Source organism: Thunnus albacares, chromosome 8, assembly GCF_914725855.1.
Source record: "Thunnus albacares chromosome 8, fThuAlb1.1, whole genome shotgun sequence".
Taxonomy (NCBI): Eukaryota; Metazoa; Chordata; class Actinopteri; order Scombriformes; family Scombridae; genus Thunnus; species Thunnus albacares.
The window spans coordinates 18,111,447-18,254,745 of NC_058113.1; the positions used below are offsets into that span (position 1 = coordinate 18,111,447).

The window sequence follows — 143,299 nt, forward strand, 5'->3', positions numbered from 1 at the left end:
AGACGGGATAAATTATTAAGCTGTGTAGTGAGTGATGCACAATTTTTTGCATTATACTAAAGTAAATAGTGTTGATCCATTGCACTTTTGTGTTAAGATGTGTGTGTATTGGTGTAAAGTTCATGTAAAACCAGTGAGAGTGTGTGTTTCCACCAGTGGAATGTGGTTGACTTTATTTGGACACCTGTGTGACCACCACCAGCGAAAGCCCCTGGAGATGGAAAGTGATGCTTTGTTTTACTTGTCGAGCATTTAAGTGTGCGTGTGAGTGTGTGTGTTTGTGCGTGTGGTGCTAGGAAGGGTAATGTGTGGCCGTTTTGTATGTGTTCATGTGTGTAAATGTGGTAGTTTGTGTTTCCAGTGGTCCATTAAAGTGAACAACACAGGATGTCTGTCAGTTTGAAACATCGCAGGGGACAGTGTGTGTTATCCTGAAGCCCCCAAGGTATGTGTTTGTGCGTGTGTATATGTGTGTGTGTGTGTGTGTGTGTGTGCGTGTGTGTGCGTGTGTGTGTGTGTGTGTGTGCGTGTGTGTGTGTGTGTGGTGCACTGAAGCGTGACTGTGCCAGAGGCAAAGGAAGGTCACCTCACGTGCACGCCTCAGTGGAACAGCGCCCGGCCACTGTGCACGAGAAGCCAAGCACCAGCAGTCTCCCAAGGACAACAAAGTGCTTATCCAGGAGGAAAAAAAGAAGAAGGCTGTAGGGCTGTGATCACACACACACACACACACACAGTCTCAGTATTCGGTATATAAGCTCACATGCACAACCATAAAAAGAAAAACAAGTCTTTTAACTCATGCATTCATGCACTGTGTTTAAATGTCTTTCTTTTCTCAGAATGTCATTTTGTCTCCATCATTCACTCATGTACACTCACAGTAGTGTATCTACCTTCATCTCTTTATTTAGACAAGTAATCTCTCTGTGCTGCGTGTCTCCAATGTCAACAGCACACTTACTTAGTACATTTAATACAGTTAAAATGGTTCTGATGGAGATCCATTACAAACTTTTAAAGGGATCTGTCACATGGGCTTTTTACACAGGAGTTATTTTGGCATGTCACAGTAGGAAAAGTTCAGGTGTAAATAATAAAATGGATGATGCTTTGCTTTCATGGTAGTGGTGTTTTGCATGCTGGCACAGTGTCACAACTTACTGGAATTACTAAATATAATAGAACAGGCACATTGTTAATGTTTTTAGTAACACCTGTGCTTTTCCTACTATGAGAAGTCTAAATGTATGCCGTGTAAAATCCATGTTGACTCAAGGCTAAAATGTCTTTGGACACAGTGTTTACCCTTGCCACAAATCCCCCAGTCCTCGAGCTTTTTCCATTTGTATTTATTTTTACTTTTATTTATTTAAAAGTATTTTACTTTTAAAATTAAAAAATAACAGAAATACACGTATTTTCTTTTCACATTTTCAACTTGTTAACACCAATTAACCAGCTAACCCATGTACAAACCCATACCTCCACAAATAAATAAATACTACAAATAGTAATGATAAAATAAAAATTGACATATATTCATTTATTCAATTTGAAAAACTGTTTTAAATAAACATGTACATGTATTGACTGTGAGTTGTATCAGACAAGTACTGTTAGTATGAGGCTGTCCTTTCCCCCCCGCTGCTAATTGTTCAAAAACTAGTATTTAATAGTCAGATAATGTGCAATGTTTATTAACAGTACATTAAATTGACCTGCATTAATATGACCTGAGCAGCACCATAGTAGTGATTTTATAAATACTGAGGCCATACAGTAACAATAAAGAAGTCTCTCAAGTGTTTTAATCATTTTTATTCTTCATATTTTATTCAAAATATTTATTTATATTCTGTGAATTTTCTTACTTTACATGATGACTTTAAATCTGTTTCAAGGCCTTCTCCACACTGCCAGGTATAAAAATCTTATGAGGACATAAAACTTTATACTTTATTGAATACTTTATTTTTTATATTTTTTGTTTGTAAGTTGGCCACTGGAGTTTTCTTGTAAACAAAGTTAATTTTTACATTCAGTGTTTCACACCAAAACACATTGTGTGTATCCTTGTGACCAAACAAACACATCCATTCTCATAAAACATTTGTAAAGCAGATTTTTTTTTGGCTGGCATTGTTTACAGCCATGTTTACTTGCGAAAAGTCTTTTTTCTTGCTTTTGTGGGCCCATTGATGTGTTTCTTGGCATATTACCGCCACCTGTTCATCAGCGGAGTGATGTGAAACCATTGGCAGGAATGTGCATCTCGTCACTTGTGCGCCTATGCATGCAAAAAATGGGGACTTCCTCATATAAACACTGGTCCATAGTGCTATTAGAGATCAAAAGCTCCTTTAAAAACTGAAAATTCTACATCTTCATTTTCAGCTCTCGATGGTATAACATACCATCGCTTGAGGTACCGAACTAGATCTTTCAGTCCCTCACCTTCTACAACACTGATCGGCAGCATATCGGTTTCAATCATTTGGCACACCAACAGGGTGATGGCCTAATACCAAAGTAATACCTACGTTGTTATTACAGATAGACCATAGTATTAGCATGCTAGACTAACAGTCTGTTCTGTCACCTGCCCAACACGGTGCTGTTAAACCAAAGACACTGCAGCCACACCTTATTATACACTTATACACACAGCACAGCATGGCTGATGCTAGCCATGCTAACTAGCTGCTAGCCACCATCCAGGTTGGTAAAATGCATCCATCACGTCTCTTTGTATCCGCTAGTTGGTGCTCCTGTCAGTTTCGGAGCCTCCGTGTGAGGTGTGAGGTCAGCAAATGTGTGTTTTTAAAACTTATTTCGAGGCTACTGAAATTTGGGACCCATTGATCTAATGTGAATAATGTGAAGTAACAAGCTCAATACCCAACCCTAGTATGCCAATTAACCTATAGACCAACATACGTAACCGGTCAAAAATATTCTCAATGGTTAACCAATTAACGGTTAACCATTGATATCCCTAATTCATACCCATACATAGTGTTGAGCTCTTAGTCAGGGACACATTAAACATCTCTATCACTTATTTTCAGTAAGTATTGGTATCATATAACAACTTTCTATTTCAGTGCAGAACCTTGTTTTGTACAGTAAGTGGAGCTCTCCATTGCCTGCAACCCTCCTCACTCTCCTCTCTGCCATCGGTGGTTCAGCTGTTGTTTCTCATTATAAAAACCACCTTATTGTGTTTCTTATTATCCCAAGCTGCTCCAAGCAACCAGTATACTGTGTGTGTGTGTGTGTGTGTGTGTGTGTGTGTATGTGTGTGTGTGTACAGTAGCTGCCAAATGGAGTCTTTATTTGCCTCCAACCTTCTCTCTCGTTCTCTATTCAGGTGTTTGTCTCTTCTGTCCCCTCATTATAAAAACCACCGTACCCCCTCTCTCCTTCCCATCTCTTTCTTTCTCCTCTCCCTCTCCTTCCCCTCTTCTCCCCTTCTCCCACCGTCTCTTTCTCTTCTCTACCTCCCTCCTTCCCCCTTTCTCTTTACCTTTCTCTCACTCATTATCCAACAGCTTGAAGCAACCAGTCAGCCATATGTGAGTGAAAACTGCCACCTCACACTGTTAGCTTGTATTATATTGAGTCGGCTCCTTGCCTTAAACTTTGCCCTAAACCTTTGGCTATTTTTGTTCTTTTTAACAGTCAAACTAATTAACCGAGCAGCTCACAGCCAACATCCAGCATCCAGCCATATGTGAATCTATCTCACAATTGTAGCTGGTTTGGAACTTGTGTTTGCCTTTAAAAAAAAAATTCTATTGTGGGGTTTTTTCTGTATTACTAATTAGCGAAGGAGCTCACCATCAACCATGTGTGAAGCTTGTTTGGTAGCCTTGTTTGTACTAAAACTCTGATGACCGTAAGCTATCTCTCTCCTGTCTTTCATTACGGATACCATTTGAAAATGTGCATTCTCACATTTAATATTTTTTTAATTTTTATTTTTCTTAAAGCTGCGATAATCAATATTTAATCTTTCTATTAACAATGGATGAAATTAGTATTTGTAATGTAAAAGAGATACTAGTGATGAACCCAAATAGAATTATCACCAGACTCTGCGGTTCCCCTCAGCTCTACAGAGCATTTTAGCAGAAAGCAGCAATTAAGCAGCAATTAATCAATATTTTTTAACAATGTATCAAATGACAGTGTGTAACGTCAGAGGCGTCGCATTGCCCTACAGAGAATTATCTCCCAATTCTGCTTTATAGTGAGTTTCAGTTCTTTGTTTAGCCGACCGGCTGGCAACTTTACTGTTTTGGTGCACTCCTCCTGCTCTCTTAGTGTAATTTTCAGCCACAGCAGGTGGCTGTTATCAGAGAAAAAGCTCTAAAAGCCCCACTGTACACTCCCTGCTCAGCACCAAATGGAAAACAGACACAGTTAGCAACTAGCTGGTAAATATAGTCAAGAATTTAGCAGCTAAACAGCCAGATATCTCCCTCAGGAACTGAAACAGAAGCAGAGCTAACAGAGCTAAAACAGAGCTAAAGGACAGCATGTATTGGACTTACATTCATCAGGTGGCCAGAAACACAACAGCAAATGAACAATGTTGCTGCTTAACGGCTGGATGTTTAAATAAGCAACTGTTTGCTAACAAGTTAGCCATATCAACTTAAAAGGTAATCAATCTCTGGTCAGTGTCGTGTTCACAACATGTTTCTGCTGCCCCCATGTGGCCAAAAAATAAGTTACTGCTGGTTTAAGGAGTAAAGTGAAAGCAAAAGCATTCACGTCTCAAGTTTTGTACCAGTTAAAAATATATAAGACAGTGACAGAAAGCCTTTTCATGAACACACAATTTAAATATGTTAGACCTATACATTGCAGGGCACTACGGTAATGTTTTTAGCAAGGAATACATGTGCTCCTAGATGAAAAAATTTAGGAGCACACAAAGAACAGTGAAAATGTTAAAGTAACACAGAGTTTATTAACTCGGTAATGGGACGACTTCTCCGCAGTTTATCTTTCATACTAAGTCATTACTATGTCTTATTGTCTTCAGCCCATCGTCAGTTACTACCTGCTGCTGTTTCTGCTGTGCTGTGCTATGTGTGGGTATGCTCACGTCTTTGTCAGTCTCAAATTTAAATACACTGAGGGCATCCTGATGCAAGATCTGTATTCTGAGAGAACACCATTTCTCCAAGAGGAGTATCAATGAGAAAACAGGAACTGAACTATCATTCACCTTTTTGTGTCGGACCACAGTCAAGAAGTTAATACATTAATCAGGAACAGTCCTCATTGTGTGTTTTAAACTCAAGCTGCAAAAATTAGTCGATTAATTGATTAGACAATCAACAGAAACTGAATTGACTCAGCTATTTTGGCTCACCACTACTAGAGCGCCACTACCCTCTGCCTCCTTATGGAGGCGCTGAACAGACTGGTGACAGTTAGATGAACGGCCATAGACCATATTCACAGGGGGACCATTTTCCTCTGGGTGGGAAACTGTCAAGTAAAGCCTGTGTGATAATGGCGAGATGGTCATTTGAACTTCATTTTTAATATGTAAAATTGAACTGATAAGCGTTACACCGACCCACAGTTGTAGTTTTACTTCTTTTTGGACTGGACACCACTGACATGCTTTTAACTTAGACTGTTAGCACCTGCTACTACCAATGTTACTGAGGAAAAATATATAAAACAGCTTGCAAGCTAATTAAATCTGTATCTACAAAGCTGTGTGAAAGTTAATCGGGAATCCTTTCTAAGTAAATGAAAAAAAACAGCTGATGCATCATCGCAGACAGACTGGAAATAAAGCTGCTAATGTTAGCTAGCCCGATTCACTCACCCTAAGCGTGACGTCAGAGGAAAATGGCCACCATATGAATATGGTCCATTGTAGGTGACAATGAAGAAATGCATCAAAATAACTAGCCATGAGCAGCTGCTGTCAGACTCTCTGTGTCCACGCTGGAAACATGCTGTTGCTGTATGTGTAAAGAAGCAACTGCCTGCTAACATGTTCACCATAACATCGTTATCAGGTTATAATACATCATTAGGTTTACAGCTTTATGTGCTGTTATTATTGTGAAGGCCACTCTCCCCACATTGGAATGACAAATTTGTCAAATATCACTCCACTTTCACAGACGCCCAGAGCAACTGCTCCAGCCATCCATTGACTCCAATGTCAACCCACCCCAGCACTAAGACGCTTTGAGCATCAGTCCCATTGAAGAACCGAGGGTCTGAGGATCCACCATCACCATAGAAGTCCCCCCCGTCAAGGTTTTCTTTTGTCTCCTTGATAATTCAACAATACCATAGGTTAATGTTATGTCCATCCATTTTAATTATTTCTGTTAAATGGGACAGAGCAGGTGAACCCAAGTGCAGATACTCACAGCAAGGAGACAAGGATATGGTAGAAACAAAGTATTTATTGTAAAGGCTGGGGAAAAAGAATGCAATTCTGGGGAAGCTTAGGTTGGTAGCTGGGAAACTGGGGCTTGAGCAGGTAGCTGGGAACCAGGAGCTGAGGCTTGAGCTGGAAGCTGGGAACACGGGTTTAGGATTGGGCTGGAAGCTTCGGCTGAGGCTTGGGCTGGAACCAGGGAACCTGGGGCTGAGGATTGGGCTGGAAGCTGGGAACATGGGTTGATGATTGGGCTGGAAGCAGGGAACTTCGGCTGAGGATTGGGCCAGAAGCTGGGAACATGGGCTGAGGATTGGGCTGAAAGCTGAGAACCTCGGCTGAGGCTTGGGCTGGAAGCCAGGAAGAGCGGGGATTCAGGGCAGGGAAGCAGGGTTGACGAGAAGATTCAAGGGGCTGGAGACAGGGGCTAGAACCAGAGCAGACGGGACTGCAGGGAAATAGGAGACAGGTTTAGGCAAGGGAAAAAAAAACAGGCAACAACAAGAAAGCTGGTAATGCATGAAAAAATGGCTCAAAGCATAGACTGACTGGGGCAGAGGCGACAATCTTGCAGAGTGAAAGTGGCAGGGCTGAATATTTGTAGAGGTCTTGATTATTGAGCTGAGGTGCAGCTGGTGTGGCTCCACTCTGACTCCAGCACACCTGTCTCCACTCACACAATCAGACACACACACACGGGGAGAGAGGGGAAAGGAGCCACTCGATGAGTGGCAGCAGGTCAGGGAGATAAAGGATCATGACAATTTCTCCTTCAATTCTGAGAAATCAAGTTTTTTTTGTCAGTTTTGGATAGCAGAAGGCTATATTACCCATGATCCTCAGCCACTGTTGCTATGGAGACGGAGCCAGTCTGCTTTGCATTACCCATTACAAAACTGTAATTTATTTCAAACTGATTAAGATTTTGTGTGTGCTCATGGAGTCAACCCCTTCACACACATACACAACACTGTTTTTTGTTGAAGTGGGTTGACACTAAGCTAAGTGTGATCTTATGTACAACAAAGCTTCATTGTGACAGCAATTGTTTGGTAAGTGTAGAAGAAAACTTCTTCTGTCATTGATTGTTCTTTCATTCAGATTAGACAGTTTGTCCTCTGACAGAATCACTCAAGCGAAACTATCATTCAGTCCACTACTACTCAGGTTAACAAGATGATTCTATTTCTTAAACAAGCAATTCAGCAGTCTTTGTAAAAGTCCTCTCTACAACCATGAATGTATGTCTACAACGATGACAACGCTATAATTTACTTCCTGTGTCCCAGAGGGTCAAGCGTGACTCGATCCAATCAGAAACCATGCCAATTAGACGCCTCAACTGGCACATAATTACCACTCTGAAGAGGCTGATGGGCCATTAATTAGCAGGTCATTAACGAGACTGATTGTTCATTAACAGCAGAGCATATTAGAGGAGATAAGACCCGATTGTAATGGACTCTGGTGGAGGAGAGAAAGGCTGAAGCTGTCTCCAATAGAATTAGGTGACCTGTTATGGCAGTCAAGACTGGGATAATAATGTTAACAGTGGCCATTAAAGGGGAATACCACTTACTTTTAATGTTGGAGTATGTCAGTCATATGGCTGAGAACTGTGTTAGTGCACCTTACCTCCCCCATAGATACATATCATCACCAAGCACTTGCAGGGTATGTAAGGTAGCTAATTACCTTAGCCATAAACACAACAGACTATAGAAAAACGTGTAGACCGATGGATGGTATGAATGATGGATGGATTACATATCCTGTTTGACCTGAGAGGGTCTCGAGATTGCCCAGGAAGAGCTACTGTAAGGGAGAGAGGTGGAGAGAAGGACATCTGGGCCACTCTGCTTAATGAAAAAACCTTTTCTGTGCTCAAGGCTCTTAATGACTTGAATAAGTCATAGCAAACTGCTTCAGGTCCACACTCAAGAAAATGAAGACAAAGTTTGCTTAGTGTTCAGACCCACCCAAGCTGAGAAGAAAAATGAATGGGATTTAATCATGGTGGTTGCTATTTGATTAAGTCTGTGAAGATCTGTGTTTATGTTCATTGACCAACCCAGTGCACTATTACAACAACAGATAGTAACCTGGTTCCAGACCTCTGAATCGCTACCCACATCTCAATTCTTTCAGCAATTCAAAGAAATCTAGTGTCATTATCGTCTTTATCACAACTGTGGATTAGATCAGAGCAGCCCTACATGTCGTTGTAAGTTGACTTGCAGGGATAGGACCTCAACATATTTTTTCGATTGGACATGAAAAACATAAAATTTACTTTGGTTACTTTGTGTCGGTTTCAGTTTTTGTCAGTCTTTGGATGGCAATATTTTAAATATGAGGACGGACCACTCCATTTACTGATCTCTCCATTCATCAAACATTCTTCTCTTACTTTCCCCATGTGAAGTTTTTTGCCATACTTGTAAAAAGCCAATTAGAAACCTGGTTGCCCATAAACATGGCCAAGAAAGACAATTTCTTTCTCCAGGAGAAATTTCCCTGGTAAAATCAAGCTTCTCTACTCCTCTTCCTCATCTACCAGGTTTCTCGTTTACATGACAGTTAAGAAATTAGCTCAGCTTTTTTTACAAGAAAACTCCACATGGTAACTCCAAGAAACCAGTACAGCAGCTTCCACTGAAATGAAAACGACATTGGTGGGACAGATGCATCTCTCACTAATGAAGTTAGTTCGGGCAAAATTGACATAAAGATAAAACAATTGTGTTATCAAGACTGTTATTCTCACCCACATAGTATATACAGTCAGGAAGGTTTAGGGTTTGGATGCGCCATGTTTTCACACCAGGGGGCATGCTGATGCAGTGAGCCTGAAGGTTTGGTTTTAGTCATCCTGATCTATCTTGGCCTGGTCTGTGTCAGTCCGCTGTAGAGGTTCCCTGGGGAAGGAGTGTTCTAACATCTTTGACTCTTCATTTCACGCTTCATTTGCCATCACACTCTCCCAAAACACTAACTGTGCATCTAAGTGTGTGTGTGTGTGTGTGTGTGTGTGTGTGTGTGTGTGTGTGTGTGTGTGTATGTGTGCTCGGGGTCGTTCTGTCTCTCCATACGTACTCTTTGTCTCACTTTTTCTCTTACATATACAAACACACACAGACACAAAGTACACACACATGTTTAAAAGGTAAATGATAGTGAACGGGAGACCAGCTTCCAGCTTATATCTGCTGGCATAAATAGGTACTGTATTGTTCTCCAAGGGCAAGCAGAGCATAATGCAGAGTGGACCGGAGTTCTTGCACTGTTATATGGATGGATGGAAGGTTTTAACACACACTGCAGTCACACACACATACACACACACACACACACACTAACTCTGTAACTATTGTTTTACTCCCAAAGTCAATGCAATTACCTCCCCCTCTCTCTGCATTGTATCCAATGTATGAATATGGTTAGAAGACATGCAGTAAATGTGAGTGTGTGTGTCTGTGTGAGAAGGGGGAGTAGTTATAGTAGTAGTTATAGGAGACACTGTAGCTCATAAAGCCTCTGCAGCATCTATACGAACGTTCTCTACGGCTACAGGGTGGTGGAGTTCACGGCAAGGTGTTGCTTTTTATTTTCATTTTGCACAATGACTTATTTTTGCAATACATGAACAAAAAAAGTGAGTTTTGACACTCCTGTTTATATATTAACATGTGAACCACACAAGGCCCTGCAAAGAATGGTTCCTTCATACAATAGGTAGTGCTCTACCCTGCCTAAAGGATATTTACACCAGGCGCTACAAGAATAATGCTAGGAGAATCGTTAAGGATCCCAGCCACCTGGATAACGGCCTTTTCTCCCAAAGGTACCAGAAGGAACCAGATAAACCAGGCCAGCACTGAGAGGCTCAGGACGAGCTTCTAACCTCAGGCCAACAGGACCCCCTCCCCACACGTATTCTCTTTGAACTCTTTTTAACGCACAGATTAAAGGAACTGTCGGAATTACATTTCACTGTGATTGTGCTTTATATGATTACATGTGACAAATAAACTTGATTCATTCATTCATTCATTCATTCATTGAATTTACCTAAAATGTTATGTTTTAAAAGCCAGAATTACACACTCCCTGCAGGAAAAATAGGACATTCACAAGTTCATTCAAAGTCAGCCAAGATTATTTCCCCAGTCTGCGATTGAAATTCACACAACAGCCATCAGACAGTAAATTGGCTTTTGGAGCTGAGCTGGTGATAAAATATCAGGTCTGAGACACAGGTTTAAAGATACACACCTACACACACAAACACACACACATCTGAAAGCACATAAATCCAGTCCTGACATGTAATAGCTTTTAAGCACAGTGAGGCATTGAGTTGCATCACCAGCAGCAGCTATCATTACACACACATACACACTCAGTCACACACACACACAAATACACCACGGTAGGTAGGTATGAATAGATGGTGTGTCTCAGATTGGTGAGATTGGTTCCATCTGTCGTGGAGAGGGTTGCAGGGTCACATCCCTCCTATTACCTGTCCAATGACACTTGATTCACCTGAATGTAGGTGTGGAAGTGTGCGATGGATGGAGCAACATCTACGCAACAGGGAAAAAGGGGGGCAGGTAAGGATAGATAGATAGATAGATAGATAGATAGATAGATAGATAGATAGATAGATAGATAGATAGATAGATAGATAGATAGATAGATAGATATTCTCTTTTAGATTCACTATTTTAAAGTTGATTTTTTTTCTTTTAAAGTCGCCCTCCACTGATTTGTTTTCCTTCTTGTTACTCCACTTGTTCACCTGTTGTTTGGCCTTCACTGTGCACAATAATGTATGTGCAGAGTTTGACACTAGGAAGGAGACATCTTGTGTCCAGTAGATAAACTTTTGAAATCAAAAATATTTGCATATTCACTGATTCAGGATTTTTCATTGAGGGAGAAGGAAGAGATGCCATTTTAAGGATTTTTAAGGCAGTTTATTTTTTTGTGGAAAAACCATATCAGACAAAAATTATTATCAGCAGAGTATTTTTATATGTCTTAACACATATACGGAGGGGATCATTAAATACATTTAATTTGCCTTGCCTAAAAGGACCTTTAGACAGTCTCCACATTAGCAGGTCTCAGCCAAGAGACCACAACCCGCTGCAGTCTTTCGAAACCAGTTTGGATCAGAGAGACACTGTGTGCAGCAGTAACTGTGTCATTATGATGCTGGTGTGCTATTGTAAAAACCATGAATTTGTATTATATCAAAAAATGTGTTACAGGCTTCCCCAATATGTCATACAATTAGTCCAGCCAAAGTACTGTACATCCCATTCTGTCTTATAGGGAGACAATTTCAGGCCAAACTTCATTCATAAACGTGGTAGTTTAAAGGTGCCTTGCTACAGTAGATGGCAAGATTACTTTTCTGACCTTTTCTGAAATATGCAGCTGATAAAATTGTCCTTTTTTAATCCAATCAATAAAATAGCTTATAAAAGCCAGCCATTGAGTAACTGTACATATTTACAGTGCATGTAATCATCTGTTGCTAGACATAGGGGAAATTAAACTTATGGACCTCAAACAGGCTAGCTGAGTCGACAGATAAAGTAGTTGCTGTCTGTTATTTTGTACAGAAAACACAACACGTGATCTCTACACAGGTCTGAACAAGAACCTCTACTTCTGCAGAAACAGAGGATGCATGTGGCAAATTGAGAGGACATGGGATGATACAAACATACAAGAAGAGAGAGACAGATAGACAGAGAAAGATTGACTGATAGAAGTTTTATCAATCAAAGACCAAAGCAGAGTGCTAATCCTCCAGCCAACAGAGATAGGAGAAGAGCCAGGCGAGGAGAGAGAGAAAAGGAGACATGGAAGGAGAGAGGGAGGGGGCGATAGGAGGGAGACAGGACAGGAAAATGAAGAGAAGGAGAAGGACGGAGAAAAGAGCAGAGAGGAGATGGTGAATGTGGTCCGCTGAAGGACAATCATTGTCTATCAACACGAAGAATTACCTTTCTCTCTCTCCCTTATGACCACATGTGAGCACACATACACACAAAGAAGAACAAGTTGACCTGTGAGGGAACACTGATTGAATCTTCAGTGGGATTAACAGGGATTTAGCCCAGTGTAATGATATCTGAATGAGCTGATTAGCTATCTGATGACACTCTGCTGTTTGACCTCCACAGCCCAATAACAACTGGTAACTCATCACATTCACTCATGGCTCAATTCAAACAGGGAGAGGAAAAAAAAAAAATAATATGGAACTCCTTGAGACACCGATCAGTGTTTTGTCTTTGCTAAATGAACCAGGACTGTGTGGGCAGCCATGACATGATCAGTTTTGGATAAAAATCAGTGTTCGTGTGGTCAACAAGACAGTGACAAATCACACAAGCAGGGCCACAGTACTATTATGATGGTGGTGAAGGGCGAAGGCTTCCCAAGACGGTAAAAATACAACAACAAATATAGCTGCAAGCAGTGATTACAGATGGCCACACAAACATGTAGAATGTGGACAGGAAAAGAGGCAGGAGAGGAGTTTCAGAGGTAATAGCAGCCTAAGCACAACTAGTGCTTGGGCAGCTATACAGTACAAGGAGGGGAAAACCTCTGCAGGAATAGTTTGACATTTTGGGAAATACACTCATTCGTTTTCTTATTAGATCAGAATTAGATCAGGAGATCAATACCACTCTGTAATATAAAGCTATAGAGCCAGCAGCCGGTTAATCCGTACAATAACCGAGGAGTAAATCATGACAAGGGTATGACAGGGTTATGTGCCAGACTATTTCTTGGGCTGGGTGCAGTAACTTCCTAAGGTCCCCACTGGTTGCCTGGCAACCCCACGGAGACTACAAGAAGTAAGCGTATTTTCCAAATGGCAAACTATTTCTTTAAAGAAAGAAGGAAACTATTTATTCAAGCTAATAGTTGCCTAGACAATCATAAAACACCTGTGAGACCACAAAACTGTGAAAATGTCTATGTGTTGAATGCTTTACATTTTGAGTAGATTGTAAACTTCAAGTTTAACTTTAACTTTTTTACCCCTAAGGAGAAATTTTCTCACAAGCTACACATAGACCTACACATAAAATATGCAAAAACATAATAAGATACATAAAACATTGAAATGAGAAAAAAACATGCTGAAAGCTACCACATAAGTTACATAAAATACAAAGTTGACAGAATATCATAAGAGCTGAAGTACATTAAGCCACAATAAACCCCAATCATAGTCTTAAAGTCCAAACACACAACAGAAATTACAATAATGCATCAACAGGTAGTCCAATACATGTCATATTATCCTAGTGTGTTTTGAATATAAGCTGCATCTCTGAATCAAAATAAATAAATAAATAGAGTAGATCTGTGCTGGCTGTTTTCCTCCCATCTCCCCTTCTTCCCTGAGAGAAGTATACTGTGTCTCAATCACAACCGACACAGAGGTTATATCAGGTGAGGATTATGGAGACCAGAATTTGCAGAGCACTTTTTCACATCTACCTGCACATTACCAATATCTGCAGACAACTGGCCAAACAACACTTCAGTTGAAGAATTTTCTTTATTTTCTCTGAGAGCAAATCTGAGCCAAGAGATCAGAGTCTATGTGCTCGGTCCTTTGGTTATCAACAGGCATGGAGCAGATTATTGTCAAATATTGTTAAAATCTGATCACAGTGTTAACATGTGTTAGCTTAAGTCAGCTTTTGTCTTTTGCTAAATGTCAAGTTACTGCAAAACTGCTGTTGAAAGAAGTTCAAGGTCTATATAAAAGTGAATAACATAGTGCATAAAATATAAACAATTCGATGTATCAGTGTTACTAGCAGTCGACATCCCAGTAGAATCCACCATAAACATTGTGCTTCAACTGCTGTAGCAAAATAATTCACACACTGAGATATCATCCAACAGATTCAGACTGTTATGTCATTGTTAACAGGGAGTAAAGAAGTTCCCTACACTACTCCTGCTGTTCCAATAGGTCAGAAACATAAATATGAAAGTTCCCCTGCTGGCTCAGCATGCACTGGAGTTGGTCTATCGATCAGCTTACCAGAGCTGCTAGTGCAGTCTGTTTCTTTGACCTGATATTTCAGGGTAGTTCTCATGAGTTTTTTTTTTCACATATATTTTAAGAAGTAAGACATGTGAGCTCAGAAATGCAGCATGCGCTCAATCTCAGCCTATCAACAACCTGTCATGTGGCCCAGACTTGTTGTATGTAGGTCTAAGTATAGTTGTGACGTTTCTGTTAATGTCTTTATAAACCTAGGACAGGTTGTGACAGCTTCTTCCCGGGTGTGATTTCACACTGAGCTATGTTGGACAGTGAAGTCATGGATCTGACCTGCTCATTCAGCAAAACCACATGCACTTATTGCTACAGTACATAGTTAATCCAATGACACCTGTGCAAATCAGTCTGAGGGGAAACTGCATGCACCGGGAAGTAAAAGAAAAGATGTCATTACTGTCTGTCGACATTATACAGCACAGACGCCATTTCTCCATCATCACTGAAATGTGAAAGTGACAAAAACCTGAAGGCAGGCAGGACCTAAATGAGCACTAAGATTGCCTCAGTTGATATTCTGTGTCTCCCAAGTGTCATAGAAACTTGCCTGCAGAAGTTCAGCAAAGTACACATCGGAAAAACAAAATCAACAGAGGAGCCACTCGTTGATTTCAGCTAACAAGTTGGTGTGTATGTGTGTGCTCTCTGAAAACACACTTCCTGCGCAGTACAGCAGGTGCCAAATCCTCCATCAAAGGAAGATGAGGCGTTTTATGCACACCACAATCAATTTCTTAATGATGGTTATTATATGATTGAGCTGTAGTCCTAAATTGCTTACATCCATTTCCGGGCCCACATTAAAATTAGTAATGATTGTCATCAGCCTGCTTAAATCAGTGTGCTTACATGCCCTCATGTTTTTATTATAATTTATTATGGAAACTATATGGACTATCAATATGCAGCCATTTTATGACAGTGTGTTCACCAACTTAACAGTAGCATTTATAATAATTATGATGTGAGTTATATTGATTGTTATCTAGCCTATTCTCTTGATTTATGAAGGTATTTTATTGGTCGGTATTTCGTTGGAAGGTGGTCAGAATTGTGATTGAATTTATACAAATTATTCTGCTTCAGTGCAAGTTGACTCAGAAATGGACACACTTATCTGTCATGACTGGATGGCAGAATAAGCAGATCTCTGGCGCACCCAGGTGGTGATGGAGTGTGACTGCAAAGACAAGTGTCGCAGGATTTGTTGGGTACTGTCACATACTATATTTATATATTTATTTTGGAGTAGGTAGACTCAGTTAGGTAGATATATACCATATATATACAGTCATACAAGGTTGAAACCATACAAGGTTTATTTCACTTTTGAGGATTTAATGATTACATTTATTCCTTAAACCCTTAAAGCTTATTGTGATTTTAAACAAAGCCCAAAACTTAAACAGACAAATTAAAACTACTACTATGTACTTTCTCGGGTGGAAACACAGCACAGATGCCCCTAAAATGTGAAAGCACACACACAGACACACTCTATTGGGTCGTGTGCTTGGATAGCAGAAAGCCCCTGCGCTGTTCATTAATCATTATGTTGAGGTTTTGATGCCACAGCAGGAATGGAAATGCTGGTCTAACACTCATAGATATACTATACTGCCTTCATCAGCTTCACTGAAAGTGTTGGAGTTGGGAGAAGTAATACTCAGGGCACAAGTAGCACTGGTCACACGCAGAAATACTACAAAACACTGGACCTGAAACCAGTTGCTGGTTTGTGCATAGTAAGGATTCATTTATTTCCCAAACACACAAGACAACAACCCCAAACATAGAGCCAAAGCTACAGGAAGAGCTTTAAAACAACATTTTTAATAGTTGGAGTTGCCAAATCAGAATCCATATGTCAGTCCAATCCAGAGATGGTGGCAAGATTTGTCAATAATCGATTATTTTGCAAATACAAATAAGATAAGGAAGAATTACAGTGTCCAAATATTTAAAGCTGATACAAATCTATCCACATACTATAGATTAAAGGCTTTAATTGCTTTAGTTAAAAGTTAAATATACAAAATAATCACTTGGGGAGTAATGAATACTACTGCAATTAGCTTGCTCGTTCTGTGATTCATTTGCAGAGATTTGTTTTACATTATCATTCTTTTGTTTATCAATCTAAAAAATGAATTGCATCCACTGCAGTTACACTTCTGGCATATTAATATACTTCTGAAGTTGTGTGCTATACTTTTTGGGAGTAAAGACTACTGGGCAATGTTTATTCACAGAGCCTGTGTGAACTAAGCATCATGACTGGCTGAAGCTAAAGAAGTATTATTTAGATTTCGTGATCTAGCTCACCAGTTCAACAGGTCAGGACACACAGCTCAGTGGTTTGAGCAGTGGACTCAAATTCAATTGGGAGACTTTTCTCCTGAACCTCAGTGACTGTACCAGTGCCTTAATCCTTAGTATTTGCATAACAGAGATCTCCCATATGAGAAATACATTAGACCTCATTCATCAAGTTTGTGAAAACAGCGTAAAATATACCATGGAAATGATCCTGGATGCCTGCCATGTGTGATTAATGAGACATCCTCACTCTACCAATCAGAGTGCAAGTCATACATCAAATGCAGCCGTGGAATTAGAACCATGTGGAACCAATTCTACATTTACATATGACACACGTGAAATTAGGTCCGCTCACTGGCAGACTTGTCCAAGCTACATTTGCATAACTTAGATGCATGTAAGCTACTTGAGGTAACAGAGGATTCAGGACACAAGCTATGTTATCAAAGCAGGTGTTGATGTTTCGCTCATTATTAACAGTGTTTTATATGACGGTGTAATTGCAGGTTGTCATATAAGCAAAACTGAGGTTGAAACAAAGTTCAGCCAGTTGCATTTTCAACTGAGAAAACATATTTATACTACGAAGCATTTGACCCTCCTTTCTATTTTTGCCATGGCAAAGCCTTGTCAGGTGAGAAAGAAACACATTGAAATCAAACTTTAACACCAAATTGATGTTAGCTTTAATCAGGTTGTTGAAAAATAGAACCGACAGTCAATCTGAAATGAGCAAATTCCTTCCAAAAGCTTGTGTGCAACCTTTCTCTACCCGAACTGATGGAATCGCCATTGATTCATGTGCTTTGTGTAGGACAAAAAAGGCACTTAAATCACTGGAAACAGAGCTACTCTATCACAAGGTAGAACATTCGGCATCCTAGAGAAAAAACTGAATGTACCCCCTGGAATTAAAAAGAGTGAATCATTAGCTGAGCTCCAAAACATGTCTTTGTGTTTGTAGGATTAGGAAAATACAGTCTAGAATGCTGAGAAATGTATTTTAACAAATGAGCAAGAGAGTATCCCATTCCTGACTTTTCAATGAACTCAGTGATAACACTTTCTGTCCCCTTGAGGAATTATGTAAATGTCATTCACAAAGTTTTTCTCTAAATTGAAAAGAGATAAATGTCACATTTAATTTGTCATACAGTCTCATTTGGACTCAGATCGCCCTCTTAAAAACAGCAGTGCAAATATCTCTCAGTGGCCAGTCTGTGAGCTCCAGCAGTCGTCCTTTCAGTGGTATTCACAACTTGAGCCTCTACTCTCACAGTCTCTTGGCTGCTCAGACAGTTTCCATCACTGCCATGAGTTCAGTTGTGGTTTCAACCCGTTTTAAGGTTTCAACCCTTGCTGAGCTGTCAGGGTACAATGCAAGTTGCCTTTCGAAGGGCCAGGTAGCCCGTAACAACGTCAGTGGGGAGGAGGCGGATGTAGGAGAACTCCTCAGAGGATGCAAAGCGTAGTTTCGTCTGAGGGTCGGTGTAGTTTGCCTGAAGAAGAATGAAAGAGATTATTCAGTGTGTGCTTTCTACTTCTACTAAGACTTGGCCAAAGTAATGCTGCTCATCGTTGAATGGCATTTTTGGCAAAGTGATTACTCACAGGGAGCCCAGAGATGTCAGAGTACTTTTTGGCTGGCTTCAAGGAGGGAGGGGCATCAATACTGTAGTCTGTGAACACAGAAAGGTTATTCACTAAACTACTGATCAGATTAGATTAAATTAGAGACTTTATTATGATCATTCTTCTATAAGTGACACCAACATATCACTACATGTAATGTATTATAATGAACGGCACAGAGAAAGACTTTCAAAGCTTCCATTTACCTAAAACATTGCATCACCTTAACCTAAAAATGTTTGTAATTATCAAAATTGCATTTAATTGCATTAGTTTCTTGATGCAACCTGGTATTAATAAGGTTCAGTTTTAAGTTGGACATCAGTAGAATTAAATCACTTTCATAGTTATATGTATTTTGCTTTCAAATGGAAAAAGCATCTACAAAAATGTTAATGTAAGGTTTGTGTCTCTAGCATTATTTTCACAATAATCTTAAATGCAGAAATGGGGCCTAATTGTTTAGAGCTAACAAATGTTCAACATGTACGAGGTAAAAATAAGAGACACAAACTCACAGTTGGGGTCATTGAGCTTCCAGGGTAAAGTCCGTTCCAAAGCCAGAATCTGTTTGAGATTCTTCCAGGTCCTGTTCTTTTTACCTGCAGCTGCTCCACCAATCCCAGAATGCTGCCAAGATAGCAAGAGGCAGAAATTGAGGCAGAAGCAAACAGAGGCGTATAAACTTTAAGCCAGTTGAACACAGACACTCACCATAAACGCAGGGTCTTTGAACGGTGGAGGCTTTGCAGTGGACTCTGTGGTGGTGGTGGTGGTGTTTGTGGTTGGAGCACTGTCTATTGATCCTGCTGTCTTCACCTCAGCCACATTGTCTACTGTTGTTATCTGATGATGCATGAAAGACAACACCCATTATCACATTTCAGCTAAGTTATATGTGTTTTAAAAGAAAGAAAGTCTATTATGGCTACGCACAGTGTAACCAGAAACTAAAGATTTGGACTCTGTCTACATCAGTGGTTCCCAAACTTTTTTAGACAACGGCACCCCACCTCCCAACTGCCAATATAACTTGCATAGCCTATATTTACACAGACTTATTGGTTTCAACAATTTCATATTAGGCCATAGCTTATTATGAGGCTATATTATATCAATGGATACAATTAAATACATTAATATGTGAAATGTATTTCTATCAATTCTTCAATTAACATTAACTCATATTTAAGAAGTAGCTTACAAGGAAAAACAAGCGAAACCCCAAAAAAGGTTTGGGGCATTTTAATGGGACGTGAGCGGCTGTTGAAGTGGAGAAAGAGAACAAGATCGGGTTGGTCTGATTCTGATGGGATGTGTCATGTCTTGTTTTTATGTTTACCAGAGATGAGGAAGTCGGATAACACAAATATGAATGTGAGAACATGTAACAACACCACAGTGAATGAACACAAACAATGATGGATATCAGTCGTCCAATCCGCTCAGATTCAATCAGCTGTGTTGAGATGTTTGAAAATGTCTTTGAGCTGTTTTTTGTGTCAAATCTTTTCATCACTGCTCTGATGTTCACTTTTTTCTGACTGCTGAGCTCCAGCAAAACTCAGAAGTTGGAAAACATGTTGTGTTACTATGACAACCCGCATGAGTGAGCTGTCATTTCAGCCAGGACTAGATGCATTTTAAACAGTTTTTAATATAGTGATTTTCATATTTATTGCTTACTTATTCTGTTTTGATATGTTCCAAAACGTAACATAAAGTGTAGTTCATGTAAATGTCGCCCATGTTTTTAATGTGGTGCAACGTTATTAAAAATGCATTAATCCCCCGATACCCATGGCCCGTCCTCACTGCACCCACTTTGGGAACCACTGGTCTACATAGCTCTTCATCAAATTTAGATGTTGAATTATATTTGAAACAGTTACTTCACTTCTCTTTAATTTAATGTCCACACACTCAGAGTTAGTGGATTTTACCATACCATACCAAACTGTACCAACTGTTAACACCATTTCTTGAGTTGCCTGTCCTCTTCACTTTTTTTGTTGATGTGGTCTGAGCTAATATTCAGTTTAAGTGCATTGCCTATATGTGTGCCAAGAAACTTCAACGAGTGGATGATGGTTATAGGTTCACCTAATGTATGGGAGATTCAGGTGGGGTTGTTGGTGTGGCACCAAGAGGCTCCTTGAGCTGCCTGCTTCCTTTAACTGTCATTGTTTTTTTGATATGAGCAGAGGCCTTCAATGGTTGTATCATACTGAAGGATGGTTATTGAACTGTGGTGGGATGTGAAACTCTTTGTGTATAAGGACAAGAACCAGTGTGATAAGACAGCCCAGGGGGGCAACAGTGCTGCAGGTTCATGATAGTGAAGGCAAAGCTGAAAATAATGAAGAGAATGTAGTTGCAGGTGTTGCAGTACACTGTATGTGGTGAACAGTGAGGCTGACAGCATCCTCAGCAGATCTGTTGGTCTGGTAGGCAAACTGATGTGCATCCATCAGAGGGGCAGTACAGGCTTTCAAGAATGACAGAATGATGCAATAAAACTTTGTCTGGTTTCAGCTTCTCAAATGTGACAATGTGCCTCTTTTCCTTGACATATTTGACAGTAAACTGAATATCATTGGGTTTTTGACTGATGGCTGGATAAAAAAAGGAATTTGGGCTCTGTGAAATTGTAGTGGGTATTTTTCATTATTTTCTGACATTTTCAAATATGTCAGTCTACTGTCTCAGACCCGCTCTGTATCAGTAAGCTTCCAGAATACTAATAAACCACCATCACTACAGCAAACTTTGAACAAGGACTTGAGTGATTTTATTCAACAGGTGGCCGTGCATAAACCCCTCATTACAAAGATGAATGTACATTTGAGAGTTCAGTGGTGAAAAAACCATAGGCACTGGTCTACAGACATGTGGAAAAAAAGTGATATGATCAGATGAACAAAACAGTACAGGTCTGAATGCTTGACTCCTACAGTGAGGGGATCTGGTGGCTCTGTTATGCTGTGAGGGGCATTTTGCTGGCATGGTTTGGGTCCACTTGTCCCCTTAAAGGGAAGGTTCGCTGAAAGTCAATATAACGTTGTTGAGTCATCACCTTTATCCTATGGTGAAATATTTTTATCCTGATGGGAGTGGTCTCTTCCAGGATGACAATGCCCCCATCCATAGGGCACGAGGGGTCACTGAATGGTTTGATGAGTATGAAAATGATGTGAATCATATGCTATGACCTTCACAGTCACCAGATCTCAACCCATTTGAACACCTATGGGACATTTTGGACTGACGTGTTAGACAGCGCTCTCCACCACCATCATCAAAACATCAAACGAGGGAATATCTTCAGGAAGAATGGTGTTCGTCCCTCCAGTAGAGTTCAGAGACTTGTAGAATCGATGTCAATGCGTATTGAAGCTATTCTGGCGGCACGTGACGGTCCAACACGTTACTAAGACACTTTGTTTTGGTTTTTACCTTCATTTGTCTCCCGTCTATATATATATACGTACCTGGGTCTGTGTGGCCGGTGTCGCTGCCGGCTGTCCTTTCTTCTTCTTGTTGCTGCCGCCGGTCTGCTGAGCGGCAGCCACCGCCGGACTCCCGGGACGTTTCTTCCCTCTTAGAGCCGCAGAGCTGCCGGCTGCCGCCTGGCTCTTCACGGTTATGGGGATCTGAGACGCCATCGGTGGTGATTTCGCAGCAAAGTGGTTGCAGGATACGATGTAAATGCAGCTTTCTCACTGGACAGTTGACGTTAGCTGTCCTCCATCTATGGATGTTTCCGCCCGGACTGTAAACATAGCTTCACCCGGATGTACAATTGTTTCACTTCCGGTGACAGTAAGAACTCGCCGAAAATATTTAATATTCTTCTTCTTCTTCTTCTTCTTCTTCTTCTTCTTCTTCTTCTGCTTCTTCTTCTTCTTCTGCTTCTTCTTCTTCTTCTTCTTCCTCTTCTTCTTCTTCTTCTTCTTCTTCTTCTTCTTCTTATTATTATTATTATTATTATACCACCCCTCAAACATATGAGTTTATTTATTTTGTTTGTGTTATTTATAGGCTATCTGTATATATTGTCAAACCATACATACATATCACAGTACCATGTTATGAGACTATAAGAGATAAAATATTGCTGGGATTAAAAAGTAGTCAGCTGCAGAAATAAGGCATTTAAACATGTCAAATAGAAAAACTAAACCATAAAAGGCAAAATCTCATAAGGAACATTTTATAAAAACAACAAAAAACAAACCTATTGTCTAAAATTGGAACCAGAACTACCTTGAAACCACAGAAAATGAAAATGATTTAACTATTCTTGTTTCATCAACAGAGCAGAGAGGAATGGAGAAGATCCTACAGTAATTTTCTGCAGTGTTAGCCTCATTTTCAGCATTGAATGAATGAATGAATGAAACCTTTATTGCCTCTAGTGGAATTTGCTTTGTACAAAAAGCTCAAAATAACATCAAAAAACATACATCAACAACCATAATAAATAGCATCATTTTGGGAAATCAAGTGGCCTCATTATCAAGCAGCTGCAACTGTCCAAGGTTTTTGCAGTTTGGTATTTCAAATAGTTCAGCCTCTTCTCTTGAATGAAATGTTTTTTCCAAAAACGTTGATATATCTGTTTCTTTCTGATATGTATGAAAAATATTGGACTATGTGGTTTTCTTCATCAAAGTAAAAGAAACTATATCCAAAACCGTGATAAAATCCCACCATATTTGTGAATGAAGTCACAGTGTATCTTGTAGTTTGATATGTAGAACACTGGACTTATTACTGCTGAATCGAAGGTTGAAAGACATGAGTGACCAGGGAATTTTCTATGAAAAACGCAAGCTCTGAATTCAAAGTGTATGCATGATTTACAGTAAGTCTAACTTGTGTATGAATTTATGATTTATTTGTTGTTGAATGATCAACAATGGTCTCTTTTGTAAGATAGAAGAAAGATAATGTACCCACCACTGGACTGGTTACCTTGAAATATGAACAATCAATTCAATAATAAATAATAATTGAAACTGTTAATTGCACTTATTTATTTATTTATTTGCTTGTTTATTAATTTATTTATTTATAAATATATTTATTTATTTATTAATATATTTATCTATTTAAAAATATATTTATTTATTTAAAAATATATTTATTTATTTAAAAATATATTTATTTATTTATATAAATAATAACACAAGCATAGACAAATAAAAATAGTACAGAAGCTCTATAGTTACATAATTACATTTATTACCCTATGGGCAATTTAGAGTGGCCAGTTAACCTAACCTGCAGGTCTTTAGAGTGTGGGAGGAAACCGGAGTACCCGGAGTAAACCCACGCAGACACAGAGAGAACATGCAAACTCTACACACACGGAGAGAACCGGAGCTGGAGAGGTGAACACCAGTCCTTCCCGGTGTGCGGCCACAGCGCTAACCACTGCACCACCGTGCTGCCCGAAGAGTGAAGGTGAATCAGACTAAAATTTGTGTTACAGAATTTTGAGCGACCAAAAAATAAATAAATAAAGAACAGCACATGACCAATTTCTCTATCCTATCTTTGGAGTCTGATTAACCTTCACAGATACTTACCTCTCCCCATATACTTACCCCTCCACCAACCCCCCCACCCCCCCACCCCCCCACCCCCAACCCACCCCAACCCCCCTCCCCCTCCCCCCCCCACCCCACCCACCAACCCCCCACTCCACCTTCCACCCCCCAAACCCCCCCCAACCCACCCCACCGTCCACCCCCGCCACTCCACCCTCCACCCCCCCAAACCCACCAACCCCTCCCCCCCCACCCCACCCACCAACCCCCCACTCCACCCTCCACCCCCCAAACCCCCCCCAACCCACCCCACCGTCCACCCCCGCCACTCCACCCTCCACCCCCCAAACCCCCCCCAACCCACCAACCCCCCCACTCCACCCCCCACTCCACCCCAACCCCCTTCCCCCTCCCCCCCCACCCCACCCACCAATCCCCCACTCCACCCTCCACCCCCCAAACCCCCCCCAACCCACCCCACCCTCCACCCCCGCCACTCCACCCTCCACCCCCCAAACCCCCCGCCCCAACCCACACTCCACCCCCTTCCCCCTCCCCCCCTCCACCCCACCCCACAACCCCCCCCCCCCCCCCCCCCGTTTCCGTCTTCAGTCTGCCACCATCCCATGGACCCTAAAGCTGTACAGACAGGAGTATTCCGGATGGCCCCAGTTGCTCTGGACTTCCAGCCTCACGAACTTGTAGACACCATTATGATCCTGATGAGAGATGAGTGAGGGAAATGAGCAGAGAGGGTTAGTTAGGTGCTCAAAAGAGAGTAACAGCAAAAAAATCAGAGATGTAATGAATACAATAGGGACAGAAACTGTAACTCTTTAGGTTTTGCATGTATTAGCTTGTGAGTGAATAAAAAATGCTTGTGTAATACTTACCAGCAGTTTGAAGGTCTGTAGTTGGTCCCCATCCTCATCATAAAGAAAGGTTCCTAGGTGCGTTCCTTCGTCATCTAAGGTCTCCATTCCCTGAAAGAGAGAAAGAGTGAGATATACTGTTGAACATCTTGTTATTAATCTGATAAGATTATGAGATGTTACAGTGTTAAATTTGTGACTTACATGGACAGAAAACTCCTTTGGGGCACTGAAAATGGAGCCAGTTGGGGACATGCTCTTGCTAATGTGACCCAGTGACACATGGCTGATGGTCACTGGGTGGGATAGGGCGATGGATAAATGTCCCCGCCCACCTGCAAAGGCCCAGCATCTACCTGGAACCAGATGCGAGTGTCCCTGAGGAGAGAAAGGGTGAGGAACAAAAAAGAGTTTAGATGTTTAGCTGTATAATTAATACATTTCAAGTGCATGTGTGTGTGTGTGTGTGTGTGTGTGTGTGTGTGTGTGTGTGTGTGTGTGTAGTTTCTACCTGGATGACAGTCTTTGGGCTTACAGGTGGACGCCAGATAGGTATCCCAAAAAATGTCAGATGTGGTTTCTCTATCGAGTATGTTTTTGAAGACAGATGATATACAACACTGGCTCCTGAACACACACACCAAAAAAACACAAGTCAACAACAAAGTCAGCAGGTGTGAATTAAAATCTGAAAAATTTCGATGACTCACCTTGTGACTCCAGGGCGAAGTTGGGCCAAGCATCTGCTGATAGGGTTAAGAAGTTCATCTTCCTCTGTAACTTCAGCAGCTTGTTCTCTAGCTCTGTTAGGTGCCTTGATATCTCTTCATAATCTACATATGAATCCTGTGAGTGAGAAGAAATTCATTTAACATAACATTACTGCATGCACATGAACAGGAGATGGATCTGTATTTCGCATGTTAGTAAGAACATCTTTGGACTTGGGTGCGCAGGAAGACCAAAGAAAGATTTAAATTTTTTTTAAAAAGTCAAGTTGCTTCTCATTGGTCATACCGTGTCCACGATGAGAGGTGAGTAAGGTGATTCTGACCGCCCTGAATCCAGAAATGTGCGGCCCAGAGTAGGAATCAAGCATGCAAATCCTGACAGATGGAAGGAAACAAAGTATGGGACATAAAACAGGTCAGGGGTGTTTTATTCATAAGACAGGTACAGTATGCTACAAAACTGACAGTCCTGACAGGCCAAGATGCTTTAACAAAGTTGGTATACTAGAGGTGATAGTGGAAGAGGAGATCAGGAGTCACTTACCAAAACACAGGAATAGCATCAAGAAGAAATAGCCAATGATGCGGACCCTGCTGCTGCTGTTGCTCTCGCTGATGATGTTGCTGTTGCTGATGTTCTTGCTGATGCCGTCGCCAAAGATGATGGTCTTTCTCCCAACCAGATGAATCCCACGTCGAAACCTCCGCCGCGGGAAAACCCTGGATGTAATGAAAAAGAGTAAAGAGTTAAAGACAACTGCATAAAACAGATACAAACCATGTGTATACATGCCGAATGACTGCAGCTGACACATACAAACACTCCAGCTTACCTGTAGAGGGTCTCCTTATAGGAAATTGTCCGTTCTCCCTCGCTGTTGTAATGTCCCATGGAGATTAATCGAGAGCTTCTTCGTGGCATGACTGTCAGCCAAAGGAGAGAGATAGAGGGGGGGTCAGTGACTCTCTGACACAAAGGCATGTCATACACTTTTACATGTTCACTTATATTATGACTACTAGTAGAAGCAACTCTGCAGTCAGTCAGTGTACTGTATGTCAATAGTATGCAGTGTTTCAGCTACTGATGGTGTTACCTAAAAAAAACTGCAAAAAACTGACACTCACACTCACATTACACTCTAAAAAAAAGAAACCCCCGTGCACTCTCAGGTTAAAATGCATTACCATTATGTTTTTCCATTATACTGCAAATTCGTATGGTTGTTATGAAAATATTATTATGAATTGTTGCAATTATTATTGGAAACTTTACTGTTTTGCAGGAAATGTACAAACAGGAGTTCATGGCCATGACTGCATTGCATTTTTTTCAAATGTACTTCTAATATTTCATCAAGTCCCATTTACATACATCAGACATACACGTTAGAAACGGTTTCTCTACTTACTCGGTGTGTTTTCTGTAGATCTGTGATAGAAACAATAAGTTATCTTCACTGTGTGAGGAAAATAGCGTCGTTTTTCTTCACTTGTACTGAGTTATATTCACTGAGTGATCAGGAATAAAATGAGAACTGAAATGGAGACCCAGTATTCCAAACTTCTACCAACTGTTGCGTTCGAGCGCCTTGATGCGTCATAATGACCGTAGAATGCGCGTGCGTGTACATACACACACAGAGGCGCACACGCACGCGCGAACACACATACACACACACACACACACACACACACAATCATACACACGTACATGCCTGAGTTCAACGTAACCTGGTTTGTGGTACTGCGTCATTTAGTTTGATTGGTCAGCTGTTTTTTTTAATTAACGCCTCTTTTTCATAACATCTATCGCAATAAGGAACAAAAACTATTATGGTGCAAAAAGGAAAAAATAAAATAATAACAGTTAGTATGACTAAACAAATAATACTAATGTTGATATTAAATCAGCAGCAGTATGGACACACTCCTGTCAGTGGACTGTTGCTGCCACCATGTGTTTTATTGGAGGTCCTGCACAGATATAGCTGGAGGCAATCTGAGAAAACAGACTGATTGATTGAAGTGTGAGGATCGGATAATGGAAAACGATTTACTGTACAGATAGTCACTCCTTTTTCTACTCAACAAACCCAAACGATAAACCTGTTAACTCTCTTATAATGGCTCTCCGTATGTGGTGCTCTGAGTGCATTTTACTGTCTGATATCTGATGTATATCATCCTCTTATATTTTAAAAAACACTTATAATTAACCACAATCATACACATGTAAGTCAAGTACACTCTCAGAAAAACACTTTTCCCCCCTGAAAGACCCTGTAGTGCTGCTTGTATGATAAACTTTATTTACAAAAGACTTTAGTTCAGAAGGTTTAACTCTATTTCAAAAAATAAATAAAAACATGTAATCTGGATTACGGTGGTCTATCCACCAATATGTTCTCCTTGCTGTTGAAGTCACAAGAGAAAAATAATATAAATTCAACATAAAAACAAATAAAACTGCAAATAGCTCTAAAACAAATTACACAAAAGTACAATGATCTACTCTTCTCTACTATTATTTTGATTGATCCAGTGATGCATCCCACTTCCTGTTTGTTTCTTTACTGCCAATTTTATCTCAGTCAGATGGACAAACACATTATGAAGGTTCAAACTGTTCACGTATTACTATAAGAAACTGCAGTCCATTCATATTACTTGCATTACGACTCAGTACAGGTCATATTGTAAATAATTCATGCATGCTGGCTCCGTTTAGAGTAGAGTAAAAATGTCGTGAATGGTCTGTAACTTGTCCTGTGTTGCTATTTACTCTCACTACCAGTCATGTGTGCTGTTTTGGTGGTCTGCAAGCTTTTTGACCGGTGACCCTTTCAATGAAGCAGGGTCTGCTTGTGACCTCTTGTCACATGTTGAATGTGCATGTGTTGTGAGCAATTTAACCAAAGAGGGATTTTCTCCTCTAAATCTTGTAGATTATTTTGTCCAGAGAGATCTAAAGAGTAACAACTATCCAGTATTTCACAAGAAAAAGGAAAACAAAAAAGAAAAATATGAGAAAAGATCATGTAATTTGAGTAGCATAACATTATTTTCTTCTCTTCTGTCTCATTATTAATTTCACAACCCCTCACATTTATCTTGCAACCCCTTGCAGGAGTCCTGGCCCTCGCTTTGGGAACCACTGTGGTAAAACACTACTTGGCCTATGTGTAAGCATGTCCCAATAGTTCTGAATTATGTATATCTTTTTCAACAGCTTTTATAGCTTTGATCTGACCTCTGAAAGAGTGGGAGTGAGACAAACTTTCTCTTACAGCAATCTACAAAGTATTTCCCCTTAGTGTTTACGCGACTGAATGTTCAGGTAAAATTAAACAAGCTTACCCGTCACTCTGTAGGCTCAGGTGGCCTCCAGCAACCTGCTGGTTTATTAGAGTAGGATGCCATGCCTTGAGAGGTACATGATTATTCTCTTGTTGTTCAATCACAGTGTTTCATACAAACAGCTTTGAGGGGAAAGTGCCTCTAGTATAACCATCAGACTGCACTGGTCCACCAGGGAAGGACCTGTCAGCATCCACACCACAAAGATCTACCACATCCAGTGCCCTCTGAGCTACTACAGAGCCCTTGATGAACTGAGGGATGCTGGTGTGAATTGTGTTGAGGTGTATTTGTGTGTGTATGTGTGGAAGAGAGAACTGCTACTTTGCTGTCCTTGTCCTGTCTTAACGGTGACTAGAGGACCGCACTCGCGGGGGAAATGCTGATTCAGAGGAAGGTCTCTTCAAACGTCTCATTCATTTTTCAGCACTGGCACACTGCTGCTGCCAGCCACATGAATAAAGTATATCTAGAGCCTCAGATCGAGCTCAATTGCAAACAGATATGAATGTTTTATGGGTGAAGTTAAACTATAAGCTGTGACTGTGGGGCATTGGACCTACACAGCCCTTTCCTGATGAACACATCACTTTCTGTGTCAGGCAGACAGCAGGCTAGAACAGCATGCTGGAACCAGTAATATCGAAATCTACAGTCTAAACACACTCGGGTGCCACACAGATCTTTTCTGTCAAACTAGGAAAGCTGTTTTGTGTGGTTCCCAACCGTCTGCAACGCCCGTGAAACTGTCCTGTCGCTACAGAAAGCCATAGCGAAAAGCATTTTCACCATGAAGTTGATTTTCAATTTGACACACACATGCACAGACGCTGCTAGGGGTGTAATTTAAAAGCAGATTATGTAAGCTGGTTGGTGGAGTTTTCCGCACCAGTGACTCTGGGTAGTATGTGAGCCAAACATGTAAGCCGCAGCCTGGAGCACAACTTATTGATCTGTGTCAGCGGGGCATTGACTGGTGCTGGATATGTGTCAATGTTTGTAATGTGTATGTGTAGCTCACACGTGCGTACATGCATGCATGGGGGGTGGAGGCATAAGTGAATGTGCTCTCAATATTTCAGTTGTACAAAGCCTCATAAACTAAAATATTAGCAATATTCAAAGCGTGTGAAAACTGTATATTGTCACATTTTACATGGTTATTAATAAGACTGGTGTTTTTCAGTTCAGCCTTTCCTCACAGTTGAATGAATATGTATGTTTCCAATAAAATAATGAGGTGTTTAGTGACTCGTTCAAGGGTCTTTTCTTCATTTCTCCTTCCTGGTTTATGTTTAAAACAAGAATTTTGCTTCTTTAACCTGTGCATATGCTGTACAAAGGATATGGACAATATTTAACTGAACTGCTTTATCAAATTATAGCCTTTGCAGCTTTAAAGTGGATATTGCACATCCAAAAAGCAGTGGACAGAAGGTTTTCCCTTCCAAATGAAAGATATAATTATAGACAACAAAAGCCCCAAGGTTGTGAAATGCCTTCTCCAGATTTATAATGACTAATACAAGACAGCAAGCTTGTCAGGGGAGAATGCAAATAGGCTGTGTGTATCACATATTTAATCATTCACTGTGCTGAATCTCGCTTCCTTAATACATTCTGCACGACCTGACCTAGAAGTGCAGCTGTATTGCTATTTACATCTCATCAAGTCGAGGCAGTGTCTTCTCTGTCTGTGCAGGTAGAACGATGAGTCATAAAAATCAGACATGGCTCCCCGCCGACTTCATTATGTTCAACAAGAGTTTGGCAGTGATGCTCACACAAACCAATTTGCATGTGTGACTCTGAGAAAGTGGACTGTCACCATATCTCACACATCATACGCTATAATGGCCAAGGTGAATCTTTCTCTGAATTACACCTGGGAATGTATCGCCAATCAGAAGTGAGATTTACCTTCCGTGTGAATTAGAGGTCAATAAATTGGTATCAACTGAAGAAAATGAACTCACTGAGTCAGACTGGTAGCCCTGCTTGGCACCTGCAACAATCTGAGCTCTCTCATGTCTTTCTCTTTTTCTGGTAATAAATTATGACATAAAAAAGGTTATGCCTGCAGTCAAGACGTTTAAACACTCCCTTGATGGAACCAGTAATAGTGAGCAATACTGTTGACATCTTATTTATAGCTGCTTGTAACTGAAAGTATCCTATTTGCTATTAACAGTCACTTTCCTTGTGGTGGAAAAGAGGAACCAATTTTCTTCTCTGCTCTTTTTTTCCCTTACTTTTTCTTCATCTTCAGTCCATTTTTTATTCTCAGTATATGACAAGCCCTTAGCTGCTTCTGAGTTCTTATTGGATTGATGGCACGTTTTTAAGTAGTGACTCATAAAAACAGGCTGAAGTTATGGCCCTCTGTCGTACTGACCTGTGAGAGCTTCCCACCAATTCCACTTTGTAGTTTATGTGTACATATTTCAACACAGAGATATATTTCACAGATCTGACATAAAAAGGTTGGAAACTAGGACCACGCTTGCATCTTGCTGTTGGACAGATAACAGGATTTTTTTTTTCCAATCAGTGTTGAGGTTTCCCAATTAACTCAGATCTGAAACATTCCTGCACTATCAAGATTCTAATCTGACGACGTGATAAGAATTTAGTAACAGGAAATCAGATTTGATGAATACACACTGATTAGTTCAGGAGATACATGGATGGTTTAGAAAGAAGAGAAAAAAATATGGCACGGGTGCACAGTAGGGCACAGGAGCCACGTTTCATATCCTGTGTTTATGCAGGCAGCGAAATATTCCAAAAAATTCTAAAAAAAAAAAAAAAAAAAAGGAAAGAAGATAGGAGAGCTTCAGGTGGGTTGCTTTGTTTGTTTCAAGTGTTTGCTTTGAGTGTGTTTTTTTTTCAGGGAAAAGGGAGGAGTTGCAATACCCTTAAGTACTGAAAAAAGCCTTTATTTAGTTCTCTGTTATCTGGTTCAAAAACAAATATCAAATACATACCTCGGCACATCAAGAAGAAGTGTTTGTTACTCCACACTTTGGTGTGCTCCTGCTTGATGAAGGCCACCACAAGGTTAGAAGGCATGTCTTGAAGGTGTTGAGCCTCAATATATTTATATTTTCTTTTTCCTCTTACATAACAAAGTTATCACTTTGGAATGTGAAAGCGAAAACCCTTTTTTGTGCATGAAAACCAGCAGCTGCCTGGAGGCACAACATGCTAGAGTTTTTATTTGCTTTAAACAGGATCAACCGTGAGTTTTGAGCCATGCGATGTTATAGAAGACTTTATAAATACTGTCTGACTTGTAAAAAAAACCAACATAGATTTTTCATTTTTCATGAAGGTATGACTCACTCGGTTATGTATCTTACAGGCTACCCATGTGGTTCAGTTTACTCTTTAACAAAGCTACATATATTTTTATTTTGTAGGCTATGTATTCTGTCAAGATTTCCTTTCATTGTCCACATGCAGGACAATCAACTTTAGTAGGCTTTGCCTGAATGTGCCAGTTGGAATTCCTGTCTTTTTCCAAATGTGTTGCAGCAGCTTCCTGCGGTTGCAGTTTATGAGGTTCTTTCTCTGCTTCAAACGGGATTAACTGCAAGGTTTATCCACTAGTGATTTGTCATATGTGATTCATAGGTCTAATTATAATACAAATACTGTCTGACTCATGTAGAAAGATGGACGGCTTTATTTTTTTTCTTTTTGTTTTGACTTCATCACTGGTATGATTTTTGTTAAATCCTTCTCATCCTTGTTGCTCCTATGCCAAGTTTATTTTTTATGAATTATAGAAAGCATAAATTCATATGTTTGTTACTGTGGCTCCAAGATTATCTTTTAACCATAATGTTTCCATTTCTGGCCATGTCGACCTAGCCCATAACACACTGATGCATGGCTCTAGACACATTTGGATGAAGTTATAATATTTTGGGGGGGGGGGGGGGGGAATATTTAACAGAGGATGGATCAGTTATAGTATTTCTTCCGGGTTGAGGAAGTGAAGGGAGGGATGAGCAGTGATGCTGCCTCTGTTTGCTCCGCACATCAGCAGCTCTAGCTCCTCTCTCTCACACACACAGAGAGAGAGAGAGAGAGAGAGAGAGAGACCGACCCAGGCAGAAGCGGCACGTCCGCCCGCAGAGCCCGATCACACCGCATAGCGTTACTGCTGCCGGCTGCACCGACACTCATATCCACGCTCTTTTCTCAAATGGATGTCTCCTCTAATATCGCCCTTTGACACCGGACGGTGCGCTTGTAGAGGCGTTCAACGCTCAACACCTCATACCCGGCTTGGTTTTGAGGTAACTGGTTTGTCTCGGCGACAGAGAGAAAGAGAGAGGGTGAGGGAGAGAGAGGACCACACTCCCCCCCCCTCATCGTTAGCTCGCTAAGCTAACGTACCTAGCCCGCTAACTTAGCTGTGATACTTTGTACCGTGTCGGCGTCAGTTTTCTCCCTCGTAGCCAGCCTGCTGTCTCTCTCCATACAGTGGTGGATTGAGGTGCCCTGCCACTCTAGGTAAGTGAACAATACAAGGAAAATATTGTGTTATTGTCGTTTTATTCCAGCCACAGTGTCAACTAAGGACCACCAGCGTTATCTGTAGCAGCAGCAGCAGCAGCAGACTGGCGCTATGGCAGAGGGGGCTCTTGTTGACAGAAGCAGCCAAGCAACCGGGATGTGATGCGACTCACCGACCGTTAAACACACATATTGTCACTTTACTTCCCAATTAATTAGCCCGGCCACAACCAGTCTGAATTGTGCTTAACGAAATTGCTGTTTTGTCGATAATGATGCTCACAAGTACTTTTTTTATTTAAAAAAAAGTCATCTAATGCTAGCATTTACTCAGCCCTGTCGACTTGTCGTGAATGGGCCACTGCCAGGTTAACAGTATCTCACACTTGCCGCATTTGACCGCAGCGAGTTTTCCAAACCGTCTCTTCAGATAAGCTGTGAGACAGTTATGAGAGAAAACTGCCTGTCTGTAAGCAGTCCGTGTTTTACAGTTGACCATATTAAGGGACTGTAGAGGTGGTTATCTTAGTGAACGTTTCCTCATTTGTTTCTGACCGTTTCAGACTTCCAGTGTTGCATCACAATCTGAGATGAGATGAGCTGTACAACCGGAATTTAACCCCTGCTTGGGGCTTGGTTGTGTCTCCTGTGTCCTGATAGAGGTCAGATGGTTTAACTCAGTTTGCTGCAAATAGGGGGGAAATGACTAGTGGCCAGATTGAACCCTTTTCGCTCCTTGAGCTATAGTCTTTGACAGCCCTCTCTCTTAGTTGAACAGAGTTTAATTACATTTCATGTAACTCAATCACTAAGAGACCTTTTATAGGGTTTGGAAGAAGCTTGTGGGGCCTTACCTGTGTATATGATGTGATAAAGAGTGAATGAGAGACTCACTGAGTGAATGAGAGAAGAGAGAATACGCGTGCATGATTAAGTACCTATTAACAATGCTGTAATTATCTCCAGAGATAAGAAAATGCATTCACTATCAATCCTGCAAGAGTCGGCAGTTGCGGAGCAGAGCAGATGAAGATGTGGGAGTGACAGGGAACCAGTTAAATTAATCTGTCATGTTTCTTAAAGGGAGGGAGAAGAGGAGCATGTATTATTTATCTCCAGTGTGTGTGTGTGTGTGTGTGTGTGTGTGTGTGTGTGTGTGTTGCGTTGTCTGTAGGTGTGCAGTAGGAGAATATGCTGCGTTTCTGGAGGGGCGTTGCTGTGTCTTTTTGTGCGACCTGTAGCACGAGTCCTGTGGTGCCAGAACGTGAGTTTGTAGCTTTTGATCATGTTTTAAACAGGAATATCTTTGTGTGTTACAGCTAATCTACACAAAAGAAGCAACACTGACTCGATCATTAAGATCAATATTCTAAAATGTGACGGTTGTTGCCTTGAAATAAATACAGATCATATGACTTACTAGCTCTCAGCACTTGAGTCTTTCCTGACCTGGGTTGTATGTGTGTCATATTCAGGACCTTGCCTCACAGCTGTATATCTGAACTCAGCCCTGTGTTAAGGCATGACTGTCCAGCATTGGAAGGAAATGAATCATGTTCCTCAATTCAAGGCTGTGGAGTCGGCATGATGTGTTTCCTGTGCTGTGTGTGTGTGTGTGTGTGTGTTGACTGTGTGTTCAGGCCTCAGCAGATGTGCCTGCCCGTGTGCGTGTATGTGTGTCTCTCTGCTTACATATTTGTGAGGGCTGATTTGGGATTTTTGGCAAAGTGGGTGAATTTTTGGACAGTCTTTGGGACATGGATTTTGTTATGAAATGAGTATCTGGATTAGGATTAAATTGGGTTCTGCGTCAAGAAGTGAGTGACACCAGTATGTACGTCATGGTGGTTTAAGCTCATATAGAGGCAATGTGTAAGTAATAGGCTGTGTGTGTTTCCGCTGTGCAATAGTAATACAGGTGGTAATAATCATAATAATAGCATGTCTTGGAATGTAATTAGTCTAATCTTTACACAATTCCCAATTATAAAGAACCTGCACATGTGCAAACAAGATGTTTCACCCTTCCGGTGTTTTTAATAATTTTCAGAAATTAGCAGAATTTTTTTCCCTTCATTTTACTGGTCGGTAGATGAAATCGAAAGCGAGGTATCCACTTTGTTTGTGTGTGTATGTGCTCATAGAGGGTGGCTTTGGTGCATTTATTGCTCTGAGCTGGTCTGGAACAATAGCTCTATTCTGGCTCATGTCTCCGGAGGGAGGCAGCAGCATTCGGCGTTCCCGGCACTCTGTGTGCCAACAAGGCCTGGTTTAGGATTGGGTTTCCACAGCCACCTGGAGCTCAGAGCACAGGAATGCCATTGTTCCTCCTTCCAGACTATGGCCGGATCAGACACACATGCAAATACACACATGCGCATAAACAAGACACATGTACACACACTTAGTTCATGGTATTCAAGATGAGCTCATACAAACCTGCTTGTCCCCCGAAACTTAGGTCACCCTTTGTTATGCTGTCATTGCTGGTATAAATAGAAAGTGAAACATCAGGCCTGCGCATCCACTGAGACCTGATATTAGCAGCGGAGCAATATGTTTGTCTGAGTGGCTGGTTAGTAATTTCACCTGCAAAACACAGTAAATAACCGAGAGCTGAACTCATTATAGTTCTGCTCGTTCTGTAGTTTAAACTCTTCCTGCTTTTTATCTGCAGCCCGCTAAAGGCTTGAGGCAGGGTTGTGAAGAGAGTAAGACGTGGTTGAAAATGAAACAACTGGTCAGTTAATCAATTCAGTTGATTGACAGAAAATTAATCAACAAAGAAGCAGTAGTCATTTATCAAAACATGCCAAAGATCATCTGGTTCCATTTTCTCCAATTTAAAGATTTTCAGCCTTTTGGTTGTGTATTATTTTAGTTTTTTTGTGTTGTTGATCAGACAAAACAAACTATTTTAATAGAAGAAATTGTAATGGGCAGTTTCCACTATTTTGAGACATTTCCTAGACCACGCAATAATCTATCAGTCATGAAAATAATAGACAGATTCTTTGATAATGAAGATAATAGTTAGTTTCAGATCAAAATGCCGCCAAAATTCAAAAAGTGTCATCTTGAAATTGAATTGGAACTCATTGATATGACCACATGTTGTTATAGAGAGTCTAGAGCAAGCTCAGCAAAAACGTATCTGTTCTAGCTGACAAAATTGCTCAGCTATATTGTAAATGAGGTGTCTACGTCAATATATTTCAGAGTCTAAATAAAGGTTGAATGACTAAAAATGTCAGTTTGACTTTGTTTACTTCAAAGTTGTCTTTTTAATCATATTTTCCTCTCACAAGAAAACAACGGAAACATCAGCTTTCAGTCAGACATCTGATTACTGACTTCTTTCTAGCCAGCTACTTCTCTGAGGCGGGTTTTGTTTTTAATAATGTTGTCTGATCACCCACACATCTGACAGATTTATTTCCGCACTTTGCATCAATTGGTTTTAGCTGTGTGGCAGCACGGAGGGAAACTGATTTGCGTCTCACAGAACAACCTATTGCAAAATTCCCTCTCCACCGTGATGTAAAAACCTTGTGTAACAATTAACATGAATATGATTTTATTTGTTTGTGTAGAATAAGTATCTGTGTGAGTATTTTCTAGGCATTTCTTTAGCCTTTCTTTTTTTTTTTTGACAAGAGACAGTAGAGAGAGAAGATGACGTTGCGATTACATGGTCAGCCTGGGCCATCAGGGTGCCCCCTTTGTCATCTTGTAATTGATAAAGTGAAGTTTGATATGCATATTCTTTATCCTGCCTTTGTTATTATTAGATTGACTCTTTAACTGTAATCTTGTAACCTAGATTTAGTGTAGTCCTCACAGAAACTCCAGATGTTAATAGCAAGTTTAGCTAGATCAGATAGCGGAGACCTAAATGGTTGATCTTAAAGTGAGAGAAACAGAAAACGGATGAGAAGCAAAGAGAGAGAGAGAGAGATAGCCATCAGCAGCATTTAGCAGGTTTTTTTTTTTTTTTTTGCCTCTGAGTTTGAAGTCAGTCAATTGCAGTTGTGTGTGTGCGTGTGCGTGTGTGTTTGCCTATGCGTGTGTGTCCTCTGGCTCTCCAGCGGGTCACATTAGGGATAGAGTTGCATAGAAGTGGGTCAGCCAGTGCCACCAGGGAGTCTTGCCAGCTCCCTGCTCACGCTCAGCCTGGAACCAACTAAAGGCCAACACAAACATAAAGCCCCAGTTTTCATTTGTGGTCAGTAAATGAGAAATGTTTGTGAGTATTAACTGTGTGTATCCTCAGATCTATAGGAAGAGACTGATCTTATCATTGATTAACTAAAAATACCTTGGTTTGTTCACTGTACTTTGACTCCTCATAAACAGCTTTGCTGGAAAGGGAAAAGCCGTGAAGGCAAAGAGAGCAGCAAGCCTAAGCTATGGCACAGTATGTTTAGACTGCATATAGGGTCTCTGCAATTGATTCAGAGCCTTTCACAGTCAGTGTGTCTCATCTGGATGGACACAGTGTTTCTGCTAGCTCAATGATAAAGAAATAGGATTTAGTCTAGTATTCAGCAGAGGTTTATTTCATCTCCTAGTTACTGTCTCTTGTTTTCTGCATTGGTTCTCCTCTGACAAGGAAATAATGGTCTGTTTCTGTCTCAGTTTGCTTGCCTGGGTCCCCGCATTGTTGAATTGAGATGACATCATGAGGTAATAAGTAGACGGTAATGTAAGCACAGTTTATGGCTCAATACAATAGAAATAAAAGCTGCTGCTTCAAATCATATACACCTCCGGTTGTTGGATAGTGTTGGAAAGCTTCTTCCTGACAGTGAGACTGGGGGAGGTCTGCATCCATCCAGATATTTCTGTAACTTTCCAAACCATCCAAACATTTCTGGCACTGGTGACGGTCTGTACCGACTTTTGTCAGGTGTGCTCTAGTGTGAAAATAGGTGGGGTGTCAAATGGTCAGCAGCAAGTAATGTTCTGTTTATCATTTAGAGTTTCTTCCTCCACGGTGTTGACTGCTGAACCACTCGCAGTAAAAAGCTTCAGCAGGGTTTCCGCCAGAAAAGTTATTAGGCCCGGCGGGGGTGGTTGGGGGGTGCGGAGCAAAAGTCAGAGGAGCAGCTGAGATTTTCACTAAAATGAGAATAGCTGGGTCACCTTAAAGGAGTCTACCTTAAGTGAGTCTGTGCATTTTAGTTTAGAAAACATCTTAATACTTTTAAAAATTCCCTAATGCTGGCCCAGCAGGGGGTCAACTTAGGCCCAGCAGTCCACCGGGCTTGCAATAAACTGGTGGAAACCCTGACTTCCGGACAAACTTTCTATAATATATAAATATTTTGAATTAGTGAGCCTCAAATTGTAGGTGGTCAGCATTCCAGCACACGAATGATGAGTTATTCACAAGATTAACATGTTTCTTGTTGTCATGTTGTCATTGAGAACAGGGTACAAGAATGAGTAACAGACATGGATCAGAGTGGTGGCATTTGCAGAGTCTGTTATAAAGGAGCCTTTTTTGAAAATAAAACCAAATATGTGATGAGTTTTGGATTGTAATTTCCGATCTTGATGTGTAAATGCCTGAGTGGAGCATGTCTGTTATGTCCGGTTCTTTGTCTGAGTATTAGAGCATCCCTAAAATTAAAGTTAAGATCTCGGCTTCAACCACGACGCACACAGACATTGAAGTTTAAAAAGGAGTATTAAAAATGAGTCTCAGTTTTGGGGACATGAATATTATTAGAGTTAGGGGAAATGAACATCAAAAGAAGTCAGATTCTAATGTGTATACAGCAGACGCGTGTAAGTTTTCAACCTTATTTGAATTTGTCTCGTATCAGGATAATAATCAAATCCTATTTTCCTCATTCTGTGTACACCTTGACATGTCAATGCAACTTTGTTTGCTTGAACGAAATCCAATTGCATCAGCAGTTGCAATTGACTTGTTGTTGCACATCCATCTAGCTTTATACTGAGTACTTCAAGTCATTCAATGACACAGTTGACTTCATAGAGGATACTGTGCATTGGATAGTATGAGGCTTTGGCACTTTGAACATCTGAATAGAGTGAAATAATATGGATGTGAACAGCTCAGTCGGGTAGCGTTAAGTAACCCTACACACCGTGTTCAGCTTAGCTCCAACAATTCCCTCCTTTGTAAGAGTGTGCTGTTCATGTGTGTCCGTATGTTGCTCACAGCATCTGTTTCAGCCTGAGATATGACCTGACAGGAAAAGACATAGTTTCCATGGCGACAGCCCCTGCTCCTTGCCCATCCCCCCCTACACCCGCCATAGGAGGAAGTGGAATATGTCCAATTTCTGCTGAGTCATGGAGAAACAATGGTGTGACACCGATTCACACACAGATGTCTCTCTTGACTCTTGAATAAGTGTGTTTTTTCACATGTTTCACTCTGTTTGACTTTTTAGACTGTGTGTTTGTTTGTGATACTGTTTTGGCTTCTCCAGCTGGCTTGTAGGCCTGTTTGTTTTGTAACACTTGAATGTCATGAGGATTTTCAAACACTGCAGAGCGCGGGGATTAACTCCATTTCTGAAGACAGCGCCTTGGTCAAGGGCAATAGCAGGAGTACTACGTACTGTAGCTTGCCTGTCAAACTCGGGACCTGCTTGCTGTGAGGTGACACTACTAAACATTTAGCGACTGTGCCGCCGTATCCACAGAGCTGCTAAGTCAAGAAAAACCCAGAGAGGATTTATAGAGATTTACGACTCAATTCTCAGTTCTTTCATCCAAAAAGAGAACTCTGCTTCTACCTGGATGACAGCTCTTAATCGGTCTTTGTTCACAGTGCTTTCACACTTGCATGGATAAAAATTGTTGTGGAAAGTCAGTTTTCTTCCATGATGCTGATTAGTAGTGTCCCTGATTGAGATTTTTTAAGACAAACTCTTGGTCATGGACTGATGGACAAAGCAAAATATTATTTATCACACACTCAGTCTGGGTTAGGGAAGAGGTACAACAAAACGTTTTATGCATAACAGATGCCCCACAGTGATTGTATGACAGGTGGATAACCAGTGAGTGCAAGCAAAAGTAGAATTGTGTGTTACGAAGCACTTTGATTTATATTTCATTTGCTGGATTAGCCAAAAATGTGTGATTATTTTATCAAGCCAATCAAACAGCTTCTCAATGAATCTTCAAAAAACGATGTTTATCAATATCACAGTATAGATTTATATGTATTGTTATAGAGGATCTTATGCATATTGCTCTCCTCTAGGCTTCACCTTTAATTATCTTCACACCTGTAACAAGATTTTTAGATTTTATTGTTAGAACAGTAGCAGGTAACAGGTATATAATCAATAGAGTAGCCCCAAATTATGTTAAAGGGTTGATGAAACGACCATACACACAGTAACATGGGCCAGCCCAGTAATGGCTTGAATAACTTTTATATTTTTCTCACCTCACTCATAACTTATAAATTAATTACTTTTTCTGTTGCTTAGTTTCTATTATGGAAAAACACTGTATTGACAGAAGGAAAAAGACGTTCAGAAATCTGACCACCCATGTACATAAAAGCTTTGCTCAACTCGGTTGGCTTGGTTTGAATGAGTTTCAAATCAAAGAGTCAACATGTTTTTGCTATTTATTCCTACTAAGAATGAAGCCTTGTGGTTTGAGTCATCCCGGCATCACAGCTGCTCGTCAGTGATACGGCTCTCTTGGTGCTTTTGTTTTCAGCTATATTTAACTAGGAGTGGGGTGCAAAGTCATGTTCATGTTCAGCTTTTTCTTCAAGTGAAGGTAAATTGTGCCAAAAGCAAAGTCATCATGTTAAAGCTAAAGTTGGTATCCAAATAGACAAACAAGGAGTACGTTCACATTGCTTTTGTTTACTTATCAGAGGTTGCTTCTAATTAGGCACCCAAACAAACCCAAGAAACAAATTCAATTGTGTAAAATCTTACACAAAGGAAACTAATGAGGATTGTGGCTACATTCTCAAAAGTGAAGCTGCACTTTCAAGGTTGTTTAGATCATCAAATGTAGCAAACAAGGTCGCGGGCAAAATTTGAATCCTAAATAGCTTACATGCACTCAAACTTTGAAAAGTCTGCAATGTGCAAGTTTTAGGGCCTCTCACACCTACCTTGTTTGGTCCAGACTTTCGGACTTTTCAGTTTGATCTGAACCAAAATTACAGGTGTGAAACTTCCAGACCGCGTCCGGACCAAACAGCCAAAGCTTGATCCAACAAAAAAAGGTGATCTCGGTCCAGATAAACTGAACCGTGGTACAGTTCGATTCTAGTGTAAAAACATTTTTTGGATGGTTCGAAATTGTCAGGTTGTTAGGCACCATGCCTGATTTCAGGCATAGAGCAGTTTGAAATTCATATAATACTTAATTCATTACATTGTACACATTTACTCCTGGACAACTTTCAGGCTCACATATCTCTTCTTGCTTTAATCCCTGCTTTCACACCAATTACAGGAAGTTCCAGCAGGCTATCGTCAGAACCGGAAAAAGGAAAATGAGCCATGGTAGCACATGGGGAGAGGAAGAGACCAAGTTTTAATTGAAATATGGTCTGACGACATTATAAAAAGTCAACTGGAAAAAACTCATAAAAATGCCGACACTTTCTAGGTATTTTCGGAGAGCATGAGAGAGAGAGAGGATATGAGAAAATGAGAGAGCAATGCCACCTGAAGATAAAATAATGCCATAATAATATTATTATAGTGACAATGGAATGAATCTGTTCACCTGCCAAATTGATATCAGACGCACACCCATGTACAAAGCAATTAATGTCAAGTACAGGGAGACGCAGCTCATGTAGGTGATGACGACAGGACGAAGGTTTGTCACATTAAGTTCTTTAGTGCGCTCCCATAATTGCAATGTGAAACCAAAACTTACCAGTCAAATCGATACAGCATAACAAAAACATGAACCTTGGTTCAGGCTTGAAAAGGGCCCTTAGATAGAAAGGAAGACAAGAACTAGAGAACAGGAGGGCACAGAGGACTCCTGCTGTGGCAGCTCTGTGCTCTGTCTTGTGTGACGGAGCGAGCTATCTGCCCCGGGCTCGCCCCAACCAAGGTACAGCACACCCCTCTGGGCCCACATACACACACCCATCCATCTCTAGTTCTTATCTGCTAGTAGTTGCTTCTCTGAGTTTCTGTCTGTGTGTGTCTGTGTGTGTGTGTGTGTGTATGTGTGTGTGTGGGTTGGTGGGTGGGTGGGTGTGTGTGTGTGGGTGGGTAGGTGGGTCTGTGTGTTTGTGTGTCTAAGGACTCTTTGAGTGGAGTTGTTCTAGCCTGGTCACACTGATAGTCATATCAACAGTTACTCCTGGCTGATGGACCACAGAACAACAGACCCATTGTTTTTCTGAGCTTGTGTGCGTGGGTGTATATAAGCCATCAGAAATTGCAGTTCTACAAGCCACAAATGTCAGACGTGCTGCGCTCATGTATCCAGGGAATGTGAGTGTGTGTGTCATATGTGCTACAGTGTAAATCTGCCAGAGGCTTGGATGTGTGTCACTTTGGCTGCAGTGGAGGATACTGCCTCTTTAATTTCTGTGGGGGGGTGGAGGGGGAGGGGGGGGTTGCCTGGCTGAAAAAATGTTTCATGAAGTCAAACAGAGACCTCCACTTTTTGTTTTGACCGTTTTTTTATTGACCAGCTGTGCAGAACACAATGCTTTGACCATTTTATTCATTCTTGCTTAAAGTGCAGAAAACTGTGTGTAGAGCTAGCCATATTATAATAGGGCCCATTGATGCATAGTAACAGGAAATAGAGATGTAAATCTGTGTGACTTCTTAATAAGGCTAGATTGGAAAGAGGATGGCCAGATTAGTCATGCCTCGGCCTCATACTGGATTTCACCTGCAGTCATTAAGTCAAAGTTATTGCAGAGCATTTGGAACTCACAATGAAGGCTTATTGGAGGTTATGTAGTGTGACTAGGAGTGTGTGAGTGTGTGTGTGTGTGTGTGTGTGTGTGTGTGTGTGTGTGTGTGTGTGTATTGGGGCTATTGACCTCATGACGGAGCTGCTTAAATGAAGTATTGATAGAGCTTGGTTAGGAAACGTGTGTGTGTGTGTGCATGCGTGCGTGCGTGTGCGTGTGTGTGTGTGCGTATGGAGTTGTATGCGTATATATTTAGATCCTCGACCAGTGATTGATTGTGCATTTTGCAGCAGCCAATAGGCTATTGAATGTCCGTTTTTTTGAAATATGGTCTCACAGATCAAACCACTTGAACTGTCCTAGTAGTGTTAAATGGCAGGATTAATGAGGGCCGAGCATGCAAACAGACAGGTAGGTTACATGCTGCTGCTGACTGCCAGTGACGGACAGAAGCTAATGGAAGGACATCTTTAGTTGTTGATGAATGGCTTTTAATGGCATTGTTTGAACAGTGAGATGAAAGATGTCATTCTCACCTGTAAAAGAACAGATTTGCTTTTTGTTGGAGGTTGAGGCAGATATTATACACACTTGCAGTGACTCAGCACACTCAACTAGTTATATTATAGGGGGTCTCCAGATGTCTGCTGCATGTATTATGTCATCCTGACTCTGAGTTTACTGAAGTTGTGTTACACTAAAGGGGACAAGTTATCCTTTTTCTGTTTTTCTGTTATTCATATATTGTTATGATGTTGGATATGTATGTTAAACATGGTCAAAATTCCAAAACTTGCGCTCATCACGCATGCCTATGAATGGCCGACCCTTCTGTAGCCTTGGTTGCTAAGGTTGTTGCTAAGGTTTTTCCATGTGTTGTTTGCATTGTCCACTCTCGTATTTTGGATCGGATTCCAGCTCGAACATGTACGTATGTATTTGAGAGGTTGACATTTTGACTAAAGAACGAGAAAAAGTAGTGAAATCCTACAACTATAGTTTATTTAATGGTTTGTTGACGTAGCCTCCCGAGTCACCGGAACTCAACTGTGATGCAGCTCCCGAGAAGCTACCTATCAGAATAGAGTGGGCTCATCGGGAGGGGGGCCTTTAAGAGACAGGAGCTAAAACAGCCTGTTTTATACAGAGGCTGAACTGAGGGGCTGCATAAAGGGTCATTATAAGATAAATAAGATGTTTTTTTTTAACTGTAAGTCATGCAAAAATATTCTAGTTGAACCCCAGAGTATAAATATAGACCTGGAAATGTGCATAATATGTCCCCTTTAACAGTACTCTTTAATTTTCTATTGCATCACTGACCAGTTGTGTATATTTGTTGCTGACCACCAACTTAATGATGACTTTCCTACTAGTACTTGAAAATAGGCAAGTATCAAATATATTAAGCTCGTGTGTTGTGCCAGTATATGGCTGCTGTAAGAAAGAGATTTCTTGCATGCAAGTTTTGTTAGATGTCTCAAACATACATTTAAATTAAAATCACAATATTCAATATTGTGTTTACAACCAAATCAATCTTTAGCAACTTCCTTGTAGTTATACTACTTCCTCTGGAACTAATTCTGTTAAAGTTATATTCTCTGCAATTTCTTTCTTGCAAAAATTAAAACAAAAAAATATTCTATTCGTATCATAGTATCTTAGAAACGCTACTGCATTTTCATTAAATTCTAGTAATTCACAGTTTTCAAAGAAAAACAATGTACAATCCTGTTTTAACTGATGAAGGAGCATATAAGGTTTAAATGTTTTTCAACAGATGAACATACTTTGAATTCTCTTGTAACAGTTTTATTTATTTATTGAAGAAAAAATAAAAACTAGCAGTGTTATTGCTTGCGGTATAGCCACAAATTGACTTGAGGCTTTTAAAAAAATGTAGTGAGAGCAACTTGTTTTTCTTGGGTGTGGGCGATGTCTGTCATACCAGCCATATGTCACAGAAAATGTTTTGGATAGGATTTCTTGCAAAGAGTGGAAACAACCATAATCCTCAGTGTGCAGTGGACTTAATTTTATGTAACTGTTTTAATTTCACCCCTTCAAGATGCCTGTTATATTTATGTGCATTTCTTTTTTAAATGACTTCTGAAGACGTTTTCTAGAATTTATCTCCGTCCCATATATGTTACTATCCTTTTTTCTGTGGAAGTTTTAAAGCCTTTTAGATACTCTGCTCTTAGAGAAACACTAGATGGAAAACTTCGTTTTGGATCATTAATGTTATTGCAGTGTATACTGCTAAAAACAGCCTCTGTTGTACAGAAAATGTGTTGAATTCACACTATGCTACAAAAGGAGGAGATTGCATGCTGCACTGAATTGCTAGGAAGTCTGTCCTGGATTGGGAATGTTGCCGGGAACGTCTGAGCACACAGCTGGGGGCATCCACGCACTTAAGCTTGATCCTGTTAACATGGCTTCAGACCAGAGCAGGGACAGCAGGGAGATATAGAACCAAGAACAAATCACAAGTCTCCAGATGTCACAAAGACACATAGAGATACTATAGATAGGAATTTGGGCTAAATCTGTTTCTTTGTAAGCAGAAGTACAGGACACAGAGAAGGGAAGGTAGTGTAGTGTGTGTGTATTGTCATCACTGTCATGCCAGTAAGTGGTCTAGTGGCCTGCTGCTCTGTTTCCTGTGCTCTCTACTCCCAGTAAACAGGAAGCAGATATGTCTCTTTCTCTCTGTAACTCTCTCCTTTCATCTGTCCTTTTCTGTCTGTCCCTTTGTCCCTTTGTTCTTCCTCTTCTTACCCAGCCTCCCTCTGTGAGTACATGCAGTATATCTAGAAAGTGACAGGCCCCTAGCTCCCAGTGCTCGTCCTTATTATGGAAAGCAAAACAGGCTGTTGTGTGAGCCGTTTCATCTAGACCAAGTGTAACATAGTGGTGTGTCCAGGGAAGTTGGACAGCTGCTTCTTACCTATTTTCTCCTTGCTCTATTCCTGGCATTCCTGTTTTTCCTCCCTGGGCTTCCCCTGGAAAGCTGTCAGAAAAAGTGAGCTACAGCTACAGTCGCCTGTGATACTGTTGTTGTCATCTTTTGTTGCCTTTCCTCTGTACCCTATTTAGCATGCATGGATTTGGTGTTTGTGCACGAGGTGCCGTAGGCCCCTCAGGGTCTTCCTTTCCCACACCACTGGAGACGAGGTGTTTGACAGAAAAGGAGGTTGAAGGGACAGGCTGGAAGGAGGTGGAGGGGAGGTGCAGTTGGCGCAGGATTGGCACTGTTTGTTGTTGCTAAGACCAAAGATGTCATCATCAGACTCCCTCTGTTACAGCATACGCTACAAACAGAGTCACATAACACATAGAAACCCTGGCTGGGAACCAAGCACACACACACACATACACACAAACAATTCATGCTGATAGAAAGCTATCACACGGTCTTAAGAAAAGAGACCTTTCTCCCTGTCTTACCCAGTCTCTTCTCTGTATCTTTCTCTGTCTTTTGAGAGAAAGCGGAACAGTTAGGTTTAATGCTTGGCCATGGCTGGTTGGTCACAGTGTGCTCACGCTGAGCTTGGGGAATTATGAAGGACTGATTTGACTGTCTGTTAGTTTTAGCTCAGCCTCAACTACCCTCCAAATTGTCCAGAACAAAGGTTGTTTTAGAGCTCCTCAACCTTGTTTGGCTCAAGTCCCATTTTGAGCACTCACGCATTAGCATGCCAACCTGACTTTGCAAGGTGCTATGTGGGTTCGGACATGCATAAACCACATGATGTGTGTTAAGTGATTTCTGCTTGCCGAAAGAAGACTTATGCTGGCAAGGAGAGATTTCTTCATTTATCCACCCATGACTCATCCTCACCTCTGCATTTGTTAGCCTGCCTCAGTCACTGGTTTTTTGGATTTCAGACAAGAATTACGTCGACCCAGGCTGAATGGAAAGAGGCCTGTGTAGGAGAAGAGTCAGACTTTGCAGATTAATAACAGGGAGTGTACTGAAGGGACGGAGAGATAGAGGCAGCAGTAGGGTGGGATGGTGAGGACAGCCTTTTGGCTACAGAGCTGCATTTTCTGTGTTGGTTCTCAGCTGGGCACATCTGGAACAAAGAGAAGTAAGGAGGTCGAAAAACAAGAGGGATGGTAAAGACTGTAAAAAGAGAAATAGGGATGCAACAATCCAGCTTTTTCTTTACCAGTATTTAAATTAAGATTTAAATGTGACACAAGTGTAGATGTTGTAGGCTAACACTTTTTTGTGCATATTTTTATTTTATCTATTGTTGTAGACAGTTTGTGAGATTTTATTGCTATAAAGCAACAATATTGGTGCAGTATTTATGATGTCCCAACTTGAAGGTTTATAAAGTATATTTAATATGTGTCACCACTTCTGGCTGATACCTACAGCAGCGTATTGCTGCCACCATGACAAAAAAATATTTACTCAGTTTCTTGTAATAATGAGAAACTTTTCTCGTTTTAACACTTTCCTTTTCATGTTATTACGAGATCCTTTTTCACACTATAACAAGATAGTTTCATGTTATGACATACTTTCCTGTTACTAGATACTAAATTATGCAATTTTAACAAGAAACCTTTCTTACTACTTTATCTTTTTATATTGCAAAATGTTTTAATTATTTCACAAAATGAATGCATCTCATTACAACAAACTTTTCTTGTCATAACATGAAACTGTTTTATATGGTTTGGTATTCTTGTGTCAGTGCAGCATTGGCCTAGATAATGTCATGTTGCACTGGCACAGCTCACTGTTTGCACAGGTCCATCTCTGCTCTTTTGCTCTGCATTACACAAGTTTCCATCTGTTAATCTAACCAGTGAGGCATCACATCTTGATGTATGAAGTGCACTAGGTAGGGCTGTAGTCAACCAAAGAAAATCTTGGTTGACTAAAATCGTACATAATCTTCAACTAATCAATTAGTCGTGGGGGGCGTTTCCCAGGCAACGACACAGAGGTTGACTCACGTACCGGAACAGCACTACACCTAGACTCCCAAACGCTATATCCATTCATTCGGATATCAAATATTTAAAAAAAATTTTTTTTTGGCCTTGCGGGGGTTCTCGTTGTGTCATTATGGAGAAACACAGATTCAGTAAACGTTCAGTATGGTCAATAAACGTTGAGAACAGTTAGACCCAGCAGTCTCCATTAGGTTGGGAGAGTTCAAAGTTCACAGGTAATTTGTTAGTCTGTCCCTCCTGCCGCAGGAAATAATGGATTACTCCTGGAAAGCTATTGATGTAGCACTTTTCTCCTTATGAAAATAACACGGAGATTATTCGACCAATGAGAATCTAGTCGGACGAGAGCATATCGACCAACTAATCGACCAGTCGACCAGCAGACTACAGCCCTAGTACTAGGTGTGTGCTTCTTTGTGTTAAAATTAGGGATGTCAACGGTTAATTAACGGAGAATATTTTTGATCGGTTACAGGTCAGTCCATAGGTTAATTTACATACACACTCTGCTAACAGCTAGACAATTATATGTTTACAACATCAGATATTCTTTTTGAATGGATAAAGTACTGGTGTAAAACTGACTCTTACACAGAGTGTTGCATTATGGGTTGTTTGTAGCATTAATGTTGCTAGGCAAGCAAGTGTCTTAAAGTGTTTATAGTGAGTGTATTAGAGTCAGTCAGCACTAAAAGTGTTTTGTTAGTCCAGTTTAACCTGCAGGAGTTTCTGAAGGCTCCTGTAACATGTTTTTCTGCCACAGAGGATTTATGATGAGTGAAAACGAGTCCAAAGCATCTTCCAACGTCTGTACTGCAGAAATGGAATATGTCAAGCTGCCAAATACTACTGTCACAGTTCGCAGGAGCTCAAAAAGACAAACAGGCAGTCTTATAAATGTTAACTGCCGGAGAAGAAAATTTTTGACCGCTTCCAAGAGCCTGGTAGGAGAGTGTGTGAGTATGTGGGGTATTCGTACCTCAAGCCCAAGTCTGTTATGCCATCGAGAGCTTCTGTGACTAAACGCACTGAAAAACACTTTGAGGAGAAGAAGGATGAGCTAAAAGTCAAGCTAACCAGGGCAGACAAGCTAGCTCTGACCAGCGACTGCTGGACAGCTCACAAATGAAAGCTGATGTTGCATCACAACTTTTCTTAAAATTAACCAGTTAGTTATCGGTTAATGGGTGTCAGTCAGTCGAAAGCAAAATTAACTGCAACTGACATCCCTAGTTGAGATCCAGCATATTTTGTGAATGTGTAAAATCAGGTCTGTCTTGCAGCTGCTTATTACAACTCCCTTTTAAAGGTCTATGGTCAAGGTTTACATTTAATAAGAGAACAATTAATAACCGGGTTGAGGAAAAGCTGAGATAGCTATATAAGTTGGAAGACCTCCCAACTTTACTGCACTGCTGGAGAGGAGCCCAGTGAACCGCACAGACATGGTGTCTCGCTCTCATTCAAATGTTCAAATTCAAATTTGGTTCATTAGCATGAAGATGATTTAGGTCATTGTTGCCAAATCACGTTTCACAGTGTTGACTTTCTCATTGTCTATGTCTCTGACATAGTCTTTTATTGTCTGTCTCTCTTCCTCTTCGTGGTTGATGGGTGTTTACCTCCTGAACATACAGCACTCATACAAAGACTAAACCAGAAAGAGTAGAGGAAGAGGTTTGCTCTGCAGACAGTGACCGAGATGTGCGGCTATTTGCACTGCAGTGTTTGTGTGTGTGTGTGTGCGCGCAGGCATGTGCGACTCTGTAGGTTTATTTTGTGATTGTCAGGGGAATCTGATGACTATTTATAGAAGCTTTTGCTTGTCCTGCTTCCAATTTGCAGATGGATTACATTTCACACAAACTTTGTGGCAGTGTTTGTGTAAGATAAAGGGAGAGAAAGGAGATAGGGAGACAATTTGCGACAGATGTGTGTGAGAAAAAGAGAGAAAGGTAGGGTGGAGATGATGACTCACCTAGGAGGAGACAAGCACAGACACCTTTGGTGGCCAGGACCCTTCTCATACTGAAGCAAACCTGCACTGCAGTACAGCCCCCTCACACTCACTAACGCAGGAGTGTGTGGGCTGGTAGGGAGAGATTTATGGTATGGCTCTTCTTGTAATACAAACTCTAATACGCACACATACACAGACAGGCAGTATAAAATCCCAGCAGACCAGAATGATGACTTGGCTTAAAAGTAGGCCAAGGACCAGATTGAAGGACATACATACACACACACACACATACACACATATATACCCACACTGAGTCATATTCACTCTCATCTTCATTCTCTCTGCGGATTTTTCAAAAATAGCAGATTAATCCACTGAAATGAGCAGTTCTGAGAGTTCGTCAGTTGTCCATCCCTATATCCCTCTACCGCTTCATCCCTCTGTCTCCTCCCTCCCGCTCCTTTTATCCCGCTCCAAGGCTGGCAGAGAGAGTCTTTGGTTATGTTTGACCTTTGAGTGGGTGTGGAAGGAGGGAGGATGATGGATTTATAACACAATATAGAAAGATACAGAGCTACACTGACCATTTGTAAGTCTTTGACAACTCTAAACTTTCCAAAGTCCCCTCTTCAGACATGTTTCACTGAATGATGATGCATTTCCACAAATGCCAGGAAGTGTTGGTGTGACTGGAAACATGCCTAGTGACATTGTGCCTCTGACTGTGTGATTATGTGAGAGAGATGAGTGTTATTATTGTACAAGCACAGCAAGGAAGTGTGTTTTAGGCTGTTGACTGACAGCTTCACTTTCTTCCTGTGGTTGCTTTGTGGCTTTGCGTCCCCGAGGTGCGAATCTAACGCTCTCTGTCTCTTTTCCAGGCCTTTCGGAAAAAAACACAGTCCCCACATAGTGCGACTGGAATGTTTAAGAGAGAAAAGGACAGGGAGACACAGAGTTTTTCCTGACTTAACTTCTCTGTGCAACTGCTTAACATGCATGCTGCTCTGTCCTGTAGCCAAACAATGTTTAATCTGTTTGTTTCTCTCTTGTCCCTTCAAGGAGCATGTTTGAGTGACGGACAAAGGAGGAAGTGGGATCTCTGACGCTCCGCCCTCTCTGCTGGTGGAGCACCCTGCACATCTGACCAGAGACCCCTTTAGTCACTTGGACAGGTATGAGTATGGGAATAATGAGCATCATGTCAATTCAGGCACAACACTGTAGTCGTGGTTGCATCAGTTCATCAGCTATCGGTTGTCTGCCTCATGCTTCAGCATCAGTGGCTCATTGATTGATTTTACTAATGTTCATATATGTGGCCAGCTATCTCTGATGTATGCTATGGTGATCCATGTGTTTATAATGCTGGGACATTACAAATGCTCCCAAAAGAGAGAGAGATAGCTTTTTTCTAAATGATCCATTTGGTTTTGGGGTCTGGCTGAATTCTGGGTTGTTTTTACTGTATACTTAAATAACAGGTATTGTGTGCTTTACATGTTAAGTGCATGGGACATACACTTGATGTAGTTATTGGTAATGGCTTTATTTTTAATGATGAAGATGTGATATACAAACCAACACCTCTGGACCTATTTAGGGATTTCATTTCTTTCTTTGGGTGTCTGACTCATGTCAGATGCTTGCTGACACAGTGGTCCGAACCTTATCCTCCCAGTTGAAAACATTGTTCCCACTATGCTGCGTTGCTACAACAGTGGAATTAAACTGTCTATTCAAAAAATTACTGAGATCTCAAGCTTGTGCTAGCTTGTCTGTGTGCAATACAGGGTTAAAGATTAGCACAGTTAAAAAAAAAAAACATCAACTGTTGTGTAATGTTCTTGTAGTTTTTCTTACTTCTTACAGTAGGTGGTGACATGGTTTATGTATGGGGATACATGGAGATGAATGTTCTCTATACGTATACAACAATCAGACAATGCGGTCTTAGATACTGTTCAGAAGGCGCAGATGAGGAGATGACAAGTTCAAGAGGAAGAGATTTTGTGTGGTTCATCAGTAGGAATAGACACAACAATGCCAGGGTTAGGCTTTTGATTTCCAAAGAACCATTGATGCAAAACATGTTTCCAGATTCCATAGTGCTGTTTACACCTGTATATTTGCATTGAGACCATGGTTTTCCCTTCCTATCTGACTCAAAGCCTTTGTATTCATGGCTACCGCCTTTGTTGAAAATTCCGACGTGATGTTGATGGAATGAAAAAAGCGGAACTCAGCTGCGACGGCAGTGCAGCTCTTTAAAGTTATCTCTTGTAGTTCATCTTCAAACATGGCAGCGGTTGCAAGCGTTTTTTGAATTAATGAGTTAATAATTACCTTTGCGAGATGAATGTGAAGTATTGTATTTTCTACACCGTCACTCAGAGACTAATGTTAGCGGAGCAGCGAACTCCAGCAGTAACAAATGAGACCGGCTGACCAACACACACTGCAGCATTAAACAACTTAGACCAACTCTGAGGTGAAGAAAATAACTTGGTGCACAATCTGTTTCACCTCAACAACCCTGCGCCCCCTCAGTGTGTTGGACAGCGATGTCTTTCCCCGGAGCTTACGGTGCAGCAGTGAGGCTGCTCTCCACTACTGGAGACATGATGTTAATAACAACACAGAGGAGCACGCCTCCTCCCCCTCAGTTTGTTATTCTCATACAGGCAGGAGACTGTAAGATGCTTTCAAATTAATTTATTCATGAATTAATGCAGTTAACTTTTTAAAATGAAAAGGCTGTGGACCATTTATCTTATCGCCAGTTCTGTTCCATATTGTATTTCAGTGGAGTAAGGACACCAGTGAATGGTTTGGCACACAGTATACTGGAGCAAGAGACTGAAATAGAGTCCCCTTTTCTATTCATTCAGTGGAGAATCAGTTTTGAGTTGAGAATCGACTCAGCACCCTGAGTGTCGTAACAGTATCAAATCAGGAGATAAGCATATCGTCCCAGGCTTACAAAATAAACACCATCATTTGTCACAGTCTTTATTTTTCATCTTTTTGTTCCATCTTGGTATAAAATTTAAATCTCTATGGACATTTTTGTCTGTCAAATCATGATTTTTTCACTTAAGTGTACAACACTAAGGTGTGCACACAAACTGTGTGCACCGCACCACACATGCTCCCCAGCCTTTTGTCTCAAAAAAATCCAGGGAAAACTTTGTGAGACTGATGTAGATTCGATCTGACATGGGTGTGTGTGGGTGGAATATCAATATATCAACTCATTGTTCTATTATAAATTATTATAGTAAAATGAAGCAGATTAACAACAGTAACAGTACTTGACTGCTGCCTTTTTAAGAGCCTGTCAACACCACATTAACCTTTTAACAATGTCCATGTTTGTTTATTGTGTGTCTTCAATGATTCGGGTGTTTAAGTTTCATGTATTACTATGACAAAAACTAGCATGATATATTTACTGTAAAGGATTAACAAACTCAAGCAAGTTTTTTCACACTCTGTGGAGATGAATGTTGACCAATAGCTGCCTGGGAGGTGGAAGAAAAAAATATTGCAAATATCTGCTTTTAAGAAAAGCAAAACAAGCTTTTCACATTATTTGTGATTTGACAGATTCCGATTTCTTATGTGGGAACATCAATAATATTTGCTCAGGGTAAGAAAAACTGTATATTAACAGCCACAAAACCATATGGTTACACAGGTGCTAATTTCTGTCTAGAGAGTAAAAGTAAAATCTGGGTACACCGTGAAAGTGGTTAGTAGGCAGGGATACCCCGCTGTAATGCCAGAGCCTTGTAAATCCTGCCTGGTTGGCATGAGTAGTAGGAGCAGCAGCGCTGGGAGCAGCTGACTTACAGCAGAGGCCAGACACACTGACACGAACCTGCTGTAACGGCTTAGTCTGTTACTATTGTTATTTGATCGGGGAAGGTTGGGGGTGAGTATTTACACCAATTAACACTCTTGGATATTGTGTTTATTGGGTTAATTGTTGTAATGCGCTTTTTTTTTTCTTCTACTGTGTCAAACGTGGGATTACGAGTTGTTAAAAGAGCTATTACAGTACACAGGCGTCACACAGACTAAGAGGCATGATGTTGTGGCTTGTGTGTTCATAAGTCTGTTGTAATTTATGTATTTCTATACATGTGCTGTGGGCCTATGTGTGCGTCTGTGGTTTACGGGTGTAGCCAGGCAGCTGTGCTCTCTCCATCCGTCAAGGGACCACCCTCAGTGACAGTAATATGTATTGATTTTGGCCGAAAATGCCCGAGTGATTGGAGATTGAAGTGTTTAATTCCACTTAGCGCCTGTGCCAAGCTTTAAATTGGTAATCAATTTCAGCTGGGACTTTTACGCTGCTGTGGGCACTTCTCTCTCTTTTACTTTGTGTTTTTTTACATTGTTTCTTTAAACTTTCTTTTCTCTCTCTCCTTCTGTCTCTCTCTCTCTTTCTAACAAAGAATTGTATTAGCTATTGTAGCAATAGGGTTGGGTAACGGTTCCGATACACTGGTACCTACCGGACTGAATCGCAATGCAGATTTCAGTGCTTAATTTTGGTGCCACTCAAATGCCTGAGCTGTCAATTGAACTATTCGCCCTTTGGTGCTCCGAAACTGACCTTACAGGCAACAGACGCATCACCACATGTGCCTTCGCTAGCTAACATTACATTTGTTCTGATGGCAGCAGGTAGCCTACGGTTAGCTAGTAGCTACCTTAAAAACCTAAATGCCTAAAGCTAAACGGTCTAAAGTGTGGCTGTATTTCTCTCGAAAGGAGTCTTACTCTGGGATGTGCAACAAACGTTTAAAAACAATTGTGTGTAAATGGGGTAACACGCAATACACTTGAAAGCAGATGGATGCACCGTGTTTGACTGCTTGTGTGACCTGATACCAGACACATAAGCCGGCAGTGTGGGTGTCCCCAGTCCCTTCATTAGAGAGACAATCATTGATCCGAACTCAAAATTTATTTTACATGATTAGCACTGTAACTATTATTTAGTGTTAAATTCTTGTAGTTGGATTAGGTTTTATTTATTATGTGAATTTGTTAGATAAATTTGTTTTGTATTTATTTATATTTAAGTATACCTTAAACTTTTAAGGAGTTAATATATTGTTCAATTACAAGTTCAAATTTCCTTTTTCTATTAAAAAAATGTTCTTTAATGTTGTTGAGGGTTAGGGTTATAGAAGCAACTGTGGTTATTTATCTCTTGTTTCAACAACTTTTTGCAGGACAACCTCAAGCTCTTTGCGTCGGCCCTCCCCACATTCAAATGAAAGAGAAGGCTGCATTTTTTCACACGTCTAATATTGGCCTGAAATTCAGAGCCAAAGTCTGTAGGATTCATCCTCTGGGAACCATGAATCTTTTTCATTTCATGTTGTCTGATAGTTGTATAGATATTTCAGTCTGGATCAAAGTGGTGGACCGATGACATACAGACATTTCCATCCCTAGAGCCATGCTTTTAGTATGGCTAAAAATAACATGACTGTCTGTGAGAAACAGAAAGATCTATAAAGCAGCACTGTTGAATGATGTCAGTACACAATATCGCAATATCTTTTTTTAACATTTATTGGCAAAAGGCCTTTTGAGGGAAAGGGGGTAGAGGCTAAAAAGAAAAGTTAAAATATCTGTCAAAATATCTGTAATACCTTCCTGCTCAGTTAAATAGTGCCTCTGCTCTTTTTTATTTAAGGTCATTTTTTTTATTTCATGAAATTTTTATGATGTTATTAGCTGAGTCTTTGTTTTAGGTGAAGTGATCCACCTTTGCTAAAAGAATATACTCACATATTGTAGATATACAGCACACAATGCATCTATGAATACATCCACAGACGCATATACTGTCTTTCTCCCTTTCTCTGTCAGAGCTAATGGTAGTGCTATCTCTCTCTCCTCCTCTCCCTGTCCTGGTCCTGGTCTCGCTCTCCTTCCTCTATGGGACTACTCTGTGTTCTGCAGTCAAGGTTATGACCTGGAAATGAAGTGACCCCAGCCTTTTTTGCCATGAGTGTCTGTGTACTTTGGATGCTCCACAGAGAGCAGTGGACTCAGGGCTTCAGGCCACCCTGTTCTGTTTCACTTCCCTAATATTAGCCTGTGCCTTGTTCTGCTCCAGTTCAAGCATTACGACTGTTCAATCACCGCTCACATCAGTGTTGTCTTGGAAACTTGTTGAGTGTATCTAGCCCACATGATCCAAGAGCAGATCGCAGACTTGAATAACACCATCTCTGGTTTTCTCATTGAAGACACTTCAAAGAGCAACACGCATTTTTACACACTTGTTTATGACGGAGCGTGTTGTTAGAAAAAAAAGACATAAACCAGGCTGTACAGAGCGCAAACAAATAAACTGTGCCAGCAGTTTATTATATGAATTAGCAGCACAAACTTTGTGTAGATTAGTAACACACATTGACACAGTCTCTCATTGTCAGTCTCACACTCACTCATCTAAATACTATCTCCCTCCCTCCCTCTTAATTTCCTTATACACTTAAAAACATAAAATCCCCAGAAGGGAGGCTCATCTATCCCAGTCATAAATTGCAAGGCGAGTGAAGTCCCAGATCCTCTTGCTCAAGATTTTTTCCAAGTGGCTGTGAGAAACACTAGTTGTGCAATCTCTAAAGGGGGATTAAGCCTGTGGAGAAGAGAAGGGGATATGAAGAGAGACACAGAGAAGGATGTGAAGGGGGAAATTGTGTTCTTGTAGGGAAGTAGTGATGGCAACCGCTCTTGAAAGGAGACGACATCACTAAGAGACTAACGGGGGGGGGGGAGTGGGGGCGGGGTGGCTGAGAGAGCAACAGGGAGAGAAAGAGCAAGATGCCCTGGATGGAGATATAAAAGAAAGATGGAAGGAACGTGATGTTAATGGATTAGGGAGAGAGAGAGAGAGATAGAGCAGGGATGGATGGATGGAGAATTGTGTGTCTGTTTAATGTCATAGGGAGCCAGGCTGTTTAAAAGAGACTTCAAAGAGACTAGCGCCCAATATAAACTAAACTGACACACTCTCACACATGCAACACACACTCACACACACACACGCATACAGAGAAGCAGGGCCCGGGGCTGCTGTGAGCGCAGAGGAGACCTGAGGTGTCCTCTGCCATGCCTGATTAGAAATACAGTGAGTGGGGAGGCATGGCTGAGAGACAGCGCTGGAAAAGTGTGTGTGTGTGTGTGCGTGCATGTTTTTAGTCAATGTACATGCATATAAATCGTCTCTGCTGATGCTCAGAGCGCTGCTGTCTATTTGTCTTACATTCGCTGTGATCAAATGGTATTTAGCAAAACCACTTGACAGCATTTTGACACAACTATGTGAGCAAGAATATGTGTGTGTCTTTATGACTGAGCGTCTCCGCTGTCTGTCTCCGCCTGAGTGCACTGTTATGTGTCTGGTGTTGTTTGTGCGCCAGGAAAGGTAAAAAAAAAAAAAAAGAGAGAGAGAGAGAGATATTTCTGTTTCTACAGCATTATCAGGTTGTGTCATGTTACTGTGTGGAGGTTAATCGAGGTCTGCACAATCCAGCAGCAGTCAGAGAAACAGAGAGGAGCGGTCAGAGAGACTAGAGAGTGAGGAATGAATCTCAGGCTTCCCACTGGTGCAGGAATTTGTGGAATTTTCAGAGGAGTAATCTAAACAGCGAGACAAGCAATTTGATCAATTCTTTGAGGATATCCGGGAGGATCTGGGAATTTTCCAAACAGTTACTTGACAGGAATATACCAGAAAGGGTTTTAAAAACTTCTGTCATATGATTATTGTGGTTATTTTCCCCACAACAAGTCCTGACCGTAGTGTGAATCCAAACGGTGTTTGAGTTGTATCAGGGATGTGGTGGGTTCCCTGAAAAATAGAGCAAACCTTGGTGCTTTACTGTGGTATACAGAAAAATCCAGAGGTAATATATCAAAGAAAGTAGGTAGAAAAAACTAGATGTATAGAACAGTCAGGGTGAGAGCTATAAAGAGATTCAGTAGCATACCATATATCATGCAGTTTGTTATAGCACTCAGCTGTCACCCATGTGCTCTCTTCATACTCACTGCACTAAGAGTAACACCTGTGCGTATGTGTGTGTGTGTGTGAAACATAACTACAGTCAGTGGTGTCAACATCCTGCAATGACACTGCAGAAACTAGCAAGCCTTTTTCCTCAACTCCACGCACACGTTCCCTAACTTTAACCCTAAACTTAACCATCACAACAAAATATCTAACCAAGCCCTAACCCTAACCTGAACCTAAACTCAATTCCAAACCTTCAAACCTTTGAATGTTTGAATGAAACTTTAATTGGTCCTCACAAAGACATTCAAATCTACTGTAGATAGTAAAGTCTACTATAGATAGTGAAGTCTACTGTACATAGTATAGATAGATAGACATACACACACACACACAGCATGCCAAGTGACAAAATCATCAGCAGCTGGATATGAGGTTCTTCAATGAATATGCGTATCAGATGTTGAGGACTGCACCCTACATTATTGGGTATTATCTTACTGCAGATATATCGTTTGACATAATTTGGAAAGAGTGTCTTGATTACATAGTTTGTATCAAGATTGTAGTTCATGTTACATGTTTATGTTTTTAAAAAATTACTATCGGCCAATATAAATTGTAAAACCAGATATTGATATCAGTATCAGCCTCAAAAATCCAGTATTGGTTGGACTATAGATAATATATATAGTAAACAGTGTAGTGTGTACAGACTGTAATTCCCAAATTATTTCATTTTAAATTACTCTGGTATTATTTTCTAGATTAATTATTTTAATTAATTGTTTGGCCTATAGAATGTTTTCACATAGTGAAAATTGCACATCACAATTTTCTGAACCTGAAGATAATGTCCAAATTACTTGTTCTGTCCAACAGTCCAAAACCCAAAGATATTCAGTTTGATAAAGAGAAAAGCAGCAAATCTTCACAAGTGAACAATCTCGTGTTTCAGTGTGACTGAGATGGTGTAGGAGGTAGTTAAAGAGGTCAGGGGAAGTAGAGCTAAATGCTTGTATATTTAAATAAAGGTCGGTGTCGAATTATCTGAAATAATTGGTTCTGCATGTAGATGCCAGGCTATTAAAATACTTGTAAACCAAGTTTTGAATTTAAATTTGTAGCTGACAGAGTGCCAGTGTAAGGACTTTGATGTAACTGCTGTAACATAGTGGACTTCATTAACCTTGTCAAAAGCCTGCTGTTGCAGGGGTTTGTTTTTTTTACTTCTCCGTGGAATAGAAAACAGAGCATTACATTGATCTACTGGTGGTTGCTCTGCACCAGTTTCTCTTCATTCAACCTAAGTGATGAAACCTTGCAAGGTTACAAAACAGAAAGGTTACAAAACTCCTTTGAATCATATGACAAGAGCTATGAAGTCTCCAATCAGGGCCAGTCTTGCACTTGAGAACAGTAATTTGGCTGTTTATCAAACTGCGCTGCATTATAGCAATCATTAATATTGATTATTTATTGCAGCCCCACCTCTCATCACCGGTAGTCTTTCTAGAAGGCCCCAAACATTGTTATGTTTTGTAAGATTATGTTTCTGAACCTCTAATCTTTTTTTATATATTTCTGACATTTATGCCCCGTGTGAACACATATCATAGTGTGTATTTAATACTCTGTTGTAGAGTACATTCATGTAGATACATACATGATACATTCAGCACATAGCTTTAACCCTGTAAACTGGTAGTACTTCGTTGTCAGAACATTAGAACTCTTTTGCTCCACAGGCAAGAAACTTTGAGAGAACAGACAGATCCTCACTCTTGTTTTCTGCTGTACACGGCACTTTGTGACACTTTGAATCCTATCAGGTGGAATTTAGAAATGCTGCTCTGCAGTTCCCCATCCTCCATGGCTACTAAGCAAAGCTAAACTAAGCCAAGCTAAGCTAACTATGCACAAACACCTTTTTTTTCTCCCAGGGGCACGAGAGAAATCACCGTGGCCAAATTAATTTTCTCCCTTCTGCTTGTACTGCTGCAACCTGAGGGATCATTGAGGCAGAGAATCAGCCAAAGAGGGAGAGGTGGTGCTGGAGGAGAGAAGGAAAGGAGAGCAGAAGAATTTTAATGTGGCTGTGTCTGTCTCTCGCTGCCTGCCAAAGAAAAGCAATTACTATCACAGCTCCTCTCTCTCTGCTCTCTGTGTGTGTGTTTGTGCTTATCTGTGGGTGTGTGCGTGTCTGACTGCACTTAAGCACACAGGGATTTGGTATGTTTCATGTACAAAGGGTAGATTGACTTGTACACTGCAGGGTATTTAGGAACTCTGATACAGTAGATGTCTGCTTCCGAGTAACTTTGCCTGACACTTGAAAGCCGCTAAAGTATTGCTTAGGTACCATAAAACATTCACTTCATGACACAAATGTCAGTGTTCAGTGTGCTAATAACAGTACCAAACGCTAACCAAACCATTAACATTTACGAAAGTCATCTTAGATTTTCATTTTTTTCTTCTGCAGTGACGTAAGACAGAAAGGCAACAATGCACAGTGCTCATTTTGAGGCTCTTATTGAGTGTAGAGGTGACCATTTGGAAAGGCGCTGATAACCAGCCAGCTGATAAGAGCCGAGAGTCAGACAGACAGACAGACAAGCGGAAGGACAGATGGAGGTGCTGAGAAGATACTCGGGCGTAGAACTGCAGGGGGGGGATGGGTGGGTGGAGGTTGAGAGGAGTGAGGAGAAAGGCAGGGAGATATGAGAAGAAATAGAGAGTGATCACCTCTGCAGCGCTTTGAAAAAGCCTGTGATTTTGTTTGCGGCTCAGGGCTCACCCTCATTCCTCACCTCAGCCAGAGCTTTAATATTCCTCTCTTTCTCTTCTGTCTCTGTTTCTCTCTGTCTCATGTCACATTCCCAGGATGCGGAGGTTCGCCTACTGTAAGGTGGTTTTGGCCACCTCTCTGGTCTGGGTGATGCTAGACATGTTCATTCTGCTCTACTTCAGCGAGTGTAACAAGTGTGACGACAAGAAGGAGAGAGGACTGCCTGGTAGAGACGGTGAGTGTATATTTAAGCACACACACACACGCACACATGATCAAAGAGACTCACCTGCTTAACGTCTTTATATGTGCGCATCTACTGCAGACACCCTATCCAGGCCGCGGGACGGGCCCGGTGAGGGGGGGAAGCCTGTGGTGATCCCTAAGGAGAACCAGGAGAAGATGAAGGAGATGTTTAAGATCAACCAGTTCAACCTCATGGCCTCTGAGATGATTGCTCTCAATCGTTCGCTGCCTGACGTCCGGCTGGAAGGGTGAGCATCGTCCCTGCAGCTTAAAATGGCTGTCAGTGACATCCATTGTTGGGATAGTCTGCACTGTAGATCTAATATAAACCAGAAGCCAGATGTCTGGCCTTAAAACTGCACATTCAGTCACACAGTAAATGTCAGTTTATTGTCATTGTCATGTCATGTTTATAGATGTTCCAAACAGCTATACTTGAAGGTGCAGTGAAAAGCTGGTCATCATAGAGAGGGGGCAGACATGATATTGTTTAAATACAGAGATAGCGGGGCATATTTTTAGGCATTCTCCCCTGTAAAGGCATTCATAGTGTTGAACTCACTCGTACACATGAAAAGTGACAGAAATAGTTGTGTCAAGAATGGAAAAAAAGAGCAAGAGAGAGAAGCCCAAACACTGGCTCCCTTCTCAGCTCTGCACAGCTGGCTAATCACGGTGTGAAGTTAGTGTCAATGACGGATCGTCTGTTTCAAAAAGTTACAGTAATGGCCCTGCACTGCGCCCTCTAATCCAACATCAGAAAGGTGTGGGGGGAGGGGGTCTCCGAAACTATGCAACCATCTGACACACACTTCTGGCAGAGTGTACTGGCCCCTTACGCCACTGTTGGTCACCAAAAGTTACTTAGTAATAACTGCATGGAGGGATACAGATGTAAGCATACATAAAGTAAATAAAGTCAATTATCATTTTTTAGAATATACATATATTAATCTGTAAGTGTTCAACTAAAAAACATACTGTAATATAATGTATAGAATTGGGAAATATTCAAACAGAGATAAAGGACTAACATTTTTTTCAGTCCAACAGACTAAATGTAAGATAAAAGTACATACAAGAATGCTTTAAGAAGTGATTAAAACAGTGACACTCAATTAGCCAGTGAACGAGACAGAGTCTAAAGGCCTGAACGAACCTGTGAAAAGGACATTTAAACCCCCTGGTCAGTGTATTCCATACTACATACTGATTATACACACTATGTACTAAATACTAATACACACAAACACCTGAAACTGTTTTATATTAACAGGAAATTATACAATGTATGCTAACCAAACTGCGACCTCGGAATACCACTGCAAATTAAACTTCATCTAATAGACAGCAAAATGTTTCCCAGTGATTTAATAGTTATTTTTAGTTTTCTGGGGTGTTCACAATGCTGTCACAAACATTCCTTTGTGCAATGCATCATGGGGCAGGAACAGCACACCTAAAAAATCAAGTTTATTAGTAGTTTTATTAGTTTGTTAGTTTATTTTGTCATGTTTCCAATGTGAACAGACTGCAGCAGACTCAAAACCTGCATAGACTTAATATGGAACTGGGGAAGTTCAGTGGCGACCTTATGATGCACTCGTGGATGTGACTAAAAGGTGCAACCAATAAAGCCTGTCAAGCTAAATCAAACTGCCTTTCTCTCCATAGCTAATAGCCCATTGGTTCACCCTTAAGACTGATCCTCCACTGTCCTCTTACAACGGGAAGTGCATCGCATTAAGGAAATAATGACACACTTTTGTGAGACCTTGAGGATAAAACACCAAGCCATGAGCTCATTGCCTTGCGATTTTTTACTTCCTCATTTTTATTTTGCTTTAATAATACTAGGATATATTTGCAAATCACAAGTCCTTCCTCTTCATAATGAGGAATTTAGTGTTCTTTAAGTGTGTGTCAGGGCCAGATTGTGCAGTCAGTTGAGCAGACTGGCGTGCAGCCGCCCAGCAGCTTGGAAGACATGTCAAGGTTAGTTCAAGCAGGTGGAAACCAGCTCACCCTGCTATCCCCTTTTGCCCCTGTTTTCGCTTCAGTAGGGGAACATGCATGGATCAGTAATGAAGGTTTTCAGAGAGACAAACAGAAAGACTGACTGACAGACACAAGACTGACAGGCAGGGGCACATGCACACTAGACAGGCAGGAAAGAAAAAGGACATTGATCCGTGAAATGGGTTTTAGTCTTTGAGCGAGAGTTGATTACTAGGTGTGTTTTCACTCAGCCTTCTCACCGTCTATCTGCTTTTCCAATTAGGAGATAAGACAGAGTCAATATCGAGCAAGGGAATGTGTGCCTGTGTGCCTGTGTGTGTGTGTGTGTGTGTGTGTAGGCATGCTTACATTTGTGTTTATTTGTGTGTGTGTGTGTGTGTGTGGATCGGCAGGTTTAGGGAAACTGTGAATGAATTCATCACAGCCAAGCAGGTCACCATTAGCTGAAACTGTGGAGCGGAAACTCACTGATAGTTTATTTTCATTACTGTCAGCAGTGCAGTCTCTGGGTGTGAAAAAAACAGGGGTGGACAGGTCATTCTGACGTTACAGTCAAGACTGTGTGTGTTTTGTATGCGGTGCACATGTGATTGGGTGGATCTGCACTATATAAAAACAGTTTCCATGACCACACCTTTCAGAAAACTTGACATTTACTCCTTTTTTTTTAGATTCCAACTGCAACGGTTTTATGAGAATGCATATATGGATGTGTGTGTGTGTGTGTGTGTGTGTGTGTGTGTGTGTGTGTGTGTGTGTGTGTGTGTGTGTGTGTGTGTGTGTGTGTGTGTGTAATGTTGCAAGAGTGACGCTGTTTAATCAGAACCAGTCTGCCCGCCCATCCCGACTATCCCAACAATTCACTGTCTGGAGAAACAGCCTGTAACTCATTACGCTGCTTTACTGTTGCCAAATGTTGCTCCACTACCCCGACAGTTTGAGTTCATAATACCCAAAACTAGTTTTTAAAATCCACACCATGTGACACACTGTCATGTGTGTGTGTGTGTGTGTGTGTGTGTGTGTGTCAACACATGTTGGTTTGGTGGAGACACAGAGGTCTTGTTTTCCATCAGTTACATAGCAAACATCATCCCTGGAGAGAGGAAAGTCTTAGTTGTTCGGTTTATGTTGGGTGTGTGAAACGCGAGAGTGAAATAATGAACTGATGCGTAAAACATCTAAAAGACTCCGAGGGTGTCTCTGTTTTTACAGTGAATCATCTTGCATGCTCATCATCCTTCGTTCCTTGCAGAAAGTATGTTCAGACACACTTGGACACCATAGACTGAAAATCACTGTGTGTGTTATTTAACATGCTTAAGAGGCTGCTGTAGGATGGAGTATATTTTTGACCTTCTCTCCTCCGTTACTGTTACATTCCTTCTGTCAGAAGCAGCTGAGGAGTTGAGGAGTGAGGAAGCATTCCAGTGCTCTGGCTGATCGGGAGGAGGGAGGGATTTAGGACGAGATGAGGAAGAGAGATCATATTCCATTTGGCTTTCATGAGAGTTCAATCTTTCAGAGGAAGGAAGTCAGGCTGGTTTCAGTATTTTTCATCAATAGATACAGGTGCTTCTTACTGAGGTTTCTCTGAGATAACACTTGTGAAAGTGACTGTCAAAGAGTTTAAAGGATAAATATGGTGATATTCTATATTTTTATTAAAGACTGTAGAGGCTGTGTAGCCAAAACCTGACATTGCTTATTCCTCTGTGCTATAGACCTCCTTTGTTGTTCAAAAGACAGCTATTTTAGGAAGTATGAAGGCTTTCTTTTAATGAAACTATAAATCCACATTTTTTAAAAAGATTTACATCTTCAATAGGAATAAACGGCTTGGGACTGAGAGCCACAGAGGAAGTCAGAAAGTATTGAGTCGAGCTAACGCACTGTTGGTGTTTGGGGGATTTGTTGACAATAACAAAAACATAGAAAATTGGCAGACTTATCCTTTAATATCAGAGAGCGTGCATGCAGGCTTTACTTGGGTTCTTGACCTAGATATGAGCCACATGTGCTCCTACCCCCTTTCTGTCTCTGTGATTCTAACTTGTGTTGTCCAGTGAAAATGATGTGTGCCTAAATGTTTCTTTTTTTCTGTTTATTGGAGAGTAACATTTAACACGAGTGTGGAATTGGATGAGCCCATATTTTCTGCCATCTGTTGTGCAAATCAATCCATCTGTAATTTGTGTTTTATTCCCAATGATTAGAGCGTGCTTATGAAGCAGCTCTCTAGTAAAATAATTGTTCATTTTGGTTGGTGAGATGATTAGAAAAGATAGATATGATGTGACCAGCTTAATCTGTGAAGCAAAACAGCAATGTACTGTTTGTGAGACTTTTGATTTGATTTTGGTTTTACATAAATATATATATATTTTTTTTATGAATGTATGCTTTTCTTCATAGCTTCTACTGTAGGTTACGTAACGCTGAAATAAAAATGTCATCAGTCCTTTTGAAGGGACCACAGATGGAAATATTGTCTCCAAAACCATAGTAATAAAAGTGTTTACAAGCTGCAAACCACAGTATATGATTTATCATGAAAGCAATGTATATTATAAGATATATATTATAAAATACAGAACCATTTATAGATAATAGAAACAGATGGGAATGTCAGTTGACAACCAGGGAATGCCTGGAAGTCGGAAAACACCAAGAGAACCTATGAACTTTGTACTTAGTACCATAAAATATTCAAACCCACCAGTGCGGTATGATGTCATTTAAACAGACAGTACTTCTCAGAGAATACTTTGCAGAACTACTTTAATAAGTCGGTGACCCAGTCGCCACTGCACTAATATCCATCTTCTCTTGTCTCCGCTCATATCCGCTCTCCTCTGTCAGACTTTTACATCCATCTCTGTCTCTCAACAAGGGAGTTTGATGCATGTGATCCACACTGCTATGATAATGACTCACTCTCTAATTAGCATCACTAATCAACTGTCATCATACTGGCCCACAATTTCCATGTGTGTCTGTCTCTCTTTGTCTAAATTTGGGGATTTACGGTTGGTTGCTCGCTCATTATTTACACTCAGTTTTCTTTGTTTAGGAGAGTCTTTGAACTCGATAAAAATACAATTTTTCATGAGGCCATAAATGATGATCTGATGAATGCAGTGATTCCATAACTGACTGATGCAGTTTAGTTGATGTTTGAGTCCCTTCAGTTCCCTCTTGTCCTTGCTCTCTCTCTTGTGTAGACTCACTTTAGCTGCAGCTCTATCTGTAACAGTCTCTTACAATCAGACAGAGGCTGGATTGTGATGTCTCTACCAGAGTGTTATTCTCTTTTCTCGCTCTGTCTCTGTCAGCTCAGTTTTGTCTGTGTGCAAAGCCTACAACTATACATGGTGTTTGATGCCATTCACACACCTCAGCTTGTTGTACCGTGTGATGTTTCATTGTTTTGACACTGACGGTGTGTTGTTGTTGTGTTCATTGTTGGAATGATTTAATATTAGCTTTGCCTCCTTATGTGTTGTTGCATTGAGTATCTTTCTATGATGCCACATCGAAAGTCAGTTTGTGCAATTAAACATGATATTCTGATTGTTTTGTGTTCTCTCTGTAGGTGCAAGAACAAGTTATATCCTGATAACCTTCCTCGTACCAGTGTGGTGATTGTATTTCACAATGAGGCGTGGAGCACGCTGCTGCGAACCGTCCACTCCGTAATCGACCGCTCTCCACACACACTGCTGGAGGAGATTGTCCTGGTGGACGATGCCAGCGAGAGAGGTATACACACACACACACACACACACACACATGCACACACACAAATACCAACACACACAGATAATTCCTTCAATGCTTGTCCCTCTTGTTTGAGGCTTAGCCTATTTTTTAAGAGCTACTCTATGATTTTACTGGGTTATGTGTGTGTAGCTGCGTTTGTGCATGGGTGTGTGCATCTGCGCTGTTGCCCAACAGCCAGTCAGCATATATGCGCTGTGTGTGTCACTCCACCCTGTGCAATGCTGTTAATCCCTGTTTGGGGGAGATTAGGTCTTTAATTCGCCAGCCGCAGGGATTACACTCTGTTATTACCCTCAATCCCCCCCAGTCACCACCACACATCACCATTTCACCCTACAGGACCTCAGGTTAGATGGCGCAAGTCAGAGGGTGTGTGTGTGTGTGTGTGTGTGTGAGAGTGAAGGGAGGGGTGCTCTCCGCAGGTATGAGTGATGTCAGCAGGCATGCTAAGGCACATGCACATAAGCACACATTTAACTTTTGATCTCTGTTGCTAAAGAAGCAAGGAGAAATAACCTGTAATACAGCCTCTGTTGTGTGTGTGTGTGTGTGTCTCTGTCTGTCTTTGTGTGGGTTTATTTGTACATATTGGATTTTTTTTAATGCATATATATGTTTCTTTTCGTGTGTTAGATTTTCTAAAGCGGCCGTTGGAGCAGTATGTCAGAAGGCTGGAAGTCCCTGTGAAAGTGGTGAGGATGGAGCAGAGGTCCGGTCTCATCCGAGCCCGCCTCAAGGGAGCATCTTTCTCCACCGGCCAGGTGTGTGTGCGCACATATGCACACACGTGACATCCACCACCCGCTGACCTGCACTGCATATGGTGTATGTAATGTGGGGTTTGTCTTAACGTTTTCTCTCCGTGTTTCTAGGTCATAACCTTTCTGGATGCTCATTGCGAATGCACAACAGGGTGGCTGGAGCCTCTGCTTGCCCGCATCAAGCAAGACAAGTAAGACATGCACACTCACACAAAGGCACACACACCATTGGTAAGCACAAAAAAAAAAAAATCAATAAACTATTGTTGAGCCTGCAGGGGGCTTGCCCTTTGTTTATTTGATGCTTAATTACTCATTCTCTGTTTACTGCTTCCTGCAAACAGGTACCCGCATACACACACAAACATACACACAAAGGGTTTACAAAGGTGTAATGAGTAATGAGTGATGGCTGATGGGAAGTCGCAGCATGGTCCATTGTTAAAATGCAGTTAATTCAGGAGGTGCCACACCTTGCAGATGAGCACTTACTTGTGATTGATGACCGCCCAAGGTTACGAAAAGCAGGCTGACGCATGTGTGAGAGGTGGTGTGTGTTTGTATGTGTGTTGATTTGTGTTTGTCTGTGCGTTTGCTGAAGGAGAACAGTGGTATGTCCCATCATCGACGTGATCAGTGATGATACATTCGAGTACATGGCAGGATCTGACATGACTTACGGAGGCTTCAACTGGAAGCTCAATTTCCGCTGGTACCCTGTGCCCCAGAGAGAGATGGACCGCCGCAAAGGAGACCGCACACTGCCCGTCAGGTTGGTGATACAACTTCAACTGGATGATCCGCGTTTGACTCACCTCGTTTAAGTGTCATTCACCATGTTGTTCAATCTTATCAGCTCCAGAGCTGCTGCTGTGCAGCTGACCCTGACCTTTGTCCTCCCCAAGAGGGAGGACCTTTGTCCTTCCTACTGCTACCTGGCACACATGATCATACACAGTACACTCTGTCAGTCAGCTGGTTAAAATAACTTATATCCTGTGAGCTTCAGTGTAGCTGATAGGCATTCACAATTGATGTGCGTAGAGTAATCATATTTCACCATTTAATTTGCCACAGTCAATAATCATAAAATGTCATCAAGGCGAGAATCCTGAAAGAACACAGCAAAGACTCCTCTGTAGTTGAAGTCAAGATGTTTATGTAAGACTCTGTAATTTTGTCCTGTTTCATTTCTCACGGGACAGGCCTTGGAACTAAATTCAAGAGCTTTCTGTATTTTCTGCCTGTCCATCATCTCTTCTTCCTGCTCTTGTTTCTAAGCAGGCTTGACGCTGTTATTCAAGGTCACACACACATATAATATCTTATGTAACACACTGTGCCCCTGTTTTCAGTTGTTTTTTCACAGTTCTACATGACAAACTTTTCCTAAGGGTGTCTTGTAAGTGCCCTAAAAAACAAAAAAAATAGGTTGTAGTGTCAGGTCAGAAAATTAAGAAGTACTTCACACTAATGACACGATTTACATAAGCCCTGTTCTACTGAAGCAGTTCTACATTATTCAGAACACTTAAAAGCTACTGCACATAAACAACAGTCTTCAGAATGAAGTGTGTGTGTGTCGGCTCTCAGTTGAGCACAAGTTCACATTGTAGAAACTTTGCCATTGTGAGTCAGTAGATGCATCAGTAGAGGTGTGATTCATAATATATTATATAAATGTGACTTTAACATCCCACATGTGTATTTGGTTTTAAATCCCTGCTTATAGATTGCTTTGGGTGCTGACTTTTCATCAGCCATAGCAAGCTACAGGCCTTTTAGCTTTTTAGCCTGCAGACATGTTGCTGTTACACTCTGAGGAGCCTCACAGAGTGACAGTACAGCAGGAAACCTCAACAGCTAAACTGGTTGTTATGAGCACATCTACCTTGTAATTTACAGAACTGTGCAAAACGTCTTAGGTCACTTAGAAGGCGTCTCTGTATAGCTGTAAGCATTTAAAGTCTAGAGAAGACTTTCGGGAGATCTGAATATATTAAAAGCCCTTTTCAATTAGATGCTGTAAATCCTCGACAGTCTCCCACAGAGAAACACTTCACTTTTACAGTCTCAGTACAGACACTGAACTGTATTTATAGTTTTTGTTCCTTTTTTTAACATTTATTTATTTAGGGAAGTCTAACTTAGAGGAAGCCTCTCTTTTGCAGGAACGCCCTGATCACATTTACAGTTACACACATTCACACCTGGAAGCTGCCCAGTTCAACCACAGTCTGATCTGCCGGCCACTGAGCAGTTCCACTAGAGCAGTTGAGGTTAAGGGCCTTGCTCAAGGATACCTCAGTGGTGCTAATGAGGGAGAAGCAAACGCTGCTTTTTCACTTTCCCCACCCAGATTTATCCTGCCGAACTGAACCAACCAGCCAGTCACAAGCTCACTTGTCTAACCTTTAGGCCACCACTGCTTTGGATTGTAACGTTGTTTGTTTCTTTAAATGTCGCAGTAGGTTTTAGGCAATAAATAGTGATAAACAGTGATAAACATTCACTGCTTAGATAAATGGCTTTCTTCAAGGATTTACCACAATTAGAAGGTTTTATTTGTTTTGCTGTGATGTTTGAGTCTTGTAAAAAGTAGTTATTTCATTGTTAGCTAGAGACTTTAGAGAGTGCTCATATGTTTACAGTAAAAAGAGAAGCTCAAGAACATCTATTATTAATGTTTCCATAATAATTCACCACTCTGTTTAAGTCCTGTAGTTGTTATCTGTGATTGTTAGACGCCTGCATGCTTAACAGGCGAGTATTTGTTTTTCTGTACTTCTGCGTTTCTTATTATTTCCCACTTTTCAGCCAAATGCTGCACTCTGCAAACAAACCATTACCCCCCATGTTCTCAGGATATGTTTCATCCGTGTTTGTCCATTTGTATATAAGGTATTGTGTTTTCGTAAGCGAGCTAAGAAGTTAAACGAAAGCAAAAACAGGCAGTAAGGAAAATAAGCCTGATCTACAAAGGAGGAAACCGCTCCGAGAGGGGAAAATAGGGGAGCCTTTTCACGACCACCACAGCAACAGAGAAGTGAGCTGAAAAACAGAGAATGAAAAAAAAAACAAAACAGGAAAACGGCAAAGAACAGGGCAAGTGCAGTGAAATATAAAACTCTGATGGAATCTGTAGATACTGTGTGACCTTTAGAAACAGGGACTTCAGTGAACTGAGTGGCACCTCACTCTTCATTTACCCTGCTGTACTGTCTCTTCCCAGGACTCCCACCATGGCAGGCGGCTTGTTCTCCATAGACAGAGATTATTTCCAGGAGATCGGCACGTATGACGCCGGCATGGACATCTGGGGTGGAGAGAACCTGGAAATCTCTTTCAGAGTGAGTGAACACACCCGCAGCCAATTCACATGACGAGGGGTGGAACAGATCACAAAACTCACGGTTCGGATCATTTCAAGATTTTGAGTCACAGATCAGATCATTTTTCAGATCAGCAAAAAAAAAAAAAGGGTGGGGGGAGAGAGACATATTAATAACTTTGCTTTCCATTTATTCTGCTGCTAAATTGTTAAATTAAAGTGCATTATGAGGCCTGATACCTTCTTCCTTTAAACACGATAGTGAATGAAGCAATGTCCTGTGTCCACATCATCAAAACTCGATGATAACTTACAAACATGAACACACATCTTGTCCTGTAGTTTAGCTTGTTGAACGAGCCGCCAAACAGTCACCAGGGAAAAGTGCACCGCTGACGTCAATTAGCAGCTATGTAGCTAATTAGCTGTTCAGCTGCAGCACATTAAATAGCGAGTAAACATATTTGAAGATGTCACTTCGGACCTGTTAGACGCTGCTTTGTTGTTGCTCTTCAAAATCCCTGTTAGCAACACGCTGTCCGTTCATGACTTGTTGCTACAGCAGTTTGTTTACTTTGTCTCCAATGAGACATTAAATTTTGCAGTTAATCTGCAGTTCACATGCATGCCAAACTGTAGGGGGGGGGCGATCCGTTCAGATCACAGATCAACTATGTTCCATTACACCACCAGACATGACTGTATTCTTCCATGCACTGGCAGGCATTCAGGGGTGTCTGCTCAGGTTCAGAAACACACACAAACACACACACACACACACACATTACACTTGTGAGTTTGACTAAATTGTTGACTAATATTTTGTCAAAGCATCATCCTGAGTGGCTCTCAATCAAACTTATTCAGACTGTCACAACACAGACAGGACCAGTCTGCGTCATCCATCCCCCTAGCAGAGTTCACTGGTCAGCCTTTGCTCATATAGCGATCCCACCTTACAGTCTACTGTACTGTGCCTGTGTGCTAATGAGGTTTGTTCTCCACAGATCTGGCAGTGCGGGGGAACTCTAGAGATCGTCACATGCTCTCACGTGGGTCACGTGTTCAGAAAGGCGACGCCCTACACGTTTCCCGGAGGAACGGGACAGATCATCAACAAAAACAACCGGCGCCTGGCAGAAGTCTGGATGGATGAATTTAAAAATTTCTTCTATATCATCTCTCCTGGTGAGTTGAGATGTGTGTGTGTGTATGTGTGTGTTTGTGCTCATGGAATTATGCATGTTGTGCTCATGTGTGGAGGTTAATCTCTGTGGCAGGTGTGATCTATCCATTAACCCTGTGACAGTGCGATATTGCAGTGGTGACCCAACAGTGCGGGACAGGGGGCGGCGAGTAATTTCACGCTACGAAGCATCTATTAACTCACACAAACACACACACAAATACAGACACACACACACACACTCGTACAAGCTGGCAGAGGAGAGACGACCAACAGTAAAGCAAAATTTGCTAAATAAAGAATATTTTTAGATGTGAAGCTCCTCATGGAACTGGTGAACTTTGGTTTAGCAGGCTGCAGGTCGTTTTATTGACAGCTGCTGAGCTGCTTTGTGATTGTCAGCCTGTTTCCCACATGCTGAACCCGAGCCACTTACGGGAAAGGAAAGTAACAGCAGCAACAGATTAGACCTGCAGATGTAGACACGTCGATGTCGTCACCTACATCATCAGTAACCAAAAGAATCGCTGCTGTGATTTTAACATGCAGCCACCTGCATGCACCGTTACAGCATGTAGCTTGATACTCAGGCTCAATTTTCATTCAGTCATTATTCAGTCTAAACTTGTGTTCATGTTAAGGCATCAGTATGCTCTAACCAAAGAGCTTATTGAATTGACTAACACTCCCCCCTACACTTATTGGATGTTGGAACTGGGTGGACTGGGTTCAACAATTACTGTAACTTTTCAAAACTAGCAGTGCAACTAGCATACCCACTTCACACAGAGATTGGCCAGGTGTGTGGAGGCAAGAGAGTCAGCAGGGTTTGAACTACTCTCTCAGGCTTTTCTTTACACAACTGCTTCTATCACTGTGATGGAGGAATGCTGGTCAATGGTCAACTCATCAGTGAAGAAAGTGTCCAGGAGCCCTTTGATGTCTTATGCTGAGAGTATTTATTGAACATTTGGCCAAGCAGAGGACAGGAACAATAAACATCAATGTGTTCTGCACTTAGATGTTGTCTCTTGCTGTTCTGAACATGGAGATCTGACTTTTTGCCTTTAACCCCAACAGATCATCTCACAGTATGAAAAATGAGTGTATTGGTTCATTAGTTTTCTAAACAAGGAACTGCACTTTACCCATGTGAGGTCAAGTCATGTTGCATGGAGCTTCAGGTCACCGTCAGCACAGTCTGGTTTATGCCAATGGAATCTACGCAATCACCTATCTGTGGTGTCTAGAGAGTCTCAGGCCATCTCCCTGACATTGGTTACCAGGACAACGCCGGTTCACTCTTTATCAGAGCAGCTCCTGCTTTCCCCAAACATCCAGACAGCTGTGCACCTGAGAGGAGGCAGTGTCTCTCTCTTTAAGATTTGATGTTGCTTATTCTGTGACCTCGAGGCCCATGCTTGACCCAGTGTAGCCCAATTTGTAAACCCTTAAGTTAGAATTTTCCATAACAATCACTTTTTGAGTGTACAAAGAAGTGCTGCACTATGAACTCCTTGCAGGAGAGACTGTCTGAATGTGTGTGTGTCTTTATGCCCATATTTAAAGTATCATCGTGTCTCACTCCTCTCTATGACAGCAGGGTTTTCACTACTCTTTTGAATGTGGCTGACAACGTACAAAAATAGTTTATTTCGAACATACCAGTGGGGCGGTTGTTGCTCAACCAGTCAGACTGACATGTACAGTATGTCCCATCTACATAACACAGAAGTGGTCAGTGGAAGAAGTGGAAGTGGTTCATAGCAGCAGTTAATGTTGTTGATGGAGGAAATGTGCTTGTTGTTATTCTTGTAAATCGACTCACAACAGCCTGTAAAATTGTAGCAATCTCACCCACATTTGTCACAGTTTGTCTGGCTCTGGCACAGGAAGATGATGTCTCCGATCTTAATCCTCCTTGCTAAGATCTGATTGGTTCAAGTTGTTTTTCCGGCTGAGGAAATAGCCACTAGTGAGCACAACACCAGACATATTTAAACTGTGGAAGAAACAGTAGATAAGAGCAGTAATTCAAAAGTCTAAAACCAGGATACATGACTTGTTATCTTGCTCTTCAATTAGAAATGTTCTGTCATAGTTCACACAATAGTCTGACCCTACACTTTGTTTTAAAAAAATGGAGCAAGGGATTCATCATGCTAATCAGCGAGGGAGCAGTTCAGTGGAGCACCAGTAGCTAATACTCAAGAGTGGAAAAACCAACACAGGCACTCGCTGCAGAGAAGTTGACGTTTCTACAGGACTGGTTTGAAACATTTTTTATGGACTTTTCTTGCTGAAACTGGGTCTTAATTGGAATCTTCTGTAACTGTCACGAATTCAAGCCAGCCGCTGCCCTCTGTGGAGGAGCAAGCTCCACATTTCTAAACCCACCTGGTCTAAAGAGGTTTTTTTTTTTTTTTTTGGAGTAGTTTTTCAACATAGGCTTTTTCAGGTACTTCACCATCAGACAAGTGAGCTCTGCACTTCAACAATATGGGGTCTGCTTTGCATCAATGACACTGTTTACCCTCATCCTACTTTACCAATGACACCCTTTAAATAACCCGTATATGGAAAAATGCATTAAACAGCCATTCAGGAAACTGTATGACTGACTGTATGAATGCAGTTTGGTGCCAAAGTTACTGACCTTCATGTTGTGTGTGTGTGTGTGTGTGTCTGTGTGCGTCCAGGTGTGACCAAAGTGGACTATGGTGACATCACGTCTCGCTCGGCTCTGAGACAAAAGCTTCAATGTAAACCCTTCAGCTGGTACTTGGAGAATGTCTACCCTGACTCCCAGATCCCCAGGCACTATTACTCGCTGGGAGAGGTATGCTTATTCTACACACACAATCAGAAAAACCACTATCTGGCTAACTGAAACAGTCGTTTACTGTAAGATCAACAGACACGCATGCGTCTATGATTCACCGTCTTTAGGCTTAAATCCAAGCCGACGCAAATTAACATGAATCTGTCTGGATCGAAGGGTGTGGTTTTATGGTTAGGTAACATCGTTGCTCACGGTGACGTCTGTGTGTATTCCGCTCAGATCCGTAATGTGGAGACCAACCAGTGCCTGGACAACATGGCCCGCAAAGAGAACGAGAAGGTCGGCATTTTCAACTGCCACGGCATGGGAGGCAACCAGGTAACACAAGACCAACACTGACAAAAAAATAAATCAAAGAAACCAATACTGAAACAAAATAACACATAAACAAAGTGGTTGACCTCAGTTCTCCTTTATATTTTTCTCTCTCTGTACTTAATCATTTAGCTGATATTGTGACATTCCAGTTGTGCAATAATCACAAAAAAAAAGATTTGTTTTCAAATTGGCATCTGTTTGCGTGACTTGCAGGTTTTCTCCTACACGGCCAATAAGGAGATCAGGACGGACGACTTGTGTCTAGACGTGTCCAAGCTAAACGGACCGGTTATGATGCTCAAGTGCCATCACCTCAAAGGCAACCAGCTCTGGGAGTACGACCCTGTGGTGAGTGTGCAGTTGCACATGATGAGAATGTTCATGTGAGAAAATGATAAAAACAGATTTATACAATTACCCATCAATCTACATTTTTGTAGTAGCATACAAAAAAGGATCCTTCACAGGTCTGGGTACAAATACGAATACAAAATTGGCTTGTTACACCAGAAAAGTGTGAGATGGTTTTTTTTTTTTCCATTTTAAACTTGTATAAACCAACAAACAGATGAAAGCAATCATGCAGACAGAAGTGCAAAAAACTGTTTCAATTTGCAGATTGGTTTAAACCAATTTTCACCTGGATCCATCCAAAAGTTGTTTTTGAGCACAGAAATACATCTCTTAATAGAAAATGAAGAAAAAATGTAGAAAAAAATGAAAAGCTGATTCTGCAGCAGACTCCCTTTAAGTAAGTAAAGAAAATACAAATGTTTAAACTGAAGTGTTTGAGCTGCTTTTCAGGCTGATTTCAGTAATGTATGTAAATAGTTTTCCTTAGATACACATATTTCAGACCAGCTCTCTTTTGAGTTAGTAAGATGTTTATTGTCTTCAGTTTTAAGGTGGTAAAGTTTTGTTGATACAACCTAACCGCAGCAAACCTCACCTTGAAATTAAAGTCTAAAAAAATGTGAAAGTTTTGAAACTGAAACTATAAAGAACCCAATTCACTGACGTACTACTTCAGTAGAGATTTATTTACACGCTCTTTTGAATTCAAATGAATCAGTAAAACACCTGGTTTGCATCCTCTCACACACACACACACATGCTCTCTGTGTCTCCCTGCCGTGCAGAAGCTGACCCTGATCCACGTCAACAGTAACCAGTGTCTGGACAAGGCCAGCGAGGAGGACAGCCAGGTGCCCAGCGTCAGAGACTGCACACACACACGCTCCCAACAGTGGCTGCTCCGTAACGTCACACTACCAGAGGTCTTCTGACCACACTCCGCACACTCACAAACACACACACTTACACACACAGCGGCCCAGAGTAAGCAATCAGGGGAACGGACGTGTTTGTTAAAATTGGGCACCAGGAACGGAAAGACTTCCCACGAGGGGACTCGGGAAGAGAGGAGGACGGACCGGACGGTACTACCTCTGCCAGAGATCAGAGGGAGGAGTGTGTTTGACCCTCCTCGGAGTGAGAAGAGAGGAAAGACTCCCTCTAGGAGACGACTGTTGGCTGTTGTTTTACATTGTTTTTTGTTTTGTTTTTTTTTTAAAAAAAAGAGAGATTTTAACTGCGGAGAGAGTGACTCGCTCCTCGTGCGCGTGAATATGAGACTGGAGGAGGCGAGGTTCTGCACTCACAGCTTCCCTGGACAAAGCAGTCCACCCCTCAACTCATCATTTAACGTTTACTGTCTGCCTCTTATGAGAGAGAGTGTGCACTTATTTGTATGTGAATGGATGGAGACGAATGTATGCTTTGAGAAGGGGGCTGAATTCCTTGTTTATTTCTTTCTTTCTTTCTTCTTTTTTTATTTAATTTTGTAATGGATTTTAAAAATGAACTCTGGTGAACTCCTATGAAGAAGGGTGCATGTGTAAGTGAGCGTGCGTGTGTGTGTGTGTGCCTATGTATGTGTGTGTGTGTGTGTGTGAGAGAGAGAGAGACTGTCCCGTGTGCCTGTGTCAGAGCCCCTCCTACAGTCTTGCAGCAGTGTATGTCTCCCTCTGGTGTTACTCCTCTGCATTTTCATCCTACAGACTGAAGCCTCTTTGCCGAGGAACTCCAAGGGACACGTTTTAAAAAAAAAAAAAAAAAAAAAGTGAGAGGACCGAACACGACGTCTGCCATCAGCAGAGATCTAGAGATAGAGAAATATGATGTTTGTGATATCTTGAGATTTCTATGTCCAGTTTTTACATGGCTTTGTGTGTTTCTACAGTCCTGTGAGAGTGCCACAGAGCAGTAGTCTGTCCGTCTATGTTGTCTTTAAAGATGTTTAACATAGAGCTAACACACACACACACACACACACACACACAGTGAGAGAGAGAGAGAGCACTCTAATTAATGTAGTGTTAAACCATAGAGAGCTCTCCCATAAGACACAACATAGTCACACACACACACACATCCTGTATACATATAGGAAAAAGGCTGCAGCAGCCTGATAATTTAATCCATTTTGTCATATCTTCTTCTCAACGACCTCTTAAAAAATACACTCCAAGGGCTTCTTTCCTCCAGCGGAGTGTGTGGGTGTGCGTCAGTGTGGATGTGGATGTGAGCATGTGTCTTCAGTACTAATCCCAGTCCCATCAGCTCCCCGTGTACTTTTAGAACAAACAGCTCTCAGATCCCTCGCTGTTGGACAGCCAGAGCCCGTAGCGTAGACTTGATGGCAGATCAGCGTATCCCTGCTTCCGTTGTACAAAAGAGCTAAAAAAAAAAAAAATAAAAAAAAAGCTGCTTTTATTCTCTAATAAGAGCCGAGTCTCTGCACTCTCCTGAGGACACGTATACAGCAGGAAAGAGACTGCAGTTGTTAGAATAAGCAAATGTCGCTGAGGTGCGTTTGGAGACTTAATCAGGGACAGAATAAGGAGTGAAAAGGGTCGAACTGTGGATTACAAAGAGCACAGCAAGCAGCAGCAGACATATCTTAATCCATGACTACATATCTCACTTTTGTAAGCTCACCTGCAGTATTTCACAATGGTTTCTATCATATCTGAACGAGCCAGACAGCTCGACAGTAACATCAATGCGTCATTCTCATTTCAACCATCACGCTCTCTTTTTCTTTTTCCTTTTTTTTTTTTTTTTTTTTTTTTAATGTATCACTCCTGCCGCTGCGAGTCAGGGCGGGAGAGGTGATTTCATTAAAGCTTTGAACCATTTAGGCTTCCTCCAGTGGAGGAAGGGTTTACACATAAGGACGCGTCATCTATTCATCTTTGTTGTGGACACGGTAGCGAGAGGAGGCCATCAGCTGATTTCATGTCTGAGCGAATGACTGTGTGGTGAAGATGTGAGCGTTTCGACTGTGACATAGAGGGAGTGTATCGATTGTTCTGATTTTTGGGGGGGGGGGGGGGGGGGGGGGGTGGGCAGAGGCGAGGGTGGGGGAGGAGGGGGGGGTTGAAGTTAATTGACATGTCCAGGGTTCCACACTGAGCTGATCCAAATGTAGACAAATAAAGGTGAAAAAGTTTACAGAACACGACAAGGAGAATGTTGATTTCTGCATCCTTTTGTCTGCACATACACACTAATAACACACACTTTACCTTTCTGTCTTCATAAACAGTAACAGGACGTCACTGACATCAACTCTAATGAAGGAAGATGAGTCATCTGCACAAAAATGGCAGTTAGAAGTGTGAATGAGTCTTTTCTTCACCTGGTGATTAATTAAATCGACTGATTCTTTTTTTAGAGGCTGATACAGATATGAATATTAAGAGTCTGAAAAATCTGATGATTTATCTGCTGATATCCTTTTTTTTTTAAATAAAGAAGGATTGAGTTTGAGCTTCACAGTTCATTCTTCAATCTGCACTCAAGATCTGCTTACTTGCTTGTCCTGGAGGTTTCAACCATATTTCACTGTCTTCATCAACACATTTTTGTTGTCATGGAACCAGAGATGTTGAAGCTCTTCATTATTCTGAGCACTTTTAGAACTTCTCATCTGTGTGTGCTTAAAAGTGGAGGTCTACAGAGCTGCAATGATTATTCGATTAGTTGATTGTCAGAAAATTAATCTGCAACAATTTTAAAAAAAACTTTTAGCTTTCAACTTTTCAGCTTCTCAAATGTGAGTATTTTCTTTTTTCCTTAGTCATATATGATAGTAAAATTTAGTGTATTATTGATCAGACAAAACGACGTCTGAGCACGTCACTATGGGCTCTCAGAACCTATGATGGGCATTTTATGGACCAATCGATTAACCAATTAATCCAGAAATTGGTTGGTGGATTGGTCAATAATGCAAATACTCACTAGTTCATTCTTGACTATGGAAACACACTACAGTCTGTACTCAACATCCACTTTGTTTCATGTGATATGGTCAAAGTGGAGATTGTTTGGTTGATTGTAAAATCTGCTTTTCAAAAAACATTTTAACCCAACATGTACTGAGAGGGACATTTTACAGTTTGTTTCTTTTTACCCAACGAAGATCCAACTTGGACTAAAACATCTATTTGAATACATTTTGTGTCGGAGTATAATCACTCCTCTTCACATGTTAGTTAGTCAGTTCTCTCTGGAGGACAGACGACATAATGGAAACAGTTTTTTAAATACCTCACATATATTTGCTATTTCTTTCCTGCAACTTCTTGCTGCTCACCATCTGATATATATGCTGATGATCTAATGATTTAGTAATATGTCATTTTTAACTGTTAACACAGTTGCCTGCTTGAAAGAATCAATTCAGCTTTTAGCAGAAAGAGGAAGAGCAGCACAGAGTGTAAACCACACAGGCATGGGGTTGTGTGAATTGTGACGACCTCTGCATGAGCCACCCATGAGTGCTAAAAGATTATAATCTGTTATCTCCCCACAGTGAGAGAAGTACAGTGCTGCAGGAGAAGTTAGTCTAGACTGTTCTCTGTTCCTCCTAATAAACACGCCAGTGCAGTGTGAAGGTAATGGAGTCGGGCAGCAGACTCAGTGCTTGATTTGTGGAGAGTGGATTATTCAGACTCCTTGACTTGATCTGCTGAATTATTCATTTGTCAGGATTAGACCCACCAAGAGCAACCAGGAAGACGTATTGTTTAGACAGCAGTGTTTCACACACACACCTTTAATATTACGTGTTGATTCTCTGCGTTTTTTTTGTTCTCAATGCATCTTCTGTATAGTAAAATCTAATCTAGTTTGATATTTTCATACTACAACAGCTTCTCATCACAGATTACCAATCATTCCAGGTAAAACTTTGTCTCCAGTAGGGCCAAAACTGATGCATCAGACTCAAGTTTCACGGTTTTAACATTTTATAAAAGCAAGAAAAGCCGAGAACCTCAGATGTGAAAGTAAATCTGCAAAACCTGAACCTGTTCCTCTGCTTCCTTCTGGTCCTGGGTGAAAATTAATCTGCCATGTACATCCAAGAGAAGTCCTCTTCAAGGAGACCCCGTCTCTGTGTTCCTCTGTGTTACTGAAATGAAAGATTCTGCCGTTAAGGAGATTTAGAGATGGGGTGAGCTAAGGAAGACTCTGGTTTTAATGTGCTGATTCACAAGAACTGTGTGGAGTCTTTGATCTGGAGAAATGGATCAGAGACAAATCAGACCGCAGCCCGGAGGGGAAACTCCAAGAAAAGACAGAATATTGAAGCATTTTCAGAAGAACAGAGTGAATTTATGAACTCCATCTAATTAATTTGTTTTGAGCGTTTTATTGATCCTTGTTTGTGAAATCAGCTTTATATTTTATTATTAAGACACTAAATCTCATTAATTTAGACTCCACACCAATTGTCACCTGACAAACTCTTTTATTTGATTATTTCTTGTTATTATTGTTATACAACAGTCAGCAGTTGTTGTTACCTCAAGTGTTTATTACATTATCTTGGAATTTATTGCTTTGACTGAATTCATTGCACTTTTTTATAACGTATAGAGAGATTTTGTCATGTTTGACAGGCTGTTGCATTTAACCACCAGATATTAAACTACCAGCTTTTATAAGCCACAGTGCTCATTCAAAAAAAAAAAAAAAAGTCTAAGATCATTCATGTGGAGCTTCAACTGAGGTTAATAAAATGTGTTATTTTCTGGTCCATTTCCTCCTCACTCTCCATGGATTGAATAGTCTCTTATGGCACTGTGAGGTCTTTCTTACAGTAAGATTTCTGTTGCTTTTTTACAGACTGTCAGAGTGTGAAGTCACCTGGAAGTTCATGGTTTTGTTTCGGCTATCAGCTGGGAAGATTACTATGATTTGCAGTCTTTCAGAACTCATAGCACAACACAAAGACTTCATGATGTGATATTTATTCTTTATCTGACTGTGACCATCATCAATAAATCACAGATAATCTTCCTTTGTTCCCAAAACACCTAAAACTCCAGTCTCATCAGGCCAACACATTAAATCAGTCAAACATTAAATACAATTTACATTATGTGGTATCTCACATTCAGTGCTAACACATAGATCAAGAGTACCTAAATACTTCAATGTTAGTTTACTGAGAACTTCCTCCTCCATTTATCATAACAAAGTTTATAAAAGTCAGATTTTTAGTTACTCAACAACAGTCATTTGAATTTAGTCTCAGTAGTGGAATTTCACTCTGTGGTCACTGTTTGTGTATTAGACTTGAGACTTAAATCACCAGCAGCCACACTGCAGCTTTCCAAGGATTTGATATTTATTCTGTCCATCTGTCGAGAGCCTCGCTGACACATTGACAATCTGTAAAGTCTTCACAGACCAGATGACACAGTCTGACTCAATTCACACAAACACAGAGGGAAGTTTTCACTTTTTTATCCATGGAAAGTTAGATGTTGGGTGTTTTTTTCCATTTGTGACCTGCTTTATATTTGTACAATTCAACAAAATCCATCCTGGGAACCACAGTCTCAGTCCTCTAACGCAGGCCACATGTGGAAGGGTTGTATTAGGCCTTAAGGGCCCATTTTGAACTATAAAATCTGTCCCTTTCCTGTCTTTTATGCTTTGTTGTTGCTGTGATTACAGACAAAGTTCATAAACTGGTTCCTCTGCGTCATTCAAACCTCTCTATGCTAATTTTCTCTGATGATGATCTAACTGCAAGTTTAATAAGTGTATGTTTGCAAGTATATTAGTTGTTTAGCCGCAGGTTTTCTTGTTATGTGCTCTCTTAGCTATTTTATATTTATATATTTTATTTAATTTCCATATTATTGAGCAAACACATTGTTCATTCTCACAGTCAGTCCATGCAAACACTGAGGTTGGTTTGGAAATTTGCACGAAGTAAATATTTGACAGAAAATGAATCGACTAAAATTGTTTGATTTTTTTAAAAACACTTTTTCTAAATTTTTGATTTTGCCTTTTAAATGAGGCAAAAAAAATCAAAACCTTAGCTTAAAAAATGTAAACGATTAATTGATTTTAGTTGACTGTCAAATATTATATATGAGAAATGTGATATGCATTTTCACTGTTTCCTGATATTTTATAGCCCAAATGATTAATAAAAAAATGAATCAACAATGATTATCAACAATAAGATAAATAAGCAATGAAAATAATGATTAGCTGCAGCTATACCTCCACCAAAAAGCAGACCAACAAAGCCAGTGTTGTTTAAATGGTAATGTTTATTGGGTCAGTGCATATCCAGTACTTTAAAAAAACAAACATGGCAACAGTATCAAATAAAAACTACAATCATTTAGTTAAACAGTGAAACCAAACGCTTGTTCTAACCCGACCCAGAACACATACAACCCTCCCACCCTCAGGCAGCTAACACAGTAGCCATGTATGATAAATGTGTCGCTTTACAAATACAACTCATCTGTACCGCTTCTTCATTAAAGCTTCCAGCGACATAAACTACTTTGTACTCTGCTTTCAGAAAAGTGCTCTCTGTAGTTTAAAGTATGGAGTGGGGAAAGTGCAAGAACAGATGAGGTGAGTAGAAAAAATAAAGACATTTCTAATGTATTTGATATTGAAACTACAGATTAGTCGTGATGGAGACAGTGTCACAGTTATGAAACTTGAGCATACTCAGAAAAATACTCAGCCGACCTCGTCGATATCGAGATATTCTGAGTGTAAACATGCATCAATACTGACAGATGTGCTAAGCGTGTAAAAAAAATAAAAAGGTGTAGTTGTTTGTATTTGCACTCACAGTGTGTTAAAGAATAAACTTAAGCTTGAGATAAATTAAATGTAAAGACAGAATCCCTCGATAATCCTCCGGTCTTGGACCAATCTGATCCATTAAAGTCATTCTCATCAATCTAAACCTGCCATGTCAGAAGCATGTATCCATTAAAAGTAAGCAGTGACGTTTGCTATGATTCAACCATGTGGATTCTTATAAAAAAAAAAAGTAAAACAGTGGTAGAGATTTCCTGGATGAAAGTCTGGTCCAGGAGAGCGAGGGAACTAAAAACAGTGATTAACTCCTTCTCTTGAGCCAGACAGTGAGAACGTTTATGGCAAGAAGTGTTCAGTACGTCTTTATCGTCACTACAGACTCTACGTGAGCCTCCGTGAGGAGAGAGGTAGGGAGTACAAATACTGCATGACCAAATACTGTATTTTTAAAACAGCCAGGGTGTGCAGAGTGGAAATCAGGGGCTTTATAGATAAAATATATCATCTCACAATTCGCCACAAATTACACAATAATTTTTAGGCATTTGTCAACATTATAAAATAAATTGAGGCACTGAGTTCTGAGAGATGATGTGATTAGTATCAATGTCTCCCCTGTTCATAATCATTAAGCCCAATGTCATGTCATTGGTCCAAGTTTAGGTTTAGGATCTACGCTCGCATTTGTGATTTTAGGTTGAATGAGAGCAGCAAGTGCCATATCGCTCAGCTCTGGTGAGCAGACGGCATTGTGGGTAGCCAGTCATTACGCCGCCATCTCTTCTTGGTCAGGGGGGGCCGACCCTACGGAGCAGGGGCAGGATAGGGAGGGGAGCCTTTTCCCCTGAGGAATCAGCCAATAGGAAGCCAGATGATGTTCCACAAGGACACACCCTCTTGCTTTCACTCACTGGTCTTCTGCAGGACAGAGGGGGTGGACTCTGAGAAGCTCCTGAGGGTGACAAACAAGAGGATAATGATGGAGTTTGTTAGCATTTTACTGGAGATTTTTCCAGCTGCCTGCGTTGTTTTTCTCGGATGTTGTGTTAACCTGAGGGGGTGCAGAGGCCGGCTGCTCTGCACCGGTGTAGGCACTGCAGAGCTGGGGCTCATCAGCATGGCGCTGTAGATGTTGGCCGCCACCACCAGGATGCAGAGGAGGATGGGACCGATGATGGCTCCCTCCAGACCCAGATAGTATGCTCCTCCAGCCACCGCCAGACCTGTCAGATAGGGGTGTCCACCCCTGAGAAACACAGAGACAGACCACACCGTTTTTTTACATGTCTTACCTCGTTAACTACAAATCATATTTTCTAAAAAGTACACCAGGTGTTTTTAGACTATCAGTTAATAGTTTAAAGACTTGTCAGAGTGACATTATTGTTTCATGATGATGCATCGTTTTGATAGCTTTCCATGTTTGTGCGTTCAGCATCTGAGATCTGTCTTCTGGATTTTACTTTTTGACAACGTAGATCATCAGTGCAGTGCATTTTGGCGAACAACTACACTGACTGCAGCTCCAGTACCATGAGATGACCAAAACTTTGATTAAATATGACTCTCCAATGTAATTTTCACTGAAATGCCTGAACTCAAGCCATACAATGTGAAGTATGCTTTTGAAAATAGTTTGGCAATAATGCTAAGTATATGAGGTTGAATTTTCTGGGCTAAAACATTTTTACACAATGTGTGTATTTAGTTATGATCAGTGCATCGCCTCCACTATAAAGCTGATGTTGTGTCCCAAGTCTGTATCTCCGATGATGTGTTTTTCCCTACTGTAAGCCAAACCATCATTCCTGCGACACCTAACAGTCAACAGACTTCGACAGCTGAGATGGAGCATTATCTTGCCTGCTGTCTGGTGTTGTTGTCATCAGCTGACAGTTTATGAAACTGGCCGAGGCAAATGGACACACTGTTTATAGACTTGATAGACAGCTTGGTTTCCTTTCAAAGCCATATTAGGCTACCAACCAGGCTCGTCCGCATTACATACTCGGTCACGGGTGCTGCGTTGAAATTTGTTAGTCAAGTGTTGAAGCCCTAAAACTGGACAATAAAATAATGCAAAACAAACTGGTGACAACAGCCAAACATACATACCCAGAGATGTCAGAGTAGATGGCTGTGTCTACAAAGTATGTTGGAAGTAGATGGAATATGAGGAGCAGCACGGCCTTGACGCCTTCGCCCTGCGCCAGCCACAGGTCGCACACAGCTGGCACCGCTGCCCAGTAGGTCCCCAGGAACGGCACCGCGCCCAGGATGGCAGCCAGAGCTTCAGTGCCAGGAGAGAAGGATTCAAAGAGTGAGAAAATACCAACAGCGGCTTGGCAGGAGCAGGTATAATGACAGCATGATCTGCTGTGAACATGCGGACTCACCAGAAGGAATGAAGACGATGTTGATGCCAAAGATGGTGTGAGTGAGCCAAGTGTAGAGGCCGTAGAAACCGGCCATTTTCAGAGAGGCATCAAACACTCCTCTAGGGGTAAACAAACACACACAAAGTCGAAAATAATAACCTTGAGATGTATTTTTAGACTCTTTAGCTATCGCCTATGCAGACGGGATGATTTTGTGTGTGTGTGTGTGTGTGTGACTACCTGATAGCCTCCTCTACAGACTGGCCTATGATATTAGAGGAGGGTCCTGGCTGGGAGAGGGGTGTCAGGCTGATCACCCATTTGACAGGTTTGTAGTATTCTCCACTGGAGCTCAGCAGGTAGAAGAGTGTAGTCAGGAAAATTACCTGCATGCAAACACATATATGATGAATAAATGTATGATAGAAAGTTTCTGTGACAGCTGCAATCTCATGTCAATTTGAGCTAGATGGTTTTTAAGTTTGAGTTCAAACTTAACAGGACCCCCCCATGGTCCTGCTTGACACCCACACCTGCTATTACTATGAGTCATATTTCTATTATTATCGTTGTTAATGTTGTTATTGTGCTTCTCTGTGTCTCTCCTCTCTCCCTCTCCCTCCCTCTTTCTCTCTCAACCGGTCAAAGCAGATGGCCGCCCACCTAGAGCCCGGTTCTGCTTGCGGTTTCTTCCTGTTAAAGGGGAGTTTTTCCTTGCCGCTGTCGCCAAGTGCTTTCTCATGGGGGAATGCTGGGTCTCTGTAAATAATGAGTACAGTCTGGACCTGCGTTATGTGAAAAATGCCCTGAGATAACCTCTGTTGTGATTTGGCACTTTATAAATAAAATTGACTTGAACTGAATTAAAAAAAAATTGAACCTGACGTGCCAGATGGTTTGTTACACAGAACCATCTGAGAAGTTGTACTTGGAGACTGTTTGGAAAAGAGCAGGCACTTATATATTTGGCAGGTGATTAGATGAACCATCTGTCTATTGCCGTCTTACCTTGTGAGGCAGCTGGATTCACAAGATCATGTGAGAATCCTCATAAGACGCTAACTGGTCTGAACCACTGTGGTTCTGACACAAGCGCATAAATTGAGCCTGACAAGATCTCGTGATGTCGTGATGTGATATCGCAAATCAAGCCGCCACGCAAGGTAAACTAGACTAATCTTATTAATTACCTCTATCTAATAATATACATATGTACATATAAAAGAAAAAGAAAAGAAAAAACAAAAAAATGTGATTATAAAACCAAAATAAAAGCCCTTTTTAAAATATGCTCTTAAGGGCTTAAAGGATGAAGAATTTTCCACCCAATGAGAATAGTACTTCTGTAAATTTGGACCCTTGTATCTGATTGAAAATCTGGCCGTCAGGTGTTTGGGAAGATGAAGATTAGATGATTGTCTGGTTGAGTAAGAGAATCTGACTTGGATTGTGAAATGTGTTGGAATATTTACCTACTTGAATTGTATCTTATATATAAAAGTACACATTTGTAAAATTTTAATATCATTAATTGTGAGAAACTGACTTTCTTGAAATAAAAGATTTGAGTGAGTTGCAATTCTGACAAAGAGTTTTTGTAAAAGAAAGATTCTGTGAAGAGTTGTGGGAAATGTACTTGCCCAGATTATATACTGCACTATGAACAATATCTTAATTTCCTAATTATACCAATAGATCTGGTTATTTCTTTTTACAGACATAATCAACAGGTCATGTTTCATACCAGGCTGAGGGCAAAGTTGAGCAGAGCCGTGCCGCTGTGGAACAAGACGGTGAAGAGAGTGGTTGCTGTGGAGAAGAGGAGGCCAACGTTCCTACTCATCACCACCCAAAGAGACTCCAGGATCTACGAAACAACAAGACCACAGTAAACATTTTCTGAAATATCACTTGACAAATGATGTAGTGCGCTGTTTAGTTTTTTTTCAAGTGAAGTGAAGTGAAGTGTGTGATGACAGATACATAAAAGCAAAACACATGCAAATTCTCTTCCTCATAGAGCAGATAGTGTTGAAACACACCCATACTTACAGACAGCAGAGTCTCGATATTTTCCTGCAGAAAGGCAGCAATGTCCTTCCAGTCCAGGATGTCCACTAACCAGCTGTTGTGTCTAATCAGCGACTTATGACCACGATGGCGTCCGGAGTGGGTCACGTTCTAGACAGATGTAGATAGTATTTCATGTAAAACTGAATGCTGCTGAGTATAAGAGTTCAGGAGATTGTAAATGTCACCCCTCACATGCTACCTTCACAAACCAGGAGTGGTAGAGTCTGTCCCAAAGCTCCAAAACCTGCTTTTCAATCACAGCTGTGTGGTTCGCCTTGTCTCCTAACATCTTATGGAGCTGCACACAAAGAAAAAGAACAAAGATTCACTGAATAACAGGCTGCCGAAGTGTAAACCTCCATATTCAAATTCACATGAATCAATGAGTAACATAAAGGCCATTATTATTCTTACCCGGTGTGTTATCCATTCTCTCCCATGCTGATAGACATTAGTAGCAGCTGAATTCAGAGCCTTCTGGACCACACAAGCCTCTGGAAGCCAACTAGAGGAGAGCGGCATAAGAAAAAAAAAAGAGAGGAGGACACTCAGGTAGAAGAAGAGAGACAATAACTCCAAATGCAAAAGAGAAAAACAAAAAGAGAGTAAAAAGTACTTTGCCCATTCTGGGTGGTTGGAGACAGTCTCGTTGATGAGGTTACTGGTTACATTAATAATGTGAACACTTTCATGATGAACCTAGAAAGATAAATTATTTTAATTTCTTATCCAGGTGACCGTCAGTATTTCCATAATGCTGTGAAGTAATTAAAAGGAAGAAAAAAAAAAGTACCATTGCGGTGAGCAGCAGAGCCATGAGCAGTGTCCCTGTGACCAGGAGGATGATGATGAAGATGCTGATGATTTTATCCAGAGATCGCTCCAACCACACAATCATCTGCACAGAGAGGAGGAAGATACAGACGAGAAGGAGTAGAGGAAAAGGGAAGGACCGGAAGGGGGGGGGGGGGTGAGAAGCAGACAGGAAGTCAGTGCTGTTGTGAAGCAGTTAAAAACATACAGTGATCAGACACATGGAGAAACCTGCGTCCTTCCCTTGTCAAGAAGCTGCCACCTCAGGCCCGATATGACGATAAAGTAGTTACTTAATGAACCAACAGCGAGGACGTCTGCACACATACACACACACACGTATCCTTGCACTTCAGCATGGCAACATGCAAGTGGCAAGATGTAGGCTGTGTGATGCTGTATGGGTGACTTATTCCAAGCTTAAATGTGTCGTAACGTTGTCCATCGGTCTTTTAAAGTATCTACTCTGTTGTAAACTGGTGCAATTTCTTAACTCAGGTTTCTCAATGCTCCAAAACTGCATCAACAACAAACTTATAACAGCTTTAGTCTACATTTGTATGTGTGTGTGTGCCCACGTTGTTAATGTCACAGATGCTACATGTTAAAAATTAAGTTAACTGGAGTCGATGTTATGTTACTGGAAGAGTGGGCGCCTCTTTCCCATGAAGCCATGTCCCGATGGTTTGTCAATATATTAATGGTGACATGATACTGCAGAAAATAATCTGTGTGATCTTCTAGGTGAATGTCTTTTCCGAATTCAGTTTCTTACCGTCTATAAGAATGTAGTCTTACCTTAAAGGAAGAAGAATTATAAATTGTAAACTAAACCCAGTACAGCAAAAACACTGGTAAACAAAAAAATGGAAACACCACATCAGAAAAAGAATTTAAATTTTGAATGAAGCAATTCAGGCAATTATACTGGAAACTTAGTATGCTGGGTACCAATTAGCGGCAAATATCGGCTTAAGAGGTCAACCACCACCACTTAGTGCAACATGAAACCACTAATGAAGTTTTATATAGCACACACAGTCAGTGCATTAGTTACAAACTCTGCATTTTCTAAATACGGCACAGGGAAAATATTCAAAATCATGAATACATAATTAACATTACACACAGAGAACTCTATGCTTCATAAACTGGCATTCAGGTCTCCAAAGCCAGTGCATGAGAGCAAATAAACTAGAGTAAGGAGCACAAATCCTAGACTGAAACTCTCACTGTGTTCACCATTTTTCTTGCACTCAGATCAGTTTATACTTTAAGGAAGCAAAGCCAGACGACACTTTCAACACAGGCCTGCGGCTATCTGTTTAAACACTGTGGTGAATTTGTACCAGCATGAGCATCTTGTGCAAGTGATTATGTCTAAATGGTTCACCATGACCATCCAACAGTTCAAGATCTCAGTTGAATATTTAAGCAAAGCTGGTGTCTAAATCTCATCATTTGACCCTAAAAAAAGTGTCAAAAAGTGTCACTGTTTCCATTGTTTTGTCCATGTCCAGCCCCATCCCCACCCATAGAAGCTCCTGAAGCGTAACCGCATCTCTCCAAGGGCTCTTTCTTGGAGATCATGGGCAGTGTTTCTCCAGAATCTTCATTAAAAAACTTAATAAGCTTATTTGTCAGGAATTTCCGGAAACACTGCCCTTCTCCTCCCACTCTGCACTGCTCTGTCTACATCAACCATCTCTCCATGCACCTCACACACTCTCAAGCCAAACCTGCCAGGTACATCACAGTGGGGAAGATACAGACGGGGCTGAGGGACCGATGAGTCCCCCCCCTTCCCCTCCCCGACTGTAGCTTCCTGTATGAATAAAAGCAGGAAGCCGGGAAACAGCAGCAAGAGGACAAACATTTAGACAGCATGAGAAGGTGATGACATGGATGGGTAAAGCGCCAGTCCAAGCTACTGCGAGGTGTGCTCACGCCTTCACAGGTTATTTCCTTTTTCTTCCTCTCTCTTTTTCTCTCTCTCTCACACACACACACACACATACACACACACACTTTCTGTCAATCTCTCGTTCTCTCAGCACTCTGTTCCCCCAGATCATTACCTGCTTGTTAAGCCAATGCCAGAGCTTGGGGAGGAGACAAAGAGACATTGGGAAGATTATTATTGGAAAGATCTGTGCAGCAGTCATCACAGATACCCGTGTGACAAGAACACAACCTGTGTTTGGGTGCAGGCAGTAAAGGGAGGATCGGGAAGGGGAGCGTTGCAGGCAGGTTTTAACGACAGGGAGTGTGGACTGGCTATACAGTGCAGTGGGGTGCAAATCATTGTGATTACACACACACAACGTAACTACATCTCAAAATCTACAAGACAAAGACATCTTTTCATGTAGAAAGTGTCAGCGATGAGGCCGTTAGTGTCAGTACAACTGGAAAAATATGAAACATTATGGAGGATTCATCAGCTAAATGACCTGAAACTGAGAAATGTCATTTATGTGGCGCCAGATTCATCACTCTAAGATCCACCTCAGTTTTTTCTAGACTCAGGAGTTTATGCTGAATGATGACAATGTCAAATCAGGTGTGAAAGGGGGTTTTAATAAGTGCAAACACAACAAAAACACAACTGTGTAGCTGTTTTTGTGACTATTCTACATTCAGACTGATGTTGCTTGCTCCTATGTTTGTAAATGCTATTTATTTCTTTTTTTAAATTGTGATTTTGACCAACTTTGAATTGAAAGCATATGCATAAGACTTGGCATGGCTTATGTTTTATGTCCATCATAGTGCAAAAAAATTCTACAAGACCTTGCTGGTTTTGATCTTAAAACGCATGAAAAGTACAAACAGTAGCTTTCAAAATCTGTATTAAAACATGAACACAAATATATTTTTTACACGAAAACCATACAAGATGTCTGATAGAGAAAGGATCCTGCACAGTATCTGAAACTGATCCTACGAGTGACATCTGTTTGTCAGTCTCTCAATAAAGTGTTCCAGCTGTGAACAGTCCTAGTATAATCCTCGTCATATTTTATTCGAAGCTAATATATTTCATACCCCTTAAAACAGGACTGTTTGTATTAAAGTCAAGGGATATTTATTGCTGAATTATTTTAGTACTTTTCCAGAATCCTTCATGACCAGTGGAAATCAAACAGACAGGCCCTAATAGTCACTGAGAGCCTTTAATGGGGACAGTGAACACCGTGAACACTAAAAAGATACATCAGTGAAAGAGAAAATATGTGTGTGTGTGTTGATTAGATGTTTAAAATCAAAGATAGAGGGGTATAAGGACAGTAGCTGCACCAGGAGATCGGTCAGAGGTGTTACCTTAGTGTCAGTACGCAGCAGGAACTGAGCCAGGCCTTTGATTGGTCCAGGCAGCAGGGCCTCCTCTCGCTCACGTCCAAACTTCTCCAGCACCGCCCACCACGCGGTGAGAGTCCGCTTAATAAAGCTCTTCATGCCAAAGTGGACCACCAGCTTCTTCAGCATCCACACTACAGTATCAATGCAACGTTGGAGTGAGTGCAGCACATCTAAGGAGAAGCATGTGACAGGAGAAGTGTGCATTCATGTGTGTATTACCGGCCACTGGGATAGGAAGCAGTTGTAGGATCCAGAGGTTGAGCCAGATCTGAACCAGGACTATGGCCCAGACCAGCAGAATAAAGTAGATATCACTGGCTCTCTGGGAGCTCTTCTCTTTCTGGAAGAGGCCGCCCGGTAATGAACGAGAGCCCCGAGGGAAGCCAGGCGTGGCAGGGATGGGGCCGGGACCCACAGAGTCCACGCCATCTTGGAGGAGACGAGGAAGACAAACATATTATAAAGAGGAAGAAAGCATGAAGCAAAGAGAACAGACCTGGATTAGCTGTACCAAATGAAAACCACCATGGCCAAATAGTGAAACCAAAGCAAAAGAGTCTTGAGCTGCAATTCCTTTAAAAAGAAAAACTCAACTTATACTAAATAAAAGTTACACAATTCAAACTTCTCTATTAAAATACAAAGTATTTTTTTCTTCTTTTAGTATCTGGTTTTCTCGTGTTTTCTTCCCATGTAACCTGTAATAAATCTCCTGAATAAGCGACCTCACCTGCACCAGAGTTTTCACCGGGCTCAGTTTTGGACTGAAGGTTGCTACAGGAGATCGCCATGTAAAAAGTGTTAGCAGCAAATGACAACACCTGTCCTGACAGCTCTCCTGGGGAGACAAAGAGAGAAAGAAAGAAAATCACAGCAACAAACAGAGCACAACAGTGTTACAGAGCAAAAGCGACACACTTCTGTGTGTGTGTGTGTTGTTTTAGGTAAAGCTGGGCTAAGAAAACTGAGACTAGATATGATTTAATCTGAGTGGTCGTTGAGCTTGATGACTAGGGAAGACAAATTACAGTAGTGGATATTATAAAAAGTGAGTATGTGTGTGTGTTAATGCCCACCTCTGGCAGGGTCAGGTGGCTTCTGTTGAGAGCCCACGATGAGAAGTATAACCACAACCACAAATATGGGCACTCTCCATGAGCCAGTCAGAGACACTAAAGAAGGAAGAAATGGAAGTGAAGAAGTGTTGCAAAATATCCAAATGTACAAACTTCTAAATTAATCTAGTTTGTTGTTTTAACTGACCGAACAAAACCGATCCGGGCCCCGGGTGCAGACCCAGGAATTATCTGAATACTGTGAGAGTGCAGTTTTAAACTTTTTCTCTATTCCTGTGGAGAAATGTTCATTTAACACTTTGCAAACTGAAACTTGTCTGGAATACTTTGCTGTCCTATATAATAACAGAGCATGTGCTGACCTGCAAACACTGTACGGCAGAACTTGGAAAGCAAGAAGGAAAATTAAAATGTCAAGTTGACTATATCAAGCGTTCTGTCTGCGGGTATCTAAGTGGAGGCTGTTGACAATCTATAAAGCAACTAAAGACTATTTTCACTTATTAGTTATTTACTTGTTTTAACAAACACCAAAATATTTATTTTTGACTGAACAGTGTCATTTTGGGAATAAGTCTAGTTTATAACAAAATAAATAGGGATTTATATAATATTATATGCTGTGATCATGCCAAACATTTGCTCAGATTTGCCCACAGCCTCCTCCTGGCGCTTCTTAATAGCTCCCATCACCTTTAACATTTCACGCTTGAAGGTCAATACCTCTCTTCATCACGCTGTAAGTGTGCTAAAAATACTGGACACTTCCTCATCTTACAATGCAGCACTGCATGTGATCTGTCTGATGGACTTGTGAGCCTGTGGAGGCAGTTCTTAACTTAACTAGAAAACCATTTTACACCCTTTCCTTGTGTTTGGCTTCATTCTCTGAACCTGTTGAACTCAGGTGGGAAAAATGTGAAGAAATCTTCCCGAGGGACAAAAAAAAAAAAAAAAAAAAAAAAGTGAGTTTGCATAAAAGTATGAATTAGCATCAGTCGTGTCTCTGCAGGCTCCCCGGGCTTCCCCTCCACCCACTCACCGATGTAGAAGAGCAGGACAGCCCAGACAGGAAGAGCCAGAGCCCTCAGGTAGTGCTCGGTGTGAGGACTCCACTTGAAACAAACCGCCAACACGTAGCCCACAACCACAGTGCACACCTGAGAGGAAACAAGAAAAACCAAAGAGATAAAATCATAAAAAGATAAAAAGACACAATGAGACTTCTGATTCATCAGAGCTTCTTCCACAAATACTAAATTATTTTAAAATCCCCTGAACTTTCTGGCTCATTTTAAAGACTTTAGTTAGTGTTTACAGTGTGAGGCTGAGCGATAATTTCAATATTATTGTTATTGACCATTAGTGGTGTCGTATCATGACAATGTGATCATTTTACAAAATTATATTGTCCAAATTAATTATTTTAAGCAGAGTTTGACTAAAAACTAAGACATTTGGTTTTGTCTGTTGTAACAACATGGTATCAATGTGTATTAAACATCAATTTCACTACTTCACATGACTTTTCATTACTGTTAATATCTTGATATGTCTTTCTATTAACATATAAGCCAGTCGCCCTATGAGGGTGACTGGACAGACCACATTCTTCAAATTCATTGTTCATAGCTCAACAATTAATATCAGATGTCTGTCTCTGTTTGTCACGACAGAGCAACATATCTCTGATCTTCTTCCTGGAACTGTTGCACATTTTAACAGATCAAACTGATTTGTCACATTGTACTTTTTCCGACCTCTAAAAAAAAAAAAAAAAAACAGGCTGCAGCAAACAATCTGTTGCTTGTTGTTTGTTAGTAAAAGTGTGTAATACAATGCTCCGGCCTGCAATTAACTGGTCATCACAAAGGTCTTCGCTGGTGTCACCGGACACAAAGAAATCTTTCAATGTAATTTAATACAGTGTCCTCCGACCTATTTATAGACAAGGAGCCTGTGTCAGTCAACCGTTCGGAGAAAGGACAGACTGTCTGAGGAGGAACATTTAATCAAATTAGTCTCTAGTAAAAGCGCAACTGGGTTCAGGCCCCCAGAGCTGCTTTGGAATAATAAGGTATTGATCAATCAGACACTGGAACTGCAGCAAATTAGATCAGATGACATACAAGTTTAGGCATATATTCCAAGAAAAATACTCTCTCATCGCTGAGGTTAATGGGATAAACGTTATTAGGAAAGAACAAATCAAAGACATACAATTTGCAGCTGTAAGTCAGCTTGTTATTCAGTATTAGCATTTATTAACTATTGATGACCATTTGTGTAATTGTATCAGTATATGTTATTGTGTCAGTCATTAACAAAGTTCTACTTCACACAATGATTCTGCAACTAACCACTCTTTTCATATTCAACTGATCTTCAGATTATTTACTTTAATTAATACATAAATCAGTTGGTTTATAAAATGTCAGAAATTGATGACAAATGTCTGTCACAAGTTCCCCCTTTTTTTTAACCAAAATATGTTTAATTCACTTTCATATTAGACTTAATAAAGCCTGCGTATATTCACATTTGAGAAGCTGGAATTTGAGTTTGGGGCATTTTTGCTTTTAAAAAAAGCCAAAAGAATTTAATTTGTTAATTTAATTTCTGTCTATTGACTAATCTATTTATTGGTTTATTGTTTTGTTTGATCTTATAAATACAGTATGTGACGATTACAGATAGCAGTGAAACATTTGCCATAAAAATACTAATAATTATAAATATTGTGATTCAACCTGAGCTGCAGACTGTTAGTGACCCCTTTGACAGAGCTGACCTCGCCCATCCAGACTGGCACAGGGAGTCTTTTGTTATTGTTACTGGGAGGGTTGGGAGGGGGGGATGTACCCAGTTGTCACGTCCATTCACTCACCCACACAGTGTGGAAACAGTCCAGCGCGGTCCCGATGATCTCACAGACGTGTCCGAGCATCACCTGCATGCCGATGACCCTCCAGAACAGGTACAGGAAGTAGACCAGCGGAGCGCCGGCCCCGATCACCAGCAGCACCGTGAGCCTCTCCAGCACCAGCCTGCCCATCGCCTCCACCCCGTAGTTCACACACCACACCGGGACCAGCAGGGTCCCCACCACGATGGGCGTCCCGGTGTCCTGCAGGCCGCTCAACCACGAGCGGCCGAGCCGAGCCAGGGAGTACTTGAAGGGGTGGAGGAAGGTGCCGCAGAGCACTGCCCAGAGCAGCGGGCGGAGGAAGGCCTCCAGGATGAAGTACACCAGGACAGCAGCCCCGCAGCAGATAGCCACGAAGATCATCGCCCCGGTGTTATAGAAGGCCTGTTTGATGTTTTTGTCAAACTTGAGGGACGACGGTTGGGTTAACAGTTGGCTCACCATCCCGACGGCTGGCTGGACGCTCTCAGAGAAAGACACAAAGTGAGGCCGCCCAATGCGAGGGCTCTCCGGGGGAGAGGCAGCGGCAGGCTCCGGCGCCGAGTCCTCCTCGTCTGCCATCTTCCCCGATTCAGCTTCGGAAGTCTACGGACGATCCTACCGCGTGAGGAGGAAAACATATGACGTAACGCTGACGAATACCCAAGACCCTCATGGGTAATGTAGTGTAAATGGGTAAAACAAATTCTTCCTGTGTTTTGTTTTTTAATCTCATATTTATTTATTATATATATAATATATAGTTTTAATTGAATTTTGTTGTATTGTTTATCGTAATATTGTTCATTCATTTATTTATTTACTATATTACTATTTATTATGGATTTTATTATTTTGAAACATTTCATCTAAATAAACAAATACTGTTTTTCTTTTTAGTCCTCACATTACATAATGTATTAAGTTAAACTATTTAAAGTTGCAGTGCAGGACTTTTGTCTCCCCCTTCTGGAATTGTGAGTAATTACAAAAAAACCCCCATCTACCCCATCACGGTATTTTTTAAACCGCCCATCTATGTTTAAACTATTTTGTTATTACAATCACATAAACCAAATGTTATTTGGAAATTAGGTGCCTTTTTGTAGAATGTCTGTCCATTGTTTAAGTAACATTTGTTGTACTTTAGCCATGCCCTGTGCTATTTTATTATTATTACTATTATTATATTGTACGTTCTGTTTGTGCTCCATACCATGTGATCATGGTCTTGAGTCAAATGAAATACAGAGGTCAAGAGTCCTGCATATCACTTTAATGTATAAGAAGTGTTAATGTCTGGTTTGGTTAGGATAGTGACTTACTAGTAGGGTCATGGTTATAGCTACTAGCTATACTAAAGTACAGCCTTAACACGCATTATAAAGTTATATTTTTTATGTTAGTGCATGTAATCAAAGGAAGCAGGTCCCTTAAAACAAAGTTGTTGGTGAAGTATAATACACTGTATATTATAATGTATGTAATAATGACACACAAAGGTCCCTGAAGGATGCAAACCAGTAATGTAACAGTTCATGTTAAATGGCCTTATAGTCTTTGACTGACAGAGCTATCTGTTCATGCAGCACAAGGTCTGTATTTTCTTGTAAATATTGTATATTCTTAAATGGTTTATTGATCATATACGCAGGCATGGTAGACTGTTTGAACATACCCAGCCATTTTTAATACAGATCAAAAGGCTACAATTACAACCTGGGGAAAAATAGTCCATGTTCAAGCAAAATGTCCTTAAATCCACAGTTTTCTCCTGTTTCAATATGTTATTGCTTTCGTAGGCAATAGTAACTCATGTCGCAGTCTCTCTCTGTGAAACACACAGTTGTAGTGTCACAGTACTGATAAACAAACCCAACAGCCAGTGTGGTTGAGAAAGGGGGAAAAAACTCTTGAAAGGAAATTGTGGATAAGATGAGTTCAGCGTTTATATGTGCCAAACATGAACATTACAAAAACTTAATGAAATCTTTCTCTTAGTAAATGCACACAGTTCCTAAAACCTTGCAGATGTAAAAGAAAAGTTAATCCGTCTTTTTCCTCTGTTTATTAGCAAAGGGGGATTTACATAAACATGACAGAGTGAAGGGACAGGATGAGTGTGTGCAAAAGCCTGTAGGCTGTTTGGTTTCTTTTTGTCCTCAGAAAACCTTTGTGTCTCAGCCAAGTTCAACATGAGGCCCTGTCTTCTCATCACCAGTGAACAGTGGGTGCTTCACATTTTCAGGTCCTTTATTCCTCTCAGCAGTGATTTCCAGGTGCATGCAGTATTTCAAAGACTTGCAAGATTAATTTTATTTTGGCATTTGTAGTCCTCATATTCTTAAATGTGTAGAAGCTATCATAAATACTGAAAATAACTGGCCTATTTTAAACTATAATACTTTTATAAGACCTCTTGTTTTGTACTGACACCACTACAATATACTGTAAGTTTAACAATTTGTCAATTGCTATGAGTTCAGAGTAATGAATATATTCTCTCTATCTTATTTAAAATATCTAATACATTTTCTCGTTGTGTACACTTGAATGTAGCTTCGGACAAAAATGGCAATTTGTTTTATTGCTGCTTCATCTCTTCCTTTTTCCCCACTCTGTGCTCTGCTGTGCTTAATTAGGGCGTTCCCATTAGTAAGTAGAAGGTGAGGGCTACAATGAGCAGTAAACAGAGAGGAGAGTTGAAGGTCTGGTAGGCTGTGGAAGGCATGAAGATGTCCTCATACTTATAGATGCTGATCATGTGGTCGCTGACTGGCGGACTGTCGATGTCATGCCTTGTGATGGAACCTGTTAAAAGAAGTTAGATGATGTAAAATGTAATGAAAGACAAAAAAATGTAAAGATTGTTGACTTGACGTAGCTATTCTGTTCCTCACCTTGTATGGCAGGTCCCCATGCAAACAGGTAATACCATGACAGGTGTAAGTCTACAAGTGTTTCCTCTCTGGGGACGTATAACGGCCGCTTGAAGCGGCAGGTCACACGGTTGTTTTCAAAGATGCCCTCTTCGTCTCTGGCCGGGTTTCTCTTGATCTCCTTGGCCCACTGGCCGACATTGTAGAAGTGATGAATCCGCACGCGTCCGTTATCATCGTGGACACAACCCATGACATCATCGCCTCCCTGAGGAAATAGGAGGAAACAAGAAATCAAAATTAGTGTTCCAAAATGCCATATATTCATTTATTAAAAAAAGATAAAGTCCTGAGTCACATTACACAGTAGCTCTAAAATGTAACGAGAGTCATTTTGACAGACAGGATGCGGTAATTGTTTAAGCCACAGTGGGGGTTTTTTAAAGTGTCTTTTTTTAAAGGACTGTCACACATGTGAGACATGAGACATATTTTCACTCTTTAACTCGCTAAATTTTTAATAAAAGGGCTGATTATAATTTAAAGTTAAGTGTGAGATTTTCATATTTTTCTAAAGGTGTTTGGCCATATGTGAAAATAAACTAATTAAAAGCTGCAAGCAGCGTTGAACGGGCCCTGGCACCTCCGCGCACGTCAAGCCGCAGCGCAGTCGAAGGGCATCTGTCACAGGCATGTAGATGTCTTCAGACCCGAGCTGTTTTCAGACAGTGCAAGAAGGAGATAAACATCACTTCCTTTGTCCACTGTTTTGCCTGCTGCTGGGGCTGCTTTGCTGCAATTTCGTAGGGGGCGCTATTCAGCCAATTTGCATCACTGATGAAATATTGTCATGTAGACCTGTTCAGGCCTGGACTCTTATCAAACATGTAAAGTTTGGTGCAGACTGGAGCATGTACAATAAAGTTATAGCAACTTCCTCTGTCATGGCGAAGCATCAAATCTGTATGAGAAGTTTCTGCAGGGTGAGACTTTGGCCAAATCTTACATTAAAAATCGCATTTCAGTAGGAATTTTCGTCCTGAATCCATTGATACAGGTTTGAAAGCGGTCTGACTTATAGTTTAGACGTCAGAGATTGCCTCCCCATTGGTTTACATTGTAAGGTGCAATGTGGCACTACGACTTTCGGGGCTTACAAAATCTAAACCGTTAGAGTTGTTACAAAGTTTTTAATAATTTTTGTTCAGCACAGTGTCATAAGTCATGTATTAAAGTTTGAAGCCGATACTGTTAACACCCTAGGAGGAGATAGCGTTTCTTTGGGGTCCAAAATTGGCGCAAAGTTGTACATTGTTGGATTTAGGTCATAGGTGTCAGCATATGATTTGTAGGTCTTGATGAGACAAATAATTGAGTTTTGTTTCGATCTCTCTACAACATTCCTACAGGCCGTGGTGGCCATTTTAGATACATAAGTGGCGCTCTCGAGCACATTTGGGCACTTTAGGGGATAATTTTTACATTTTATCAAATTTTTCACCAGACCTGATGTGCGTGCCAAATTTGGTGAGTTTTTGAACATGTTTAAGGGGTCAAATTTAGGTCTGAAGTGGCGAGATAAGAAAGAAAGAAAGAAAGAAACAGAACAGATACAAGAGGCCCTATAAATATTGTCTCCCTAATGTATGTTGTACATTACATTTAAACTGGAAGTCAAACTGCATCTATCATTTTCAGCTGGTGAGTATATCAAAAGTCATCTTGTTAATTGCTTTGTACTAACTTACAACTGGTTAACTATGTAAATTTAAGTGATGTTATTATGAAGATATAGATACTGAGAAACTGCCCAGCCTTCATCTTGAGGCCGTAAAAATACAGATTAATAAGAAAGTTCAACAAAATTGTTTTTTCAAACTCTTCAAAAACATGTGTGATGTGAAATAAATAATATTGAATGAAAAATATTTGTTGTGTCAAATTAATCATCTGTAGTGTGAATTAAATACTTTAAAACATCTTTTGTGACCCCCTAAAATTAAGAAATGGACATGAACTGTTAGCAACCAAAGAGTGAATCTTCCTTCTCAGATTTCAGTTGAATGATTTTTAGAGGTTCAAGGACAATTCAAAACTTTGATTAAAATTTTAAAAAAACTTTCTATAAGAAAAATATGTTTTTCTTATTTACCCCTTTAATCATCAGGTCCATCCTTTATCTTTATCTTGGGACCCCTTGGGGCGTCCCAACCCCCACTACCTCAAAAAGTGCTGCATATAATTAATATTGTCTATTATATTAATAGAACAGACAATGTCATATACCACCTGATCAATGATTGGATGACAGACATGTACTGTTATGTCCTCAGACTCATGAGATCCACGTAAACTTTGGCCATAACTCAAATGATCTTAGCTCAGTGTGAACAGGCAGAGATAAGAGATTCTTAGTCATGTTGCATACTTGCCTGAAAATGTTGACTGATATTGGGTAAGTTTATTTTTTATTAATGTGATGACAGAATTGTTCTGTATATGGACTTTAGTTTGAACCTAATGTTTAAAGTTATTTCATATATTTGTATTGTTATTTTTAAATCAACAAACTAAATAACAGACCAGAAGAAAATATGTCACATTTTGTAAACAGTAGACAATAATTTTGTGATAAATGTCAAACTCAAACATGTTATTGATCATTTGGTTTCATAATTTCCTGCAAGCTCTTAAAAAGTTGCATCATTTTCAGCCTAACTGATGCACCAAATAAAAGTCAGATGTTGTATTGTCCCAGATTAGACTAGACGCAGGAATATCAGTCTAGTCTTAGTGGTTGTGCAGCTGCTCACCATTTTCTTGTCAGAGGAGAAACCTACGGCCACCCAGCCGTCAGTGTCTGCACTCATCTCATACTCCACGTCTGTCCCAATGCGACGATAACTTAGGAAGTAGTCACATGTCTCCGCATCACACCCTGGCTTCCCGTACCTGCACAGAGACAAATACAAGCCCTGAATGTCTCTTTCAAGTAACATGATTCACTTTCAGTATGGTTGAACTACCACAGATCTTATAGTGGAAAAACTCAGTGATTCATCATATTAACAATACTAAAAATAATAACTGCATTCCTTTAAGGTTTCAGAGCACAAACATTAGACAGTGTGGAGAGTTCTCGTGTTTAGCTTCAGCTTTCTGAAGTGAGGCCGCAGCATCTAGGATGAAGGAGCCCCGGGGAATACAGCTGCACTGGATTTCTGTTTTGGGACAGAGAGATCTGGCAAAAGATGTATCCTTCTCTAACCTTATGCATCCTTTGGTCACTCCGCAGTCGATGACTTTGATCTTGGCAAAGGGATCCACTGGTGGGGCGGTGGGGAATGGATAACCTGCGAAAATGCAAAATCAGCAACAAAAAAAACAAAACGTTAAAAACAACTGAGGCTTGTTTTCAAGATAGTTAAAGGGCCAACTAGGGGGAGGCCATCTGAACTGTGTGTGTGTGTGTGTGTGTGTGTGTGTGTGTGTGTGTGTGTGTGTGTGTGAGAAAGAGGGGGGTGGGCAGCTGCCACCGGGGGGAGCTGGCCTGGGTGCTGAAAGGCCCTGTGCAGTGCAGAGAGGTTGGACGCAAGACTAAATTAATGCACATGTCCAGTTTCTGCCTACAGTCTCTGTTTATTTGTCTGTATGTTATGAATGCACAGTTTGTTTATTGTGCACGAGATGTAATCAATCAACTGGAAACCTGTGGTAAACTAAACTAGATCCTTACCGTCATCGGACAGATATCTGGACTCCAGGAACTCAGAGGCGAAGGTGCTGTAGGAGTCTTTGTGGGGCTCCTGGTGTCCCGGCTCTCCGTGCTCCCCGTGGCCGGCCCGGAGTGCTCCCTCATCGGTTGGGCTCGGCGCGACCCCCCACCATCCACTTTGGATCAACAGCACCAACAGCTGCACAATAAGCCTCCGCAGGGAAATCATGGCCATTTATATAAAAATCAATGATAAGAACGACTAAACTAGCTTTGAATCAAACCGGATCCTCATTATTGTTTGGATTTCGGTATATTCGCAGGGATCCATCTCCGCGTCACCAAAACCATCTCCGCATCCCGACTGCCTCCTCGGCTGTTTATTCGCAGGGATGAGACGGATGTGAGGGGGATTCAGAGCCGCTGACCGTGTGATTAAAATGCTAATCTAATCCTAAATTACCCTGATTTGTAATCTCATCGTCTAATTCAAATACACGCCGATAATCCTCTTTGAAATCCGAATCTAGATGCAAACCAGTGCTCGTTAAACTCAACATATTTTTCAATCGGAGGGTTGTATTGGCCGGATGAATGGTTTCGTCCGGCCTTCCTCTTCTCTCCCTCTTCAATCAGTCACAGTAACGTCCAATGAGGAGCAGCTACGTGCTGTTATTGGGATCAATCAATTGGTCATTATTCCTCATAGACACTGACTGCGAGGCTCAAACAGGCAGCCCAGTGAAGGTGAGCCAAACAAAACAAAACAAAAAACTGAAATGATAATCAAATGTACAAACAAATAAAAGGACAAGATGATAGCCTATCACAAACTACCAAATAGATGCCAGCACAGTTGGCTGCTGAAAATAAAATTAATGTCAATGCCAGGGCCACAGCAGGATTTCAGTCCCCACCAGAACCCCCTCCCCTTCCCCTTGACATCAAAAATAAGTCTCCTTTGATTACTAAACTACACTACTTGGATCTTTCATATTGTCAGTTATCTTTTCTATTTATTTAATTTCCCGGCACTAAATAATGTCTGATGCTGCCTTCTCCACATTGCCTGAAATAAAGTTCTGGTGGAGAAATAATTTAGTTGTTTCATTGTGTTGGCCTAATAGTAACCCAATTTAAATATATTGAGTCTCAAAATACTGACATCAACCTAAAAAATACCCACAATGTGATCATTTCTAAATCTAAAATGTGAACATGGTTGCTAAAACCCCCAAATTCACAGAAAAAAATGCTTATTGGACATGACCACAGTGTAATCTATCAATCAGCCCTGTTTATTGCATCATTTTGTTTAAATTATCCCTCGTTTTCTGTTAAATACTTCACTCCCTTGACTGGAAATGTATCCCACAACTGTCACAACGTGTATTTTCATACAAGTCTGGATCCGGGTGTCATATAAAAATATCTACAGAAGTGTGAAACCTTGTGTGTGTTCTCTGAGTGCATTCTTATTTATTTCTTTATAAAACTCAGTGAATTTGGTTCACGATGTCCCCATTAGTGGACACTCATCCCCAAAATGTGTAATAAATCCATGCATGTGTGCAGACGTGTGTATATTGTGAATGTATGAATGTGGATTGTTTCAATTAGACAAAAGCATCATTCTCCTGAAAAACATCATCTGACCATCCTCACTTCTGTCTTTCGACTGTGACTCCGTCCTCCGTCGTTGTCGGTGGTTGTACACAGTCCTGCCACTTGATGGTGATATAAATACATTGTCTGAACTCCATATTCAGTTGGCATGAGGAGTCTCTGCTTAGGCTACTATCGATCTTTTTGACTTTTTTTCTGTTTTTATACCAGAAAACACAACCACTTTCCAACTGATATGATGCATTATGTCACATCTGTCAAGATTATGTTATTTGATGCATCAACTTTTTAGTTTCAAGTTAAACTTGGTGACAAGCAAAGTTGTGTCTACATATATTTGTGAGGTCTTCAGTCACCTCAGTAGGCTCGTGTCTTATTTATGTTAATAAGCTGCTGTTAATAAATAATTATTTATTAGCTGGTGAAATCTTGGTGTACTACTAGATCTGAATAGTTCAGAAATACAGAAGAAATCGAGAAAATCTGTAGCATCTGTAGCTATCTGATCATTTCTTAATATTCTCTTGGTTGAAATAAAGTTTAGAGAATTGTAAATATGTCCCTCTCTGACTAATGAGGACACTGTGACAGTGAAATTAATATTTTTACAGTTGATTTGTGTCCAGTCATCATCGTCCTCTAATTTCCTCAATACTTATACAGTAGACTTCATTAGTCAGCCCTTTTAGAACTGGTTGCTTGTAGAACTGGGTGATATGGACAAAATCAAATATCACAATATTTTTGATCAAATACCTCGATATTGATATTTTGTGACAATAATGTGGTGATGACTATCGGTGCTTTCACAAAATATTTGCACAATGTGATTTTTGATAAATAATCATCAGTGATGTGGATATAATAGACAAATGATAGAACAGCTAGAACAGTCTGGTACGTTCAGAAAATTATATCAGTTTACTTTAAGGCGGTAAGGCTGTAAGGCAGCCTTTAAAACCAGGAAATGATGCCATATATATTACGATATCCAAAATCTAAGTTGATATCTAGTCTCATATCACAATATCCTAACAAATAAGCCAAACAAAACATCTAAAAGTAATGAACATCACAGTCTCATACGCTATACAAGTCATAAAGGCAACAAGACACAGATTCCTGGAAAAAATCTAATACATAATATGTTATTGGTTCTGAATCAAACTGCTCCAACAACAGACAAACGTATATTTTGAATTAACACACGTACAAAATGAAGCTGTGTTTGGTTAAGAGAATGAACTCGTCAAAAGTGTTTGAATTCAGAATATTGCAAAGTAATTAAATTGTTAAGTTTTTTTTAGCATGAACAGCAGGTGAAGGAGGCAGGAAAACTTTGCTGTTCATGTCTGTATCCTGTAGGTGATGCTGGTGTCACACTGTGTGAAACCCAGTGAACATGTAAACAGACAACAAAGACTGTCAGAGAGATTAAAGGCTGACTGACATCCATAATCACAAACACACACACACACAGCCTCGCAACATAATGGTTTTTAAAAATCCAAAATCCATGAAGTCTGATGATGTCTGCATGAAATGTGATGTGTGAAAGACTTCAGTATTAACACCCATCAAAACATAAACCTATATCATATTATCACATTAACACCTTGAGTTTCCATATATGTTCCGGCAACTGTCTGTGTGCACGTGTGTGTGTGTGTGTGTGTGTGTGTGTGTGTGTGTGAATCTGTGCTTTTAAGCGTACGTTGGACTGTGTCCAGGTCTTTGAGAGTATCCACTCATGCATGTAAAACATGCATGTTTTTTGTATCATGCCTGTGGACATACGTGTGTGTACATACAAGAGTGCCTGACCTTTAACCCCTCCTCTCTTCACACCATCTCTCCCTGCAGAAATAAATCAACCTGATCAATCGCTCCTCTTGCTCTCGGTCCGCCCAATTATCCCTCGTTTATCCTCCTATTATTTCCACTTCTACCCCGGCCTTCCTGCTCTCTCACACTCTCTCTCCTTCCCAATTACCATTCTGTGTAGGGGCAATGCTTGCTGGGTAATGAGGAACTCTGGGCGTACCTATCTTATCTTAATAGCCTTAAAGGGCCACTCATTAACACAAACACTCACTCTGTCTCACACACACATGCACACACACATATCCACACACATCTGTCCCCGCACATCATGCCATAGAGAGAGAGAGATGGAGTGACAGGAAGAGAAAACGAGCGAGGGGCTTGATGGAAACAGTAGGAGAGAGAGTGAAAGAGAGAATAAGACAGGAGAGAGGAAGGGGATGGTGGGAGAGATGCAATGAGGAGAGGGTGAGGCGGGTGGGGGGGTGGGAGTCTGGTAAATGTCAGCAGTGTGTCTCCTGGGCCTGAGAGACGAGTTAGTGACAGGAGAACAATGGCCGCTGGATCCATTCAGAAACACAGCTGCTATGAGTGCATGCCTGGATCTGTCTTCTGCTTAGCCATCAACGGGCCACTTGTAAAGGCAGCGATAAATACATACACACACACACACACATACACACATATGCATACACACTAACAGATAAGTGCATGCCTGTGCACACTCAGCCACACACAATTGTGCATCCAGACACACAAGGTAAGCCCTGGATGTTATGAGGGATCAGCAGCGATGTGGACGGCTTAGTCAGGGCTGTCAGTCAATAACAGCCCCTGTAGACTTGTGAAAACTGGCCAATTGAACATAAGTCCTGCATATTCATATCTACTCTCTGCCAATGCCTCTCTTCCTTTTAAGACATCTCTGGCTGTATTCTATATTTCTGTTTGTCCACAAACCCAAATGAAAAGACCGAAACCAGCAATGAATTGAACATACCAGTAAGTATTGTCTGATACAGCTTATTTCTCTGTGCCATAGACCTCCACCATTGTCCATAATCTTTTAATAACACTTTTAAGTACACATTTATGTAAGACCCAGAAGGTAGTTTCACAACACTTACCACTGCTCTGAAGGTGTTCCCACAATCCTCAGACTCTATTTGTGCAAAACAAGGAGATATGTTATTTCCTGCTACGTGGACAGAAAATACAATCATATATTGGGAATTGGGTTTAAAAAAATGCAATTGTTATGCAGCAGACAATGTTTTTATCCAGCTGATTAGAGGAGTCTGAGGATTCTGGAAATACTTTCAGGACAGCAGTTAGTGTTGTCAAAGATCTCCAGGTATTTATCTTTCAGAAAATCTGATGCTCCAATATAATGGTGATACATGAGAGGCATAAACTGGGGCTATCCCACATAATCTGTCCTGCTGCTGTAAATGCTAATTAGCGCAACAATTGTGTATTTATCCGCAGCTGGAAATAGTCCCTAACAAATGCTCAGTTCACTCCTATTTGAGTAATGCTTGCTGAAAACTAGAGTAGTCATCTGTTTTATTTCATTACTTAACTTTTGAAGAAAAAAAAGACCAATATATTTAGGTTGTATCTGTTTTTGAAGATTTATGTCTTCAGTAGAAATGAAAGGGCTCGGGGTGAGGTGCCACAGACAAGCTGGGGAAGCCAAAAAGTCATGAAGGATGGCTTAATGTATTGTTTATTTTGGTCTTTGTCTGCATTGACCATAAGACAAATATAGAGCAAGGCCATCCTTATCCTTCAATCCAAGTCTGTCTTTTGTGTGCCTCTGTATCTCCTGCAGTTAAAAATATCTCATCTCTTCTCGTTCCTTGTTTATTATTCCTTGGTAGCAGATGGCTACTGTACATAGAACTGCAGAGGTATTGTTTGATTCCCTCGACAGGCTGCAGGAGTAAACCTCTGGGTTTTTTTCTCTTTTTTTTTTTTTTGGCATCACTGTTGGATGCCTCCCACCTCATTCTACATCGGACAGTAGCTAGATCACTTATCGACTCCACTCTGCTTATAACGCCAAGCTATTACCTCTGTCTCTGACTCTCTCTCACACACACACACACACAAAACAGTCATAAAGCAGGTGTGTGATCTAGCTGCAGGGCTCCCCACCCTCAGGGCTTCATTTAGGAGTTGTCAGAAATCACTTTACTCACAGAGGACAGTAAGCACTATTGGCATGTTCTTCTGTCTTCAGAGCCAGTGTACCTCCACCCTACCCCTCCCACCTTCACACAAAGACGCTTAAAAGACACACCTCTGAACTTATTACATTTATGAGATAGTGCTCTGTAACAGTAAAGTATGAACAAAAGTATTTTTGTCTTTGTCTCGTTTGCATACATCGTTTGGTTTGTGCGGTTTCTCTACTGAGGTCTCTGTGTGCCAAAGGCTGAACGGTTCCATTGTGCTGATGATATGTTTGCTTTAGAGATAAGGAGGCACAGATGAGACATCGATCAGCGCTCATTAAACACCTTCAACTGTGGAGGCACACACACACAAACACAGTCATTCACACGCACGCGCTCAACCGCACGCACGAGTAAAGCTGGCAAACAGGAAAATGTATTTAAGCTTTGAATGTATTTGATCTCATTCCAGCCTCTCACACATCGGTCTCCTACCATGTGAGCGACTCTCAAAGCTTGTATTAACAGCTGACTTAAAATGCTTGTTGTCACTAGACTTATCCATTAAGCTGTGACACCGCTCTCTCTCCATATAGACATGCCGACTGACCAGGGCCTTAAGCAGTGATTATGGTGTTGGGCAGTGGGAGCTGGGGGCTGCACCGTCATTAGTCTGGTTAATCAGAGCCTTGCTCCAGGTTAAGCTCCGCAGCCTCAAGAGACAGGCTGATGAGCTGAGAGCCGTGCCCAGCCTACAGTTCTTGGGTCTGGGCTCCAGCGGCTCCCCTGGCCCCTGCCTGCTCCAACCAGTAATCTATAACTCCCCCCTGGAGCACTGCACGGAGGCTCAGCCTCCTGGACAACACTGACACATGATGCATGGTAATGAGACACACACAAAATGACACACTGTCACACACACACCTGTTCGCACACACCCACACTTCCCACTGATGCAGTGTTAACAATCATCACTGAGTTTCTATGAGTTCACCCTTCCTGGCTTCAATAACTCTCCAAAAACAAGCGAGTGCTTCTGTGTACTACCAGTTAGCAGTGACCTTGACTTAATGACCGATGTGATTCGACATCTAAATGCTTAACTACCCCTGTCCATGGAGTGCAGTAAGAACCAGCTCAGCACAACGAGTGTATAATGACCACAGGGACTGTTGGGTTTTCAAACAGGAACTATTCAGACACACACACACACTCATATACAAACAAATTCCCATGAGGACAGAAGAGCCTCAGCTCAGCAGGGACCCTCCAGAGAGCCAGTTCTGCCATTGGCCAGCCTCCTCCATCCCAGTGTCCCCTGTGAGCTCATTAGCCCCAATCATAACCACTTCCCTATGTCTACTTTACACGCGCCATCCATCGCCACACTGCCACACACAAATTACATTCTCCATCAGGATCGGACGGATGGTGTGTGTGTGTCTGTAACTGCAGGAGTGTATGTGTGTTTAAAGGACAAGGAAGGTCAGAAAGCCCCGTGAGCCCCTGACATTTCCCAGCAGACTTTGCAGACCCTAGTAGAGCAGAGAGGAGAGGGCGGGAAGCGGTATGTGGGAGAGGAGACGACCGAGGGTGAAAAGTAGGTAGAAGGAGGTTAAGAAGTGTGTTTTCAGGTGATGAAGTGGACGGCCGGCTTTCAGTTCAGGGCTCCCGTGCTGCTCTTTTGTGCTGTGTGACCCAGATGGGCAACGAGGGAGAAAAATAGGAAGGAAGGGGTGGGGAGAAAAAGAGATAAAGAAAGAGGCTTTTCATTTAAAAAATGAGTGCAGGCTGCAGACACAGGAAGGACCCTAGAGAACCACAGAATGGGATGAGACAACAAAGAGCCTCATCATCAGTTTAGTGAATAGATCTGTCTATCTATCCCTTTTATCTCCCTCCGCTCTCCTTTTTTTTCAGTGTGTCTTCCTCTCTTAATCAGCCTCTCATTGTGTCATTACCTGAACCTGTAGTCTTAATCAGCGGCTTGGCACAGACATCATCGCTATCCACTGCCCTTTCTCACACACCTGCACACACGCGCACAAACGCTAAATAAACACATTTTAATGCGACACCAATCATGTCATCTACTCAATGAGCCCTCCTCCCCTCTGCCTCTTGTAGCCCACAACCCAAACATAACACATGGGACGCCCGTCTCTCCCGTCCATCAGCCTGCCAACACACTGCTGGTCTAAAAATGTGTGTGTGTGTGCGTGTGCATGGCTTTCTGATGTGGATCCCGAGGGAAAGGAGAATGATTTTAACTCAGTAACCTGAATCACCTCCTATCCCAAATCTTTGCTGTATGAATACTGGACGGACACACACACACACACACACTCCTATGCATGTCAGTGAGTGTGTATTGATAATGGCCATTAGCATATTTATGATCATTGCCAGCCTCTTATTGTTTGCACGCTCCATTAATCTTCATCTGCTGCCTGCCGACTGACAGCTCAATCTAACAGGCCATCACTGGGCACTGGGCATACACGCACACAGACACACACACACACATTAAGAATGCATAGTTGTACATAAAACATACTTGCATCAACAATCGAGGGGCATTGTCTCACACATGAGGACACACACACACATTCAGGCAGACAGCATGATTGACATTCACCCCTGTGAGTGTAATCACCGGAGGTTATCCTCCCCAGCTGTGCGGAGCTGTGCTCGGCTTCTCCGGTGCAGCGCTGTGGCATCGTATCCCGCGGGCTGCAAGTTCCTTCTGGGCCATAGGTGTGTGATGGTGCCCCTTGATCAGGGTGTACCAAGCCAACCTCCCTCCTGTTCCACAAATGCACTGATGTGTATCCCAGCCCTCCACCTTCATCAATAAAAGACCCCTTCCTGTGGTTGTAATAGCCAGTCCCCCACCCTACACCAAAACCCACCCCTCAGGCCAACATCTGTAAAGACATAAACACTCCTTGCAAGAGTAAAAAGCGTTAGAATCAGAAAAATGCAGCAGGCAGGGGGGCAGCAGAACCAGCCAGGGTGCTAAACTGTGCCTGGTTGTGTGTGTGTGTGTGTGTGTGTGTGTGTGTTTCATGTGATGACAGCATGTGTTTGTGCGTGCGCAAGTGAGTGCTCATGTAATGTGCTCTCAAATGTTAATGTGTTTGTTTAAAGCCAGTATGACTGACTGACTGACTCACAGGTGATTACTGGGTGAATGAGTGCTGGAAGCGAGCCAAGTTCAATGGGAGGTCTGTTCTCCTGTTGCCTCTTCCTTTCTCTCCCCCCTCTCCTCTCCTCTCATCTCCTCTCCCCCACCTCGTCCTGAATCACCCTGCTGCTCCAGGAAGAGCAAGCAGGGAGACAGGATATCTGTGCGTGCATGTGTGTGTTAAGACATATGCTTATCTGGGATATGCATTTAACATACAGTAGCAGATGAATGAAAGCAGAACATTCAGATGACTTCAAAATTCACCAATATGCTATAACTGACCAAGGGTTCACAACTACAGTCACTTTGTTGATTGAATTGAAGGACCCCCTGTTGACCTGTCTTAAAGGAAAAGGTCAACGTTTTGGGAAATAATATTTAGAGTTAAATGTGAAAATTGGAGGCAGGAGGCGATTAGCTTTAGCCTGATAGTCAGAATGAATTGCGATTCTGTTTCACATTATGTTCATGTTAGCCCATTTCTTGTAGGGTGGGGTATTCTGTTTTGTTTTGGCCTAACCAATCAGTAGCAAGTGACAAATCTGTCCTGCTGAGGTCATTTTCAGTTGACATGGAAGTTGCGGTAGCGGTCGCTAGCAGTTAAATTTTTCATGTCAATTAATGGGTTGTAATATCAGTAGATGGACATTTAACTTTTACAGCTGTAGCAATGTCATCCACGCTTGTCCTTATTTTTCATGAAAGGTGGCCAGATAGCTGTGTAGCGGTATTATTTCTAATCTCGCCTACAAAGCTCTGATAGGTTGATTGTGTCTCCAACCAGTGTAAACAGACAATATCTGGCACAACAATAGACCTATTTGATTAAATCTGAAATGTGGGATTTGAGGTCTGGAAGCATGCTAGTTTAGCTTAGCTTAGCATAACAACTGGAAGAAGGTGAAAACAGCTAACTTTTCTCAGTTCAACACCTCTAAAGCTTCATAAATACTACATTGTATTGTGTTTGTTTAATCTATTCACAAACAGAAATGTACAAATGACAACCTGGTTTTAGGGGGAGTTATGTGCTTGAACTATTTCTTAATGAACACGGTTTATCAACCTGCACAACTTCTGCGCAGCTTTTCAAACTCGCTGATAGAACAAAACTACATGAAGTCACGGCTCCCAGCTGTTGCCAAGTAATAGTTTGTTTTCCCCTCCAGTCTCCATTTACTCTTTAAAGCTTTGAATGAGTTAAATGAAAAAGTGATTTGGTTTTTTATGCAAGTGATTCGGATTCGGAACAGAGTGCAACCCACTTCCTTTATTTTTTCCTTCCTGTTATCTTGTGTAGTTTCATATCTGACTGGGGGACATTTCCTCATAACTTTACATCTGAAACAAGACTCCCAACATTTTTATTGATAAACCTAGTGTGAATTAGATGACGTCTGGTGTGTGAAATCTATGGAAGTGTTTATCTTTAAGCTATAATATAGTTTAATCCACAACACACAGGGTGGAACAAGTCGTAATGCTTCTCTTTCCTGAGCCATAAAGCTATTTTTATAGAGGCTATCTATAATATCCCACTATCAGAGATTATAGAAGTTTTATTGTGATCTCCCACAGAGAGTAGAGTTTTATGTAGCTTTAGTAAATCATTCTTTTCCTCTGTTATATCAGCTTCTAGGACTGTTAGCCTGTGTGACTATAAGAGTTGTGCAGTGTTAACATTTATGAGGTATAAGCTAATATATTTGAATAGTTTATGGAAGCAGTAAAGTGTGAAATACATAATTTGCTAACATGTACTGTGTAAAACAGCTCTTAAAGATGAGCTGTGAATACAAATGCAGATTCTCTATTGTTTAAGCACATTCATGACTGGTGCTGCTCTTTTTTTCTCTCTCTGTACCATCCTTAATAGTAAAACTCCTCCTGTCAGTTGTAGAGAAAAAGAAAATATTTAAAGTGAGAACGAAGAATATGTCATACTACACGTCATGCATCACAGAAAACTGAGGAATAATAATTTTGTAGATTCAGATTTTTTAGATGCTCTTTCCATTGATCGCAAAACATCTTTCAACAACTAGTGTTTGATAAATTAAGTGTCAAGAGATTTGAGTATACTATGTTTTGGAAAAAATTGATTTTTTTTGCCCTGAAAACAACCAAAACAACCATTTCACCTCTAAGATTAGACACACACTAAAACACTTTTTGCTGCTGCCATATATCCCAAAGATGACAACTGCACATCTCACTTTACAATTAAAATTTAACATCCAATACACAGTTTTATAAATCTATCTGTACCATAATATCTCATACTGCTACACATACTCAGTCTTTTGGTACAGTGTTACGTGTCAGACTGCACAACAGACTCTTATTGTACAGTTGTATCACTTCTGTATTGTCTATTTTTATGTGTAGGGATTTTCTTGAACTTCCTGTTTTTAGCCTTAAAGTAGAAAAGAGAATCAGAGAAGATGGATTCCACAGAATTTCATTGTGCAGTGACAGAAAATAATCTTGATTCTTAAATGAAAAATTATATTGTGTAAAACATGCAGAGTAAAGACGGTCGTAATGCTGAACGTCTTGTTTTTTATTTTCATTTTTTGTGTCTTCAAACCTTTTAAACTATACAGTAAATTCTGTATTTGGTATTAAAAAAAAGTTGTTAGAAGATATGAAAGCTTAGTATTCATGGTGGTTTAAGTCACATGACTATTTGATGGACATAAAGAATCCAGAAACAACCTCAGACACCGAGCTGATGGATGTAAGGTCACCGAACATGTTTGCTTGACTCTGATGCTTGTTTTTGATGAATTGTCAGTAATCTGATGGTACATTAGAGGGATTTAAAGGTAAACTAATCAATTTCTGATTAAAGTCTTTTGTATTTCATAAGTTTATTTCTATTCTTGTGCTCAAACTTCTTTTTTTTATTATAGAACTTAATTTATTTTTGATTTAACAATTGTGCTTCAACTTCTAGCACAGGATGGAATTTTTTAGAGATTATTTTGTTCCCATTTGGTTTATATAAGATCTGCTAAAAATGACTAACAATCAAAGAAAAAACACAAACTCTTTGTTGATATGACTTCTAACAATCTTAACCCCACATCACCTAATTCATTATACTTAAACCTTAATAATAACACACACCATGTGCTGCTCTATACACCATCCAGTACTTGCATTATGTTTACATCTTTGGTACAATTCTTTGTTTTCAGGGCAATGAGTTGGTGACCTGGTTAGTGTGCAGGAGGAGAGAGTTCAGATTGATGTATTAACGCTGCGATTCTCTCATCATCAGCTTCATTTAGCCCATGATTAACACCCAATCGTAATGCGTGATTAAAAGTCGGAGTAAAAATATTCCATACATATTTAATATTCCACTAACAAGGAATCCAGCTCCCAAACTGCCAACAAAATAGATATACACCCTTAACCCACACACACTCCCACATACATCTCTCCTTTCCTCGCCTGAAAACACACACCTAAACATTTCGCGGCTATCTCCCCCTCACCCCGGTGCTGGCTAGGTGGAATTAGAAAACCAACCCCGCGGTCTCATTAATTAATTAAACACCATGTGCCAGTGGCACCTGGGTACCGGTTATCACTGCCACTCAGACACACCGTGATCTCAATAACCACCCCACCACAGGGCACAGAGAGGGGAGGCGGAGGTGGAGGGAAAGGAAGGGAAGGGACATTGATTCTTCTTTCACAACTTTGAGGTAAAGACAGTTTCTTTAAACAGGAAAAGATAGAAAAGAGACTTCATGTTTCTGTGCAGGGAGTAAAGTGGGACGCCTTTACGCTGAGCCTATACAGCAGAGCGTGATGAGTGTTTACTGCTGCGTGTTTTTGTTTATGTGTCTTTGCCTCCCTTACAGGCTCCACGGGACCTTTTTATCATCTGGCCTAGCAGGGCCCCTAAATCACCGCCGCAACACCCTCCTCATCATCTTACTCTTAAGATCTCTGCGTGAACACACACACACATACACGAACACACATCTGCTCTTTGATTCTTGTTTCTTTTCTTGATTTCTTCTAGCATTTCACATCCTTAAAACTGTCTATAAACATTTTGTGTGTTTGTATTGTGTACAGTGGAAACAGACTGTTTTTATCCGAGCACCGTGTATTTTTTAATTAATCCGATGCCAAAAGCTCAGTCGGATTTCTCAACCATAAAAAGTCCTGTAAAACATTTAAAACCAAGTTCGAATGCAAAAATTACCCAAATTGATGGTATGAGTTTCACACAATAAAATAGTTGGTTCCCTTAGAGAATGAAGGAAACACCGAATTTGGTGCTTTTGCTGTTTTTTATTAACTGCATGACCTCAGAGCTCAGTCATAACAACTAAACCACTAATGTTACCCTCATATATAAACATCAAAATATGTTTTTGGCAAAAGTATTTTACTGTTTCAAAATGTCAATTTTTTTACTGTATGTTTTATGTCTTTAGCGTTGTCATGTTATGTCCTGAGGTTTGATTTTATATGAGTAGTATCTCATTTTGAATATTATCTGAATATGTGATATGTGCGAATGTTAACAATTAATTTTTTATTTCATGACCCCAGCTCTGAGAGATTTTCCAGTCCGATGAATATTAAACGATAATATTATTGTTTTATTTTATTGTTTGTATTTTCTAACATTTTTCAACTGCTTCTATCCAAATGTTTTAATATGCAGGACCAAGATTAAAGACAAAAATTTAACTCACAAGATCACATACATTAATTGACTGAGACATACTGCTAGATCTATTTTAAATTAAACCAAGGCTACAGGCACTAATTGGACCTATTGGGACAAATAATTTGCAGTTCTGAAAAACAAGTGGTATCGCTGTTGGTTTCTTTGCGTTTCAACGTTTGAAATTGACTCTGAAGAAATGTGCGAATCGATACGAGGCGTGGGAATTGAAAACTCGATGTAGGTGGACTACACATTTTAAACAAAATCAAACAAATAACAGAATGATTTGTTTTTGAAAAGCTGTGGCTGACAGTGTCTTACTGAACCTGATAAAATAATACAGCATGTGTTAGATTAATAGGTAACATATTAGGCTGCCTATCATCTTGAAGCAGTTACAGTCAAGGCCGCTAAAGAGGACGTAATAGCTATTACACAACCAGTGTCCGTCTACACTTTAGTTTCTGTTGACTTCAGCTGACAGGAACAATGGCCCTTTTGGGGAATTTGAACAGTATTCTCTCCCAGACGACATCCCGACAGGTGAGCTTTTATAAATATATTGAGAAATGTTTATCTTGATGCAGCAGTACCTGTCTGCTGGGGTTTGTGTATATATGTGTTTACTGACCAACTTTTAAGAATAAGTATAAACATTCACTAATAGTAATTTTGGAGCTAAGAAAACTCTTAATTATGTGTTATTCTCAACATGAGAAATTTCACATCCTACAGTAAGAGTACACTTGTCATTGTAAGATCTTCATTAGTGCTGCTGCTTGACTTTTGTTTCCTGAATACTGTCATACTCATATCCTCCCTTATAATGTCCTTCCTTGTTATATGTTCCTCTCAAAAAAAGAAAAAAAAAACAGTCAAATTATTTGATTTTATGTCCAGCATCTTTTAATTTCCCAGATTTCCACCATAAATATCAACTTCTCATTTGAATTCAGTGAGAAGATCAAGAGCAAAGAAAAAAAAAAGGAGAGAAATAGGATGCGCTGTGCTCTTTTTCTCTTTAGATTGATCAGAGTGTGTCCACAGCAGAGAGTGGAGACTTGATTGAATTTGTGACCCCGTGGTCGGGATTGTCTCTTTGGGGAGTTTATGTTGGAGAAGGCCTTGTTGTCCATTTTGGAGTGGGAGGTGAGAAACTGAAATGTTACTTTATTTGAACAAATAATTTCTTTAGTGTTAAGTAAAGAAGTAGAGGTTTATTTTAGTATGCATTAGAATTTCCCTTTAAAAAAGGCGACTGAAAACAAAAATATACCAGGTTTATTCTACTAAGAGCTCATCATCTTCATATTTCCCCTCAAGATGAGAACATGACACAGAAAGCATGCCGCAGCTTCCTTCAACAAATGGCTCCAAAGTCGAAAAGTGATCATGTTCTGAAGAAGACCAGGATCAACGAGCAGCTCATCACGGACATCAAAGTGCCTCCAGGAACCCGCATCAGGGTCAACAACGACGAGCACAATCTGGTTCCATCTCCACAGGAGACGATGAGGCATCGCTGGGAGACTTTTCTGCACCAGGAATTCAAATACGACCTGATGAACTTCAACAGCGAGCATTTCGCCACGTTCGTTCGATATGGCCACGCCGTGTGCAACCAGGTGGGTTCAACAACACATAGGTGAATGACTGATTTGTGGTTTGGTAAATATTAGGTCTGAAACCAATCAGCTTGTAATTTAATGTTCCGATTATTATTTCTTTACTTTTTTAGATTCCCTTTAAAAAAAAAAACGAAGCCCATGTGGACACAACTCAAACTCTGCAAATGATAATTGAGCAACGGATCGAGACACAAACATGAGATCTTCTGTGGTGTCCCTTGTGCACATCTGTCACACCAACTTTGTTAATGAGAGAAATAAAAATCTTTCACTGCAAAATTGTCCCGAGAATGTTTCATTTAACATCTCAACACATCACATCTGTTCAATGCAAAGAAAAAAATAAATCATGGAACAACATTAACAACGTTTCAGTGCCTCCATGCTTCCCCTCAAAGTTCTTAGCAAACTCTATTAAAGGCCAAAAAAACTTAACGACAAAGCAAACCCTATAAGAGTCAGGAAACTATGTGTTCTCTTGTTTATTATGACTTCAGGAATGTCAATAAGAGCATTTCTATACAGTAGGAGGGCTGAGGAGGCCGGTGCGCAGACACAATGACCTTCTGCTATTCTCCTCATTGATAATGACCCAGACACAGGCACACTGCCCATCAGCCAGACCTTCTAATGAAGCCAAACACTCTCTATCATCTGCTAATAACCTCCACACGGCGGCAAGAGTCATGGACAGGCCAGCATCTTCTGAATGCTAGGAGGGGAACAAAGCTCTGGGCGGACAGGAAGTAGTGGAAAGCATCCTGTTTATCGATCTTGGACTGTGCACTGCCTGATGGCGCACGGTGGTAACTACATTCTTCTTCTTCAGCCCCAAACACACAAAGACAAAGACTACTGTAGAGAGGACAGACAAAAAAAAAAAAAATACACAGTGCAAAACATTTCACTCTAACAATCAATCCTTCTGGTACGCTCATTTGCTAGGCTCTTGGTTGCCGTGCTGCTACGCACGCACACTTACATGCGCGCACGTACACACTTGCAGGGGTGGTATTTTTTCAGAGATAGGGTAGGTAAACTCGTTACTCTTTTCTTAATTGGTATAGAAATTCCGTCCTGTTTTTCCTCTCAGCAACCCCTCCAGGGGAATGCTGATTAATTGTCCTCTTAAGTCCCCCACCCCTCACCCACCTCCCTGCACATATACACATACATTCTCTGTTAGAAGACTTCCACTCTGCAGACCCCCGTCATCCACTGTCAGTTTCATAGTTCAGTAAGAAAATGTTGCCATTCCTCTGGCTGTCTCTTGCTTTTACTCAGTTTTCACATCACTTGCTCAGTTTGACAATGTACCCATACAGCTGGTCTGAGAAGGCCTGAAGAGAGAACTTATCTTGTACCCTCCTCCTCCCAGCTTGTCCCATGTCCCTGCGGAGCTGCGGCTCCCTGACAAGCCTCTCCATGGCCTTAGAAAAGGCCTCTGCCGTGGGCTCGCACAGAAACCCCGTCTCCCCGTCTGCCACGCTCTCCAGGGGCCCCCCGGAGTTCACCGCAATAACAGGGCAGCAGCAGTACATGGCCTCTACGGGAACTATCCCAAAATGCTCTCTGCTCGGGGTGTACAGCACCGCGGCGCTTTCCCGCAGCAGCGCCACCTTCAGTGAATCAGAAGGGGAACGCAGAAAAGTGACACAATCGTCCAAGTGGAGCTGCGCTGCTAGCTCTTTCAGTTCAGCATAATGTTGAACGTTCTCAGTAACGCGGTCATCGTAGCCCCCCGCCACCACCAGGTGAATGCCTGCTCTCTGGCCTGGAGGGAGGCTGCTCCTCAAGGCCGCCAGGGCCTCCAGAGCCAGGCCCAGATTCTTCTTTCGCTCATATCGGTTCAGAGAGAGAAACAGGCAGGAGGTTCCCTCAGGGAGCAGCCCTTCCAGGCCTTGTGCTTCAGTAGATGGCTGGTCAAAGGTACGCGTGTTGAGGGAAGGATAGAGGACATCTGTCTGGACTCCTCTTAGACTATGAAAGGTCTCCCTGAAGATGCCCGCGGTGAACTGGCTGTTTACCAGAATCTAAGAGGAAGTACAGAGAGATTAGTTCATAAGGATCTCACATATATCACAGTTTGAATTCCCTATGAGTTGGATGGCAGCCTGAGGTTTTCCTAAAGTCTAGACTGAAATCCAAATGTCATTTCATTTCTATCAGGGCCCTGAGCTTTTACAACAGCTTGCCCGTAGAAATCAGGCTGTATCACATTTTAAATAATCACTTTGGTTTATGACGGCAGTTTAAGTTGATTTATTCCATTTCAATATAGTTTTAAACCACAGCTTCACAGTCGTCAAGAGCCACATTCAAGTCAAAAAGTAATTTCACCTGTCTAGACTTAATATTCAACATCTGGGTGGGATAAAAATAATTCTGAGTGAATCTACTGTTTTTAAAAGGAACACTATCTAATATCTAATTTGTTTGTAGGCAAATAATTTCAGATGACAACAGTTTAATAATTACTGGTTTCCATGAACTGCTGCAACAGACTGGCAAAAAACACTGACATCATTTGGGGAAACTGCTTGTATCTGATGTCAGGTGCATAACTTGCATAAAGAATGTCAAAGTCTCAACCCCCGGGGCAGTGAAAAAAATAAACAAAAAGGTGATCATCTGATCTGATTGATTAGTTGAAAATAAATCCCCTGCCCTTTCCTCTTGTGACATGTTCACTCAGGTGAACATTTCTGTTTGTCCAATACATTAATTTACGCCCAAAATATCTGCATAACTAGAGACATTCCCATCAGCCTCAGCTGTACTTTGTGTTTCATGATAATTATCAAATGTTACTACACTAACATACTAAACTAAGATTGTAAACGCTATGTTAGCATTATCATTGTGAGCATGTTAGTATGCTGACATTGTTTATTTGTATGTTAGGTGCAAAGCTGAATATTTTCACGATTGCAAGGCATTATATGAGGTGTGCTGTGCGACTATGTAGTCACCGTTATTCTCACTTGGGATCACTTTCAATGGGTGATTTGTCTCCTGTAAAGAACTAAAATTAGCATATTTAAAAAGTTTATTATATGTATGTTCCAAAAGTATATACCGCTGGGATTTTGTCTTCGGCTATAAGCCTATTATGTATACAAGAATTAACATATATTCAGAAAATTCAATATTCTTGCTTGTGTTATTACTATTTAAACCACAAATCACTCTCCTGTCTGCAGGCTGTGCAAAGAAAATTGAGAAACTTTAAAATGGAGGAACTAAATCATATTATCAGTTTAGAAATTCAGGTTAATATTTTACTAATTTCTTGGAAGACATTCTTAGATGGTTTTAGCCACTTGCTCTCCTGTAGACTCAGCCTGACATCCTCAGGTAGGACCCTCTGGCTATTCCCAAATCTCTGCCTAAGACCACTCCACATTTTCTATCAGGGCCCTTAAAATGCTCCACCTGAGGAACTCCGATCACATCAAAAGCATGTTTTAAAAATCACTTACAACTATTTTAATTTGTTTTAAATTTGACTTAAATTAATGTCTGGCATTTTTGTATTTGTACTTATGTGCCTTTTCTGTATTGCTTCCAGATCATTCTTTGCCACCATGGTATAAAACTTTTTTTCCAATATGAATGAAATAAAATAAGCCCAGTGACACATTCCTATTCTGTAATCAGATCATCACAACCTGTGTAATCAAGCTATAACCCTCAGCAGTTATGTACCATATCAGCCATGCCAGTTGTGCGTTCCTCCAGCAAGTCGATGGGAGCGCGGTAAAGCTTCTTCAGGGCTGATTTCCTCTGGGTCAGCAGCTGGTCGGGGAAGTGACAGTAGAACAAAACCTTCTTCCTGTGACGAGACAGTCTCAGCACCGGGATACACACTGATACCTGGGGAGGAATGCAAGATGTAAAAACAAAAGTATTCATTTTTTGTGACAAACTTTCTTTTTTTTTTTAATTTCTTTTTTCCATGTAGTTTGGTAAAGGTATAGGGCACATAACACAAAAAGGATTGAATGCACTCATACAAAGAACATAGACTCTGCATGCATCAAAATCACAGACAAGGTTGTTTTTTTTTACAAAAATGACACAACAAACAAAAACAGCCCATACCCCCCATACCCTTATACCTTATATGTTATATATGTTAACCCTAACCCTAACCCCAAAAAGCAAATAAATACACACAAAAAAAAACATAACAAAAATCCCAGCTGTAACTGCCAAGTATTCATGTCATTCCCAAAAAATGTTCCTCCCTTCTGACTAATCAGCAACAAATATGGCAGCTTGTTTTGGCATATGAAATCATGCTCCGCATACAGCAATAAGTGTACATTTGAAGATGCCACATTAAAGGCAAGCTTAGGTATTTTTCAACCTGGACTCTATTTTCCCATCTTTAAGTAACCAATGGGGACAACAATTTTTGACAATTGATCCAGTATTTAGCGACAGTTCTTCTGCTGGCAACCACATAACAGGCTGCAACATAATCCTTTGGGGCAATTGTGCCCCGTCAATGTATATTCACTAAAAGTGCTCGTTTTAGCCACTGAAAGGCTCAGATTGTTATTATAAGTGTCTGACAACATTATAGAAAGGACCATATAGAGAAATAAAATGTTTTCCTCTACCTTTCGCTTGATCCAGTCTGTTTTTCATTGTTTCTCACCAAGTCTCGCTCAAGGAGAAGTCTCATTGTGAAATATCACGAGGGTTGAATTGTTGTCGAAATCAGCTAAATATTCAGCCATGACAGAGTTGGAGAGAGGAGTGCTGGGAGGATTTTGTCATGTTGGAGTACAGAAAGCATAGCTGAGTGTTATCTAAAAGATTTTCATGGCTGAATATTAAGCCAATTTTGACAACAACAGACACAATAACAAACAGACCTGATCAAGCGAAAGGTAGAGAAAAACATTTTATTTCTATGTATGGTCCTTTCCATAATGTTGTCAGACACTCATAATAACAATCTGAGCCTGTCAGTGGCAAAAACAAGCACTTGTAGTGGACGTACATTGACGGGGCGCTATTGCCCTGTTGGATTACATTGCAGCCCGTTTCGCGGCTGCCAGCTGAAGCGCTCTCGCTCAATACTGGACCAATTTCAAAAATTGTTGTCCCCATTAGTCACTTAGACAAAAAAAGATGGGAAAATAGGGTCCAGATTGAAAAATACCTAAGCTTTCCTTTAATATCAAGCATCATTTACACATACAGAGACCAAGTAAAACAATAGAAATGCACACTAAATATAAAGCAAACAAACATAATCTTAGGCTATGTGTTTAACCACTAAACACATAGCCTAAGACAATTATTACAAAAACTTGATGTGACTTCTCATCTTATTCATTTAAGACAAATGAAGCTTATTCTAGTGTCATACATTTTCACTTCAATAATGTGTGAAAGAGAACAGTGGTACCTATGTGTATTTGCATGAAAGACAAAAGAGTGAAAAATAAGCAAAGGTGTGTCCACTTTACGACATGGTAAAGAAAAGGGGTGTGACAGAAAAGAGGAGACACGAAGAGATAGACCACTGTTAACAATGAAGCTATTCTCTGAGAGTCAGAGTCAGTTACACCAAACAGAAAGCTCAGACAAACTCCACTGAGTGATGACCAAACAGAAAGATAGACAGTTACTGTACAATACAACTCACCTGGTCACAGAAGATGACGTCATACTCCTCCCCACTGAGAAAGACCAGGTAGAGGGCCACGTAGATCATCCTCAGGTAAGCACAAAGGGCATGCAGGTAACCAAACACACTGGTGGGTAGCCAGTCACCCACACATACCTGTTAGAAGAGCAAGACAAATTCAAATCATGCATGTGTTCCTAATAGACTCTGCATTTTACATATACTGTTGTCCGATTCTGTTGTGTATCTTTGAGGGACAATGTTATGTAGGATAGCGTATGTATGTGTGTGTGTTCATGTACCACAGGCAGGTCTGGGTCCAGTGTCTCAGAGAAGCAGTGTGTTGGGTCGTAATGAGCCGTCCAGATCTGGACACTACAGCCCTGAGACTTCAGAGCGACAGCAGCATCAACCACCAGACGCTCCGCTCCGCCTATACCCAAATCTGGATGGAGAAACACCACCCGCGCCATCCTGGACACACACCAACAGAGCTGAAATGTTAGGAATGAAATAAGTTCAAATTGTATCTGCAATATATTTCACAATAACAGAATAAGCGACAGGGTTTGAAAAACAACAACAACAACAACTCAGGACACATTATCATGTTATGTAGAGCTGCAACAATTAATCAATTAGTTTCCAAACTTGCCAACTATTAACTTAAATGCCAACTATTTTGATAACTAATCAATCACGTTGAGTCATTTTTTAAGAAAATATGTCCAAACATTTTCTGGTCTCTTCTCTTCTATGATAGTAAATTGAATATCTTTGTGTTGTGGGCCAAACTACACATTTGAGGTCGTCATTCACCATTTTTGACATTTTATAGGCCAAACAACTAATCGATTAATCAAGAAAATAAGCAACAGATTAATCAATAATGAAAATAATCTTAGTTGCAGTCCTAGTAGAATGACATACAGTAAACTGATAACAGACAGTAGACAGGGTAAATAATTCCAAAATCTATTCTATATTTTTATGTATTTTCATGTTTTATTCTCTTATTTTTGTTCTTTAATTTGTAATGTATTTTAAGTCTTTTTTAAATGTCTCTTATTTTTAATGTTTTTATTATATGTACAGCATCTTGAGTTACAACTACTGTATGAAACCTGCGATACAAATGAATAAACTTAAACTTATATTCATAACAGTGTTAACATTTATAGGAATGATTGCTTTAACCTGTATGAGATACATCAGAGATAATTCATTCAAACTATTCCATCATGTTGGTGAAAAGACACAACACCCTCCAACAGAAAGAGCCAAAGACTCGTGAATATATACTCTTGATGCTACAAAGAGAAACTTTTCAGAGATGCATTGTTGACAAACTTAAAGAATCTGTCCATGCGGGATTTGTGAAATAGTTTTAATATATCATTTTTACCTCATTAAGCGCTTAATATCATGTTTGTTTGACAGAACATGTGCCTACATCTACTGCAACCCACCATGGCTGTCACTGTGTCTCAGAATACTCTAATAGCGTTGGGTTTTAAGTGAGAAGTCAAAGTGATAGCAAGAAAACACATTAGACTTATTTTAGCTAACGTTAGCTAGATGTCTGTTTGCTTTAGAAAAGGTAACTGTTAAATTTCTTTAGCTACAGTAGTGAGAGTAAAGATACTATGGCTACTAAAAATTACAACCCGTTTTAGATTAATTTAGTGGACAGCTGTGGATGAACACTACAACAGCATCACTGTACAATTTAATTAACTACACTTGTGTTTACCTTTGCACGTCTTGCCCACCTTGTCCAAGTTTGGAAACCTGTGATTATGATCGTCTAGCTGCATGTAACGGCTGAACTACTATCATGAAACTCTATCGTTGAGACGCCATGTTGGTTCAACTTCTCCGTTGTGGATTTATGTAGCTCGCGCTTCTTGTTTGCGCCACAATGGCGCCAGTTTCCCAGCTGTAGAACAGACACGTCTCCTTGAGAGCCAAGGCGGATCTTTAATTTGCCTTTGAAATAAAGTACATGATAATATACCAATATAATACATTAAACAGCAAATTGTTTAAAAAAATAAGCTTCATTGATGTGGTATGAAAATACACTCCTAAAATATGTTTTTATATCATTATTTTTGTGTTGAATGCGATAAACCGGTCAGGCTTCTGCTTGGTGTCCTACGCAGGTCTTGTGCTATGCAGTCGTGTCCTTTTCAGACAAGCGTCAGCTCTTCTCAAGTGTTGACCAATTCACACGCCGACTACTGCCCATTTGACGTGGACATCAGCTAGAAGAGAGGCTCAGGGACTCAGCTCGCATCGGGACAAAGAAAAACAAAATGGTAAGATTCATTAGCTCCGTCTAAAATTGCCCTGTTTAAGCTGAAACCATCTGTGTTGGATTTAAGGAGACATCAGCTAGATAACGTTTGGCTATCTGTTAGCAGGTGTGCTAACGTTAGCTCATCATTTGTGGACGTGGCTGTTTTTTAACAGCTCAAATCGTCCAAAATAAATAGTTTAAGCTGCTCCAGAACTCAAGTAACGACTTAAATATATATGCATGTGACATTTGGTTGAGATTCTGCATGCTAGTTACCATTGGAAGTTGAAAGCAATGAACAGATAGTGAAGGCCTTCAGTGTCTTGCACACACTGTATAGTTCAGCTTCAAATGTAAGTTTGCTGTTCAAGAATAATTATAAAAAGCTCTTTTTCTAAGTGCTCTAGGTTGACTTAGTTTCAGTTGTAAAAATGTTTGTGTGTCTGTTTGAGAGAGACAGGTAGACAGACAAACAAAAAGAGGAGTAATGGATCTGAACACTGTATGTATGTTTAAAATCTGGTCTCTTTCTTTCTTTTTTCAGCCTGGACCAGCAGCAAGTGCAACCAATGTTGGGGCATCTAGCCGTTCCCCCAGCAAGACAGTGGCTCCCCGCGCAGCAGGCTCCACAGTCAGACAGAGGTACACACACTCACAATCTAACCACTAAACTTTAACTTCTTTAAACTTTCCACAAGTGAATACTGCTCACAGATTTGTGGCAAATAAAAGGAAAACCCTGAATAAAAGAGAGGAGGAATGTAACACAGATGCTTCCAAACATGGCACTGAGTGATTTGGAATGAGTGAAAATGATGAAAATCACATGTTATGGCCTTCACATTCAATAGTCATACACTCAACCCAGACGTACACCTACTTTCTTAAACATAAATAGACATGGGACAAAGAAAAGAAGGAATTATAAAAGTAAAACAAATGCAGTACAGCCCAAATCATATCACATTATCCCCTTAACCCCAACAACACCAACCATCCCCTCAGACTCTTCCAGGTAAAACAATACAAACTACTGGTAACAAATAGAAATTACAGCACATTAACAATTCATACTGAGAATTCTTACCAGAAAGTAATCAACTAATAAAGAAACACAAGATAAGACAAGAAAGACCAAGCACAAGAAGATAAACAAAAAAACATCAACTTGAGATTTTGGTTTAGCAGGTCTAGATGGTGCTGTCCACCACAAACATCAAAAAACTAAATAAGGGAATATATTCTGTAAGAATCCCTTCACCAGAGTTCAGAGTCTCTTTCCCAAGAAGCAACACCTTGCAAAGAAACTTTAATTTGTCACATATGTATGTTGGCCACTACTATAAAAAGGTAGCTATTGATTCAAACTTTACATTAAACATGAAAGAAAATCTCTGCAGCTCCCTTGGCCTGCACACACCCCATAATTATTTTTTCAGATACCCCCGATACTGACCCCACCCCCTCATGTCATCACACTGTGAAGAGTGATTGACGATTTTCAGATAGCCCTGCCCTGCATTTTTGCGTACCCTCCGTAGATTAGAGCAGCAGATAGATGTTGTGCTCTGGGCTTAATCAGTGTGTAATCAGAGGCTCGCTGTTACCTCTCTCATTATTACTCATTATTACCCATTACTATCACCCTCTTCATTACCTCATTAACCTCTGTTTAATCTCATCACATGAGTGAAGCAGCCATGAAACACTCTTTCATCACTGGATACTGTAGTTTGAGTTACAGTGTGAATATAGTGTATAATAGAACAGATTTCTTTTCTCTTACTGTGATGTGTTCTAAATGTCTCGCTCAAATTTAACTTTAATGATTTCAAGCTTCTATTAAATTGGTTTAGATGCTTGAATTTGTAATTGAATAAAAATATTCATTTTTCACAAAATTGGGTTGTGCCTCTTTAAATTGTGTCTATTGTCTTAGGTTCATTAACTTGTTTTATTTCCCCCACAAAGTATATTGTATTGCTCTTTTTTAAAAAAAAAAAAGAAAGTTGTTTGTATTTCAGAAAGTGGACAGTATGAGGCTAAAAAAGTCATTGATAATGAGACATTTCTCAACACAAATATTATATTGGTGTAATTGATGTCACTTGACAGTGTCCACATATTCTTGACTTGCTGTATGTATGTGTGTGTGTGTTGCACAGGAAAGCCACCAGCAGCGGTACACGCAGCGGTGGCAGGACCACGGGATCGGCGGGTACAGGGGGCATGTGGCGCTTCTACACCGAGGACTCGCCGGGCCTCAAAGTGTAAGTGTAGTTTATAAAAGCAGCCACTGTCAAGCTGTTTTACACACACAGACACACACTCCTGAACCTATGAAAGTGCACACATTTAGCCTTTGACATTTAAACTCGCATCCTCTCACAAATAAACACTAATTCTCAGGATTTCCGACACTTTATCACATCGTTAGTGTTGTTTATGAGGTAGAATAGGGGGAATGTTTAAAGGCAGGAAATTAGGCAGACGTGCTTCTCTGATCCAACAAATAATCTCTGCTTGATTAGAGTGTGTGTCTTTATGTGCCCACGCACACATTACGTGAACACGCGTTTAGAAAACTTTCAATCTTATAAACTTCTATTCTGCTACAACCTCGCCCCCAATATTAGAGAAAGCGTCCTGTCTCCTGGCCGTGGTCGGCCGCGGTTGATCGATGGTGCTGTGGTGGTTATTGAGTGTGTCTCTCCAGTCGAAGGAGGGCAGACTCGCCATACAGTGCTGTATATCGAGTGCGTGTTTGTTCCTGTGTTAGATGCCAGCCTCAAAGCTTCATTAAAGGATCCACTCTGAAAGGTCAACTCAATTACAGCCTTCTGACAGGAGGAGGAGGAGGAGGTTGGGGGGCTGCTGAGGAGATGGTTGGCATGGCAATGCTGCTACTTAGCAATGCGTCCCTCCACCCCACCCCACCCCACCCTACTCAGTCCCTCTTTGAGAGACGAGAGCCCCTCCTCGTTTCCGAAGCTCATCAATAAAATCAGCCACTCCACTAAGACTCGCTCTGGTTGGGGTTACAGCAAATGATGGGATTTTGTGTGTGTGTGTGTATCTGGGTGTTAATCTGTGTCTCTTTTGTGACAGCGGCCCGGTGCCAGTGCTGGTGATGAGTCTGCTCTTCATTGCTTCAGTCTTCATGCTGCACATCTGGGGGAAGTACACCCGCTCTTAAACCCCCACCTGATGACCTCTGACCCTGCGCCTCGGCTTCTTAACACATTGGACCTGGACCAAACAACAAATGAACAACAACCTTACCCCCTTATTCCCACCACTCCTACATCACTACAACACAGACAAACTGGATTTTTTATGAGACCGTTTCCATACATGATCTTCATCCGCACTGACATTAGTTATCCATGTTGTTGCTTTTGCCCATCCCGTCTTTTTAAGATCTGATGGGTTGAAGGGGGAGGATGCCATGCTAGCCCACCTCAGATGTGATGTCTGTGTGTGTGTGTTTGTGGGGGTGTGTGTGTGTGCGCACATCTGTGGCCCTCCCTACAAGCAGAAGCAGCATGTGTTCACCTCACTGCTGCCTGAAGGTTGAGTGCAGTGCTCAAGGACATTGTTGTTTTCAGGCCCCCAGCATACATTTCTCCTTGTAGCCTGAATTGCATTTTTTTTTTTTTGTTAACAACATTTGTACAAAATATAATTGTAATATTGTACAATAAAAAGAGTAAAAACCAATGTGTGTGTGTGTGTGTGTGTGTGTGTGTGAAATGTACCTGATTTCATTTAGTGAAATAATGACCGTGTTTTGTTTTGTAGACATTTCAAGTTGAACCAGTCTTTTCGTGTGTTCAAATGTTTCTCAGATGAATAGGAGTAATTATACGCACATTATGTAGGTGCGGTAATACCTGTGTACTTACTGCAAGCCGCAAAATTTAACCATGACGTTTTGATCCTACTCAGATCCTCGTCAGGTCAAAGAAAGTATCAAAGCGTTGTCCTGATTAGATTTTATGGCTTAGAGCAAGCGTTCAAATATTCCTCGGCCACATTTTCAGTACAAGTGAGGTAGTGTTATCATTTTTAACCTTCTGTAACCGCCACCAGACTACTGAAAGCAATTTACAAACCTTAGTTAACTTTCGATTAAAAAGTGCATTCTTGATGTTTGTGCTTTCAGTGTAGTGTGAGGTTTCAGCATGATTGACAGCTCACCTCAAGCTGTCTGAGCTGTCCATAAGGGTAAAAACAAATGGCAACTATTAGCAACTTATTTGACCAAGATTCTGGATGTAAATCACACATTAATCGTCTAAACTTTTTAAATTTGTTCAAGGACCTGGAATGACACCTAGAAGTTGGCTATAATTGTCTAATATCATCAGGCCATCCTGTGTCTCTGCATGTTGGCACCAACAGAATTACACAGCACACACACACACATAAACAGTAACTTATCTACATGTGCAGGAAAGCCCAGACTTGTCTAAACATACAGTACATATGCAAGCTAGTTTGACTGGATGAAAGTGAGTACGCAGTGAGTACCTTTGTAGAGCTTCAGAGGCACCGGACTGCCTCAGGGTTTTGTCATCACTGACGCTTTTTTCTGCTGCACAGCAGATAAAATTAGTTTTTGAAAAGTAACGAGTAAAGACTAGTGCCAGGGGGCATACAACACACAGAACATCAGAAAGCATTTTGCTTATGTCTTGTAATGACCCAAATACTGAATCTGTGTTTAACAAACTATCAGCAGGTTTCAAGAAAGACAAAAATATATCCAAAGCAGTACACTAGTAGTTTTTGTTTAAATCAGAATCAAATGTGCCAGAAAAATGGCTTTTAATTTGCATAATGAAATGAATAGTGTGAATTTTTAGGTTTTCTTCTACGATCACTCTCAAATGTGCCTCATGTGAATTTTGCCCAGGTGTTTTTCTTTCTTCTCCTGAGGGAGGCGCTGCAGACTATTTTCTGAATATCACTGGCTCAGTAGATCTTGAGATATGAAGCTGCCCTCAACTCAAAGGAACAAGTATGAACATGTGTTATGTGTGGTGAGTTTTTTTTTTTTTTTTTTTACCTAATAATTATATTGTTATGTGGTGTAACATGTTTATATAATCACTCTCAGCTATCACAACTTAATCATATGATAAACCGGTTAATAATCACGTGTTTTGTAACCATACTTCATGATGTTGTACTAATTTGATGTTGTTAGAAGAAATATGATGATGATAAATGATGAGAAACCTTCAGTTAAACAGGAAACTTTAGAAGAATGTTCAATATACTGACTGCTGTTGTGAGCTGCATGTTTTGTAGTTGTAAAAGTAGTTCAGGCCGAACCTGCATCACCAGGTTATCAGTGTTGAATATGAAACCACCAGCTGTCATGGCTTGTGCTTCTGTGTGTGTGTGTGTGTGTGTGTGTGTGTGTGTGTGTGTTTGTGTGTGTGTGTGTGTGTGTGTGTTGGTTGTGATAAACGTAGCATTCGGGTCCTGATCATTAATTCATTCTGTTGCTATGGCTCTGCTTTCCCAAAGGCTTCCAGTGTTCGTGGCAAACTCAGGCACAACTGCCACATCACTCTCCCTCTCGTCCCTGTCCTACACACACACACACACACACACACACACACTCAGATACACTCACGGCCCAATTCACGGTGGCACAACACGGCAGTGAGCCAGAATAATTCAACATAACAATTAAATATGAAGGAGCCGTGGCGAAGCCGTCCCTCAGTGCTCAGAACTCAAACAGGCCCAGGCAGCATGTGGAGCGCTGTGACCCTCCACACTGCTGCAACCTGTAGTTCTAAACTCCTCTTGACACCGTCTATACAAGTCAGCTCAATGTTTAATCAAGGGGTAAAAAAGAAGTGGAATTATTTTTTATTTCCTTAATTCTGAGGTCAGACTCCTCTGTTCTTGTGTTTTGGACTGAGAGACACATCGACAACGCTCTAAACGGTTAAGTATATAAACACAAAATGATTTCTATTTGGATTTATACTCTAGTTTGTGCTTGTTAGTTTTTAGATATGTGGAAATGTTTTTGTTACAGGCCTCCAAGTCCTTCAAGTCCTGAGAGCTCCTGTCAAAGTTAGTTTAAACGTGAGTCATGTGACTGATAGGTTTAATTGTGAAGAAGGCAGATTGCAGAAAAGTTGATCTTTATAAGGTGAAATGAACGACTCCATCGGAGTTATGAGTGTGTAGTTTTTCTATTCTTTCTTTGATGCGAGCCAGCACCTCACTAAAATACATGTATGTGTGTGTATTCCTTCAGTTCCTCAGCAATCACTGCTTTAATATCTTTCATACAAGGTGATATAGAGAAAGCATAGCTGTCATTCATAGTCAAAAGGTCTCTAACTTTAAATAACATTTTTTTTAGATCAAATAAGACATTTAAAAAAGCAGGAGGAGGTCAATTCCATTAAGACTGCAACTTAATTTTGAAGCCGGTTCATGAACAGTTTGTCTTTGTTTAAACTTGAATTGACATGAGAGTGATTTATTCGTTCTGCATATGACATTAAATAGAAGGCGTCTGGACACATATTTGTTTCAAAAGAGATTTCATCAGCGTGCATGTCGAGCCTAAAGCATATAAATCATCCTGAACACGCACGTGTGAGGTGAAGTGTGTCTTGTGGAAAGAAAGAGAGGAGTGAAAGATAGGACGAGAGAGAAAGAAAGGAAGAGAAGCTTTCTTTAGAGCACTTCCTCTCTGTGTCTTTTTCACCAGAAACCCATATCCTGTGATGAAACCACATGCTTTAACAAGGGATGGTCCCTTACATAGAGAGACATAAGCATGCACGCGCTCACACACACACACACACACACACTGGAGGATACATGTAAATAGGTCACATGTATTTTCTGTTCTATATGACACACACTGGCCTGTGGTTTAACATTAGAGACATAGAAGAGACTGTTTAAGTCTTTCTATTACTATGTCACTCTCTCCCTCATCCATCACACACGTTAATGCCCAGAGATGTTCCACTCTGCAGGCAAACATCAGGATATCAGGGGCAGCAGAGGGCTTGTCTTTCCTTTTAGACACTATGCAGAATATTCCTTCTTTAGATAAGTAATAATAAATACATTTAATTTGTACTGCACTTTTTATTCATAGTGAAACTCAAAGCACTACAGTATTAATGAGATAGGGCACACAAGTTCAGTACTGGGGGCCCGGAGGAGCAAGCTGCTGGCAGATCTGATGGTGCAGGTGGAGGTTTGTGGTGTGATCAGTTACTGTAGGTAAGGAGGTGCATGTCCGTTGATGGATTTGTATGTGAGCAGCAGGACTTTGTAGTCAATCCTGAAGGAGACAGGGAGCCACTGCAATGAAAACTGAATAGCTGTTAAATGCTCGTGTTTTCACACTCTCATCAGGATCCTGGCAGTGCTGTTATGAATGTATTGGAGCTTCTGGATTTTGTAGTAGTCCAGTCTTGAGGAAATAAAGGCATGGACAAGTTTCTCTGCATCTGACAGAGTTAGAGAGGGGCAGAGTTTAGAGATGTTTTTGAGATGGTAGAAAAGAGATGGTTTTGCATGGATGTCTTATATCGTCATCAAAAGTCAGTTGAGCGGCCAGTCATTCATGCACATATGTCAAGTGTGTGTGCTTGTATTTTTGAGCAGATCACAAGGTTGGCAAAGCGTGGAATGGACTAGACAGGCAGGTGGAATCGATCCACACTCGTTGAGCAAGTGAATCCTGAGGGATGTCTCAAAAACTGAGAGCTGCTAGAGGGGATGTAGGGACACCTGTGACAGCAACTACATTGTGAAATGTTATGACTCACAACAAGACACCAGAGATCATCATTTAGTTAGTTTCGCTTGAATTTTATCATCAACACTGTGACATGATTTAAGAATTATCAGTGAATTTTTAACTCCTTACTGTCACAAAAGGCCTTAGATCTGCTTTTTTGTTCTTCCATGAGTCCAGTTTAAGGTCATGAAACCTCAGCTTTAGAAGAGTCATCCAGTTAGTATTTGTTGTGCTGGCACTGCCTCAGCTTTTAAATCATGACTTACAACACATTTTTATAGACTCGTCTTCTTGTCTGACCACTAGACTTATGTGTTTGCATAATACATTTACATTTTATGTTTGATTGGTGATGCTGTTGTTTTTTAATATGTGCGATTGTCTTTTTATGCAGTTTCCCTGTGACAGAAAGCCCTTTGTGCTCCTTGCTTAAAAAGTGCTATACAAATAGAATTATTATTGTTATTATCATCATTAGTAGAGCAAGTGGCACTTTGTACCACTTCCTTAGGAAGTGCTCTATAAATAACCCCAACCCTTATTATTTATACCAGTGGCTCAAAATTCTACCAAAGTACACTAATAATAAAGTCTACATAGATGTGCTGTTACTTCCCACCTCTAAGTATTATTAAATGCTTTACGTTCTCCGTGAATGTGTGCTCGTGTTGTTTTGGTCTCTGCGATCATGAGACCAGTGATCAGGCAGTGATTAGTCAGTAATATCGCAGCCAATTGGTGCAACACTTTGTTAATGGCCAGTGATCAGTAGCAGCGCCTGGTCTGCTGAGAGGTGAGAGCATGTTCACTGTAAAATAATATGACTCCATTTTCTGCCATCCAGGCAACATGGTCACAGTCATGTGTACTGTATGTGGGTCAGCGGGAGGTAGAGAGAGGTGAGCCAGAGACAGAGACGGGGAATTTGTGAAATTGTGTGTATGTGTGTGTGTGTGTGTGTGTGTGTGTGTGTGTGTGTGTGTGTGGTGGAGGTGGGGGGGGGGGGGGGGGGGGGGTAGCTTTACTGGTCTTTCTGGGCTTGGATCCTCTCTCAGACAGAAATAAGAGTCAGAGTCAGAGCCAAAGCTGAGTCTGCATATATCAATATATCAGTACATCATATCTCTAATCCTCTGTGTGACTCTCACTCACCTCGTGCTTAATACATGAAAGATAAGCAGCTTGAAGCCCACTGATCCTGCAATGAGCTGTAATTATAATAGGAAAATGATGTAATTGTTGTTTACATTTCCATTAAGGTCTATTGCATCATCTGTTATTAATAGAAATACATCTTTTATTAATCTTCAAACATAACGATCACCTATGTTGATACAGAATTACTTTTCATAACAACTAATACTTTAGCTTCTATTATGCGACAGCTTTTACATTAATAATTTCTGTATTTAGGTATGTTGTATTTCTTTTATTGTGACTTTTATTTTATATTATTTACTATGTTGTATCTGCTTTTATGCTGCTTAAGTCCTGTCACTGTGTTTAGCTTCCTAATTCTGGAAAGCACTTTGTACCATTTGCTTAAGAAGCGCCCTGTAATTAATCTTATATTATTATTTATACAAGTAGGTCAAAATTCTACCAAAGCACACTAATAATTAAGTCTGCATAGATGTACTGTTACTTCCCACATCTAAGTATCAGAACATTGATTATTATTCATGTTGAAATGTTTTATGTTCTCCGTGAATGTATGCTTGTGTTGTTTTGATCTCTGCGATCATGAGACCAGTGATCAGGTAGTGATTAGTCAGTAATATCGCAGCCAATTGGTGCAACACTCTGTTAGTGTCCAGTGATCAGTAGCAGCGCCTGGTCTGCTGAGAGGTGAGAGCTTGTTCACTGTAAAATAATATGACTCCATTTTCTGCCATCCAGGCAACATGGTACCAGACATGTGTACCGTATGTGGGCCAGCAGGAGGGCCGGAGACAGGGACTTTGTGAATGTGTGTGTGTGTGGTGGAGGGGGGGGCGTGGGGGGGGGGGGGGGGGGGGGGGTGTTGGTGTAGCTTTACTGGTCTTTCTGGGCTTGGATCCTCCCTCAGACAGAAATAAGAGTCAGTGTCAGAGCCAAGGCTGAGTCTGCATATATCAGTACATCATATCTCTAATCCTCTGTGTGACTCTCACTCACCTCGTGCTTAATGTATGAAAGATGAGCAGCATGCAAAGAGGTAATAAGATAAAATAAGAAAAAGGGGTAATAGTTGTTTACATGTCTATTAAGCTCTATTGCACGTGTCTGTTGTAAATTAGAAATACATGTTGTTTATTAATCTTCAGATATAATGATCACCTACTGTATGTTGATAATTCACTAACAGAACATGCACAGCAACAAAACAGATTAAATAAATATTTTTCAAGTATTTTAATGGACCATAACACAGAATTTCCATAAATGATAATGATCAAATCCAACCAAATCCACATCTTAAATGAATAAACAGTGCAGTATATCAAGATCTATACTCTCTTCCCAAACAAAAGTAATGAATACATTATCTGACGACCATGACTTCCCCATCAAACTAATTCAAAATTTCTTCAGAAACACTGTGTTTGACAGTCAAACCAGTCACCTAGTCAACCTGTTACTGTCGGACACTGTCAGGCACCAGTCACTCACACTCACAACCAGAATCAGTTTACACATAAACTGTCTGCTGATTCATTGCTGGAAAAAGATGTGCAACTAAGAAAAGCATTAATCATTTAGAAAAAAGATTAAAGGATTACAGTGAAGTTACATATGCCTCAATGAATGCAAAAAAGAGGGCTGAATTATTTTCATTTTTGATTAATCTGCGGAAAATAAAAATAAAATACTGAAAATGTCTGCTTAAATGCCTTATTTTGTGCGAACAAAAATCCAAAACCCAAAGATATTCAGTTCACAGTGATTTTGAACATTTGAGAAGCTAAAACCACCAAATGTTTTAGCATATTTGCTTCAAAATGAAAATGATTATTCAATTAACAAAATCTATTATCAATAATTGATAATAGATAGGTTCAGATGAGACAGAATAGACGCATAAAGAAAAATAAAGATATCCGAACAGACAGGAAGCAAAAGAATAAAGTGTAAAAAAAAGACAACAGATGAGAGCTGTTAAAAATAGAAATGGAAATTGAAATCTTAAAGAAGGGTAAAGGTGCAACGGTTTAAGTTAAAAAGACAGAAGAAAGAAAACACAAAAAGAGAGGAGTTGAAAGTGTTCAGATCAAAAGGGAAATAAAAGAGTAGAAACTAAAAAGAACACAAGACGCTGGAGAGAGAAAGCTATGAATAACTACAGGAAGATGGAAACAAGTGGAGACAGTCGATGGTGGGAGAAAACCAGAAGAAATTGAACAGGTCTGGTAGTGACACGTGCACAGAATTTAACAGAATGGAACAATGTGGAGGCTCGACTAAAGACAAAAAGGAGAGCTGAACAAAACTTAAATGAGCAGAAAAGGAAACCGAAGTACACAAGACACACAATTTACCTTGTTGATGAAAAGACAGCACGCACGCGGCAGAGGATCAGCTAGAAAAGAAGCAAAAATCACAATATGTCACAGATTATGTAGATAAACACTTAGACACTGTGCATGTCTAACCTGAATGAGCTTTGTGTGTGTGAACGTGTGGTGGGGCAGGGGGGCTACGATAAGGAGAATCCCGGTATGGAGGCCACATTAGCCTCTGTAACCTTTTCACACACATACGTCTCCCCTCCCATGTGGGTCGAGGCCACGTCAGGCCTGGTGATGCCCCGTGTGACTGCCGCTGGCATGCAGGGCCAACTGGGCTGTGATGTCATAACCATGTGTGTCCCCCCACTGCACCAGCTAACCCCCCCACTTGCCAGCCTGCAGCGAGCGGATCAGACTGGACCATCAGGGACACACCGGACAGGGCTGGATTAATTTAGGGAGGAGGGGGTTGTGTAGGGTGACACCGCTGTGCTGAGTGTCTCAGGTGTCAGCCTTGTGCTTTCTAATATTAAAGACACTTGGCCTGGGTGTGTGTGCGAGTGTGCCCATGTGTTTGTAAGTGTGTGTTGTTTATGTGTAGTGTATTTTTAGGTGACTGTATTTTCCACTCCTTGTGCAGCGCTCCAGGGCAGTGACAGAGGAGAGAGGTGAGGCAGACGGAGGGAGGAGGGAGGGTTTGTACAGGGAATCTGGGAATCACCTGGCTCTTACTTCATTTTGTTCCTGATTAAAATATAAGAATGGAATTTACTCTCAGTATCATACTTCATTATGTAATTCTCTGAAAATAGTTGCAACATTTATTACGTTCCTTTGGCATTAGAGCTGACCTTTCTTTATTTCACTGGGTCAAGATTATTGTACATCTAAGCCCACATAAACATCAGAAACAGTCCAAATAATGGTGTACCCTATATAGGTTTTTATTAAAGATAAAGGTTTTACTTTTACTTATGCACGTGTGCCTCGCTCCTAAAACTTCCTGCAATACATAAAAATGAGATAAAACAATATTCTGAGATTAATATTCTGGATGTGAAAGAGCAAAATGAGCTGTAATTACTGGTCAAACTCAGGCGCTGCTCATCCTGACTTCCTGTGGCAGTGCTTTATGGGAAGCTGAATAAGATGAAATGTAAAAAAAAAAAAAAAAAAAAGACATATTGAAAGCCAGATTTGACTACTTAATAGCTTAATAGCTGCAGGATGTATTTTGTGTAGTGAGAAAAAGGTTTGATTGTTTCAACTTAAATGTTTAGTTTACCTGGTGGCACTGCAAATGTTATACTGTATGTTATTGCTGTTTGTGTGTGTGTGTGTGTGTGTATGCGTGTGTGTGTGTGTGTGTGTGTGTGTGTCTCTCTCTCTTTCGGCACCGAGCCAATCGGCTTGTAGACTACAGAGGTGGCGGTTTTGTGGTTTATGATTTCATAAGCCTTCCACATGATGAGCTGCAAAGCTGCAGTGCCGATGAATGAAGAAGGCCGTCACATACATACAGTACAATGAGAGCAGCTTTCAGTCACATGTCTGCTGGACGGACCTGGAACATGATGCTTTTCACATGAACTGATAAATAACATCACTCACTGCTGGCTACTGAATAAAGTTATGAATGATTTAAAGTCTTCTACCTCAGCTGCTCTGCTTACCATTCAGCTTCACACTTTCCTGAAGGGTTGTAATTGAACAGTGAGTCAGTCAGTGAGTTGACTTGATTTAAACTTAAAATAACAATTTCTTGGCCACTTGGAACCAACAAGCTGTGAACACAACATTGACATATTATCACTTTATAAGGCTGATAGAGCCAAGTTGTTAGCAAACAGTTCACACATACAGCAAACAGAGCAACACTGTCATTCATTTGGAGTTCTGTCCACCCGACAAAATTCACTCTCTTTTTAGCTCTGTTTTTGGTTTCCACCAACTCCTGAGGGAAATATGTGGCTCATTAGCACCTAAATGCTCCACTACCAAGGCTTGAGGCTGAAGCTAATGTAGAAGTACCTTAAAGTACAATGCAACCGACAGCCACCAGATGCTGCCTCCAAAAAAATCCCTGGCTCCAATTGATGCTGATTCAAAAAATGTCTCTCTAGAAATACTAAGTTAATAATTTTTTTCAAGTCATTATGGTCTCAATCGCTACATTCAGGCCCTCTAATAAGTGTGCCAGTGATCATTTGGGAAGTTATTGCTCTGTTAAGAAGATTTGAAGTCTTACAGTAGGCTTTGATGTCTTCCGTGTGGGCGTCCAAATGGAAAAAATGGTGCCAACCATGATCAGCAACTCTGGACTTCAAACGAGCTCCATTACAAACCAATAGGTGACGTCTATGGGACACAGTCAATTTCCTTTTCTCTATGTTCACCAGCTAGTAGCTAACTTTGTAAGGTTTTTTTTCTTTTTTGGTTTGGTGCTTGCAAGTAGTGCACAATATCTTTATCAGAGCTCTTTCGCTGAAAACAGTCCCTTAAAGCTTCGTGGAAACTGGATAATCAAGGTGACAATACTGATAAGAGACGCCTCAAAGTTAAAAGAGTCAGGCCAAGTCAGGTTAATTTGAATCTTCTCTCATGCCAACAGTAATCATCCTATGAACCTCATGTCCTCACCTACACATTCCATATACTACGCAAACAAAAAAATTTCAGTGACGATATTCCAAACATATTGAAACATGCTGTACAGCCTCCTTAATTTCTTTCAGGTCACTTGATTTGCATATAGTGTCTGCCTGATTTGCATTTAGTATGTTTCTGCATGTTCATTCCTTCTCAACAGGTCTTGCCGGGGCAGGTTGTTGCATGTGCATGCGTGTGTGTAGTTGACTCAGGTGAAGGTGTATTACGCAATCTTGTGTTCTGGGAATGGAAGTGTTCAAGGAGTGGGGACGTTATGTGAACCGGTTGCTTATACAGTGTGTACCCCCAGCTTCAGATACAAACAGCTGACAGAGCTGTTTGTGGATGAGTCTCATGATTCTACAGCTGCTGTGCTTGCATCATATTATATATCATAGTTGTTCTTTTACAAGTGCATCTTACATTTTTCTGTGAGCCTGGGGTCAGACTAATGTATGTGGATGTGAGGATTGTTTGTGCAAACCATACTTATAGTCATACTCTCCTGCAGCTGATGTCAGCACTCCTCTAACCTCTAACCCAGTGTATTGCTGTGACCCAGCAGGCAGCAGCTGCAGTCTTGACACACTGCCCTGACTTACAAATCCTCCAAAACTATTACGTAAGCTCGTCTCCCTGCTTACAAAATGCGAGAATTTGCATATTGGTGCAGTTTGCTCTTATGAATGGGCACATACTGTACTATACTCCTGAGATGTCTGCCTCTCTTTCTCTCTCAGCTGCCTACCTGCTGCAGGTCTGAGCGAAGGGATTCCCCCTGAATTGTAAATCAGGACATGTTTTTGTGGGGCCCATGTGACTTTGTGCATGTGTGTGGGAGTGTGTGTGATCATACACATGTCAAAGCCCAAGGCGATAGAATAATAACACAGTGACAGGCTGGTCCTCCAGTCATAATTCTCCAGTAGCCTCAGGGTGAGGTGTGTGTATGTGTGTTTGGCCCGGGGTGGGGGGGGGGGGTTCTTTCTTCCACGTTATCTTGACCTATCTTAACCCTCTCCCTTCCCTTCTTCCTCGCTTTCTCCACATCTTCCCCTCCCTCCCTTTCTTCCATATTCACTATTCAGATATAGACAGATTTGTAAAATACTCTAATTACTTTAGTATTAGTCCAGAAGTATTTCCAACAAGTGTAAAAGTATCAAAAGTAAGAGTACTCTTTATGGAGAAATATGGCCCCTGTAACTGATATATTATCATATGTGACATTATTAGATTGTTACTAATGCCGGTAACTGGTTGGAGCTAGTTTTAATTATTTTATATACTGTTAGGTACTTTAGTCTGTGGTTCCCAACCTACTGTAGGGGTCACCAGAAAAATCTGAAGGGTGTTGAGATGATTAATGGAAAAGCAGAGAGGAAGATTAAGTTTGAGAAAAGTAAGAAAGTTCTGCAACACAAATGTGTATTCATTTTTAGGGCTAATCTTAAATTTTTGTGGAATACTGGATACTGGATTTACAGCTTTGAGACAATGACTGTTTGACGTCATGTACTGATGTATCTGAGAACTTGACATTTCAAGTAAAGAACCATAAAAAGTTGTGAAATCCTACTACTGTAGTTTGTTTCATGGTTTGTTGATGTAGCCTAGGGAGCCAGCGGTTGTCTGCCGAGTGGCAGCCTCCAAGAGCTGACCAATCAGAACAGAGTGGGCCCATCAGGAGGGGGGCCTTAAAGAGACAGGAGCTAAAACGGCCTGTTTTAAACAGAGGCTGAACTGAGGGGCTGCATGAAGAGCCAGTATTAGTTAAATAAGGAGATTTTTGAACTGTAAATCATGCAAAGATATTCCAGTAGAGCCCCAGATTAAAAATATAGACCTGGAAATGCGCAAAAGGTGTCCCCTTTAACCAATGCATTGTATTTTATAAGAGTATCATATGTTCTTTAAGGTAAAATTTTAAACAGAAAAGTAACTAGCAACTACAGCTGTCACATACAGTAAACACAGCACAGTAAAATTCACAATATTTCCCTCTGAAGTGAGTTAAAGTATAATTAAATAAACAAATATTCAGCAAAGTACAGCACAAGTACCTGTGCAGCAGCGGTAGAATCACTTCCCCCCAAACGCTCACCAGTTGCTCCCATGAATAAATGGATGACAGGACAAACAGGTAAAAGAAACCCAAAGACACAATCTGCTGGGAGAGAAAAATGCAGACTTGCAGATTTTTTCTCACACAGATTTGTCACGGTGAATGACTGATGAGAGGGGACAGACAGTCAACACGAGTAAATATGAAAGTTGGAGTATGTGTGTGTGTTGTAGATTTTGAGCATTGGACTTAAGCTGTTTCTCTATGTATTATTAAGAAGCTGAGAAATACAAGGAAACACAGGGGCTTGCCTGTTTAACAGGCAACTTGTAATTCTTTTATGAGGGTGTTTCATATTGATGACTCTTTTGTGAGTCACTGATTTATAGCCAAACAAATAAGTTTGATTCAACTTCATGTTTTGGGAATGAAACACTGACCTTTTGGATTACTTTCAATTAAAATGTTTTCACAGTTAGACACTTTAGAATGGATTAGTCACAGATTTACAAGGCAAATATGTGCACGTATATGTGTTTGTATGTGTGTGCGTGGCTCTGAGGAGTGGTGGATCCAGCTTGTCGTCACATGTCATGTTTAATATCGTCCCATGGCCACTGGCGCTCTATTATTCATGAGATCAATGCTTAGATTCAGCCAGGCCTGATACAGGACAACCTGCCCCCCTTAGGCTCTTTCTGTCCATCCTCCCATCGTTCCTCCTCGATGTTTCACAGAAGATTATTTCCCTTCACCTTACTCTTTTCTGCTGAGATTCAGTTGTGAGAGTTGTGAACATGAAAGCTGAGAGTGTTCACCTCAAGGGATGACAGCCAGTGAGAGACAGTGAGGCGGACACCTTGACTGATAGGGTTGTAAAGCCTGAGGCGAAATAGGAGAGGAGAGAGGGGAAAAGGTGCAAGAAAAGGAGCAAACAAGGTGATAGAATGTAGGAGTGTAGAGGCGGGTGGGTGTCAGATGCCCAACAATGACCAGGGAAGTGTGAACTTGTGCTGCAATGTCCCACAATTCCTTAAACAGTGTCTAAAATAACTCTCTCTGTCACTCATTCACAATTCCCTTAGTAGTACTCAACAGTGAGCAGTAAAT

General features: G+C 40.8%; 8 protein-coding genes and 1 long non-coding RNA gene across 13 annotated transcripts in view; 3 read left to right on the forward strand and 6 right to left on the reverse strand.

Annotated features, from left to right (window-relative positions):
• Positions 1-17,521: 17,521 nt before the first annotated feature.
• On the reverse strand, positions 17,522-22,298 carry ino80c (INO80 complex subunit C). The gene is made up of 5 exons (XM_044360014.1): positions 21,989-22,298; positions 19,212-19,343; positions 19,016-19,127; positions 18,477-18,544; positions 17,522-18,364 (listed from the first exon to the last, which is right to left on the reverse strand). The coding sequence occupies exons 1-5, from the start codon at positions 22,160-22,162 to the stop codon at positions 18,233-18,235; spliced, it is 618 nt and encodes a 205-aa protein (XP_044215949.1). The 5' UTR covers positions 22,163-22,298; the 3' UTR covers positions 17,522-18,232.
• A 2,353-nt stretch (positions 22,299-24,651) lies between these two features.
• Positions 24,652-27,302, reverse strand: LOC122987618 (SUN domain-containing protein 1-like). Its single transcript, XM_044359597.1, has 9 exons — positions 27,068-27,302; positions 26,489-26,579; positions 26,200-26,375; positions 25,942-26,030; positions 25,635-25,770; positions 25,436-25,551; positions 25,129-25,302; positions 24,946-25,035; positions 24,652-24,771 (listed from the first exon to the last, which is right to left on the reverse strand). Exons 2-9 carry the CDS (start codon positions 26,575-26,577, stop codon positions 24,661-24,663), a joined length of 981 nt encoding a protein of 326 aa, XP_044215532.1. The 5' UTR covers positions 26,578-26,579; positions 27,068-27,302; the 3' UTR covers positions 24,652-24,660.
• A 5,748-nt stretch (positions 27,303-33,050) lies between these two features.
• galnt1 (UDP-N-acetyl-alpha-D-galactosamine:polypeptide N-acetylgalactosaminyltransferase 1) lies at positions 33,051-78,508 on the forward strand. Of its 3 annotated transcripts, XM_044359267.1 has the most exons (15): positions 33,051-33,539; positions 34,106-34,204; positions 51,464-51,576; positions 61,338-61,477; positions 61,568-61,736; positions 67,103-67,269; positions 67,924-68,051; positions 68,163-68,242; positions 68,653-68,823; positions 71,284-71,401; positions 72,390-72,570; positions 75,268-75,407; positions 75,630-75,728; positions 75,942-76,076; positions 76,868-78,508. In XM_044359267.1, exons 4-15 carry the CDS (start codon positions 61,339-61,341, stop codon positions 77,012-77,014), a joined length of 1,674 nt encoding a protein of 557 aa, XP_044215202.1. In that variant the 5' UTR covers positions 33,051-33,539; positions 34,106-34,204; positions 51,464-51,576; position 61,338; the 3' UTR covers positions 77,015-78,508. The 3 variants fall into 3 exon arrangements, with proteins under 3 accessions (XP_044215202.1, XP_044215200.1, XP_044215201.1); XM_044359265.1 differs by lacking the exon at positions 34,106-34,204; XM_044359266.1 differs by lacking the exons at positions 33,051-33,539; positions 34,106-34,204 and adding an exon at positions 34,717-34,806.
• Positions 78,509-83,354: 4,846 nt separating this feature from the next.
• On the reverse strand, positions 83,355-97,207 carry tmem245 (transmembrane protein 245). Its single transcript, XM_044359145.1, is given in 19 exon segments — positions 83,355-84,840; positions 84,940-85,134; positions 86,004-86,178; positions 86,285-86,385; positions 86,507-86,652; positions 88,011-88,133; positions 88,319-88,447; positions 88,539-88,637; positions 88,754-88,844; positions 88,956-89,038; positions 89,133-89,237; positions 91,231-91,254; positions 92,477-92,646; positions 92,735-92,944; positions 93,246-93,353; positions 93,592-93,687; positions 94,634-94,751; positions 96,479-97,102; positions 97,104-97,207. Coding segments are annotated over 19 exon segments (2,715 nt in total). The 5' UTR covers positions 97,173-97,207; the 3' UTR covers positions 83,355-84,791.
• A 1,342-nt stretch (positions 97,208-98,549) lies between these two features.
• Positions 98,550-103,723, reverse strand: LOC122986654 (DOMON domain-containing protein FRRS1L). The gene is made up of 5 exons (XM_044357947.1): positions 103,112-103,723; positions 102,644-102,728; positions 102,189-102,327; positions 99,397-99,643; positions 98,550-99,307 (listed from the first exon to the last, which is right to left on the reverse strand). Exons 1-5 carry the CDS (start codon positions 103,323-103,325, stop codon positions 99,135-99,137), a joined length of 858 nt encoding a protein of 285 aa, XP_044213882.1. The 5' UTR covers positions 103,326-103,723; the 3' UTR covers positions 98,550-99,134.
• A 13,172-nt stretch (positions 103,724-116,895) lies between these two features.
• On the forward strand, positions 116,896-118,654 carry LOC122987369 (phospholipase A and acyltransferase 4-like). The gene is made up of 4 exons (XM_044359225.1): positions 116,896-117,155; positions 117,638-117,761; positions 117,936-118,237; positions 118,351-118,654. Exons 1-4 carry the CDS (start codon positions 117,102-117,104, stop codon positions 118,438-118,440), a joined length of 570 nt encoding a protein of 189 aa, XP_044215160.1. The 5' UTR covers positions 116,896-117,101; the 3' UTR covers positions 118,441-118,654.
• Positions 118,655-118,707: 53 nt separating this feature from the next.
• On the reverse strand, positions 118,708-125,857 carry alg2 (ALG2 alpha-1,3/1,6-mannosyltransferase). Of its 3 annotated transcripts, none has more exons than XM_044359221.1 (5): positions 125,660-125,857; positions 124,190-124,381; positions 123,906-124,043; positions 121,949-122,116; positions 118,708-120,273 (listed from the first exon to the last, which is right to left on the reverse strand). In XM_044359221.1, the coding sequence occupies exons 1-5, from the start codon at positions 125,702-125,704 to the stop codon at positions 119,533-119,535; spliced, it is 1,284 nt and encodes a 427-aa protein (XP_044215156.1). In that variant the 5' UTR covers positions 125,705-125,857; the 3' UTR covers positions 118,708-119,532. The 3 variants fall into 3 exon arrangements, with proteins under 3 accessions (XP_044215156.1, XP_044215158.1, XP_044215157.1); XM_044359223.1 differs by having other exon boundaries at positions 124,190-124,361; positions 125,641-125,857; XM_044359222.1 differs by having other exon boundaries at positions 125,641-125,857.
• Positions 125,858-126,066: 209 nt separating this feature from the next.
• sec61b (SEC61 translocon subunit beta) lies at positions 126,067-129,508 on the forward strand. Its single transcript, XM_044359226.1, has 4 exons — positions 126,067-126,208; positions 126,734-126,831; positions 128,355-128,459; positions 129,298-129,508. The coding sequence occupies exons 1-4, from the start codon at positions 126,206-126,208 to the stop codon at positions 129,383-129,385; spliced, it is 294 nt and encodes a 97-aa protein (XP_044215161.1). The 5' UTR covers positions 126,067-126,205; the 3' UTR covers positions 129,386-129,508.
• A 7,581-nt stretch (positions 129,509-137,089) lies between these two features.
• LOC122987660 overlaps positions 137,090-143,299 on the reverse strand; it is a 28,492-nt gene continuing 22,282 nt past the window's right edge. Inside the window, exon 3 of the long non-coding RNA XR_006404546.1 lies at positions 137,090-137,546. This is a non-coding gene — a long non-coding RNA (uncharacterized LOC122987660). The remainder of the gene's footprint in view (positions 137,547-143,299) is intronic.

What these genes read in the sequence shown, in the direction of transcription:
- LOC122987618 (XM_044359597.1), bottom strand. Translation starts at nt 26,577, where the DNA reads ATGCCACGAAGAAGCTCTCGATTAATCTCCATGGGACATTACAACAGC. An exon ending in CTTCGCCCTGGAGTCACAAG is followed by an intron (nt 25,552 to 25,634) that starts GTGAGTCATCGA and finishes GTGTGTGTTCAG; the next exon opens with GAGCCAGTGTTGTATATCAT. An exon ending in CAAAGGAGTTTTCTGTCCAT is followed by an intron (nt 25,036 to 25,128) that starts GTAAGTCACAAA and finishes TCTCTCTTTCAG; the next exon opens with GGAATGGAGACCTTAGATGA.
- ino80c (XM_044360014.1), bottom strand. Translation starts at nt 22,162, where the DNA reads ATGGCGTCTCAGATCCCCATAACCGTGAAGAGCCAGGCGGCAGCCGGC. An exon ending in GAAGCTCAATGACCCCAACT is followed by an intron (nt 18,545 to 19,015) that starts GTGAGTTTGTGT and finishes CTGTGTTCACAG; the next exon opens with ACTACAGTATTGATGCCCCT. An exon ending in CTGACATCTCTGGGCTCCCT is followed by an intron (nt 18,365 to 18,476) that starts GTGAGTAATCAC and finishes ATTCTTCTTCAG; the next exon opens with GCAAACTACACCGACCCTCA.
- galnt1 (XM_044359267.1), top strand. Translation starts at nt 61,339, where the DNA reads ATGCGGAGGTTCGCCTACTGTAAGGTGGTTTTGGCCACCTCTCTGGTC. An exon ending in GGACGATGCCAGCGAGAGAG is followed by an intron (nt 67,270 to 67,923) that starts GTATACACACAC and finishes TTCGTGTGTTAG; the next exon opens with ATTTTCTAAAGCGGCCGTTG. An exon ending in TCTGGGAGTACGACCCTGTG is followed by an intron (nt 76,077 to 76,867) that starts GTGAGTGTGCAG and finishes CCTGCCGTGCAG; the next exon opens with AAGCTGACCCTGATCCACGT.
- sec61b (XM_044359226.1), top strand. An exon ending in GGCTCCACAGTCAGACAGAG is followed by an intron (nt 126,832 to 128,354) that starts GTACACACACTC and finishes TGTGTTGCACAG; the next exon opens with GAAAGCCACCAGCAGCGGTA. An exon ending in GACTCGCCGGGCCTCAAAGT is followed by an intron (nt 128,460 to 129,297) that starts GTAAGTGTAGTT and finishes CTTTTGTGACAG; the next exon opens with CGGCCCGGTGCCAGTGCTGG.
- LOC122987369 (XM_044359225.1), top strand. Translation starts at nt 117,102, where the DNA reads ATGGCCCTTTTGGGGAATTTGAACAGTATTCTCTCCCAGACGACATCC. An exon ending in CCCAGACGACATCCCGACAG is followed by an intron (nt 117,156 to 117,637) that starts GTGAGCTTTTAT and finishes TTTTCTCTTTAG; the next exon opens with ATTGATCAGAGTGTGTCCAC. An exon ending in TGTCCATTTTGGAGTGGGAG is followed by an intron (nt 117,762 to 117,935) that starts GTGAGAAACTGA and finishes TTTCCCCTCAAG; the next exon opens with ATGAGAACATGACACAGAAA.
- LOC122986654 (XM_044357947.1), bottom strand. Translation starts at nt 103,325, where the DNA reads ATGGCCATGATTTCCCTGCGGAGGCTTATTGTGCAGCTGTTGGTGCTG. An exon ending in GTGACCAAAGGATGCATAAG is followed by an intron (nt 102,328 to 102,643) that starts GTTAGAGAAGGA and finishes GTCTCTGTGCAG; the next exon opens with GTACGGGAAGCCAGGGTGTG. An exon ending in TCTCCTCTGACAAGAAAATG is followed by an intron (nt 99,644 to 102,188) that starts GTGAGCAGCTGC and finishes CTATTTCCTCAG; the next exon opens with GGAGGCGATGATGTCATGGG.
- alg2 (XM_044359221.1), bottom strand. Translation starts at nt 125,704, where the DNA reads ATGCAGCTAGACGATCATAATCACAGGTTTCCAAACTTGGACAAG. An exon ending in TGGACCCAGACCTGCCTGTG is followed by an intron (nt 124,044 to 124,189) that starts GTACATGAACAC and finishes CTCTTCTAACAG; the next exon opens with GTATGTGTGGGTGACTGGCT. An exon ending in ACGTCATCTTCTGTGACCAG is followed by an intron (nt 122,117 to 123,905) that starts GTGAGTTGTATT and finishes ATTCCTCCCCAG; the next exon opens with GTATCAGTGTGTATCCCGGT.